This window comes from Lygodium microphyllum, chromosome 18 (genome assembly GCF_053477565.2).
Source record: "Lygodium microphyllum isolate KBCC chromosome 18, Lygodium_microphyllum_v1.1.10, whole genome shotgun sequence".
Classification (NCBI taxonomy): domain Eukaryota; kingdom Viridiplantae; phylum Streptophyta; class Polypodiopsida; order Schizaeales; family Lygodiaceae; genus Lygodium; species Lygodium microphyllum.
In genome coordinates this window covers 38,796,772-38,925,478 of record NC_141152.1, presented here as the reverse complement: position 1 = coordinate 38,925,478, position 128,707 = coordinate 38,796,772, and the positions used below count along the sequence as shown (strand labels likewise).

At 41.4% G+C, this 128,707-nt stretch overlaps 1 protein-coding gene across 1 annotated transcript; it reads left to right on the top strand.

Annotated features, from left to right (window-relative positions):
- Positions 1–14,726: 14,726 nt before the first annotated feature.
- Positions 14,727–101,053, top strand: LOC148020768 (MLO-like protein 9). The gene is made up of 15 exons (XM_087698581.1): positions 14,727–15,163; positions 15,548–15,608; positions 15,715–15,896; positions 41,407–41,523; positions 41,627–41,687; positions 50,196–50,281; positions 50,587–50,661; positions 97,866–97,951; positions 98,437–98,486; positions 98,588–98,628; positions 98,806–98,979; positions 99,077–99,112; positions 99,343–99,410; positions 99,522–99,582; positions 100,068–101,053. The coding sequence occupies exons 1-15, from the start codon at positions 15,014–15,016 to the stop codon at positions 100,410–100,412; spliced, it is 1,593 nt and encodes a 530-aa protein (XP_087554707.1). The 5' UTR covers positions 14,727–15,013; the 3' UTR covers positions 100,413–101,053.
- The last annotated feature ends 27,654 nt before the right edge of the window (positions 101,054–128,707 follow it).

Below are 128,707 nucleotides of genomic sequence, written 5' to 3'. Positions count from 1 at the left end.
TGTTGAAAAATGTAGTGGTAAATTTTAGTTTGGCAAATAATTCGATGAAAGTGAGGTGTTCAAGGGAGTAAACTTGAAAGAGTTAGTATAACTTTGATGAACAAAGCACATACAATTCGACAAGAGTAATGCAATGAAACTTAGTGTTTAATTAGAGTGCAATGTGTAGTGGCTTGCTACATTGGAAATTCCTAAGGAAAATTTTGAGATGCTACGACTGTTCTTTACACACACAAGCATTCCAAACATCATTCATAATCAAGAACATGATGAGATGCTCTCACTTGGAGGGTATGGTGAATACTTGGTTCAAAGGCATTTTGCAGGAGACTTGACAACTTTAAAATGCATGTGTGGAATCTCCAAAGGTGTAAATGCAAAATCTCCATGCATATATTGCTTTTGATAAAGAAATGGAAGGAAAGGATGGGAAGAAGAACTAGCAAAGGGTGACAATTGCTACCTTGATACGTGATAAAGAAGATCCCACTTGGAAGCCTATCTTCAATATTGCACCAGATTGTATTTACATTTGTTGGTTACATGCTTTTATTAAAATTATGGAGAAAATTGTGTATGAATATATTTACTTGGCTTAAAGGATGTAATCGAAAAAAGAAGCCATTGCAATGTACAAGAGTGTGGGACAAGTGCTATTAGAGATTAAGCTACACAAGCATCAAGTAATAATTGAAAAGGATAGAAAGAGATCATGAAAATTTGATAACTTACCAAAAAAGCCTTGTTTTGGAGGAGCAAAGACTAGGAAGTTTGTTTGAGCACTTGTTAATGAGGAAGGGAATGTTGCAGTTTGTAGGCCGCAAGATTGTGATGGGTGGAAAAAGTTGCACATACAGTGATTCTTGATTAAAGTAATGGAGGAAAAACAAGGTTGGAAAAAGCCAATGTTTACATTAGTCTCAATAAATTAGCTCCCTTACTTTGAAATATTGTGTTTAACAATAGAGATAAGCAAGAATTTATTAATATTATACATAGCTTCTACGAAAACATGGGGCAAGCATGGGGTAAACGTTTTATCACACATTATATCGTGCGTACTAAGTCAAAATTTTAAAAGTGTATGAATTGTATAAATTATTGAGCATATTTTTATTCATATAATATGCCTTTATAGTATATCCTTGGGGTGCATAGGCTATACTTTGTAGAAAAGGAAAGAGTCGGTGTTTGATCCACACAAGGGATGGAAAATTCACATTGGATAGCAAGTGGTGCATATGAAAGAAAATCGATCATTGTGGAGAGGTGAGTGGTAGCAATCCAATGATCTAATTGCTATCTTGGTGGTAAAGAGTCATAGTAGCTGATGAAGCTTAACTCTTGTAGAAGAAAGCAAATGAAAGTACTAATGAATTGGCTACAAACATGATTGAATCACACCATTCACTAAAAGACTGTGTTATGATGCCTCAAGTGCAAAAGAAAATGATGCTAAGTGGCTAGAAACAAGGCTTTGAGAAGGCAATAAATGGGTTCAAAAAGAGCTAAGATAGTAAGATTAAGAAAGCATTCAGTGTGAACGCATTTCATTATTTAAGAGAGAAAGAGTGAGAGTGTATGTGTGTGCATGAGTCTTAAAGTTTAAACCGTGTATATTAGGGTTTCACTCTATCTTATTCATTGAGTTTTCAAATATCTTGCTATGTAGGGAAGATGGCTAGGCCTATTTCATTGTAAAGAAGCTTCCTCCTAGAGCCCCATATCATGTTCAACTTAATGGAGCATCTATTGACTCAAAAGTAGTCTTGGACAATGACACTTCACAGTCTACTTGCAGTCTTTACTCTTGATGTCTTTTGTACAAGACTACTTTTGAGCCAATAGATGCTTCATTAAGTTGAACATGATATGGGGCTCTAGGAGGAAGCTTCTTTACAATCAAATAGGCCTAGCCATCTTCCCTACATAGCAAGATATTTGAAAACTTAATGAATAAGATAGAGTGAAACCCTAATATACACTGCTTAAACTTTAAGACTCATGCACACAGATACACTCTCACTCTTTCTCTCTTAAATAATGAAATGCATTCACACTGAATGCATTCTTAATCTTACTATCTTAGCTCTTTTCGAATCCATTTATTTCCTTCTCGAAGCCTTGTTTCTAGCCACTTAGCATCATTTTCTTTTGCACTTGAGGCATCATAACACAGTCTTTTAGTGAATGATGTGATTCAATCATGTTTGCAGCCAATTCATTAGTACTTTCATTTTCTTTCTTCTGCGAGAGTTGAGTTTCATCAGCTACTATGACTCTTTACCACCAAGATAGCAATTAGATCATTGGATTGCTACCACTCACCTCTCCACAATGATCGATTTTCTTTCATATGCACCACTTGCTTCCATCTCAACCTAACCTAGCTTCCTCAAGCTGCCCTGAGAGTAGTCATGCAGACATCATCTTCCATTAGGTATCACATCTTTTTGGATATTATCTATAGCATTTGTATGAGCATCATCTTCTTTAGTACTAATTTTTGACATCAACATGCATATCACTCTCATCATCCACAATTATGCATCAACAACCTTTATTTCTCTCCATCAGGACTACTTCATTAGGGTTGTTCCTAGCATTCCATTTCTATCTTTGCAAAGTCAAAGCATAAGTACTAGATTTATTAATGGTGGATTATTCTTTTTAGAGCACTTCAACGATTATTTTTGGACACTTATACTATATTTTATACTTCATGGACATCAAATTATCATGGATGTATTATTTTGTGAGAGTTGGGCTCACTCTTGTCTACATTGTATTTATCTCGCACATTGTATTTGTCGCACATGCAAGTGTTGCATGGGTTACCTATGAAGCTCTTCGTCATCTTCTTTCTCTTCTTCTTCTTCTCTACTAGCTTCTCAACTTGTTGGTGTGCTTGGTGGTGGATGTGAAGGAACGACAACATTTGTATCATGTTGAGCATGGCCATGGAACCATCTTTGAGTATTCAAGCTTCGAACTATAATGTAGGAAGGTAAGATATGTGAGTTCATTACACCTCAAAGCTAGTCTTGTGTTCTTGCTTTCTTGGTTTGGGAAGAAGGATGCATGGTTTTTTGGATCGGAGTGTCGAGAGACAAGGTGAGAGATTGTTGCCGAAGTGAGTTGCAACTTCTAAAACATTAGAAGCCCATCCAAAGTCCTGGTTGTTGGTGTGTTTGGCTCAACAGTGCTTTTCTGTAAGTCTTCCATATGAGAGCACGGGTAGTGGGTGGCTGTCACCTCTATAAGTAGCCCTATCAAACTAGAAGAACCCTTGCAATCATCTATAATCCCAGCAGATGACTTGAAGCATACATCACCTCCACAATGTTTTAGTTCACTATTGATCAGCCCATGCAAATAAGACTTTGATTCAGAACCACCCTCCCCCAATGTCGACAATCTTCACAGCACCTAGTGATGTCTCGCTCAAAACCTTGTAAATTGTAAATTAGTGTGCCCTCAATTATGTTCTAGTCTCCCAAGTGAAGGGAGTGAGCCTTGAAGTGGAAGCATGGAGTGGAAGCAAGAGCCATGATGGAAGGAGAGAGAGAGAGAGAGAGAGAGAGAGAGAGAGAGAGAGAGAGAGAGAGAGAGAGAGAGAGAGAGAGAGAGAGAGAGAGAGAGAGAGAGAGAGAGAGAGAGAGAGAGAGAGAGAGAGAGAGAGAGAGAGAAGATGTGGGAACTCCAATAGTCATAATGTGTGAACGGCCTTCCCTTTATTCAAATGTCACTAAAATAATAAAGAATGAAGTGACAGTGATGGGTACCTACCAAAACTGCTCAAAGGCTTTAGAGACATACTCACTTCCATTATCTGACCTTAGGCATTTTAGTCTATACCCATATTGATTCTCAACCAAAGCAAGCCAACACTAAAATGTAACCAAGACCTCCGATTTTTGTTTAATAGAATGTGCCCAGACCTTATGTGTATAGTCATCAATGAAGGTAATGAAATACTTCACGTCATTTAATGACTTGTAGGGCATGCAATCACATACATCCGAATGAAAAAGAGCTAACAACTCACCCATGTATGTCATACTAGAATTTTACATGTATTACGTGTATGTCTACCATATACACAATAATCACAAGGCTCAAAGCACTTATAGTCAAGGGGTGAAAGATACTGCAAACATGTAAGTATTTTCATTCCTTTTAAGGACATGTGCCCAAGGCGGCGATGCCAAAGAGAGATACATGTGAAATTGCATCCACTGCCAAAACATGGTTAACTAACCTAGATACAAGCAAGTGATAGAGAGTATTGGACTTAACACTGCATGCAATGACAAGATTCCCATGGGTAATCTTCCATGAGGAATTACCAAAAGAAAGTAAATAACCTGCATCATCCAAAGTGCCAATAGAGAATAGGCTCTTCGTGAGAGCTGGTACATGACGTATATTATGAAGAGTAAATGTACTACCCAAACCAAGTTGTAGTTGGATATCACTAATACCAACTATCTCTAATGCTAGGTCATTACCCAAACGGACAAATCTAGCAATCACTGATACAAGACAAATTGCAACTGCTAGGGAATAGCTGCAAGTGACAGTAAGTGAATATGCAACTAGCACCAAGTTGGGGAGTTCAATCATAAATATATATGTATCATGTGGGTTCAATATAAAGGATTTTTAAAATACCACTTTTACACATACAGAAGGGTCCCATATAAAGGAGTTACTTACATATTGAATAGAAAAGGGTTATGTTTTATTAAAGAAAAATTCACGAATAAGGATATTTAGAAATAGGCCTTGAAAGCATGTGATATAGAGGGTATACATATAGTGAATTCCCTAGGGCATCGAGAACTATCAAAGGATCGATGTGTTAGACCGAGATACATCCATAGGCATAACCATCATGCATAAAGTAGGTCTCGCGTGTAATAGAAGAGACCAACCAAAGGCACAAGGGACCAAGCAATGTAATAGAAGCTCAATACATAGGCAACCAAGATGCATATCTCATTGATAACATTGTGACACAGATAGGTGCTAGTCCAAAAGCAATGTCAGATCAACCCACTAAGTATCAATTGCGTACATAAAACATAACGAGGGAATGTACATATCACTAAGTCCCACAGTCTCACTGTAAGACCCTCAAGCTCAATTCCATAACCAAATACTCAATGTAACATCCAATGTCAAGTAGCAGCTCCCATTGCAACAAAAGTCTCAAGCAAACAAAGCTCAAAGCGTCATGTGAAGGCATCCATATATCTAAGATCCAAGTAGCATATATCCAGGAACATCCAACCCAAGTAACTTGCAAACCTCTTATTGTAGTATCAAAGGATCATACATAACTGTGAATGGCAACCAATGTCAAGAGGCAAAGCTCCAATCTCAGCTCAAGAGCATGTAAAGAGCATAACCAAGTATGTAATATCAATGGTATACCCCAGTGTAGCATCTACAATTCCCAGGAAGCATCAACAAGCAATAGTCATGAAGTTTCTTTGATAAAATAGCATTCAGTTATGCTTATTATAGTAGCAAAAAACCTCTGTAAAACTAAGAAAATGAGTGCTCAAATTAGGCCCATAGCATTCCAATACATGGGTATAGCATCCCCAAATGATTGAGTATCACAAATAGACATCACATGAAGCATAAGTGACCTCTAAACAATGAGGTAAGTGCTATCCTGAACTGTTTGATAGTAAACTGTCACAAACTGGGAGTTAATGGGTGGTTGAGCCATGGCTGCAACAATACATACCACTTCAAGTTGAGCCATGGCTGCAATTAAAACTATGAGTTGAAGGTATTCACAAGCTCTTGGGGGAGATGGCTCTGATACCAGTTGAAGGGAGTAAGCCCTGAAGTGGAAGCACGGAATGAAAGCAAGAGCTATGGTGGAAGGAGCAAGAGCAAGAGAAAAAGAGACACAAGATGTGGGAATTCCAATAGTCGCAATGTGTGACCGGCCTTCCCTTTATTCAAATGTCAGTGAAAGAATAAAGAATGAAGTGACAGTGATGGGTGCTTGCCACTATAGTGTACAGGTATGCAAGTAACTAATACACGGTGTAGGTACTATTAGTGTAATTAACACACAGTTGGCTAGGCGTATGTGCCTTTACCCCCAACACCCAGAAAACTCTTCCAGTCTCTGAGATTCCATGTGAATTGCTATCTATCATCATTACAGAGATAACCATAATTTGTCATTTCTAAGGGTAGCCTTGCCACAATTCATGAACCTTGTAATTTGTGATCTCCCAAGTGAATGACCCAAAGTGTGTACTTTCCTCATAAATTTTCAATTTTTGATGCTTAGCCCATGTGAATAACAATTTAATCCAAAACCATCCCACCCTCATCTAGGCAAGGAAACCTGGTAGCTTCTAATCTCTATAAGGAAATCTAACAAGCGGAGGATGAATATGGCTTGCCACCTGTCACAAAGAGAACCATAATATGGTATCTTTGTGGGTAGACCCATAGCTCGATTAACCCCTACAAACCAACCCAAAATGTGCCTCTCTCTCTCTCTCTCTCTCTCTCTCCCCCAAACCATGTTTGATTTTTGTGAAGTGTGAGATAACACAGAGAATGACTGATGCATAAGACAACATAATGCCCACAAAGAATGATTGACAAAGAACAATTGATGGATAGGACAACATGTAGTCCACATGAATGATCAACACATGGAGAGAGAGAGAGCTTTCGTGAACAGTTGGAGACAAACTCCTACTGGGCTTTCATGAACAATAGGTGAATAGTTGGTAGTGGGCTCCTTAGCAATAGTCCACAATGGGGCGATACTCCGTGGTAGGGTGGTGTGGCTGTGTGTTGGTGGAGTGAAAAGAAGGGCGGTGATGGGACAGCAAGACAGGACGAGAGCGTAGGGTAAGGTGAGAGCAACACAGCAGGGTCGGAATGAAAGAGAGTAATCCAACCCCCATTCAACTCCCCCCTTCTTTGGCCAATGTTTGCCACATGTGAGATTCCATCATGTGCAAATTTTTGCTTGCTTCCCCCTTTCAATACCACATATTGCATCATAATTGACATGACACATGAATCAAATGATGCAATTAATGTTATAGAGCATTGATATGAAAGTTTTCAAGTTAATTAGATTACTAGGCTCATCAAATTCATGCCGAGATTTGTGTGCCAATCTTAGACCGTTGATCCCATACCCTTTAGGGGGAAAAAATTCTGTGTTACTTGGTGAGGAGTGGCCCCCAATGAGAGAGAGAGAGAGAGAGAGAGAGAGAGAGAGAGAGGAGGAGGAGGAGGAGGAGGAGGAGGAGCTATCTCTACCAAGCGAAGATTTGCAATCAGGTTGCGCACTACTTGTTGAACTCATTGGTTTTCATGCTTTGTAATTCCCAACTAGAAGCTGAGCCTCCAACCTTTCAGACCAAAGATGAAAACATTGCCCGAAGAAGTTTGCCTCCAGCTTGCATGTGCGAAAGCTTTTCATTGCTAGGCATAGTTGGTGACGGGCTCCTCAGCAATAGTCCACAATGGGGCGACACTCTGTGGCAGGGTGGTGTGGTAGTGCAGTGGTGGAGTGATAAGAAGGGTGGTGGTGCAATAGCAAGATAGGACGAGAGTGCAGGGCAAGGCGAGAGAAACACAGGAGTGTGGGAATGAAAGAGAGTAATCCAACCCCCATTCAACTCCCCCCTTCTTCGACTTGTGTTTGCTACATGTGAGACATCATGATTTGCAAGATTTTGCTCACTCCCTAAAGGGGATGCAATAGCAGTGGAGAAGGAGAAGAGGAAGATGTGGGAGAGAAGAGCACACACAATGTAGGTGTTGTCCAACTAAACTGACAGCCTTATTGCACTATCATATAATATATGAATAAAGAATGGGTGGTCGTAGTGTATACGGGCAGGCCCAGAGGCCTTTTACCCCAACAATCTCCCACTAAAAGGCCAACGTGGTTGGGGAGTGAAAACAAAGAAAGAAAAAAAAGACAAGGTGAGGAATCATGACATCTCACCCAATGCCCAATCGAAAAGTGAGTTGTGCAAGAAGTGTTGGGAACCTTTGCAGAAGAAGAGTCAAGCATCCCCAGTCCATGACATTCAGAAGATAAGTGATCCCGCAGCTCCATACAATGGAGCAATCCAAGAATGCTTCTTATGAAGCAAGCACAACTCATCAGTGCACGGCTCTAAAGCATCAGAGTCCCGCATAACATCAGCATGGCGCATACAAGACATCGGAGAGCAGTCAAACTCTCTAGAGTCAATCACTGAAAGAGAGCCAACATCTCGGCAATGGGATCTCAAGACTACATGTGGCCTCAACGAAGCGGAAGTTTGATATATGGCATATGGCTGGCTGTCTAGCCTACAAAACTACAAGAAAACGTCTCTCATGAGCCTACAAAAACATCAAAGTGGCATCATCCAAATACATCAACATATCATCCCAAGTAGTTGGGAGCACCCGTAGACCATAGGCATAACCAAAGTGGAGGTAAAATAACTTGTCAACCAAGGTAGCAAAAATCCCAACCAAGAACAAAGTGTTCGGATCCAAATCAAGGCTCAATAGCTCTCGAATAGCATATCCAGGCATAAACCATGATGACCAAGCATCAATACATCCAATAGGACACCCGAATGTCAACAAAGAGCATTATGCATAAGCCATCCCTGATAAAACCTTGCTGCCCAAACAATGTATCAGTAAATCCCTGCATAAATTGAGCTATGGAAGCTCAAACCAAGTCCCAAAGCATCTCAAAACATTGAGCAAGCATCCCCAAAGCATTTGGGTATCAAATACCCAGCCTCGGGAGCATCACATAAGCTAAGAGCATGACATTTTCTTGCTGTAAATCAACTTAGATCTCTCCTAAATCGTGTTTCGGATGCCTGAGATATGAGAAAAAATGGGATTTTTGAGCCAAATTTTGAAACAAGCGCAAAAAATGTGAGCTGCTACTGTTGGGCCTACTGGTTATGTTGAGGATAAGGGGGCAAATGGGGGCATACAAGGTGCCCAATGAAGCCAAGGAACACCTGCAAAGAGCCTATGAGGGTTAGGGAGAGGTGGAATATGAAATCTTACCTCGGGGGGAAGAAGCCATGGCTGGCATTGAAGCTCCAAGCTCTAGGTCTTCAATCCGGGTTGAAGTAATGCCGGGCCAAGCTCCACGATCAAGCTTTGATCCAAAGCTCTGATACCACTTGAAGGGGATGCAATGGCAATGGAGAAGGAGAAGAGGAAGATGCGGGAGAGAAGAGCACACACAATGTAGATGCTATCCAACTAAACTGACAGCCTTATTGCACTATCATATTATATATGAATAAAGAATGGGCAGTCACAGTGTACACGGGCAGGCCCAGAGGCCTTTTACCCCAACACTCCCCCCATTCAATGCCACATATTGCATCATAATTGACTTGATATGTGAATCACAGGATGCAATTAATGCTATAGAACATTGACATGAAAGTTTTCGAGTTAATTAGATTACAAGGGTCATCAAATTTACGTCGAGATTTGTGCGCTAATCTTAGATTGTTGATCCCATTCACTTTAGGGGGACAAATCTTTGTGTTACTTAGTGAGGAGGATGGCCCCCAATTCACAATTGAGAGAGAGAGAGAGAGAGAGAGAGAGAGAGAGAGAGAGAGAGAGAGAGAGAGAGAGAGAGAGAGAGAGGAGGAGAGGAGAGGAGGAGGAGGAGGATCTCTCTCTACCAAGCGAAGATTCACAATTAGGTTACGCACTACCTCTTGAACTCATTGGTTTGCTTGCTTTGCAGTACCCGACCACAAGCTGAACCTTTTTAGACCAAAGATGAAAACGTTGCCCCAAAAAGTTTGCCTCCAACTTGCATGTGGCTATAAATTAAAATTAAAATTAAACAGTGTTCATTTTTGAAGGGCTAGTCCATATTTTCTCGTGAAGGTCTCTCTATGATCTTGCCCTTCGACTTGAAGGTCATTTTTCAAAATATAGCCTTCGAATGATGTGTGCAATAAATATTACATTTCAAGATCTAAAGTTTGTGCAAGGATTCAAGGAAGCTTTTTAATCAAAATCACTTAACAACGGTAAAATTCTAATTCATGTACAAGACAAATTTTCCTTTCAATTTTTACTATACATATTAGATTTAATCAACTCTATTATGAATCATTGATATAGCCTTTACTATCTAGCCTCGATAAACTATGTAATCAAACCTATTTTCATGTATCTTTGGTAAGAAACTTCAAAGTAATAAATGAGACATAAATCTTTGTATTCTTACAAGCTTTAACAACAATGTTAATATCTTTTTATTTGAATTGCATGCAAAATAACAACTTTCAAATCTCAAGTCAATAAAGAAAATAAATTAGAATAGTTCATACAAGTGATAAAATAGTGAGAGGCTAGAGCACAACTATCTAACTTGTGGTATGGATATCAACATCTCGATGAGCTTTCAAGCTATCCCAAGTAGAGTAGATCGCATCCCAATGTACCTCTCTTGGATCTCGTGTGCCATTGTAAGAAAGAAACATAAGCTTGTTAACATTCTCCAAGCTCAATCGATTGCGGTCATTTGACTTGACCCAATTCATCTTGGAGAATCCCCTTTCACAATTGACTGTTCTTGCAACAATAACCAAGCAAGCACACCAAAGCTTCTTCATCTCACCAAAAGACTGATCCCATTCAATATCATGTGCACAAAACTGCCATGCCATATGCATACTCTTTCCAGGACATGCTCTCTTTAGTTTTGCCATGAACTCTTCATATTGCAACTTACACATATTCACATTCACTATATCTCCAAACTTTTCCAACAATGGCCTAATCCATATAGCACCCATGTTGAAAATACCACATACATCCTCTAGATAGTCTCTAGGGCTAAATATTTTGGTAGCCTCAAAAAGCTCCAAGTCACGAAATCGAGCATGTAATGAAGTTATCACACTATGAAAAAACTGTTTTCCAACATCAATACAAGCATCCCATGTGATAAGATCCTTGGCTGTATCTTTATTTCCCAAGACATTGATATGCAGTGTATTCAATACAAGCATCCCATGTGATAAGATCCTTGGCTGTATCTTTATTTCCCAAGACATTGATATGCAGTGTATGCTTATCTATCAATTGTGCACCATTTTGAAACACCATGTAACCATCTTTTACTTGCTTGAAAAACTGAGTAATATGCTCAGCACCTCTACCAAACTCACCTGCAATAAAGCAAGCTTGAAGAATATCGATTGTAGTCAGAAGCTCTGTGCCAATTGTAGTAATATCCACATGATCAACTTGGAACTTTTTGTTCAAAACATTCAAATGATGAAGTACATCTGTCAATAAATGAAGAAAAAACTAAACTTTAAAAGAGGTAAAGAAGGTATACAAATCACATTTCTCTCACTTCCGAATTCGCAAGAGCACTGGCATCAAAGTTACCATCCTCTTTGTTACTTGCCCATGTGATAACCAACGAATGTCATGCATTCTCAAAATCTCATGGGCTGAAAGGTGAAACTTTGAAGCAAGGTCCTTTACCTCTTCACGTCTCTTATGAGAGCTATTCACCCATTTGTAAGCCTTCTTTACTGCCTTTTCCACAACATCAAAAATAGGAAATCCACCCAATGCATCTTTTACTGCCAAAGCATCTCTATGTGCAATGCAATGAATTCCAACCAAATGAGGTACATCTCTGGCAAAACGTGCAACCAATCCATTCTCCATGCCCATCATAACACTGTAGCCATCAATGGCAAATCCCACCAATTTTGATTTTGATAAACCATACATGCATAAGAACTCTGAAAGTGCATCATATAAAGCAGCTGCAGTTCCATTTCTTGTATGAAGCAACCTAATGAAACGATTGCATACATGACCAGTGTTTGTCAAATTTGTTATACACACAATCATATGATGGTCATTAGAAACATCTGTACTTTCATCTACCATCAAGGAGAAGAAAGGACTCTCAATAATTTCACTTTTAACCATCTCATAAAAGTGTGTATAACATGCCTCCAAGAAAAGCAAAGAAGATGTGTATGAAAGGTAGGATGCATAACAATTCTCAAGAGGAACATTTGGTGTTCCAAGGAATGCCAATTCCTCGACATTCTTTTGAAAATCACACAAAGGCTTATCCCTAATGAAAATAAAATACAAAACTTTCAAAAGAACTTTTACACGAGATACCTTTTTATCTACTGCATTAGAGTCCATCTTTTCAAGATGCAAGCTCATAGGCACCATAGATTTCCTTTCTTTTTCAGCCCATAGAAATGCAGCCTTCTCATGCTCCTTCGATTTCTCATGAGTCTGTAATGATGGCCTTTGAAGTACTGTACTCCCAACAGTAGCAAACGCATTACTCATTCGAAATTGTATGCAATAGCACAAAAAATCATTTCTTTACCATAAGCATCGTGCAATGAATAACTCCATGGATGATATGTTTTCCGATGTTCTTTGTAAGAGCATTGACCTTTCACTTTTTGAGGTGCACTACCCTCATAATCTAGGGTAGCATCTACATGAGCAACATATTGCTCTCTTACCCCATCAAGACTTCTCATAGCTTCATCAAAAGAATCCACACTTTCACTTGCATCCCCTATAGGCATGTTTAGATCCAAACTCACATTTATGTGAGTAGATGCAGTAGGTGTGTCAGATGTGGGCGGAGGTGCAATCAATGAGGCGGTTACAAGCATGGAATCTCCTTGAGCAACCCGTTTCTTTCGAGCAAGTGCTAGAGATAGAGTCAATTGACTCAATTCCCTCTTAGGACGACCCATATCTATAATATGGATGCAAAAAGTTAAGGTATGCTAAAGTTAGACACTCCAAAATCCAAATGGTAGTGGACTGCGGCAAATACTAGCAATCTATAAAACTTGAGATTTAAAAATTGGTAGAATGTTGAACTCATACTTGCTCAAAGTTTCAATGAAGACTTGATTTAAAGTTAGATGGTATACTCTAATATCAATCTACCCTGCAAGGCAAAGACATCAAAAATTGAATCTCCATTTATGCTTGAAGACCACAATACCTCTTTCAATATAATAATTACATTACTTTTAACTAGTTTTGACTCCTAACTCCTGATAGAAAAAAAGAAAAATATCCATGGTAGTGTGGACAATGGCACTCTAAGCATCAATGCTCTCTTTCCAAGGAGAGACTCCACTTGGCCACCCTAGTTGAACATTGTTATATAAGTACAAGTACTTGGACCATGTAAAATCATACATCTTTATGTGAAGGATTGAGAAAACAATCTAGCAAATTAATGGGTTATTGACATACATTTGGAAGGAGTAGGATGTTGAGTTATCTATCTAAGATTAATAGTCTTAGATTTTGAAAGTCTCTAAGCTCAAGAATCGTATGCTAAAATCTAAATTCTCCAAGCTCAAGAATCGTATCATGTATGCTATATGACAAGGAATGTACCTTTGAAGTTCGAGGCTTCAAAGTTCGAACTATGCAAGCTTTAGCTCCTTGGACCTCAAGACAGCTTCTATTATACGAGCTGAAGTGCCAAGTGGCACTGGGTACTAGGTAGGTTGCTGCAGACTCCATGGAGAACTTAGGCCTCTAGCGGCCAGCCTCCTAGAGTCGACACCCAGGCCCCAAATTCGTATTGCTGCCAACTTAACACTGCCCACAATGATACCTATTTAGTATTACCACTTGCAGGCTCCGTCCCACGTTGGCACACAAGCACCGTCCCATGCTGGCACGTAGCACCACGCTCCAGCATCCGCCGCTCCAGCCTTCACGTCCCGACTCCCAGCCTACAGGGTGGTGGTCTGGTCAGGACTCAGCTACGTGCGGCGCGTCTCTAGCCTCCAGGGCCCAGGCTCCAAAGTTCGAGCCTTGGGAGTCAATACTCTAAGTCTCAAGACCCAACATATGTAAGTTGAAACTTGGCGAGGGGGGACTCGACTCCCACGGGCTACAGCCTACATGCTACGAGTCTCGAGAGCTTGTAGGCAATGGTGACTCTTGAGTCTCTTGACTCGAGTCTCAACGCTACATAGTACAATGGTGCTGTTGGTGCCTGTCGCTTTCAAGAAGGTGAGGGGAGGGTTTTGAGGTGCTGTCACGTTCAAGAAGATGAGGGCTTAAGGGAGGCCCAAGCCCTGAGGGTTTTGATTTTCCAATTGAGAGTGCTTGGTGTACTATAGTCTACTATCTATAGACTATACTCTATACTAACTAGTAAGTTAGTAACTCGGATCTCGATAGTAGTAGTTACTACTAACTAGTAGACTCACTACTAATTAGGCATTGGAATTTAGGCAATATGATTAATAAATTTATTTATAATATAATATATTAAAATTTTAGGAAAAAAAGCGCCCTTTGAATGCAATGCTAGAAGAATTTTGTCTTTCTCCAAGAAGGGCAAATTTTTTCTTTTCCCCTTCAAATGCATTGCTTGCAATATTGTGGGATTCTCCAGCAGGTCAATAATGGCCCAGAAGGGCTGTGCAACCTTCAAAAATGAACACTAAACTTCAACTTATTAATATTATCCGACGATGATGTGGGAAAGAAAGCTTTTCCTTTTGCGAGGCATACTTCTATTGGCCAGCACAGCTTGAAAATCGGTGAAAAATTATAATCTTTTGCAAAACAGTTGGTACGACCAAAACCTTGTTTTTATGGGCTTCCCACCAGTGCGCAAATTATTTGCGAGCAACTTGGGCCTGGTGAAGAGTCTGAAGACAGGCTCGAAGAAACGAAGAAAGAGCGGCGCATAAATAATGAGAGAGAAAGGTACATCTTCGTCATCAGCATTCGGCGGCGATCGGCGCGCTACCAGCACGCTTTCGGCCAGCTTCTCCGCACGTAGACAACTCTCAAGAAAAACACCATCATCAGAAATGCACCTCTCCCTCGCTCTCTTGCCCCGTCTCCCTCTCCATGTTTCTCTTGGCAATCCCAGAGAGATACGACGGCCAAGACGCGATCATCGACCATGTCATCATCATCAGGCAGTAGTAATGTAGCTGCAGAAGAATCAGTTCATAACCTGCTCTATACGCCCTCATGGATCATCGCATCCGTTTGCACCGTCTTCATCCTGTGCTCTCTCATCGTGGAGCGCACAATCTTCTTCACTGGACATGTATGAGAGATTCTTCTACCTCTCTGAATGATTTTTGAGAGGAGAAGAACAGGCAAACAGCCAAGAGGAAAAAGACAATGAGTTCCAACAGAGAGAGAGAGAGCCAGCCTATGAGACAAAACCAAAGTACACTTGTGTCCATTGTAATTTCCATGAAAGTGAAAAAATGCATTCTAGTATAAGGCTAATATCTAAATATTATGAACGCGAGAGAGAGAGAGAGAGAGAGAGAGAGAGCATATGAATGGGGAATGATGTTGGAACTCATTGGAACTCATTGTCTTCTACCCCATCTGAACGACTTTTGAAAGAATGAGTTTTGGACGGACGTTTTGAAAGATCAGATATGCTAGACCTTTCTTTGTTTTGTTTGCTCTTACGTAGGCCCTCAAGAAGAACAGGCACACAGCCCCACTTGCTGAAGCTATTGAGAAGATCAAAGAAGGTTAGGACTGGATCATATCATGACTAGAACCTTAGTGAAAATGAATGGGGACAATAAATTTGGTGGCTTAAGCTAATCCCACACTCATCTTTTCACATGTGAACAGAACTTATGCTTGTGGGCTTCATTTCCCTGGCTCTTACTGTGGGCCAAAGGAGTATCACAAAGATCTGCATTCCTGCCCATTGGTCAGGAGTAATGCTGCTATGTGACAAGCCCACCATTGAACATAAGGAAATAGATATGGAGGGGCCATCTGCCCCACAAGACGGAAGCACTTGTGGTAAGGTATATCATGCTGGAATGCAAGCAAGTACACCCTTTTTTTGAAAGTTGAGAAAGGATTAGAGTACTAATGCATAGTATTGTAAAGCATGGTCTGGACTCTGAAGCTTTGACAATCATCTTTCCATTTCAGTGAAAGGAAATAACAAGTTTGTACTTGGACTTCTTGTGGCTTCTGATAAGGAGGTCATGTGAAAAAGCATATTGGAACTAGATTGAGCATGGCAACTGAAAAACACATAAAAAAGATGGAGAAATTAAAGGAGCATTCAATTCTGGGGAAACTAAAAAATTGATTTTATGATGGTTACAATTCATGAAAGTAATTGATTGTGATTGTCTACTCCTCTGGTATGCTGATCTACTTGTAGACTATCAAAAGAGTTGTATTTGGTGATTTGATAAGCCTTTGGGCATTGTAAAGCTAGAATGTGTGATGAGTACAAATGATGTTTGTTATTTTTAGGATTGACATTCCCAACTAGGGACAATGTGGCATGTATCACAAGTGAGGTAGATACACTTGTTGATCCAATCACATGGGGCTCAAGGCTGTAATAAAGTGTGTAAGACTAGAACAACAAACTTGGAATCTGGATACAGAGATCTTGTAATAAAATACAATAACAAAAAATTAAAATAGAAAAGGATGAAAAGAATACAATTGAAAACCCCAAGCCACCTGCCAAATCTTAGATTGTCATATCCCACACACACACACACGCACACGCGTGCATGTGTGCACACACAACACAAGCATACTCGTGTGCAGTGCCATGCCTTCCTTATCTACATTTTGCATCATACCTTTCTTGCAATTCTTTACTATGGATATGACAATTGTATTTGGTCAAAACTTAGGCTCAATAGACTCTTTAGAATGTATCTAATTAATGACATTCTATTCTCAAAAAATATTCCTGTAGCAGTTAAAATTTCCTGAAGGGGCTATAAAACCTCCCCTCATGGATATGAAGTACAAGTGGAAGATGTGTGCATTTAGGCTGTTAGTTTGGAAGTTGGAAGACATCATAGCTTGGAAGTTGGAAGGTACACAAACTTAAAAGAATGATTTTATACTTGTAGAATAAACACTTATTGTGGGATGTTTAGGGTTGATTGCTGCTTTTAACTTTGCGTAGGCATCGAGGGCTTCATTTTTAAGCATTGGGTGAAATGATAGTATGATCTTTGCTTGTATTTGGGTCTACAAGCTGAACTTTGCATGGTGTATTCTTGCTGGATCAAAGATGTTGCTTTTTGACACTTTGTGATGTTTATATGGTTGATTGCTGCTTTTAACTTTGTGTAAGCGTCTAGGCCTTCATGGTTAAGCATTTGGGTGAAATGATAGTACAATCCTTGCTTATATCTAGGCCTACAAGCTGAACTTTACGTGGTGTATTCTTTTTGGATCAAAGATGTTGCTTTCTAGACTGCAAGTGTCAGCTTGGCAACCATCAGATGTGTGGTGAGATCGCATTTCAATCAAGCATTAACACATGATCATATAAAACCTTACCATTTGGGTTATTAAGGTGTTTATTGGCTGCATTTTATCTTCTATGGCTTCCTTTTATTGCCTGTTTTTTTGTACCGTTGTTTTGATACTGGCATATATCCCCTTCTAACCTATGGCAACCCCATTACAAAACCCTACTGATCAGTTGCTACCCTTGTTTGAGATTAACCTTGATCTCATGGCTTGTGCTACATGTGTAAGGTGAGTAATACTTTAGATGCAAAATTTGAGCTAGATGTGTTCATGAAGAGGACTTTGTGAACCAATGAGATGAGTACTTGGAAGCTTTTGAAGATGGCAAGGCTTATGCAGCATTGATACTTTCTATGGTGCACACATAGGAGATGTCTCACTGATGTTTTTCATGGAAGTAGAAGGCACCCAAAATCCCATCTTATCTTTGGGATTAGTGATCATGCATTGATCTTTTGTGTGCTTCTTGAAGGGAAACATGCACTGGCAAAAGTACTTAATGTAGCATCACTAGTGTCATCATCTTGGTTGAATCATTGGGTGGACTTAGACACACACAAGTGCAGTAGTGTGGGTGGACCAGTCATGGGCAAAATGCAGCACTCCACTACTTTGATGATGTGCAACCTGAAGGAGGATGATTTGAAACAGCAGTTGCATCATTGAGGCAGGCTACCAACTGAGTGAAGAAAGACAGCAGACTTGGGTGAAACAATGCTGGCCACAAACTTAGCAGAGCCACAAACAGGGGTGGAATCACTGATTAAGCAGCAAACTTGCACAGAAAATGGAGTGAAAAAGCCAGAAACTTGGGCACATTGAAAGCCAAACGGCAGACACAGAAATTGCACAGTCAATGATTCATGGAATGAACACTCAAGTAGCACTTGCAAATACACAGTTGTCCCCCTTGAATCGGCAGAGATGACTTCTAATGTACTCACTTGAAAGAAGCTCTAGACCTTATACCTGAAGTAGATCATGTACAATACTGGACAAGCTTGCTCTCTAGATGGCATGCATTTCATGTGCTTAGAACCTCATACTAGTCCAAAGTTTCACTAACCAAGGTCTATAAGCAACAACTTGTCAAAGGCTACAGAGCCTGGCTAGAACTAGAGTGAGATAAGGCAGGTTTTCATTGCATGTACTATTGCATACAGCTCCGTCTCATAAACAGAATAATTATGTTTTGCACGGTCTAATTTCTTGCTTTCAAAAGCAACCGGTCGACCCTCTTGTAATAAGACCGCGCCTACTGCCGTGTCACTAGCATCAGCTTCAACCACGAATGGTTTATTGGGATCCACAATTAATAGTACTGGAGCTGTAGCAATAGCTACCTTAAGTTTTTTAAAACTTTCATTTTGGTCTATTCCCCAATTAAAGCTCATTCCTTTTCCTTTAAGTTGGTCCGTCATTGGAACAACTATCTTGGCATAATCTCGAATGAATCTACAATAAAATCTAGATAAATCTAGGAAGATCTGCAGCTCTTCCAGGTTCCTTGGAGATGGCTATTCAATAATTACCCTTATTTTTTCTAGATCCACCTTGATTCCCTCTTTCGAGATAATATGCCCCAAATATTTGACCTCTTGTGCAAAGAATTCGCATTTAGTTTTCTTCACATAAAGGGAATGGGTTCTTTAAAAATTGGAATACTAACCGTAAGTGTTTCAAATGTTCTTCTCTTGATTTACTAAAGATCAAGATATCATCCAAGAAGACTACTACAAAGTGTCCTAGATAGGGCCGTAATACACTATTCATCAGCTTCATAAAAGTAGCTGGTGCATTAGTGAGACCAAAAGGCATCACCAAAAAATCATAATGCCCGTATCTAGTACGAAATGCCGTCTTAGGAACATCCTGGGCCTTAATTCTTACTTGGTGATAGCCTGATCTTAAATCAATCTTTGTGAATAATTTTGTCCCTTGTAATTGATCAAAAAGATCTTCCATTCTAGGCATAGGAAATTTATTCCTCACTGTTATTTTATTAAGTGCTCTATAATCAACACAAAGTCGCATAGAACCATCTTTTTTCTTCATTAATAAAATTGGCGAAGCCCAAGGTGAATTTCTGGGTTGTATAAACCCGTTATCAAGGTAATCCTTAATTTGTCTTTCGACTTCTTGGTGCTGTGTTTCACTTAGCCTGTAAGGTGGTTTAGAAATAGGGCGTGCATCCTTGCCAATTGGGTGATTTACATCACCCCTGTCTGGTGGAAGGCCACTAGGTAAGTCAGATGGAAACACATCTTTAAATTCATCTAGCAAACCACTTAATTCATTATTTACATTCAACTCATAAACATAAGAAAATTATTGCTTTATATTACAAGAAGTAAAAGTGTCCTGTATAGGAAGGGATCATAACATATATACCTCACAAGCTTCCTTCTTTATCAACTTCGGAACTTCAACGGAACACATCAAAGGGTTATTAGATACTTCATGTTCACCTTGAATCACAAAAGTCTTACCATCCCTTTCAAATTCCAGTGTATTATGATGATAACTACGCTTTAAGGATGGTTCTAATCCCCATAGCCACTCTCTCCCTAAAGCGATATCGGCTCTTTCCATATTCATAATTTGGAAATCAAGCCTATCTTTATATCCTTGGATCTCGATTTCCAAATTGGATACCATTGTATCCCATATTTTATTATTCTGACCTTGCATCATACGAACAACATATTGATGCTCACTCTGTTGCTGGGGAAGTTTCAACTTTTTGACAAGTGCATAATTTATGAAGTTGTGGGTAGCAGAGTCATCAATCATGACTCTAACCCTCTTTCCAGCTATCAATCCATGCACTCTAACTAAATCATCTGGCCCAAAGGTAGGTTGCCACATAGAAGTTGACATACAACACCTATGTTGTACATCCTTGTGCAAGTCCTCTAAAGATTTATACCTTTCATGCCCCTTTAATTCCAGGATTTGCACTACATGGATTTTTTTCTGTTTTTCCTTGCTCTTGTCCTTATCCTTTCCTTTATCTTCCCCCTTCTTTCTTTGAGGGCAATTCCAAGCAGCATGGTTAGGGGATAGGCAATTGAAACACAACCTTTCTTTTTTGGCCTTATCAAAGTCATCTTGACTTAACTTTGGCCTTACATATTGTTTCTTTTCAAAGGGTTGTTTCTTACCCTTAAGGAATGGCATTTTCCTTTTGGATTTGCCTACAAATTTTGAGGTCTCAAATTCCTTAGTTTTGGGCTCTGTATCAGTGAGACTAGTGAGTGCACCTAGACACATATTATCTTCATTGATTAATGCAAATTTAATTGCGTCTTCAAGTGTCTTAGGTGAACTCCTTTTCACTTCCTTTTTACAAGCCTTATCTAGTTTCCTTATGAATCCTCTTGTCTTTTGAAATTCATCTATTCCTTCCAATTTGAGGATTATCTCACGATACTCCTTGAAATATGGCAGCAAAGGTCTTCCCTTTTGTTTGACAAAATCCCAATCTTCCCAATTTCTTTCCATTTCATTTTCAGGAAGGAATTCTTTCAAAAAGACCGATTCAAATTGAGCCCAAGTTTCAGGTATTTTATTTGCCTCCTTTAAAGTTCTCCACCATTTATATGCTTTTGGCCCCAAGGTTAGATTGGCCTCTAGCGCTTGGAGATGTGGTGGAGTATTCTTAAGTTTGTGCAAATCCTCCCATTTTTGGAGGAAATTAAAGATAGTATCTTTATTTCTATCTTTTTCCTTCCCATGAAATTGAGGGGGTTTCATATATTTTAACATTGTGTTATCTCTCAGCTTTTGGTGGGGTTCTCTAGAATCTCGCATAGTCACATCTACATCTTTTTGATGAAGATGGAATATCTGAGGTCTCTACCTTACCTTTATACCTTTCTAGTAATAAGGCTGATTGGGATTTTATTTCGGTGTGAGTGCTTGAGTTAGCAACTCCATTTGAACCCCCTGTGCTTGCACACGAGCCATTAAATCATCAAATTGTTCTCGTGTAGCAAAAAATTCTTCCTAGTGTTCTTCTTGCATTTCAGTTTCATGGGGATCCACCATAGGGTGGTCCCCGGAACTAGAACCTTCTGTTGCCCCCTCTCTCTTCCTTTTTCCCCCATCTATACACTGGAATTGGAAAGAAATTAGAAGAAATTTGTAGACAAAGGTGGGGTGTTTCCCTGATTACAAAGGTAGGACAGATGTCAATGGCCTTTACAGCTCAATAGTAGAAAGAACGTGAGGAACAATGCGACTTTCCTCCAATGTGTAGTGGTTGTATGCAGGTTGCATGGAAACAAAGCCTATCGGCAGGAGCGATGGGTAAGGGTGTGATTAAACACCACAGCCAGGTTGCGTGGAAACAAGGCCGTGGCTAGAGTGATAATTAATGTGGCCCATGTTGATGCAGAATGTGGCCGCAATGACTGAAGACAGGACACGCTAACGTAGAATGTGGCCGCGACGACTGAAGACAGAACCTGATCATGTGGCCGCAACGATTGAAGATGGGACACGATGACGCAGAACGTGGCCACAACGATTGAAGACAGTACCCGATCGTTTCGGCAGGACGTGGCCCGACTGCAGTCGTCGCCAACACATGATGTGGTCGAAGTGGCTTTGATACCAGTATTATGATACGAGTATTACATACTGGACTGTCTTTTTGTCTTCTACTGGTGATGCCCACTCAGCTCTAGGGAAATGAGCACGAGAGAGATCTCTTCCACTCTCCACTTAGCCACACCTTGGAAGTTGCTGGCCAAAATGAAATCGTGGCTCCCCCGCCAGCCGTCGACTTCAGGTGAGTTATACTATTTTTAAACTCACTTACTTCCTAGGCTCCCCTTGATCCCGTTCGGGTGCCCAAGGCCCCCTAGACGGTCATCCCTCGTGCTTGTTTCCCAACAAGTTACACAATAAATGTAACACTCAATCATATTGACAAATGATGAGGAAACTACAGGCGACAACTAGCAGTTGAAAATGCAATAGTATGAGGCCTCCAGATAGCAAGGCGACAGTAGGAATGGAGATGCCAGGTGTTGAAGAAGATGGTGATGATGTGGCAGCAATTGCATAGGATGGACAGCCATTGAGTGGAAGGTTGATGGCCGAAATGTGCACATGGGAGTCAAAAACCTACATACAAGGATTGGGCTGAATGGTGGGCAGCTTGTCTATTTATAGATGTAGAAGGATCCTCCCAAATTAGGGTTTTGCATGTGGGACATTGTACACATAAACTCTCTAGAACCGCTCGCCATTTAATGGAATTTTTGGTGGTTTATTGTTTTGGGACTGTTTTAAGAGCTAATCAGTGGGTAACAAATTTTTAGCCCAACAATTGACTCTTGTCTGAGAAGTGAAGTCCTTTTCATTGGATAATTCTTGGCAATATGCTCCATTGCTTGCATGTGGCACGCTTGCTATATTTATGAGCCTCTTATGTCTCCTCTTATGGAGTTTGTTTTGGGAAGAGTCTCCCTTACTACCCATGGGCTTGCCCTTGCATTTGTTCTTATCCTTGTCATTGGACTTTGCAACACTAGACTAGTTGGATTGATCAGCCTTAGTATAAGGTAAAGTGGGTGAAATAAGCCATCCATGTTATCATTTTGCTTCTAACAACATCCTTATCTTTCCTTTGGTGCAACTTGTAGTTTGTTGGAGTGTGGTGTTGATTGCATTTGATCATCTATTCATAGCATGTGTCTTAGGTTGACTCCTACCAAAAGAGCCACTCCATCTATAAGTCTCTTTTTTGAACATGAAGAAGCTTAAGTTATTTTGTTTGCGACACAAAGGCAAGGACACTATCTGTCTCTTTGATGAAGGTGCATAAGCTTCTAATTTTACTTGTATTGAACTCTGGAAGGTAATTTTTGTTGTCATTCATTCTCTATTGTTCTTTTAAAAACTTGTTGGATGTCTAGTCTTTGTTGTATTGCATGAAAGATACTAGCCCAGGTCAAATATTTGGGGACTCTATGTTGCCCAAGGTGCCCATTGGCTAAAGGATAGGTGGAGGGAAAAAGGGGAAAAGAGGATGAAAATTGTACAGTAGGTGAGCTGTCATGGGGACGTGAAATTTTGAGATGCTTTAATCTTGCCGATAACATTTGATTAATATTAATCAAATGTGTAAGGTTGTTTAAGCACATGTGATGCACATGGCAATTATTTCATGGTAATAGACCAAGGACCCTGAGGATGCAGTGGGTGTCAAAGGCGAAAGTTGTGATAAGTTATGCTAGCTGGGCTTTGGGGATCAGTTGGTGTCAGTTTTGACCCTGTGACAAATTTTTGGCTAATAAGTGTCGATGTTGACACTAGGGACTAGCATTAATTAATTAATTAATGCTTGTCTAAGGGTCAACAAAGGCTGGGAATCACTCTAGGTTGCAAATGGCCTAGCCAATTTAATTATAGATGGGTATATTTAATTGTGGGCAAGGTAAGAAGGGTTGAAATTAATTTTCAAGATTACTTAATTTTGAAAATTAATTAAATGATTGGATAATGTTGAAAAATGGGCTTAGAAGGTTGCTACTTGGCAAAAATACCCATGCAAATTGAGAAAACGTTTTAGGGGTTGGGTCTTAGTCATTCAGTTAGTTAATAGCTTGGAGAGAGAGAGAGAGAGAGAGAGAGAGAGAGAGAGAGAGAGAGAGAGAGAGAGAGAGAGAGAGAGAGATTAATTAATGGAGAGAGAGAGAGAGAAGAGAGAGAGAGAATCGCGATGGAGGACTGTCGTGCCCTGTCCGTGACCTACCTGTGGACGCCCTGTTCCTGAGCCGCCGACGTTGCTGCTTCCTACCGCGGACGTCGACCTGAGCCACCGCGTTATCGCCTCCTGCTGCCGGACGTTGACCTGAGCCGCCGCGTTCTCGCCTCCTGCTGCCGGACGTCGACCTGCTCGCGGGCGCCTACCTGTGGCTGGTTGCAAGTCGCTGCGGACGCCCGTACTTGCACGTTCTTCCTCGTTCCTGCTTCGTTTCCTGCCTTCCCGCCTTCTGCCTTGGCCATTCGCCGTCTGCCCAGATCGGAACCCTGCTGTGCGAGCGTGCCTCACTGCTCTGCGTCTTGCCTGACGTCTCCCCTTAGCCTCGTGCACAGGTCGTTCTACCCTGCCGTTGTCTGTCCTCTCGACTCGTGCTGCCTCCCTGCGTGCGACCTTTCGTCTCTGTTCCGCGCGCGAGAGAGAGCGAGAGAGAGAGAGAGAGAGAGAGAGAGAGAGAGAGAGAGAGAGAGAGAGAGAGAGAGAGAGAGAGAGAGAGAGAGAGAGAGAGAGAGAGAGAGAGAGAGAGCGAGAGAGCGGGCGACGCCAGAAGACAGCAATATGGCTGGCCTGGATATGGATTTTCTCGACCGGACGGTGGCAGCCCTTGGCCCTGATTCCGATACCGAGGAGCCGGAGGATATGGTGCCCTGCATGGAGGAGATGCCTCCGGGCTCTGAACTGCCGCCTGCGGGCAAACGTTCCAAGCATACTCCTGACGAGCCAATGGGTCCTCAGGACCGTTCCTATGCGCAGGTTGCCTCTGATCCTGTGGATTCGCAGGAGATAGATTGGGAGCATTTGCTGGACTTCGCCAATTCTCTGCTTGGCGACTATGTCCAGCACAACAATGAAACTTTTTCGGATGCGGGAACTGATGATGTGCTGGAAGCCACGGTGGACCCGAAATCAGTCTTGCGGTCCTTCTCAATCTTTTATGACTGTGCAGTCATACTTTTCTTCACTGGCAGAATCCCCGTGCTTTCACATATTCGCCAGTGGATGCATCATCTACTGCAAGGGGAATGTGTTGAGGAGATCTTCCTTGGACCTCGCGGCTTTTATGAGGTACTGTTGAAATCAGAAACCCATCGCGCTGAACTCCTGTCCAAGCTGCCATTATTCTTTGATCGCCGCTTGGTCCATGTTGTACCATGGCGCCCGATGGCCGATTTCCAGCGTCTGCTTCAACGCGAATGCCCGGTATGGGTGGAAGTGGAAAATTGTCCGGCAGTTTATTGGCCATTGTTGAAGGATGCGATGGCCGTTGTGGGCACAGTGCTGGTGCCCCCAAGCCTCAGGGCTATGAATCGCAACCATCTATGCATGTTATGGGACACAGCCAGGAAACGGCCTGCGTGGCTTCGCCTCAATTGTTCTGGCATGCATCCCTTGCATTTTCGCTTGAAATGGGGCAATTTTGCAGGCCACTGCTTTTCATGTGGTAAATTGGGGCATTTCATGGCCGAATGCCCTGAACGGCAACCGTCTTCCGAGGATGCACAGGCTGTGCTGCTGAAGGATGACATGGTCCTTGATGCCCCGACACAGGAGGCCCTTCAGCCGCCAAATGTTGTGGATAAAGGCAAGCAACAGGTCCTGGGTTTGGACTCTCGCAGCACTGATTGGATTGAGGCCCGTCCAAAAAAAGGTAAAAAGTTGGATGCAGGCATGGCCGATCCTAGGCCTACTACTTCACAGGACTCCGTGCGCACGTATATGCGCAGGAAAGAAATGTTCACCTCACAGCCGGCTGCGCGTACTATCGCCCCGTCTGCCCCCCGTAATCAGTCTACAAGGAAAGCCTATACAGACGGCCCCAAGGGCCCACCTGCTAAGCTGGTGTTTGATACAAAAGGTAATGTGATTACACCCTGGGATCGGCGTTATCCCCGCCCTGCTTCCAAGGCAGTGGATTTTCCTTCTACCTCTAAAGCAGGTCTCCAGAATTCGTATGCAGTATTGGCTGATTTTCTGGATGAGGGTGTCCTAGATGCTCTCGCGGAAAAGGTGAAATCGAGACAACAACCGCCTCGTTCCTGACTCCCTTTTTTGAAAGATATATGAAGATAGCCACCTGGAATGTGCGAGGCATTTGCTCTCGCCATAAGCAACATGCCATTGGACTGTCTTGCATGAGAATAAGTGGGATGTATTGTGTGCAGTTGAGCACAAAAGTCACGCTGAAGCAGCCAAAATTGTTGATTGTCATGGATTCCGTCTGTTTTATGCAGGGACACATGCTACGCACTATTCGGGCGTGCTGATGATTGTCCATGAAAAATACCAGCCTGTTCTTGTCAAAAATGATGTGCAGGGCCGCTTTCTGGTAATCGAAGTCTTATTTGAAGGAGAAATTTTATGGTTGCTGGGCCTCTATGCTCCAAACGATCCTGCCTCCCGACGGGATCTTTGGTCGACTTTGCAGGACTCCATGTCACTTGGCCGAAGGGGATTTTTGATGGGAGATTTCAATATGTGTGTTGACTCTTCTCAGTCCACTTCGGGGCATTCGGTAATGGATACGCCGGAAAGCCGCGTGTGGAATTCCTTTGCTTTGCGCGTGCTTATACAAGATCTTTGGTCGTGGCTTCACCCTTCTTTTTCAGGCTTTACTTTTCATTCCGCACAATATGCCACTAATTGGTCGCGGTTGGACCGAATGTATATCATGCAGGGGGATGATTTTCTTCCCGAAATGCTGGAAATGAAGGTCTTGCAGCAATATGCGTTGTCGGACCATTTCCCCCTCCAGTTTGAGATGCGGGCACACTCTATTGCACCTTTTACGCTGTTGCTGGATAGGCTCCCTTTACGTTTCAACTCCTCTTATTTGACGCATCCAATTTTTCAGGGCTATATGCAGCAATTGATTGAGAGATTCTTATTGGACTTCGCCTCTGCCGGCCTGGCAGCATTTGCGCGGCTGCTTTCTAATGTGCAGCGGGTTGCTCGGCAGTATGGGATTCATCATGCCTCTCTTTGTCGGCGACGTCGACAGGCAGCACAGGACTTACTGGCTTTGGTCCGTTCCTTGCTCGTGGATTCCCCAGATGATGATTTTCTGCTGTCACTGGAAAGGCGTTTGGCCCATCTTATTCAAGTTTTTCAGTTGAAATCTTGTCAGCAGGCCAAGCTGCATAACTTGACTGACACATTGCAAGATAGTGCCTGCCAGTCTCATAAGTTCTTTTGCGCCTTGCATGCTTCTCCGGCTCGCGAAAATATGACCAGGCTCCAGGATTCGGAAGGTCGCATGGTCACTGATCCGCAGATCATTGTCACCATGTGCAGGAATTATTTTATGGAACTTCTTGGCTCTTCTCCCTCGCCTTCTAGCCAGGTTACGCATGCCCGCTCGGCCTTCTATCATCTGGTCCGTCAGCAGGTTCCACTTGACATGCAAGCCACTTTGGAGGCGGATATTTGCGAGGAGGAGGTTATGGATGTTTTGTTGCATCTGCCTAAGGATAAAAGTCCTGCTTGGGATGGTATCACTAATGAATTCTTTGAGCACTCGGCTGCGCAGTTGGTGAAGCCATTGGCGGTCATGTGTCAGCAGGTTTGGGAAACAGGGGTCATGCCTTCCTCATGGAAAGAAGGCGTTATCAAACTGATTCCCAAGGTCCCTTCGCTGTCAAAGCTGCAACACTGGAGACCAATTTCTTTGATGGGCTTGATGTACAAAATCTTCTCCAAAGTGCTGGCGAATCGGCTTCACAAGCATCTTCCAGCTATTGTGCATCCCCTCCAATATGGTTTCATCAAGGGTCGCAACATTCTCCATAATATCTTGAATGTGCAAATGGCTATTGACTATGCGCGGCATTCCAGTCAGGAAGTGGTCTTGATTCAACTGGACTTGGAAAAGGCCTTTGACTATGTGGACTGGTCTTTCATTGCAGATCTCATGTCTGCTATGGGCTTTGGTACACGGATGTCCCAATTGATCTACACCATTAGTGCTGCGGCTTCTTCAAGAGTTATGCTCAATGGTGGGGTTACAGAGCCATTTGTCCTTGCTCGCTCGGTCCGACAGGGTTGCCCTTTGAGTCCTCTCTTCTTTGCCCTGGCAACTCACCCGGTCCTTTCAATGTTATCCTCAATGGCGGCTTCGGCTCAGCTAGCCAGATTGTCTCTTCCTTTGGGGCAGCACTTCATTAGCCAATCTCTGGCTGATGATACTTTTATGATTTTGCGTGCAGACAGGGACAACATTCGAAAGGCATTAGATGTTTGGACGCTCTTTGGTCAGGCCTCGGGTCTTCGCATCAATGCCTTTAAGTCGGCCATTCTCAGTTGCACGGAGCCTGATTTACAGTCATTAGGCTGGCAGGGTCAGGTGGTTTCCCGTGGATCCATTGTCAGGCATCTTGGCTACCCGTTGGGAGTGGATGTACGGCCAAAGGACCTACTGGAGTGGATTTCACAAAAACTGGCAACGAAGTTTATGTATTGGAAGTCGCAAGCGTGGCCATTCCATGTGCGCCTCAAAGTGGCTCAGACCATTATGCTACCCATGCTAACGTATTTCCTGCCATTGCTGCCATGGACGCCTACTACGTTGAAGGCTCTTACTCATCCTGTTCGTTTCATGCTATGGAAGGACTCCCTGCAGTCAGGCATTTCATGGATTTCATGGCCGCATACATGTACCCCTAAACGCATGGGTGGTGGTGCTATTTTGGATGCAGAAACTCATATGGTGGCTCTTCGTTGGTCTCTTTTTCGTGCCATGTGTGTGGATCATCACCCGTGGACCATCATAGCCCGTTATTTTCTTGAGGACAGCGGGCTACGACATGGTAACACACGGCTTCGGGCCTCCTGGTGGCATGTCCTTAATTCTGACTCTCGCTTTTCCAGTCCCTCTTCCTCTTTGTTATTGCACTTGGTCGGCTCTTGGAAAGTGGTGCTCCAAAAGGCCCGTTGGCATCCAGTAGGGGACCGTGTGCAGTCTAACTCCTTTCAGCTGGAATTGCTGGCAGTTTCCAGATTAGTCTCGTGGGAAGACAAACATCAGCTCAGACCGAGATTTAACCGCATGGCCCGTTTAGGTCGACGTCGATTGCGGATGCTACCCTTGCCACTCGCAATGTCCTCGCATCGTTTCGGACTGCTCGGAGACTTTTCAGGATCCTGCGCGGATACCGTGGTTTATGGGACAAGCTTTTATTGGAGCTTCACGGTCGGCAACCCTTTCCTGCCCTGGCTGTGGATCGTCCTTGGCAGGACTGGGACCTTGCAGGCAGGTTGAGTCTGGAAAAGGCCTCTACCAATCAGGTGTATCATCTTCTCATTCGAGATCACCAATGGCTGGGTGTGAAAGCTAATACTGTTTGGGGACTGCGGAAATCGCGGACATGGTGACAGGCAACCTTGATGGAGGGCTGGCTGAATAAGGCACCTTTCAAATGCAAGGTCTTCCTTTGGCGGGTGATGATTGGTGGTCTTCCTCTTGCCTCGGCCCTTTCCAAGCGTCGAATCTCGAATGGCAACTATTTCTTCTGTACCACTACCGTGGAATCGGCCAGACATCGTTTTCTTTCTTGCCCGCTCGCCAAGAATATCTGGTTTCTCTTGTCGCAAATCTGGCAAGCGGTGGTGGGGTTCTCACTGACTCCTTTCGATTGGGTTTTTGTGCGCCCAAAGTACCCCACGCCGCCACAATTACATATGAAGATCTTATTTCCCTTTTTCAGATACTGGGGATGCTGGCACATTTGGACCACGCGCAATGCTTTTCTTTTTGATTCGGCCTCTAATGTACCGAGACATATTGCCAGGCTTAAAGGGCTTTTGCATTGGCAGCTAGATCTCATTCGACATTCCGACTTGCTCCCTCGGGAGGATTTGCATCCCTGGCATATGGCAATAGCCTCTGGGTCGTTGCCATGATTGGTGTAACCTTTGTAGTACATTAGTACGGGGATTTCCCACACGTTGGGCTAGGGCCCTCGTGTCTCTTGTAATCATGTCATCATGTAATCTTGTACTTTTTTCGTAATTAATACAATTACCTTTTACGAAAAGAAAAAAGAAAAAAAGAGAGATTAATTAATGTGAAGATTCGATGCCAAAGCAAAAAGATTCCAGGCCACCGTTGCCCAATTAACATTAGTGCGATCAAACTTTAGGAACATAAAGGAATCATCTACAAAAGATTGACCCACAAGTTGGTCACCGCAAGGAAGAGATAAGCCAACGATCTCACCTTGAGCTGCCAACTTATCCAATAATGAGAGTATCGGGTGAGTTACCAAAGCAAACAACAAAGGGCTGAGAGGACAGCCTTGTGAAGAGATCGAGATAAGGCAATTTCCTCTATAATCCCTCCATTAAGAGCAATACGAGCCATAACACCCTAACTAATGGTATCAACTAGAGAAATCATATGGGGCCCAAAACCCATTGTAGACATTAATTGCTGCAAAAATGACCAGCTAACATGATCAAATGCCTTCTCAATATCCAGCTGAAACATAACAACCTACTGGCTAGAAGCTTTGGCATAGTCAATTCCCAGTTGAACATTCAAAATGTTATGCATTATATTCCGATTTTTAATGAAACCGTATTGACGTGGATGAATGAGGTGCGGAGATACTTTCTGCAATCTGTTGGTAATAATTTTGGAGAAGATTTTATATAACGACCCCATAACAGAAATGGGTCTCCATTGTTTCAAAGAGGTTGGAGAGGGAACCTTGGGCAACAACCTAATGACAACGATCTTCCAATCTGAAGGCATCATACCAAAGTTCCACACTTGCTGATACAAGTGAGTTAATGGGTCCTTAAGCAGTTGCACATGGGTTGAAAATAGCTCATTAGGAAGCCCATCCCAGCCAGGACTTTTCCGTCGAGGCAAGTGAGACAACACTTCTTCCACTCCATCTTTTGAAATATTGGCCTCCATTAAGTTCGCCCATTCTGGTTTGACCTGATTACTGACTAGGTCGCAAATATATGTTTAAGCAGAGAGAACAGTATCGAAAAGAATCTCTTGCGGACCCAACAAGAACCGATAAAAGTCAACAATCATCTGAATAATGGAGGCAAGATTAGTCACCATATCACCTTGCCCATCCTTTAAGCGTACAATATTTTCTTGGGCATATTTCTGATGCAGACGAGCAAAAAATTGATGAGTTTGATAGTTATTATCATGTAAAGCTTCGGCTCTGGCCAACAGTTTGTATTTTGCATATTCCTCTTCCTGAAGATATTGGACCTTGCCTTTCAACCATTCAATGCATGTGAGCAAGTCATCATTGGAATCCCCAATTTGACACAGAGACAAGGAATGAGCTAATATAGGGATAACACTCGTGTATTATCCCTAAAAACTGACCATGCTTCCATCCCTCTAGATAGAACCTTCGAGCATAAAGAAGCTATCAGTTGCTGAATATCTTTCAAAAACTACTTTTGCTGCAAAAAAGATTGATTAAATTGAAGAGGCAAATGAGCAAGGAGAGCCTTAAATGCACGAACAGGTTTGTGGCTCATTTCTAGGACCAAAGGGTAGTGATCTGACAAAACATGTTGTCTTTCCACCCACATATCAGTCATTGCAGGAAGAAAAGAGTCACTCTTGCAAATGTAGATCCTATCCAGTCTAGTCCAAGTTTTTGGATGCTGAAAAGAACGATAAGTATATCCGGCTTGTGATGGATACATCCAGGACCACATGTCTTGTTTCAAAGATACTGCTGCAAGAGCATCCCAAGCTTGTCGCTCAAGACCATCCATAACCGAATGCGGAGAAGTCACTTGATCCCGAGAAACACAGGCATTAAAATCACCCAAAACAAAGCCTTAACGAGCCTTGGCAAGGCAATGTAGGTCAGCCCAAAGTTGACGATGTTCCCTTGCAGTAGAAGGAGCATACATGCCTACAAACCACAAAACCTCTCCCTCGTAAATTATTTCTAGAATCAGAAATTAGCCTCAAGGGTCCTGAGAGACCAACGATGGTTGTAGGGAGGATTTGACAGCCAACATAACTCCTGATTTGTGCGGAGGTCGACCACTAAAAAAACCACATAATCCTTGTATATATAAGAAGATCCAGCCAAAGCGTGCTGTTTATGCTCCATAGCACAAAAAGCATCCCATTTTTCAGCTAACACAACTTTCCACAACCGATATTACTTGTTGGCCGAAGAAATACCTTTCACATTCCACAGAGCAATTTTCATGATTAATCACAAATGAGAGAAACTACTGAACCACCATTTTCCCTTTCCCTTTCCCTTTTACATCAATAGCCTCGGCAGCCTGAAATCTCTCCATTTCACCTTGGATAACATTAACAAGATCTGCCCTATGCAAACCTGCAATGAAAGCACGGGAAGGAAATTGTTGTTGCTGGGAGTAGAAAATATCCCTAGGAGGCACAAGCCTTCCACGCACATCAAAGCGCAAAGCAGAATCAGAAGTCCTTTTATCTTTTACTGCCGGAGCACACGAAGATTGAGGTTTCATATAAAATCCCCTACCTCTGCATTGAAAGGTTTGAGTGATTGGGGGCGGCGGAGGAAGGAGCGAGAATCTTGTTTGGCATTACGACGAACCACAATAACCCAAGAATCCTCCTGAGGAGACAAATTCCGCCCACCTGTAAGCGAAGCACACTTCTTACCACCGTGGGAAACATCCTTCTTGCCTTCATTACGACCATGTTGAGAAAGCTGCTCTGGATCAGCTATTGGCTTCTGAATTGTCTGCTAAGGGAGGTGGTCTTGCATTTCCATGTTTGGATCCATAGGGCAATATAATCGGACACTTGGGATATCTTGTTGGTGTGGAGGTTGCTCCCTGTGCCTTGCTGGATTGGATGGCCTCTCGAATTCATGACAAGTTCATGTAGTGGAAATCTCAGAGCTAGCCTCTACATGTCAGAATAAAAGTAGCCCAATGTACTATGATCAATATGATTTCGTTCTTTTTGCCATTGCTTCCTTGGACTAAGAAGTCCCTTTTGGATTTGGTCCAGCCTATCAGATTCATGCTGTGGAAAAAGAAAGGCAATCATTTGGGTCAGATATGGATCTCATGGCAGCATGTCACTTCTCAGAAAAGGATAGGGAGTGTGTTGAGAAACCCTTCACCCTTCACCCGTAGTTTGCGTTTTTGTGTTTAGGGTTTGCAGCCCCAAAAAGGGGCGCCATCCTAGACTGACTGTTTCTATTTATAGGCCACTTTCTCATTCATTCCTTACGGCTGATTTATTCAGTCCGTCACCTCTTCATCATCTTCCTTGTGGTACGGCACCCTTGTTCCCTTGTACCACATTCACTCCATGATTCAGATCTTCATCATTCCATTCATCAGAGTTTCTTCTCTCTTATCTTCTCTTCTCCATGTTTGCTAAGTTCACTCCGTGTTCCTCCTCGCCAACTCTACTGTCTCGTTGGTACGTTATCTTTTGACATGGTATCAGAGCTAGATTTGCTCACCTAGCAGTAAAGATCCTCCACTCCAGTGAAGGCAAAGACTGGTGGCAGATTCGACATCCACTTCTTTTCTTCTTCCGCTGCATTAAAATCTCGTTTTTGCAGGTTTCAGGTGTTTTCAGCTTGTTGCCCACCTCCCTTTTGCGGAGGACATCGCAGTCTTAGCTGTCCCTTGCTGTCATCTATAGTCTGGCGCCTGTTTCCAGCCTTCCACCTGCAGTTTGCAACTGTTTACAGCAGAATGATTGTTGCTGATCACTCTCCATTCAGAAAACAATTTCGTTTTTGCAGATTTCAGGTATTTCAGCTTGCTGCCCACACCCCGAACGCGGAGGACATTGCGGTTCAAGCTAGCCATTGCTGTCTACAACAGTCTGGCTCTTGTTTCCAGCCTATCACATACTGTTCGGAGCTGATTTCAGCATATTGACTGCTGCTGCTGTTTTTTCCTGCGTTTTTAGTCTTTCTCTCACCTACTGCCTACGTTTTTAGTATTTCTCTCTCCTGTCGGCTGCATTTTTAGTCTTTCTCTTTCCTATTGCCTATGCTGCTTGCGTTTTTAGTCTTTCTCTCTCCTCACTTGCATTTTTCTACTCGTTGCAACCTCTTACTGCTGGTCACATCCTCCTTCCACTGACAACTCACTTCCAACCCTTTCACTACCCTCCTACCCCTTGAGGCGGACATTGCGGTTCGTGCTTCACACTGCCCTCACACCCCTTGAGGTGGACATTGCCGATCGTGGTTCATGGTGGCTGACCTCTTCCTTTTTCAGCAAGGCACACTGGTATCCATGGCTTCTTTAACAACAGATGACCAGACTACTGGGTGCTCCTACTGTGGCATCACCGGCTACACCACCGATGCTTGCTGACTTTGACCTTTGCTCCCCACCCCCTCGGAGTATATGTGTCTTCCACCAGGCACTCCTTGTGCCACCTGTCCTTTCTGGGCCACACAGATTGTTCTGTATCGGCTATCAGAGTACTATGCTCAAGGCAATAAGACACATCCGATGTGCACTTAAGTCCTTTCGAGCACATGGAGGATCGATTGGTGCTACGTCCTTCTGGAGATCGTCGCAATGCCAACGGCAGTTTTCTTTCACCTATTTTTGGGTACAATGGCTACCACGACCTACGGATCTGCAGTCCGCTCCATCGAGAGACAGTGATTGCTTGATACCGTCTCCTCGTCAGTCTGCTCCTTTGAGAGATAGTGGTTGCTCGACTTCTTCCTCTTCTTCAGCTACCCAGTCTGCTCCACTGAGAGACGACTGTTGCCTAACTCTTGCTCATTCTGAGCCCCACCCTTCCCCACTGTCGACTACTTAGGTTCGAGAGGCTACCTTTGGGAGCTCTTCGGTACCCCAGATACCTTCTTCGGCACACTGGCGGCACTTCCTTTGTCATCAGTCATTTAGGAGTTCGTGATCCATGAGTTTTTGGATTCTCTATCTAGTTCAGAGGGGGATTCAGAGGGGGATGCTATTTCTTTGTCCTCATAGGGAGCATCTACTTCTTCTTCGACTTCAGTGGGGGCCCCTCCACCTCCCACCTCAGAGGGGGAAGCTACTCCACATGAAGTTCTTCACCCATCCTCTACTTTCTTGGGGTGGCTGTCTTCGACCAGTCATCTCTTCTACTGATACCCAGGATCTTTAGGTACCTCCTAGTTTGGGACCTTGGAGATTCAGCCGCGACTTGGTGATGAGGCCTTCGTATTTCTTCCAGCATGGATGCACGGAGCTAGTAGCTTCTCTCCTGAGGTTGTGTTTTGGGTTCTCCAGTTCACTCTGTCTACTGGTCTTTACTGCAGGTTCTCTTTTAGGTGGAAATCTTGGATCTTCGGGATCCTCTACATCTTTTTCCTCCTCTTCTTCTTGCCTTGGTCACTTGGTCAGCATGGAGCCACCTCTTGAGATCGAGTACGGGCATATTCTTATGGTTCTCCGCTCCACAAAAGTCCGACATTCCTCCTATGCATTGCATGTTTTCATCATCTTTGTACTAGGGCGCTTGGGCACGTGAACAATTTTCCCACAAGGGACACTGTCCAAGTGCACCTGCTGCATGAGCATTCTTCAGCATGTAGCATTGCATCTCCACCTCACTCTTCTCTTGTTCCCCTTTTTGGGCTTGACAGGTTTGCGTTTTTGCGTTTCTGTGTTTCTACGTTTAGGGTTTGCAGCCCCAAAAAGGGGCGCCATCCTAGACTGATTGTGCCTATTTATAGGCCACTTTCTCATTCATTCCTTACGGCTGATTCATTCAGTCTGTCACCTCTTCTCTTCAGCCTCTCCACTACCCTCACACCCCTTCAGAAGGACATTCTGGTTCGTGGTTTGTGGCTATCTTCATCATCTTCCTTGTGCTACGCCACCCTTGTTCCCTTGTATCACATTTACTCCATGATTTAGATCTTCATCATTCCATTCATCAGAGTTTCTTCTCTCTTATCTTCTCTTCTCCATGTTTGCGGAGTTCACTCTGTGTTCCTCCACGTCAACCCTACTGTCTCGTTGGTACATCATCTTTTGAAGGGTGCAGCTTTGCTGGATGTTAATTTGCATATGGCCGCTTTGAGGCTATCCCTTTTGCAGAGTCTATGTATTCAGTGTCATCCTTGGTCAGATATTGCTAAAATCTTCATAGAAAAGACTGGAATCTCTCATGGTAGCACGGTTAATCATGCTTCATGGTGGCATGTGCTTAATTCTATGAGGCCTATTAAGGTTTCCCAATCTTTTCACCTTTCTCATTTGATTGCATCCTAGTAGGAGATGCTTTGTTTTGCAGTTTGGTGTCCTCCGGATTTTCGTAAGGAGGAAAATTTATTGCAGGGAGAAATACTGGCTTCCTCAAGGTTGTTGGATTGGCTGCAAAAAGATTTGCAACGAGACAAGTTTAATCGGATGGCTAGGTTGGGGTTGAAGACATTCCTTGATGGTGTTATTCTTAGGCAGACCCATCTTTATTCTTTCAGGCGTATTCGTCAGTACTTTAGGGTGCCTCGTGGATATAGTGACATTTGGTCATCCATATAGGATAGTCTTCAGAGGTTCTCTCCTTTGCTTGCGTCACAACCATTGAATCCATGGCGTGACTGGATGTTGGTGCTTCCTGAGGATTTTGAGAAAAGGTAAACTAATTAGATATATCATCAGATGGTGGAAGCTAAGAGATGGGTCACGGGGAATGTTAATAAGTTATGGCATCTTCGGGATAGCAAAAAGAAGTTGTGGGAAAGATTTATCTAGCTTTGAAAGTCTAAGGTTCCGTATCAGGGTAAAGTGTTCATGTGGAGGCTGCTCATTGGGGATGTTCCAACAAGAGATGTGCTCCGTGCTCGAAAGATCTATGCAAGTCGTTGTGTTTTTTGCACTACATGTGATGAGACATTGCTTCACCTCTGTCTCTTGCCCTGTTGCACAATAGATTTGGAATTTCATTTCCTGAGTGCGGTCCTCGATAACTTAGCACCGCATACCAACTCGTTTGTGGATTATGGGAAATATGTCCTCTATGCCTTCTTTGCATTAAGATGTTCCTACCTATTCCATTTCCTTAGATGGACAGCCATGTGGCATATATGGCGTACTCGAAACGCCTTTATTTTTGATTCAACATTGGGCATCCATGGGCATGTGGCCCATGTCCGCGGATTAGTGCTATGGCAAATCTCTTCTATGATATCAGTTGACTTGGTTCTTTTGGATATTGTTGCTCCTGGCTAGCAATTGTTCGCTCTACTCCAGTTGCTCTTTCTGTGTGATTTATTAGTACTATTCATGTAATAGGTTGTTCTGATAGTATGCAGGCCTTATGTAGATATTTCCAGTGAGAGAGAGTTTATGTCTGTTAGCTCTATGCTGACCTAATGGTTTGTTGTAAATATTTACTACTTAATACAATAATCTTCATGAAGAGAGAGAGAGAGAGAGAGAGAGAGAGAGAGTTAATGGTTCATTTTGTGATAAGAAAACAACAATTTGCTGCAAAAGACAACCATTGGGGGGCCTCAACAGGCATGGGACAGCAGGGAGTCACCTTCCAGGGGTTGGCAATAGCATTGCTAATTAGGTGATAGCATTTCGAAGGTGCTTGACGATAGGTCACTGCATTAAATGTAGGCTTGAGCAGGTAGTAGGCAGAATTTAGGGTTTTCTTTTGAAGAAAATCAGATTTCTCTCTCATCTTGGCTTTCTCTTACCTTCTCCAACCCATTCTTAGGAGATCTTAGCATTTCTCAGTCATTTTGACTAGATCTCAGTCAAATTTGATGGATAGCAGAGAGATCTCTGCTGTAAAACCTAAATTTTTGCAAAAAGTAGGGTTTGATAGCTACCTCAAGACCCGTGCCAATTGGTGAAGGCATCATACCCTGAATTCAGCACTTGAAATTTGTGTAATTGTTAGGGAATTCAGATGCCAACCCACTTATTGTAATTTGGGATAGCATTTGACCAGTTGGTGGTTCCATTTGTGCAAGTCTTGGGTAAAAATCAAGGGGCGATTGGCCTGAATTGATTGTTGATTGTTGCTACAGCAAAGAGGGTTTTGGAACAGCAAAGGAGATTGTGAATCTCAGCTTGTACTCACTCCATTAGCAATCAAGGTAAAGAAATACCGAAAGGGGCGCTAGTTTTGGGGCCAAAAGTGTCCAATGTTTGAGATTATCAAGATAATTTGTGCATTTCAAGTTATATTCATTTGCTGTAGTTAAGTGCTTGATCAGGGAATTACTACCCTTTCCAAGAAGGAAGGTTGGTTTTAGGAGTCCCCATTAATTGTGGAATAATCATCCATGCACACTTGGGAGGGGGGGGGACGTCTTGTGGTTCTTGCTCATTGCTAGATGTCCTTACTACCAATATCTAAGTTTGATAAGGGTTGTTTGGTGCAACCATTGGTTTGGAATATGGATCATTATACAAAGTGCAATAGTTTGGCTAGAATTTAGGTATTTATACAACAAGTAAAATTTTGTATACTAGCCTCACGATTTTATTTTGTGCTTCTTTGTGAGGGCAGCTATGCATTCTAAGACAAAAACTTATTTAAAATGTGAAACTTCAGAGTTTTTTGTAGGACAAGTGGCTCAATAAGTTCAATAAAAGGGATCCAGTGTTTGACCACTCCTTCATTCTGAATTCCTTTCTTGTCATCAACCCTTTCTATCATCATCACCATTGCCTTGCAAGCCTTTAGTTAGTGCCGTCTCCTTGCTTCATTGCCATTGCATACCTCTTCTCGAGTGTGGCAATATGCAATTGCACTAGTCAAGATCATCCTTGAGCCAGGGAGTCTTTGTGAGCTGCTGCCCTTGCTGAGCCACCTAGAAGTTGCCATAACTTTGTCCTATTTTTTGGCTCTAAAAACTATCCCAAAAAGTATTATCTCATTAAATACAAGACATATAAGACAACCAACTTAAAGAATTTTACAAAAGGAACCATTGTCATTGCCACTATCATCCCTCGTTATATCGCTTTGGTGCAAGCTCTCCAAGGTCTCCCTCCTACCATCGTCGTCGTCATCATCATCATCATCATCATCAGATGAAGGAAAGAGTGTATGAGATGCTTAAGGATAGAGCTGTCCAATAGTTGATGGCTCTTGTGGGAGCGAATTGAGGGAGTAGTCGGAGTGTGATGTCCACCAGAGATGGATCCAGGGTGTTGTACCCACTAGTTGGAGCTGAGATGAGGCTGAAAGTGGAAGCGCAGCCGGCTGGAAACCAAAACATAAGTCTTTGGGGCTGGAATTGGTAAACGCAGCAATGTAACTGCCTGAAGGTGATGTCAGCTGATCATTGGCAGCAAGGGGAGGTTGGGTGATAGCTGTCAGAGGAAGATGATGGTAGCTGATCACTGGCAGCAATGGGAGGTTGGGTGATAGCTGTAGGAGGAAGATTTGATGCAGGACGGCATGCTGATGCAGAAAGTGCAGGCTGTAGGGGCAGCAACATGGTAATAGCTGATGATGTCAGGAATGTGCAGCAAACGCAGCCTGGAAGAGGGCGCCAGGTGGCTAAGGACAGCTGGTATTAGGCGCCAGGTGCAGGAGAGGACAGGGCAGCAAGAGAGCTGATGGTGTGGGATTGTAAACAAGGGATTGGATTGAATGGTGGGCAGCCTGTCATTTATAGATGAGTGGATCCTCCCAAATTAGGGTTTGGTTTATGGGACATAGACACTTGCTAGGATTGCAACCATTTAATGAAACTTTAGGTAATTTAAATGTTTTGGGGCTGTCTTAAAGAGCTGATCAGTTTATAACGAATTCTTTAGCTTAACTCTCTCCTCATCACCAGCCATCCATAAGTGCTGTGTTTGCTCTTCCTCTCCATCCTCCACATGTAGACTCTGTTGCAAGGTTGTGACTGTGCTGCATCTGCTGTTACAGTCTCCTAGACTACTGTGTTTTCAGCTCCAGCTTCGCTCTTGTTGTCATTCAGTTGTCTATCATCATTGGCTTGCAGTCAGCCATCTCCATTTTGGATTGGCCTTTGTATCCCCTATACTCTCTCTCAAGAGACTGCCAGGTTTCAGCTTTTTCTGCTGCATGACTGTCTGGACTCATTTTTCATCAGCCTCTAGGATCAAGCACAGGTGGTCTGCTGCATTTGGGATCCATTCCAATCCCTTGACCTGCTTCCATGTGATATAGTTGCTGTTGGACAGCCCTCTGCTCCTTGAGCATCCATTGTATCACACGACTTGCACACTTGGTTTGTTCATTGAGTTTCCATTCAGCATTGTTCATTCATTTTTTTCTTCTTCGCTTGCAATTTTTCAAAGCTCATTGTGTTAGTCATGTTTGTGCACACTTTGTATTTTCTCTGCAAACCATTGTCTATCCTTACAGCACTACCAACCTGCTATTCTGTTTGGCCCTAGGAATCGCCACCCTGCACACCACTGCTGTTGTTTCTGCATCCATGCTGCTGCCAATTACATGCAGAGTATCCAGAATGCTGCATTTTGCTGCCACACACTACTGCCCAGCGTGGACATCAAAGTTTTTGTTGTATCAGACATGTGCATTTTTCATATACTCTAGAACTGCTGGATTTGATAGTTTCCTTTGTCATTGCTTCTTCTTGGCTGTGTACAGCAGATTTGGCATTAAGCTTTGGTGGTTTGCTGTATCAGGATCTTCTTGGAAGGATAACACTCTCCTTTAGCTTCCCTCAGCCAGCTCCCATGAGAGTGACCGATGGACAGCCCTCTGCTCCTTGAGCATCTGTAACCTAGCATGTATGGCTTGGTCATTTGAGTTCGTTTCAGCATTCATTCTCTCACTTCTTCATTTGTATTATTCTGTGTTCATTTGTTAGTTGTGTGTACACTGTTTTCTTGGCAACCCCTAGCATATCCTCATGCAAACTTCTAGAGTATTATAATCATAGCGTTGTTGTTTGTTGACATCATTGTGAAGCTGTGAGGGAACATTTAATGTTAGAAGTTACAATTTCTGGGGCATGTCCACAAGTGGCCACATTGATTTCTTAGCCTTTTGGTGGCATAGGAATTTTCTCTAGCAGCCCACTATTATTTCAGTGCCTGGCTAATGTGTTGGCAATGAGTTGCAGTTAACATTTGTACCTATCTTGTGCAAGACCCTTTGTTTTTTTTCCCCCTTAGATGTTCAAGGATGTCATAGATTTACCTTCTCATTTCGCTTGAGCTCTTGTGTTGCATAATCATCTGTGTCTTTATTTGTTTTTCTTCTTCCCTGTTCTCATGGTTCAAACTTCTAAAGCTTGTATTCTTCCTAGCAGGGTAAAGTCCCTTTTATACTTCTCGAAGGTATCCATCAACTACACATTTTGATCTTTACTTTGGCAGTTGTCCATATCATGTATAGTGTGCTGACAATGGCATTGGGAATGTATAAAGTAAGTGATTATCTTTCGTGATTTACAGAAATTGTAGTTTAAAGTGATTGGCTTTCTTGTTCAATCATCGTTTGGTTTCTCGTCTCTTATTTGGTGCTTCAAGGTATATCAATGGAGAGCATGGGAAGATCGTGCCAATCTTGCCGAGGCTTTGAGTGCCCAAGGTAAAGACAAATAGCTCCTTGTGTGGGACCATATATTACTGCCAAAGGGTTATTTATTCATAGTGCAGCATATTACTTTGTACTTTGCAAAGCAGGAGGTTTTTCAGCAGTTTAGTTTCCAAGTGTATTTGAGAGTTTAAACAGCTTTTGTCTCTGTTGTAGATGTTGAAAGAGTAGTTTTAGTTACAGAAACTGAAGACTTTTACAATGGCATTGTGTTGCTTTGATTGCTTTGGTTGATGTTGGAAGAGAATGCCTATTTAATTCAGCTGAATTTTGAATATTAAATGAGCCACTTCGTAAAGTGGATCACTTCTTAAGTTTCTAAGTATAGTGTGTGTATAGTTGCCAAAGTACAATGACTTGATTCCCCAGCTGATAGGTATTGTGCAATTAGCTTCTGTTATATTGTACAAGTCATGTGTAAGATATTATAGAATAGCAAACAAACACAGATATCGTCCTTGAAAGGAAGTATTGTCCAATGGAGTCTGAATTTGAAGTGTGGGAGCATGCCTTTAAAAAAAAAAGATAAAGAGTATAGCTATGAGAGCCTGAGGCCTTGGTTCAGGAATATAATTCTCAACTTGCTAGTTTGGAGTTGGTAAGCTGATTGCTGTAAGGGAGGCTTCTTCCATATAGTGTGTCCCAATCCCATTAGGCTTGCGCATTATTGTACCAATTGCATTGCTTGGATGGTGAATAACATAAATATATTGCAGCTCTTAACAATAGGGCACTGCGTAAGGTGTCACTGCTGCATTTAAAATTTGCATAACCCCTTCCGTCTCCATGTGCTGGCATTGTGTTTTTGTGAATTAGGGGCATTGGAAGGGATGAAAAATATGAGAATAATCATCCCTCCAAGGAGAAAAGCTTTGCATTGTGTAAGTAATAAGTATGTACCCCATTTACCTTGCCAAAGAGGGGTTGACTTGGATCCACCATATTCACAATGATTTCTATTGATAGTTTCACCTTGGCAGTTCCAGGCAGCTTACGCTCATCATTACCTTGTTTGCCTTAATGTGTACCTCTTCTACACCTCTATGCTGACTCCCTTGCCACAGAATGGCTCTTTACGGGGGATAATATTTAAATCTTATTATTCATTTATTGCCTTAAGAAAAAAAGATTTCAAAGACCCATTAAGTTGGGCTACTCAAATGAACATATCGATTGCGTATGCAGTCATGGTGGGCCTTGGGCAGCCCATCATGGCACCTTTAGTCCAATGCCTTGGTTTCTTTGGGATGGGACATTTCAGAGGGTGGAGAAGTCACGTTCTCTCCATCTTGAGATCCTTTTTGGGCATAAGATGGGGTGTTGAGCCACCCAATTTAAAATGTACATCGATCTTTAATCTACATGCATAAATTTCTTCTCCTTAAAATAGCCCCAAAAAGTATTGAAAAGGAATTACCAACAATAAAAGGCTTTATTTTTTAACAATAGGACACTTGTCCTCTATAAAGGAGCATATTGGCATCCCACTTTATACTTGATCATTATTCAGTCAGTCTTCTCCAATTTGCTGCCCACACCTTTTGGAGTGCAGTCACCATCATCGTGAAGGTGCTTGTATGTGTTTTGGAGCTCCCCACTTGTTGTGACCATTATTCCTTGCTGCACCCAGCTTTCTAGACCTCTGCCCAGCCTTTTGGAGGTCTACCCTTGTTGTCACCAGCCTTCAGCCTGCTTTGCCAGCCCCTGGAAAGGGTTGCCCAGCCTGTGGCCATCAGCTGCCCTTGTTGCTGTCACTGCTGCTGCTGCTGCATTTTGTGGTTTCAACCTGGTATCATTCAATCAGCTAACCTGCTATTGTCATCATCTTGCCATCATTCACTACTTGTGGAGCTGCCATCTAACCTAGCATACCTGGGTTTTTGCTACCCGAAGTCTCACATGACATCATGGTGCCTGAATGCCGTCCACTCCCTCCATTGCTGGCCATGAGCGACATCGTCATCACTGGTGGGGTGCTGCTGCTGCTGCTGTGTTTCAGACTTTATCACAAGTGTGACACACTCTCGGAGTTGTTCATGGTGTCTCCAACACCACTCTCAGCTCACCTCATCCCCAATACTTCAGACACGGATGTTTGGGGCCCTACTGTAAAATATTACACGGCGCAGCGAACAGAATCTGAGAAAGAGATAGAGAGTACACAACAGATAAGAGGAGAATCAGTAAAATTCTTTAACTCCAAACAACTGATACAAAGATGGCTCTGTCCACCCGTGCGCTTCCAATGAATGAAGCTTAGATGGCGATCTAGACAGAAGATAGGTGAAGAGCTTAAGGCTAGCTGGAACAACAACTCTGACTGGGTGAAAGATAAGTGTAAGATGGCTGCGAAGGGGTTTAGCTTTTATAGCCCGCGAAGGTCGTTAGGTCGGCCTGCTGACCGACCTACCATATGAGCCTCCACTAGTCGGCCAGGGAATATTCCAGGGAATATTCCCTTTACCATCGGGCCGGGGGCGCTGCCCCCGGACCCCCGCCAGGGGGGCCGCTGGCCCCCCTGGGACCCCCCAGCCAGGGGCCGCTTCCACGGCCCCCGGACCCCACAATAGGGGCCCCTTTTAACTCCCTTACCACGCAACTCAATGCAATGTGCCTCGAGTTGCTACCAGCTTAACCACTCCGTCTAACCCAAAGATTAGACCCACAACAGTCACCTTTTTGCCATCCGGTCACATAGACCTCATCTGATATACAAGTCAGGACTCAACCAATGTCCGGGCTCACATTTGGCTTCTCCTCATAATGGGGGCCTTACAACTTTGAGCACCATGGATCATTGGTAGCACCTAATGAGGGTGGGGCATTGATCATATCTAACACCCCCCCTCAATGTCCACCCATAGGTGAACTATCTCCTCGGCCCAATGCCGAGTCTCTGAAGATGAACTTGAAGCAGATCCTTCGTAAGTGCTTTGGTGAAGATATCTGCTCCATTCTCCTCTGTTGGACAGTAGACCAATTCCACTATCCCATCCTCCATCAAATCACGCACATAGTGATACTGGATCTCTATATGTTTGGTGCGTGCATGAAACACTGGATTTTTGGCAATGGCGATGCAACTCTGATTGTCACATCTCAGCACAGTTGGTTCTTCATCCTGCACTCCTATATGCCATAGAATCCTTCTCAACCATACGGCCTCACATGCAGCAAAACAAGCTGCCTTGTACTCTGCTTCGGTAGAAGACAATGCCACTGTTGGTTGCTTCTTACTAATCCAAGAGAAAATTCCTGAACCCAAAGAGAAACAATAACCAGAAACTGACTTCCTGGAATCAATGTCTCCTGCCCAATCTGAGTCACAGTTCCCCACAAGAGAAGTTCCGAAACTGTATGTGATACCATAGTCAAGAGTTTTCTTCAAGTATCTGAGCACCCGCATCCCAGCATTCCAATGACTCTCATGAGGTTTGTTTGAGAACCTGCTCAAAACACCAACAGCAAAACTGATATCTGGTCTGGTGTTACACAAGTAGATTAGACTGCCGACCAACCTCCTATACCTCCCAATGTCTGCTAGTGCTGATGTATCCTCAACGGATAACTTTACATTCACCTCCATAGGTGTAGCTATCTCCTTGCACTCGGTCATGCCAAATGCCTTCAAGATCTCCCATGCATACTTCTTCTGAGAGATGAAGATCTTTCCTGGCTCTTGCCAGACTTCAATCCCCAAACAATAGTGCAGCAAGCCCAAGTCTGTCATTTCAAACTCAAAACTCAAAGCCTTTCGAGTTTGGTTGATCATATCTTCATAGTCACCTGTAATAAGAAGGTCGTCCACATATAGGACAATCACTACAGACTTTTTACCATCCCTGTAAACATACAAGTTAGCATCTGAGGCACATCTTTTGAAGTTTAGGTTTAAAAAGAACCTATCTATCCGCTGGTACCATGCTCTGGGGGCTTGTTTCAGCCCATACAATGCCTTCTTTAGTTTACACACTTTGTTCTCAGAATGGGGGGCCTCAAACCCTGGTGGCTGAGCCACGTACACCTCCTCCTTGAGGTCACCATTTAAGAACGCTGACTTAACATCCATTTGGTACACTGGCCACTTCTTGTGGGCAGCCACTGCAAGTACCGTGCGAATAGTGGTCATTCTGGCAGTTGGGGCAAATGACTCTTGAAAATCAAACCCTTCAACTTGTGAAAATCCTTGGGCAACCAGTCTAGCTTTGTACTTTTCTAAGGTACCATCAGCCTTGTACTTTACCTTCCAGATCCACTTGGTGCCAATAATCTTCCGCTTTGCTGGCCGATCCACTAGCTCCCAAGTGTCATTCTTCATTATGCTGTCATACTCCGCCTGCATAGCAGCCTTCCATGATGGATCTGCAAGTGCTTCTTCTAAGTCAGTTGGCTCCTTTACTTCTCTCATAATCTCAACCATCAAGGCCATGTTGACTATGTGAGCAGAAGCCCTCCTTTGCTCCTCTATTCTCTGAGACCTCCTTGGTCCGTCTGCCTTCTCCTCAACAGATGCAGGCATAGGATTATTGTGGTCATAGAGCTGCTTCACCCAGCGCGGCAATGGCTTTTCCGGTGGGGTGATGTCAGGTTGGTGAACTTTTTCCTCATCATCTGAAGATGATGCTTCCTCCTCCTTAAGGATAGGGATAGCTCTCGGGACAGGTTCATAGTGGACTACTTCTTCGCTTGATGATAAAGTGGAAGACCTTGCCTTCTCCTCCTCCACTGTATGCGGCTCCTCCTTGAACACCACATCACGGCTCGCGATGATCTTCTTTGCCTCTTGGTCATATAACTTGTAAGCCTTCTGCTCATCACTATAACCCAAGAAGATACATTTTCTGCTTTTTGGTTGTAACTTGTTTCTCTTCTCATCTGGAACATGTGCATAACATTCACATCCAAAAATTCTGAAATGTGAAACAGATGGTTTCTTACCAGTGTAAGCCTCATGAGGTGTTTTTCCCTTGAGAGCCTTTGTGTAGCTCCGATTTAGAATGTAGACTGCAGTATTAACAGCTTCAGCCCAAAAATGGTTAGGCAATCCCTTGCCCTTTAGCATGCATCTTGCCATCTCCACAATGGTACGATTCCTGCGTTCCACAACACCATTCTGCTGAGGTGTGTGAGGCGTCGTCAATTGACGCTTGATCCCTTTGCTCTTGCAAAAGCCTTCAAACTCCTTTGAGTTGAACTCACCACCACCATCTGTTCTAAATTTCTTCACACTTTTCCCTGTTTCATTCTCAACAAGTATTAGCCATTCTTTAAACTTACCAAAAGCTTGAGCCTTATCACGAAGGAAGTACACCCACATCTTCCTACTGTAGTCGTCGACAATCAACATAAAATAAGAAGATCCCCCCAAGGCCTGTGTAGGCATCTTACCACACAAGTCAGCATGCACCAACTCTAGAGGAGCATGTGCTCTATTCTTGCTTTCTTGTGGAAATGCCTTTCTCTGTTGCTTGCCCATCATACAAGCTTCACATGGTTCCTTCAATTCAGTTATTGTAGGTAGGTGAGCAACCATACCTTGCTTTTGCATCTCCTTCAATACTGCAAATCCGATGTGTCCAAACCTTTCATGCCAAAGCTTACTTGTGCCCACTCCAGCGGTGGCTGTAAGAGCACTTAGCTCATACAGGTTGTTCCTTCTTTCTCCTTTGCCAACAATTGTGCCAGCACTATCAATAATTTCTGCACCTGTCTTCTTGAACCTCACTTCATGACCAAGATCAGTTATGGCAGCAACTGATAAGAGATTTCTCCTGATTTCGGGAACATACAACACATTTGAAAGCTTTTTGACTTCACCATTTGCAGCAACAAAAGAAATAGTACCTGTGCCCGCAGCAGGGCATTTAGCATCATTTCCAACCGTCACAGTGATGGATTCTTGTAGAGGCTGCATAGAACTGTATAGACCTTTCTTGTTGGTCATGTGACGGGAGGCCCCACTATCCAACACCCAAGAGTCAGTGGTAGATTCTTCTTGCGCCGAGGAGCACACTTCCTCAATGGTCGCCATGAATAATTCCAACTCTGCTTCAGCCGTATTGGCTGTCTCTTTCCCTTTAGTTTTAAGGGTACCATTCTTTTCATCTGCCTTCTTGACACGACAATCTGCAATTGCATGTCCTTTCTTCTTACAGTAGAAGCACTCTCCTTGAAACTTCTTCTTGCCGCCCTTTTTCTTTTTGTCACCATCATTTTTGGTGGAGGAAACACCTTTGCCTTTTGCATTGGCAGAGAATGCAGCATCTCCATTGTTGCTTCCTTCTCGGGCTTTCAGCCTCAACTCCTCCTCCATTAATAATGCACAAAACTCCTCAAAAGTCAAAGCTTGAGGTCTCACCTGAGTATTAAGGGCAGTTACTAGTCCATCAAACTTTTGTGGACAAATCCGAAGACACCTCCGAGCTAGCTCTTCGCTAGTCTTTTGTATCCCAGCGCCAGCCATCTGGTCGCGCAGATTCTTAATCCGAGTGATGAATGCTTCAACCGTCTCTCCTTCAGCAAACTTCTCCGCTGCTAGTTGATTCTCCAAGTTTTGAATCCTTGTTTGGTTTCGTGTTTCATACTGACTCCTTAGTACATTCCAAGCCTCTGACGCTTTGGTTGTATGCTGAATCAGAGTCAAAACACTGTCAGAACAGCTTGTAACTAAGGCACACAATGCATCTGCATTCCTTCGTTTCCAAGCTCGTAGAAGATCTGCATTCGGAGGAATCATCACACTAGGATTTGATGGGTCGGGGGTAGGCTGTGGTTCTGCGTCAGTCCCCAGCACAGTCTCCAGAAGCTCATAAGAATCAAGGATAGTAGTAATTTTGAACTTCCACAAGGTGTAGTTTGTACCATCTAACTTGCCTTCGCTGAAGGTTGGTGGACGAATCCTCAGTGTTTGAATAGCCGGTACAGCAGCACCACCTCCTGCACCGCTTCCTGATGCGCCAGAACTGCTTCCCGGAGTCGACATCGTTTCTCTTTGCTGTTGAAGCCTTTGCCTCTTGCACTCTCTCCGATCTCTAGAGCCCCCTGGGCTCTGATACCATGTAAAATATTACACGGCGCAGCGAACAGAATCTGAGAAAGAGATAGAGAGTACACAACAGATAAGAGGAGAATCAGTAAAATTCTTTAACTCCAAACAACTGATACAAAGATGGCTCTGTCCACCCGTGCGCTTCCAATGAATGAAGCTTAGATGGCGATCTAGACAGAAGATAGGTGAAGAGCTTAAGGCTAGCTGGAACAACAACTCTGACTGGGTGAAAGATAAGTGTAAGATGGCTGCGAAGGGGTTTAGCTTTTATAGCCCGCGAAGGTCGTTAGGTCGGCCTGCTGACCGACCTACCATATGAGCCTCCACTAGTCGGCCAGGGAATATTCCAGGGAATATTCCCTTTACCATCGGGCCGGGGGCGCTGCCCCCGGACCCCCGCCAGGGGGGCCGCTGGCCCCCCTGGGACCCCCCAGCCAGGGGCCGCTTCCACGGCCCCCGGACCCCACAATAGGGGCCCCTTTTAACTCCCTTACCACGCAACTCAATGCAATGTGCCTCGAGTTGCTACCAGCTTAACCACTCCGTCTAACCCAAAGATTAGACCCACAACAGTCACCTTTTTGCCATCCGGTCACATAGACCTCATCTGATATACAAGTCAGGACTCAACCAATGTCCGGGCTCACATTTGGCTTCTCCTCATAATGGGGGCCTTACAACTTTGAGCACCATGGATCATTGGTAGCACCTAATGAGGGTGGGGCATTGATCATATCTAACACCTACATTGTATCATTACAACTTCATATTCATTCATTCCAATTGAGCTTTCTATGGACTATGTTTCTCATGTTGTTATACATTTTGTGTCTCTCTTTGTTTGTGCTAGCATTTCTTTACATTGTAGTGTCTGTACAAGTCCTTGCCAAAGCCATTTTTGCAACTGCTGTGTTTTCCCATCAGCTGTTCTTGTTTTCTTTGTGTGCTTGATTGCATGATCAACTTGTCACTTCACTGTAGCCTTAAGTTAAGTTCCAATCATGTGCATGACATTTCGAGCTTTGAGCCAAGCATCCATGTGAGCCGTTTAGATGTTGTAGTCATTGCCCAAGCATCTTGCAAGCAGAGCACAACAAAGACTTCATTGGGGGTACTGTCAATGACTATTGGGACCCTATGTAGTGCTCTAAACACTATCTTTCAATCCTATCTCTTTTTGATTGATTCATTCTTTCTAAATTGTGCTTAGAAGCAAGTATCACTAGGGAGGTGTCAAGCATCCAGCATGTAACAAGACGAATGTGAACTAGTGTGCCGCTGTAAATTTTGTTTCAGATTCTTGAATAGGTAGAATGGTTAGATAATTATGTCGAGAATGATGTTTTTGTGCTAGAAGTTATAAGTAATGTTATCTGTGCTAACTATTTGAGGATCATGCATATTCAACTTGAGAAAGTTCATGTGATTGTTGCTTGATGACAAACTCCAATAAGGTCAATTGAGGCTTGCAAAGGATGCAACATTTGTCCGGAGGCATGCATTGGGAGCATGGAGCAGGAATTCCTTCTTAGCTTATACAGTAAGTTGATTTAAAGTGTTATTATAATTGCTTTTGTAGTTATTACTTTGTCACTTACTCTTTTCATGGAAGGTAGCACATCAAATTAAAATTTGGTAGCATTTCGATTGCTTTGCTATTTGTTTAACTATGATTTTTAAGATGTTTGAAAAATGTATTAAGGATACATAGTTGATTGTGTGATTCCTCAAGGTTTACTTTGATTATAAAAAGCCAAGCAGTGCATATGCATTCATTGGTTATATTATTTCAGCTGATGAAGTACACATGAGAAGGCTTTTGATTAGTGTGGGATTGTGATGCAGGCTGCATTTTTCCAACAATTCATGCATTCAATGTCTGAAACAGACTACCTCACACTCCGCCATGGTTTCATCAAGGTGCTTTTCAAAAATATCTACACATGCATTTTTCACATCCAAGTATACCACCATTTGTTTATGCAAATCATAGTGTGTTAAACTGTCTTTATGATTTAGAGTAAGGAGAGTACATAGAGACTTTTGGACTACGTGCTTGGCATTACAGATTTCCATGTAAATGAATCTAATAGAAATGTTAAATGAAACCATACGAGTATGCACATGAAGCCCTCTCTTTTCTGCAAGTTATTTTATGTGGTAGAACACGCGCACACACACACACACACACACACACACACACGTATGAGAGAGAGAGAGAGAGAGAGAGAGAGAGAGAGAGAGAGAGAGAGAGACTAAAGCTAATGCTCTATGGGGATTGCGTAAATCCCGGTCATGGTGGAGGGCAACTGTGATGGAGGGGTGGTTGAACAAGACACCCTTCAAATATAAGGTCTTTCTTTGGAGGGTGATGATTGGGGGTCTTCCGCTTGCTTCAGCTCTTTCCAAGCGACGAATCTCCAACGGCAACTATTTCTTTTGCACCACCAGTGTGGAATCCGCCCGTCACCGATTTATTTCTTGCCCCATCGCTAAGAAAATCTGGTCGTTCTTGTCAGCCGTTTGGCAAGTGGTGGTTGGTTTCTCGTCAAGGCCCTTTGATTGGGTCTTTGTGCAGCCTAAATACCCAACACCGGCACAGCCACATATGAAGTTCGTGTTTCACTTTCTTCGATATTGGGGCTGTTGGCATAACTGGACCATTCGGAATGCTTTTCTTTTTGATTCCGCCTGTAATGTTCAGCGGCATATTGCTAGGCTTAAGGGTCTCTTGTATTGGCAGATAGATCTTTTTCAGCATTTTGACATACTCTCTCGGGAGGACTTACGTCCGTGGCATATGGCAATTTCCTCTGCGTCTTTGCCATGACTTTGTAACTCTAACCATTTCACATGATGGCTTAGTGTCATCATGTATCTTGTAATCAAGTAAACTTGTACTTTTTTCGTAATTAATACAATTACTTTTTACGGAGAGAGAGAGAGAGAGAGAGAGAGAGAGAGAGAGAGAAGACTCCTTTCGATTGGGTTTTTGTGCGCCCGAAGTATCCCACACCGCCACCGTTACATATGAAGATCTTATTCCATTTTTTCAGATACTGGGAATGCTGGCACATTTGGACCACTCGAAATGCTTTTCTCTTTGATTCGGCTTCTAATGTACCGCGACATATTGCAAGGCTTAAAGGGCTCTTGCATTGGCAGCTAGATCTCATCAGGCACTCTGACTTGCTCCCTCGGGAGGATTTGTATTCCTGGCATTTGGCAATTGCCTCTGGGTCCTTGCCATGATTGGTGTAACCTTTTAGTACCCTAGTCCGGGGATTTCCCACACGTTGGCCTACGGCCCTCGTGTCTCTTGTACTCGTGTAATCATGTAATCTTGTACTTTTTTCGTAATTAATACAATTACCTTTTACGAAAAAAAAAGAGAGAGAGAGAAGGCCTTATCAAACTGATTCCAAAGGTCCCTTCGCCGTCAATGCTGCAACACTGGAGACCAATTTCTTTGATGGGCTCGATGTATAAAATCTTCTCCAAAGTGCTGGCGAATCGGCTTCACAAGCACCTTCCAGCTATTGTGCATCCTCTCCAATATTGTTTCATTAAGGGCCGCAACATTCTGCATAATATCTTAAATGTGCAAATGGCTATTGACTATGCGCGGCACTCCAGTCAGGAAGTGGTATTGATTCAATTGGACTTGGAAAAGGCTTTTGACTATGTGGACTGGTCTTTCATTGCAGATCTCATGTCTGCTATGGGTTTTGGTACTCGGATGTCCCGATTGATCTACACCATTAGTGCTGCGGCTTCTTCAAGAGTTATGCTCAATGGTGGGGTTACAGAGCCATTTGTCCTTGCACGCTCGGTCAGACAGGGTTGCCCTTTGAGTCCTCTCTTCTTTGCCCTGGCGACTCACCCGGTCCTTTCAATGTTATCCTCAATGGCGGCTTCTGCTCAGCTGGCAGGATTGTCTCTTCCTTTGGGGCAGCACTTCATTAGCCAATCTTTGGCTGATGACACCTTTATGATTTTGAGGGCGGACAGGGACAACATTCGAAAGGCATTAGATGTTTGGACGCTCTTTGGTCAGGCCTCTAGTCTTCGCATCAATGCCTTTAAATCAGCCATACTCAGTTGCACGGAGTCTGATTTACAGTCATTAGGCTGGCAGGGCCAGGTGGTTTCCCGTGGCTCCATTGTCAGGCATCTTGGATACCCATTGGGGGTGGATGTACGGCCAAAGGAACTACTGGAGTGGATTTCACAAAAACTGGCGGCGAAGTTTATGTATTGGAAGTCGCAAGCGTGGCCATTCCATGTCCGCCTCAAAGTGGCTCAGACAATTATGCTACCAATGCTAACGTATTTCCTGCCATTGTTGCCGTGGACGCCTACTACTTTGAAGGCTCTCACTCATCCCATTCGTTTCATGCTATGGAAGAAGGATTCACTGCAGGTAGGTATTTCGTGGATTTCATGGTCACATACATGTACCCCTAAATGCATGGGTGGTGGAGCTATTTTGGATGTAGAAACTCATATGCTGGCTCTTCGTTGGTCTCTTTTTCGTGCCATGTGTGTGGATCATCACCCGTGGACCATTATAGCCCGTTATTTTCTTGAGGACAGCGGGCTACGCCATGGTAATACACGACTTCGGGCCTCCTGGTGGCATGTCCTTAATGCTGACTCTCGATTTTCCAGTCCCTCTTCCTCTCTGTTACTGCACTTGGTCGGCTCTTGGAAAGTGGTGCTCCAAACGGCCCATTGGCATCCAATGGTGGGGGACCGCTTGCAAACTAACTCCTTTCAGCTGGAATTGTTGGCAGTATCGAGATTACTTTCATGGGAAGACAAACATCAGCTCAGACCAAGATTTAACCGCATGGCCCATTTAGGTGTGACTTCGATTGCGGATGCTACCCTTGCCACTCGCAATGTCCTCACATCGTTTCGGACTGCTAGGAGACTTTTCAGGATCCCGCGCGGATACCGTGGTTTATGGGAACAGCTTTTGTCGGAGCTTCAAGGTAGGCAACCCTTTCCTGCCCTGGCTGTGGATCGTCCTTGGCAGGACTGGGACCTTGCAGGCCGGTTGAGTCTGGAAAAGGCCTCTACTAATCAGGTTTATCATCTTCTCATTCAAGATCACCAATGGCTGGGTGTGAAAGCTAATACTGTTTGGGGACTGCGGAAATCATAGTCATGGTGGCAGGCAACGGTGATGGAGGGCTGGCTGAATAGGGCACCTTTCAAATGCAAGGTCTTTCTTTGGCGGGTAATGATTGGTGGTCTTCCTCTTGCCTCGGCCCTTTCCAAGCGTAGAATCTCGAATGGCAATTGTTTCTTCTGTACCACTACTGCGGAATCGGCCTGACATCGGTTTCTTTCTTGCCCGCTCGCTAAGAATATGTGGTCACTCTTGTCACAAATCTGGCGCGCAGTGGTGGGGTCCTCACTAACTCCTTTCGATTGGGTTTTTGTGTGCCCAAAGTACCCCACACCGCCACAGTTACATATGAAGATCTTATTTCACTTTTTCAGATACTGGGGATGCTGGCACATTTGGACCACGCGCAATGCTTTTCTCTTTGATTCGGCCTCTAATATACCGAGACATATTGCCAGGCTTAAAGGGCTCTTGCATTGGGAGATAGATCTCATCCGGCACTCCGACTTGCTCCCTCGGGAGGATTTGCTTCCCTGGCATATGGCAATTGCCTCTGGGTCGTTGCCATGATTGGTGTAACCTTTTTCGTGCATTAGTACGGGGATTTCCCACACGTTGGCCTAGGGCCCTCGTGTCTCTTGTAATCATGTAATCATGTAATCTTGTACCTTTTTTCGTAATTAATACAATTACCTTTTATGAAAAAGAGAGAGAGAGAGAGAGAGAGAGAGAGAGAGAGATACCTTTTACGAAAAAAAAAAAGAGAGAGAGAGACTAAAATTAAAATGAATCTAAAAACTAAAGAGAGTATATATATATATATATATGAGTGATATCTAGCTAGAGTGGTCCATCTCTTAGAATCTCCATCTTGAAATGGTCCAAGGCTGCTTTGCTAATGTGTTGAGGGATGACTCTCCCGTGTCTCACAATAATGGCCGTGATTTGATTATGGTACGGGCCTCTTAGATGTTGTCCAGGTGGTTAGGGTTGTCGTGCTTTGCAAAGTGCAATGGCCCCATCTAATGTGACTCCGTAGCATGATGTAGATATGGTATGTATAGATGGGGCTGGATTTGCTAAGCTAGTGGTAATTGTGGAATCTGATCTGTGAAAGAAGTTTGTCACTAGCCTTTGCTTAGGTCCTTCTGTGTGGCATGGTCTCCTATCTCGAAACAATGCTATGTGGTGCCTTTGGAGCTCCAGGAGGAAAAGCCCTAAGCATCTTTGATCCTTGTACTCCATGACATGTCAAAGAGGACCAAAGCCATCACGGAAGAGATAGTGGTATCTCCCTCGTATATCATAGTAGACTGTGCATCTATATATGTAGTGTTCCTTCGTGTCTGGCTCTTGACTAGAGAGTTGACATATCCTCTGCTCTATTGTAATATCCATCCATCTGCATGTCTCTAACGGTAGTTGGTGGGAGGAGGTACGCATATGTCCAATAGTAGCTCGCATACCATGGGAGAGGTATGTGTCCATGTATTGTGGTCGAATAATGAATCCATCCTCCGAGAGGTGTAGAAAATGATCCCAGTAATGCTCCATCCTGGATCCTAGAGGGAGAGGTGGATGGATCCAAGTTCTCCTTATTTTCACTCTCGAAATGTTAGCTCTAATGACTAAATTCAGCTCAGGTTGGGTAAGGGGGAGTTTAGGGCAATCCAAACTATAGTCAAATGGGGGGAGCCGATTGATGTCTAGCTCATGTAGACTCATCCATGTTGTCATCTATGAGTACCAACAGTCTTTCTCCCCTTCCTGTGCTAACTTTTTGAAAGAGGCCAATGCAAATCTAGAGTATCTATGACGTGGGAGCTCCCATATTCTGTGTATGAATGTCACTACTTCGAAGAGTGTCTCTACAACCATGGGTGTTGCCCCTAGCTCCACTTTGATGATAGGGTGTGCTGTAGAGGCCTTACTCCTGATCATATGTGATATCATCATCATTGGTGGTCTCTCTATGCGATCCCAACCACCATAGTGTTCTCTCTCCGGGCTTGTGTGATCTATGAGCAGGGTCAGTTGTCTATGGTATAAGTTGCAACCCCCTATTTCAGCTCTGTACAAGAGGGTAGGAGTCACTAAGGTGTCAAACAACTATAATTTGGTGCGGGGCTCTTGAAATTGTACACGAGTGCATTGACTCTCAAGGCCCTCAAGTGTTGCATAACCTCTTGCTAGTCGGGCTTCAGCTGCCCCTCTCAGTGAAAATCTTGGGTCAGAGAAGGTGACTCCCAAGTATACTTATTCCCTTACATGCTCCATTGCATCTGAAACTAGCCTTCCTCCTCGGATAGAGTGGTAAATCCCTGATTACAACTTAAGTACATCAGCAAATAATAAATGCAAATTTGAGAATATAAATTTACCTATTGATCTTGGACAATGCACACCCAATTGGCCCCAAAATTGGCACCCCTTTTGGTATTTCTTTAGCTTTATTGAAGAAAAAGTTGACTTACAATGGGATTCTCCCAATCCCTTTTGGTATTTCAACTCCCTCTTGCTATCCAAAGTGACGAGCAAGTCTTCAATCTATTTTTCCCCTTGATTCGGGCATTCAATTGGCCTTCACCCACTTCATAGACGATGGAAATGCCCCAAATTCAATGGCTGGCTAGTCCTCCACTTGAATTTAGCTGAAATTCACCTTCAGCCTTGTTGAATCCAAGTCTTGGAGCTTCCAATTTCTGGCACACTTCCCAAGGCTGTTGCTAAACCCTAATTTCTGTTGTAAATTAGGGTTTACAGAGAGAAATTTACAATTTCTCAGCTCCAAGGGTCCAAATGCTGAGATCTTTGGAGCAAGGTTGTGAAATGGTTGGGAGATGAGAGGGAAAGCTGTAGAGATAGAAAATTCAGAGTTTTGTCGTGGAGAATGATTAAAAATCAGTCAAGTGCAGCTGTTGCCCTTCCATAACAGCATGTAGATGCAAAGAATTGAAGAAAATCAGTCATTTACTACTGTTGCTCTGCCTCAACATCCTGTAGATGCTGTCTCTTGTTGTTGATTGGTCTTCTTTTGTCCCTGGCTGCCTCAGAAGATCCTCCAATGGCTGCAAATCAGTCCAGCAGCCTCGCCTCTCTCTCTCTTGCAAGCTGAATTGATAAAAATGCCTCTCCTCAGCCTCTAAAGACGTTTTTCAGTCTTGCATGGGCATTTTTCACAAGTGGCAGCCTTCCCAAATGGTTTTTTCAGCATTTTTCATAATTAAATATTAATTTTCAGCCTTAAAATACTGAAAATTAATTTAATAATTATATTCGGTGCCCTGAAAAATAATTTGACTAGCCAATAATTAAATTGGCTCTGTGGCCTGCCCAAAGGAATTAGAGATTTTTGCATTAAATCCACCGTGTCTAGCATGTCTCAGCTTATATAGACTGCTGCTACAGTCGATGCTTTGTTGCGTGGGAAGGATTCGGGCTTCCTAGAGAGTGGGGAGAAGCCGAATAAAAAGTTGTTTAAGGTTGAGAAAAAGAGAAAATCTGAAAATCAGTCTGAAAAGAGGCCAAAACAACAAAGAAAGGGCTCGAAAACATTGGCACAACATAGAGAATTGATGGCTGCTGCAAATAAATGTTTTATTTGCGAACAGGAGGGTCACATTGCAAGGGACTGTCCCAATAGGCAGCAAGCTGGAAAATAAAAAAATCAAGGAGATTCTAAAGAAAAAAAGCCTAAAACATCAGTGGGATTGGTGTCCGATGTTGTTAGTGATCAGCCCAATGATGATATACTGAGTTGTGCAAAGCATGGGGCAAAAATAGAGATCAACATGTATTGATTTTCTTTGATAATGGTGCATGAGCCAACTTCATCTCTGTTGACATGGCCGCCTGTCCAGGGTTTAGAGAGGATGAGAGATGGGACCCATTGGGGAAGTTGGAGTGGCATGTAAAGGCCATGTAGAGCCTGCCACACCGCTCATTGGAAAGCTTCAGTAGCATATAGAAGGATATGTGGACAATGAAGAGTTCTTCATTGCTCCACTTAAGGGTTGTGATGTATTGCTTGATATGACATGTTGTCACTGTATACATGCAGTGATTGATTCTCGTGCAAAAAAGATCACTATTCAGCATAAGAGAAAGGTACTCACACTTGATGTAAAGTTAAAAGGTGAATCTGTTCTTGTTGTATCTACAGCTGCCATTTCTAAAGTAATGAAAAATCATATTTCAGCGTACTTGGTTTTTACTAAGGATAAAAATGATAGTGAGAATGTTGGGAATATGTCTAAGTTAGAGAAGGATCGTATATCATTTCTGAAAATGTATGTTGATTTCTTCTCTCAGTCACTTTCAGGGTAGCTACCGCCTGAAAGGCCAAAAGATCATGGCATAGATCTTATCCTTGGAAGTAGCCCATCTAATAAGCCACCCTACAGAGTCAGTGCAGCCCAATAGGAGAAGATTATGACTTAGGTAAATGAGCTGTTAGAAAAGGGTTGATTCAGCCCAACTCATCTCTTTTTTGTTCTCCAATGCTTTTGGTGTAGAAAAAGAATGGTTGATGGTGTATGTGCATTGATTATCGTGCTCTGAACAAGATCACAATAAAGAATCACTTTTCGATTCCTTGGATCGATAATGTTATGGATAGATTGCAAGGGGCAGCCATATTTAGCCGTATAGATTTGAAAAGTGGATATCATCAGATACGCACTAGACCAAAAGAGGTGCCTAAGACAACTTTTAGGATATCTTTTGGATTGTATGAGTTTTTTGTTATGCCTTTTGGACTTACGAATGCTTCTGTCACTTTTAATCGGATAATGGATCGTATCTTCAAGCCACATAGAGGATTTGTGGGCACTTTCTTTGATGACATGATCGTCTATTCAAAGAACAAGGCAGAGCATTGAAAATACTTGGATATGGTGTTCAATGAACTGCGTGAATATAGGCTGGTTATTGAAGGAATCGATTAGGCACGGAGATCGAGACAAACAGTCATTACGCGCAGTGAGAGAGACAGAGAGAGTGCGAGTGAGCAGAGTAGAGAGTGAACACGTTTTTCGGTACAATGACAAGAGTACCACTTTAGGTTTTAGATAGATATATGTATGAAAGTTCAATGTGCTAAGGGTGTGTTCACACCCGTGTACATATAAAAGGCACGATGGCCCTTTATTCCCAACAACCTCCCACCTAAAGGCAATGTGCCTTAAGAGGAGAAAAGAATCAACTAAGTCTAAGTTTGTACAAAGCTGAAATAAATATATCTATCCAACTCCCATCATCTGTCGGCAATGAGCAAACCGTTCTGCTGGAAGACCCTTTGTGAGAAGGTTTGCAGGATTATCATCTGTATGCACTTTGACAAGCTCAATGCTCTTGCTGTCAAGTACATCTCTAATAAAGTGATACTTCACCTATATGTGCTTTGTCTTTGCATGAAAGACAGGATTCCGTGCTATCATGATTGCACTTTGACTATCACAATGGAGAATAGGTAACTCTATGATGACAAGCTCTTCCAGGAGACGTGAAAGCCATAAAGCCTCCTTGCATGCCTTGGTGGCAGCTACATACCCTGCCTCTGTAGTAGACAATGCAACACACTTTTGTAGCCTGGAGATCCAAGAGACCGCTTCTCCTATGAAAGTAAATACATACCCAGAAGTGGACTTCCTGCAGTCCGCATGACCAGCATAGTTTGCATCCGTAAAGCCAACAATAGATGCCTTGTGCTTTCCAAAGCAGATGCACAACTCCTTTGTGCCTTTGAGGTATCTCATAATACCTTTCACTGCATCCTAATGCTTCTTGCCAGGGGTTGCCATGTATCTGCTAACCACTCCCACTGCAAAAGCAATGTCAGGACGTGTAGTAACCATAGCATACATCAAACTGCCAACAACTGAAGCATATGGTATCTTGGCCATTTCAGCCTTCTCATCATCAAATGTAGGGCTGTCCTCTGCACTGAGTTTCACATATGGAGGCAATGAAACCCCAATTGTTTTCCCCCCCTCCATATTGAAACGCTGCAAAACTTTGGAGATATACTCTGCTGAGATAGATAGAGTAAACCTTTAGATCTATCTCTGAGTATTCACATGCCAAGAATGTGATTTGCATCACCCAGATCCTTCATGTCAAAGATGCCATGAAGACTTTGCTTCAATGAATTGAAGGCATGAGTTTCCCTGTTAGTAATCAGCATGTCATCAACATACAAAACTAAGATAATCAGGCTGCCATCTGTTGCCTTCTTGGTGTATAAGCAGTGATCCACTGGACTTCTATGAAAGCCTTGGGATTGCATGAATGTATCAAACTTATGATACCATTCTCTTGGTGCTTGTTTCAGCCCATACAAACTCCTTTTGAGTTTACATACCATTTTTTCTTTCCCTTGTTCAACAAACCCTTCAGGTTGTTGCATATATATGTCTTCATGCAGATCACCATGTAAAAGCGCAGTCTTTACATCCATCTGTATGAGCTCCATATCCTCAATCGCAACCAAGCCCAAAATGACTCTCAATGTAGTCATCTTGACTACAGGAGAGAAAATCTCATCAAAGTCAATTCCATGCTCCTGCTTGTACCCTTTTGCAACCAATCTTGCTTTGTACTTTGGTGAGGAACCAGAAGTGACCTTCATTTTGTAAACCCATTTGCATGGAAGGGTTTTCTGCCCTTTAGGCAAGTGCACTAAGTCCCAAGTGCCATTTTTTTCAAGAGATTCCATCTCTGACAGCATGGCTTTATACCATTTCTTGCTATCCTGTTTGTCCATTGCTTCCTTGAAGCAAGACGGTTCACCACAGTCTGTCAACATGACATACTCAATCACATTGATTGCACCAGGAACAAATCTGTCAGGTTGTTTAGTAGCCCTTGACGATCTCCTAACCCAATGGTCATTGTTTGCTGGCTGTTCCTGCAAATTTCCATTTTCAGCATGCTGTCCTGGCATTTCAGCTTGCAAATCAGCATTAACAGCTTGCTGTCCTGGCTGTTCCTGCACATGTAATGGCTCATTTTCATGGGCAATAGCTGGCTGATCATTTCCTGCATTTACAGGTTCATTTACAGCAGGTATTTGCAGCTGTACAGTGGACACATTTTGCTGTCCAAAAGGTATTTCTTCCCGGAATATAACCCTACGAACCTCCTCAGTCTTTTTGGGCTGTTTGTGCATGCGATCTTCCCGGAAGATAACGTCATTGCTGCGCACTATTTTTCTTTTCTCGGGATCCCACAATTTATATCCCATTTCACCCTCATCACCATATCCTAGGAAAATGCATTTACATGACTTTGGCTCAAGTTTGCTGCGTTTTTCTTTACGAATGTGCACAAAATCCTCGCAATCAAACACTTTCAGATGAGCATATGAAGGTGGCTTGCCCAACTATGCTTCTTGGGGAACTCCCCCTCCCCCCCCCCCCCCCCCCAAAGACCTATTTGGTGACCGATTAATCAGCCTCTGCCCAAAAACCATGGGGTAATGCAATATGAGATAGCGTCGTACGGACCTTATCTTGTATGGTCCGATTCATACGCTCTGCAACTCCATTTTGGGGTGGATTATGAGGGGCAGTGAGCTCCCTCTTTATCCCTTTGCTGTCACAAAATGCTTGAAAGGATTTGGATACATATTCCCCACCATTGTCAAAGTGAAGACACTTAAGTGTCTTATCTGTCTAATTTTTAGCCAATGCCAAGAATTTTTTAAACTTGTCAAGCACTTCATCCTTGCTACGAATAAGATAAACCCATACTTTCCGTGTAGCATCATCGACAAAGGTGACAAAATATTTCTTTCTACCTAAAGATAATCCTGGCATTTGACATACATCCGAATGTACTAACTCTAGAGGAGAAGATTTCAAAGAAAGAGACTTTTTGTGAGAAGTCTGTGCATGTTTGCCATAAATACAATGATCACAGTGCTCAAAATCAGTATAACGTAGACAAGTCAAGTAATCCAAATGAGAAAGCGCTTTCATTCCTTTTTGACTCATGTGTCCCAACCGGCCATGCCACAAAGAAACACTTGGCTGCTCGGTCACGGCAACAACATGGTCACGCACACTAGATACATGAACTGGATACAACGTATCACTCTTGCAACCTCTGGCAATAACCCTGGATCCCTTACAGATCTTCCATTTTCCATCACCAAAGGTGGTGTGAAAACCATCATCATCTAGCTGCCTTGTGCTAATCAAGCTCTTCTTGAGCTGAGGTACATGCCGTACATGTTGAGGTGTAAAGACTGAGCCATGCTGAAACTGTAACTGCACACTGCCAATACCTGCAATCTCACATGCATAGTTGTCCCCAAGATGGACAACACCATGTCGATCCCCTATATATACGGAAAAGCACTCACGATGAGGGGTGACATGAAAGGAAGCATCTGAATCAAGAATCCAGGTATGCATGTCATCATCTGTATCTGCAAGTAGAGCATGTGCACCAAAATATGAAGAGACAAAGAGTACATCACTCCCACTGTCACTGTCATGAGTGACTACATTCACCTCTTCAATTTTTACATTGCTTTTCTTAGGCTGACTGTTCTTCTTCTCTTCCTTGCAGTCATCTATCTTCTTGCCTTTTGCTTTCTCTTTCTTCCATTTGTAGCAGTCACGTTTAAAGTGACCCTTCTTGCCACAATGATGGCATTCAACATCTTTTCCACGTGATTTACTGTGTCCCTTGCCATCATATTTGCCCTTTTGCTGTGATCTACCCCTAGTATGCAAAGCACTGGAAGACTTACTGGATGCATTGTTCTGCCGATTCATCTCTTTCATAAGTAGAGCACTCTCTACATCAGCATACAAAAGGATCACATTAGAATTTCTCATAGTAGTTCTGAATGTATCCCAAGTCTCTGGTAGAGTGCAAAGCAAGAAAGTAGCCTTAAATTCCTCATCAATCATGAACTTCAAGGCAACCAGTTGGCTGAAAATGGAGTTAAACTCACTCAAGTGAGTAGACATTACTGTACCTTCTTTCATACGCAAATCTATAAGCTTTTTCAGCCAATACACTTTAGTTGCAGCGCTCTTCTGTGCATACAGTTCTTCCAGTCTAGTCCATATAGCATATGCAGAATCCAAACCTTCAATGTTGAAGAGCAAGGCATCGGAAATCGTGTTGAAGAGCAAGGCATCAGAAATCGATAGCTCTATGGTTGAGTGTGCAAGCTCATTCAACTCATCCCAATCGTCCTGATCCATGTCCGCAGGCTTTGCCCCTTTACTTTTGATTGGCTTTGCCTGCTTCTTTTGTAACAGGATATTGTAGCACTGTTTTTGCCACACTGCAAAATTATGTGCGCCTTCAAGCTTCTTTATATGCATCGAATTACTGTTGTCATTGCTGCCAGCCATGGTTTTCAGCTCAAATGTGACAAAAAAACCAGTAAATGCAGGCCCAAATTGTCACCCAAGTGACCAAGGTACAAACAAGTACCAATCAGCAATAAATGACCACGTAGAGGTACAGATTTCAGATCTGTAATTCAGTTTTCAGAAGCACCAAACCAAGTGCTACAGCATTATCCAACTGATTACAGCTGTTCCAAAGGGCATGTGCATCACATTACATGAGAAATCCCAAAATTTCAGCTGCAATTTCTGTTGTACGTGTACCCACGGGCATAAAATTCGACACGAAAGGTCAAAAGCCCCAAAATTTTGTGCTCAAAATCATCAAAAACACATCTGCATTTCCTCTGTCATGCACAGGACTGTCCAATTTTGCCAAAATAAAGCAATTTTAGCAAAACCCCCAAATTTTACCAAGTGTTGATGTCCAAATTGCGCGGAATTCAACTTTCATGTACATAAAATGACCGAATGCTGCACAAATTTTTCCCAAATTGCAAAAGCCTCAAATTACACGGAGTCCAATGTGCCTCAATGTCAAGAAATTGGGTAAATTTCAGCCCAATTTGTGCATGTACATGAAAAGCCCAAAATCTCAGGGACAAAATGTCACAAATTCCTGCAATTTCTGAGACAAATATCACTGTTGCATCTTGCGCACATGAAATCTGGACAGATCCCCAAATTTTCCAAGTCCTGCGTGCACTAATTTCAGTGAAAGTGAAAGAATTTTACTAAAGAATATGAAAAGCCCTAAAATTCACGGGCAAATGTGCACCGACTTTGCAATTTCTGAGTCAGATTATCCAATTCTGTGTTGAGATCCCCAGATTCGAGAAAAGCCCCAAATTTTTGAGCCGATTTTGCACAGATCTGAAGTTTGTGCTTACGCGCGCGAAACCTCGTCAGTGGGTGAAGCAATTATTAGAAAAAAAAGGTTGCATTTTGGAAAAGAAAAAAAAATCTGATGGGTCAACGGACCCGTCAGCCATGCGATGTGATGCCCACTAGACACGGCGCTTGTTCGTTGTCCCGTGACCTCCGTCCCATGACGCCTCGTCGCTAGCGTGGCTGTTTGGTGCCCGCGTGCCCTCTTGCCTGGTCGCTGTTCCCTGTCGCCTGTTGCGTAGCTCGACTGGTCACGCAGCAGCAGCCTCCTCGTTCATCAGCGCTACAGCCCGTCGCACGCTTGGTCCACGCCTGCTGCAGTTGCCTGCTGTAGTCGACTGTCACTGCCTGCAGCTTACACTTGTGACTCTCCTGCACGCCTTTGAGCTCTTGTCACCAGGTTGATCTTCTGCCTCAGCCTGACAATCGTCTGTAGCACCTTACGCTCTGATACCAGTTTGAAGGAATCGATTAGGCACGGAGATCGAGGTAGATAGTCATTACGCGCAGTGAGAGAGACAGAGAGAGTGCGAGTGAGCAGAGTAGAGAGTGAACACGTTTTTCGGTACAATGACAAGAGTACCACTTTAGGTTTTAGATAGATATATGTATGAAAGTACAATGTGGTAAGGGTGTGTTTACACCCGTGCACATATAAAAGGCACGATGGCCCTTTATTCCCAATAGTTATCAATGACAAGAAAAGTGAATTCTTTTTGCATGAAATCGATTTTTTGGGGCATATTGTATCGGCTGATGGTATTCGCATGGACCTTGCAAAGGTTGAAGCAATATGATCATGGCCACCTTTGAGAAATGTGCATGAGATCCGCAGCTTCTTGGGTTTATGTTCTTACTGCAGGAAGTGTGTACACGGGTTTGCTGAAGTTGCATCTCCATTACATGCATTGCAGAAGAAGGATGTGCCATTTAGATGGATAGTAGTGGAAATTTCAGCATTTGAAAAGTTGAAAGAAAATATGACTTCAGATCTTGTGCTTGTGTTGCTCGATCTAAGGAAATCATTCGTAGTTCAATATGATCCATGTGGTGACAGCTTTGGGGCTGTTCTTATGCAGGGTGACCGAGTTGTGGCCTATGAGAGCCGAATTCTCCACGGTGCAGAAAAGAATTTGCAGGTCTATGAAAAAGAGTCCTTGGCTGTAATTCATACATTGTTTACTTGGAAACATTATTTGTTGGGGGTTGATTTTACAGTGCAGACAGACCATTAAACTTTGAGGTACTTTCTGACGCAGACAAAGTTGTCAGAGAAGCATATGAGATGGGCAAATTTTCTCTCTATGTTTTATTTTCAGATTGTACATATTGATGGTAAAAAGAATGTTATGGCTGATGCATTGTCACGTAAGCCATAAATTTCAGCCCCGTCAACATGGCTTGTCACATTGAGTTGGATGCCATGAAAGAGCAATATGTTGATGATTCGGACTTTGCTAATGTTTATAATCAGCTTTGCAATGGCCAAAGGCATGAATACTTTGTACTAAGAGATGGATTTCTGATGATGCATGGATGACTATGTGTCATAAAGTAGTTAAGGCCTAGAGTTATCACTGAAAGTCACGTTCCTCCGTATGCAGGACACAAAGGTATTGATGCCATGGTCAAGGCAGTGGAGCATTTCTTTTATTGGCCAACTTTGAGGCATGATGTAGAACAATTTGTTAAGACATGCATCGTATGCCAGAAGATAAAGAATGATAGGCAAAAGATGTCGGGTTTATTGCAGCCCTTTCCTATTTCAGATAGGCCTTGGCAGAGCATTGCAATGGACTTTATTTTATAGCTTCCTAAGACACGTACAAGGAATGATGGAATATGGACTATCATTTGCAGGTTTAGCAAACAAGGCCATTTCATTCCGGCGAGGAAGAAAATAAAGGCTGATCATATGGCACGATTGTTTTTGCATCACATCTTTAAGTATCACGGTATACCAGAGTCGATCATTAGTGATCGAGACCCTCGGATGCCTAGTTTATTTTGGAAGGGCTTGTTTGCAAATATGGGTACCACGCTGAAATTCTCATCATCTTTCTATCCACAAACAGATGGTTAGTTTGCGAAAGAAAATTCCATAGTGTTAGATAATTTGAGGTATTATGTTTTAGACCACAAGACATAGTGGGAGCAGTATTTGGTTGAGTTTGCTTACAACAACACAGTGCATAGTTTTACAGGCAAAACTCCATTAGAGGTGGTTGAGAGTGGCAAGAAGGTACCACCTATTCTGCAAACTAAGGATAAGAGCTTTGAGGCTGATCGTTATGTGGAAAACTTGGATATAGCCTATGCAAAGATAAAATATGCACTTTAGAGATCGCAAGAAAAGCAAAATAGCGCAGTTGATTGCCACATATGTGCTTTACAGTTTGGAGAAGGTGATTATGGATTGCTGCGTTTTGAAAAGGCAAGGTTGAAAAAGATGAAAGGAAGAGAAAGATTGTATCCTAAGTTGAGTATGAGATACTATGCGCTCTTCTAGGTGTTGGAGAAGATAAAAAATGCGGTATATTGGCTGAAATTACCTCCACATTTTCAGATACATAATGCCTTTCATGTCAGTTTGTTGAGGCCTTTTCATGGTGATGTGCCAAGGATATGTTTGCTGAAATTCAGCTTGAGGTTGAGGAGCTAGATGAGATTTTGATACATGAGGAGATTTTGACAGATAAGGAAAGATTGACAGATAAGGAAAGAAATGTCAAAGGTAAAGTTTCCAGGAGATACTTGGTAAAACTTCAGAATTATTCACCAATGGATGCCAAATGGATGGAAGAGGATGACTTGGCAGACCATCCTCAGTTGTTGTAGCTTTACCTAGATTTCTTTTAGTTAGAGCCAACTTTAGTACGGGCTCCGTCGGGTTTAGCAGAGCAAGGGTCCTTTATTGCCTGATGCTCAAGGGGGAGGTAGCACTTCCCCTCCTCGAGTCATGGACAACTCTCGTATGTAGTGGATCTTGGATGTATTTAGCATGCATCCAAGGTATTGCGTTGACAGTATGTTTGCCATGAGATCACTACTTAGTGTACTAGTCACTGTGAGATGTATACATATGAGTATGAGTTTCACCCGGGCACTGGAACTATACTTTTACATCGGCTTACAAACAATGTAGCGTAAACTTTGCCTCAATTTTGAGACAAAAATTCTGATAAGTTTCAGCTCAGTTTTTGATCAGCTTGAGAACCGTTTATGGTCACTTTTTGAATCAGTTGTGTATCAGTTTTTGCATAGATTGCTGGTCAGTTTTTGCAATGAGTTTGTGATCAGTTTAGGGTCATATTTGCAACAATTTGTGATCAATTCTCAGATCAGCAAAGTGATTAGTTTATGATTAGATTATGCTCAGTTTTCAATGGTTTACATCTAGTTCCATGGACAACAACATATATTATGATGCCATTGATGTTTTAGCCATGGTTTATGCTTGGTTATGCTATGCTATGGTTTGGTTTTGCCAGATGAGTTGAGCTCATGAGAAATAGACATGTCACATGATAATCTGGCAATGTTTTTGAGATTCTTTGTGAGTCTTATGTTATCTTATGTTGGCTGGTAATTTTCAACATATGTTGGGCATATGGAATGCTTGAACAACAGTGCGCAATGTTGTATTGACTATGATGCCCTATGGAAATTCCAATGTAGTACTTTGCTTTTGATGCATTTGGCAGTGCAATCGAGGATGATTGCAAGGATTTCAAGAGGGAGGGCTGTCATGAGGACATGTATTTTTGAAATCTCACTTAACATGTGGATTAATTTTTAATCACATGATTAAGTAAATGATGCACATGTGAGGTGCAACTGGGGTTAAAGTAAATTTACGAGCCCAGGACACAAGAAAATCACCGGATATCAAAGGCAAAAGTTGCTATAAGTTATGCCGCACAGGTACTTGGTAGTATCTCGTGCCAGTTGTTAGCTTAGGTTATCCATTTGGCCATAAGTGTCAATTGGTCAAAGATGGTGCAGAGACACTCGAGAATGGTATCTAACGCCAATCTGATGGTCAAAGATGGTGTAGAGACACTTGAGAATTAAAGTTGCTCAGCCAATTTAATTATTGGCCAGTCAGATTATTTTTCAGGGCATCGAAATCATTATTAGATTAATTTTCAATATTTTAAGGCTGAAAATTTGATTATGGAAAATGTTGGAAAAACCATTTGGGAAGGCTACGACTTGTGAAAAATGCCCATGCAAGACTAAAAAACGTCTTTAGAGGCTGGAAAGAGACATTTTAATGTATTCAGTTTGCAAGAGAGAGGGAGGGGAGGTTGTTGGTTTGCTTTGCAGCCATTGAAGGACCTTTTGAGGTAGCCAGGGGCAAAAGAAGACCAATCAACAGCAAGAGACAACATCTAGAGGCCGTTGAGGCAGAACAACAACAGTAAATGGCTGATTTTCTTCAGTTCTTTGCATCTACATGCTGTTGTGGCAGGGCAGCAGCTACACTTGACTGATTTTTAGTCGTTGTTTGCGACAAAAAGGAACCCCTCATGATGGTGGAAGTTGGTGCTTGCAAGTAGGAGATGATGATGGTGGAGAGAGAGAGAGAGAGAGAGAGAGAGAGAGAGAGAGAGAGAGAGAGAGAGAGAGATGGGTGATTGACAGAATGAATCAGTGATGAGTCTGAGTGAAGAATGAATGGGTGGTGCTGAATATATAGTCATAAATAGTCTCAAGTCTTGCCCATTGAAGTGTCTCGAGTGGCGCTCCGACTCTCTTGGAAGGCCCTAGAAAGCCTTTTTGGGATTGGAAACGGAAACCAAAAAAGGGAATTAAGAAGGAAAATTGTACGGAATGATGTGGTTTCTCAATAGAGATTTGCTCCAAATGGTTGAGAATTATCGAGAATGGCTAAGCCCAAGTTGGAGAAGGTGAGAGAATTAATCCCCAACCTCAATCGACCCTTAGATTGGCATTAATTAATTAATCAATGCCTAGTTTTTAGTGTTGCCATTGATACTCAATGGTCAATTTAAAACTGACACCAATTGACAATCAAAGCCCAGCTAGCATAACTTGTTAGAACTTTTGCCTTTCACATCCACTGACTTCTCCGGGTCGTTCGCTTGTTACCATGAAATAATTGCCATATGCATCACATGTGCCTTATAATCTTTCACATTTGATTATTGAATTAATCAAATGTTACCTAGCAAGATTAAGGCATGTGAAAAATTTCACATCCCTGTGACAGACTTGCCCCTTGAAGTCCCTACAATTGTCCTCAATTGCACTGCATTGTGCCAAAGCAAAAGCATGCTAGATTGGAATTTTCCACAAGGCATCATAGTGACAACATTGGCCACTATTGTCTAACCATGCCATATGCCCAAAACTTACTGAAAATGTCTAGACAACATAGACATGACATAAAACTGAAGAATAGTCCAAAAATGTTGATATAAACCTATTGGATGCATCCATAACTCTTGTTTGCAACCATAGTAAAGCATATATGTAGCATAAACCATGGCTCAAACTGTCAATGGCATTCACTAACATGTTATTGTCCATGGAACCAGCTCTCAACCATTGAAAACTGAGCATAATCTAATCATAAACTAATCTGAAAACTGGTCTCTAACTGTTGCAAATATGATCCCAAGCTGATCACAAATTGAGTGCAAAAACTAATCCAAAAGTGACCATAATCCGATCTCCAACTGATAAAAAACTGAGTAGAAACTGATCAGAAATTGATCTCAAACTGATTATGAACTGATGCAAAAACTCATGTCAAACTGATCATAAACTGATGTAAATGTATAGTTTCAGTGCCTGGGCGAAACTCATATTCATTTGCATACATCTCACAATGACTAGTATATAGACTCTTGAGTAGTAACCTCATGGCAGACATACTCTTAGCATAGTACCTTGGTTTTATGATGAATACATTCGAGATCCACTACATACGAGAGCTGTCCATAACTGGTGGAGTGGAAGTGCTACCTTTTCCCTTGATCATTAGGCATTGCTTTTGACCCTTGCATTGCAGAACTTGATCGAGTGCGAACTTAAGTTGGCTCTAATTGAAAGGCATCTAGGTAAAGCTGCAACAATTGAGGATGGTTTGCCGAGTCATCCTCTTTCATCCACTTTCCATCCATGGGTGAATAGTTCTGAACCTTCACCAAGTATCTTTTGGAAACTTTACCTTAAACCTTTTTTTTCTTATGTGCCAAAATTTGATCGGGTGCCAAAATCTTATCCACGTTCTCAACCTCAGGTTGAATTTCAGCAGATACATCCTCTAGCATATCACCATAAAAAGGCCTCAACAAATTGACATGGAAGGCATTGTGTGTCCTCCAATCTGGAGGTAATTTCAGCTAATATGCAATATCGTTGATCTTCTCCACCACTTCGAATGGCCCATAGTATCTTATACTTAACTTCGAATACAATCTCTCTTTTCCTTTCATCTTTTTCAGCCTTGCATTTTCAAAATGCCACAATATATAATCACCCTTCACAAACTGCAAAGCACGTTTATGACGGTCAATTGCTTTCTTTTGCTTTTTCGGTGATCTCTAAAGTGCATACTTTATCTTTGCATAGGTTGCATGCAAGTTTTCCACATAATGATTAGCCTCAAAGATCTTATCCTTAGCTTGCAAAATAGGTGATACCTTCGTGCCGCCCTCAACTATTTCAAACGAAGCTTTGCCAGTGGAACTATGCACTGTGTTGTTATTTGTAAACTCAACCAATGGCAAATACTGCTGCTATTGTGTCTTAAAGTTTGATACATAGCACCTCAAAAGATCTAACAGTGTGGAATTGGCCTCTTTGGATTGACCATCTATTTGCAGATGAAAGGATGATGAGAATTTTAGTGTGGTATCCATATTCTTAAACAATTCCTTTTAAAATAAACTGGTCATCCAAGGATCTCGATTACTAACAATCGACTCTTGCATACGATGATGCTTAAATATGTGGTGCAAGAACAAACATGTTGTATGATTAGCCTTTATTTTCTTCCTCACCGAATGAAATGGGTCTGCTTGCTAAACTTGCAAATAATAGTTCATATCCCATCATTCCTTGTAGGTGTCTTAGGAAGCTAAAAAATGAAATCCATAGCAATGCTTTGCCAAGGCCTATCTGGAATAGGCAAGGGTTGTAGCAAAACCGGCATCTTTTGCCTATTATGCTTGACCTTTTGACATATGATGTATGTTCTAACAAATTGCTCTACATCATGCCACCTCTATGTCTTGCATACGGAGGATCATGACTTTCAATGATCACTCTAGGCCTCAATTGCTTTGTGACACACAATTGTCCATGCATCATTAGAAATCCATCTCTTAGTACAAAGTGCTCATGTCTTTGGCTTTTGCAAAACTAATCATAAACATTAGCAAAATCCGAATCAATAGCATATTGCTCTTTCATGGCACCCAACTCAGTGTGATAAACCATGCCGATGGCTGAAATTTGTGGCTTACGTGAGGATGTATTAGCCACAACATTCTTTTGGCCATCAATGTGTACAATCTAAAAATGAAACATAGAGAGAAAATTTGCCCATCTCATATGCTTCTCTGATAACTTTGTTTGCGCTAGAAAGTACCTCAATATCTAAAGATATGTTTGCACTGTAAAATCAACCCCTAATAAGTAATGTTTCCACATAGACAGTGCATGAATTACAGCCAATTTCTCATAGACTTGCAAATTCCTCTTTGCACCATGGAGAAGACGACTCTCATAAGCCACAACTTGGCCATCTTGCATCAAAACAGCTTCAATGCTGTTTCCACATGCATCACATTGAACCACAAATGACTTTCCTAGATCGGACAATACAAGCAAAGGATCTGAAGTCATCTTTTTCTTTAACTTTTAAAATGCTGAAATTTCCACAACTGTCTATCTAAACGACACATTCTTTTTTTGCAAAGCATGCAATGGAGATGCAATTTCAGCAAACCCGTGTATGTACTTCCTGTAGTAAGAACATAAACTCAAGAAACTGTGGATGTCATGTACATTCTTCAATGGCGGCAAGATCGTATTGCCTCAATCTTTTCAGGGTCCATATGAATACCATCAACTGATACAATATGCCCCAAAAAGTGGATTTCATGCAAATTCACTTTTCTTGTCATTATTGACCAGTCTATGCTTATACAGCTCGTTGAACACAACGTCCAAGTGCTTTCTATGCTTTGTCTCATTCTTTGAATAGACAATTATGTCATCAAAGAAAGTGTTCGCAAATTCTCTATATGGCCTGAAGATGTGATCCATCATTTGATCAAGAGTGACAGGAGCATTCATAAGTCCAAAGGCATGACAAGAAACTCATACAACTCAAAAGATGTCCTGGAAGCTTTCTTAGGCACATTCTCCGATCTAATGCGTATCTGACGATACCCACCTTTCAAATGCATATAGTTGAATATGACTGGCCTTTGCAATCTATCCATAACATCATTGATCTGAGGGATCGAAAACCGATTCTTTATCATGATTTTATTAAAAGCACGATAGTCAATGCATGTACGCTATGAACCATCCTTTTTTTTGTACCAAAAGCATTGGAGAGCAAAAAGGAGAAGAGCTGGGATGAATCAACCCTTTTTCTAATAACTCATTCACTTGACTCATAATCTCCTCCTATTGGGCTACATAGACTCTATAGGTGTTGGGTGTAAAGGCCCCTTACGCTCTCGTGTGTATATTACTTTACACATGTGAACTCACCCTTGCGGGATGTAAGTGAATCATACCCTAAGTAAAAATACATTCTGTTATTCTTTGTGTATACCATACCGGTGCACACCTATCTGTTGACTCTCACTCTCACACTCATTGTTCACTAAACTCCTGCTGCACCTTGATTGACATGGGTGCTCTCTCTGCTTCCCCTCGTACTCATCAAACTGGTATCAGAGCATTACGGTCCAAGTAGGTGGCTAATAGGCAGCTGTAACAATGCCGACAATGGTAGTAGTCGCCAGTTGCAGGTGATAGTCACAGTCGCAGCCACAGGCACTAGTTGCAGGTGGCAGAATAGGCCTAGGTGACATGTGAGCAGCGCAGGCCCATGCGAGAGGCATTGGCGGTGCATAGTCCCAACCGACACGTAGTCGACGAGACTAGTACTAGGCGGCTAACGGGCTACTGGGTTGCGGCAGATGGCACGTGATCGGGTTGATGGGACCAACACGCGGGTTTAGGGAAGATCAACATGTGCCAAGCGACAGATGACATGCGATCCGCATCCGACGTCGAGGGCCAGGTGGTTGACGGGCAGCACATGTTGTGCTGACGGGAGCCAGGTGGGAGATAGGCAAGTCAATGACCTTTTTTTTAAATCAATAATTTTTTGTTTCTCTCCCTTCTCTATACCAGGTGTTCACACGTGCAAGCACAAAACATAAATCTTTGCAAATTTGCTCTTGGGACTTTTCCCAGATTTGGTGCTGGACACATTTTTCATTGACTCTTGACCCATAAATTGTAGACATTGGCTGCACAGGCCTTGAAAATTTTGGGGATTTTCATGCATAATTGAAAATTTTCTCGATTGAGCCAATTTCTTTGAAATTTGTGCACTCTTGGATCCGGAAATTTGGGGCTTTTGCAGAATTCGTAAAGTTTGTGTAACATTTGTCCGCATTTGATGCTCGGGAAGATGTATTGATGCAATTGGGGCAGATTTACTATAAAAAATTTTGGGCTTTTCACAATGGTGATGCATTTTGAGTTGATTTGAGGCTTGACAGTGAAATTTGCAGCAGATTCACTGTTGAGTGGGAGAAATTTGAACTTTAGATGCTTCAAATGTTGTAAAAGGGCAGCTTCTCTTGGTGTATGTATTGCTGAATGGTCATTATGCAGTAAAATAGTGGTATATACAGCATTCGGGTTATTGCATTTGGGCATTATGGTGATGTATTATTGAAGTGGGAGTTGTCATTAATACAGATGTATCAGACTTGATTCGTATATATGCTGTAATCGGTACTTGAGACTGAAATTGCAGCAAAACATCTACTTCTTGGACACCTTGGAAGTACAAGTGTGTGTACTTGCTATTACTTTCAACAACCTTGCTATTGGCTGAAAGCATTCAACACAACACTTCATTGCAGTTTTCTATTGCTGAATACGGCTGGCAATGCATCTACATATGACACAAAGAATCTCTTTGACATTTGTAAATTTGATGGCAATGGCTTTGATCTTTGGAAAGATCGTATGCAAGGGGATTGTGATGATGCTTTGGCAGAACATAAGCTTGTTGCTTTGCTAGATGAGGATTGGGCTAAAATGAATAAAAAGGCCATTACTTGCATTAAAATCGCAGTCACAGGTGATATCTTGGTTGATATAAAGGGGCTTGATAGTGCTTATGTAGTTTGGGAGAAACTCAAGTCTACTTATGAGAATACAATTCTTGTCAATTAAGTACATCTCATGCAAAAGTTGGTCAAGATGAGGCTAAGCTTGTCTCAGAGCATTTGAATGCTTTCACTGGTATTTTGAGTCAGTTATAGGATGCAGGCTTGCCAGCTTTTGATCCTGAATTGAGGGCTATCTTCTTGCTCATGACTTTGCTCGATTCATGGGAAGCATTGGTTGTTCATTGAGCAATAACCCCAACTTGACATTTGATGGTGTGTGTGGTTCTATTCTCAATGAAGAGATTATACCCAAGGCAAGTGGGGAAAACAGTGGATAAGCCTACAATGTAAGAGAAAGAATTGAAAAACGATCTAATGTTGCTAATAAGAACAAAAATCGCAGCAAAAGCAAGATGTATCTTGTTATCAATGTGGTTGTAAAGGGCATAAAAAGCCCGATTTGAGGCCCTTTAAATGGGAACAAGAATACAAGAAGCAGGCTAATGCAAAAGGCAAAAAGAATGAAAAAGATGGTAGTTCTACCCTTAAAGGCATAGAAAAAGAAAATGTGATATCTAGTGTTGTTATTGAGGAGACAGAAGAGGATAAAGATGCTGATTTGTTGGTTGCATTTTCAGATCCACATGCTATGACAATGGAGGACATGTATATCACTAAAATGGATGTGATAGATACTTTGTTGTCAGCTCATGATGGTTTGTCACAATCGTGGATTGTTGACAATGGTGCTTCATTTCATGTAACTCCATCTTTGGAGTGTTTTTTTTCTTATGCAGAAGGTAATATTGGAAAAGTCTATCTTGGCAACAATCATGCATGTGATATTGAAGGAATGGACACCATATACCTGGCTCTTGAAAATGGTAAGGAATTGATCCTTCATGATGCTAGGTATGTACTTGACATCAAGAAGAGCTTGCATTGTGTTGGGTAGCTAGACAACAAAGATTACTTCACTACTTTTGGTGGTGGAATGTGGAAGATACAAAAAGGGTCTATGCTAGTCACTAGAGGTGGTAAAAAGGGGACTCTGTATTATCTCTACTGCAAGGCACTTCTTGAAAAGTTTGTTGCAGTTGCTAAAGTGTAGTCACACATGAAGTTATGACACAAGCATCTTGGACACATGAGCCAAAAGGGTTTGTAAGCACTTTCTTCACTTGGAAGAGTTGATGTGAAAAAATCAAAGCTTGACTTTTGTAATGACTGTGTTCTGGATAAACATGTAAAAAGTCCATACTCCTATGGAGCCTCTAGGAAGGCATGTATAAAGCTTGACTTTTGTGATGATCGTGTTTTAGATAAACATGTAAAAAGTCCATACTCCCATGGAGCCTCTAGGAAGGCATGTATCTTGGATTTAGTTCATTTTGATGTATGCACTATGCCAATAAAAACTCAATAGTTTTTGTCATTTTGTGTCTTTTATTGATGACCATTCTAGAAAGCTATGGGTTTACTTGCTTAAGCAGAAAAGTGAGGCATTGGATGCTTTTAAAAGGTTTTATGCATTTGTTAGTACTCAAAATGGTTTAAAATTAAAATCATAAGAACAAATAACAGGGGAGAGAATGTATCTAAAGAATTTAATAAATTTTGTGATGCCAATGGGATTAAAAGGGAGCTTACAATTCCTTATAATCTGTCATCTAATGGTGTGGCTGAGCGAATGATTTACGCGTTATGTGAGAATATTTGGTGCATGCTATCCACAACTAATCTCCCGCAATTGTTTTGGGGAGAGGCACTTAAAACCGTAGTACATATCTGCAACCGATCTCCACATCGTGCACTTGAAAGTGGCATTTTTGAAGAGGTTTGGTTTGGCAAACCTGCTTCATATAACCACTTAAGAGTCTTTGCTTGCGAATGCTATGTAGATATACGTGTTGATAGTAGAACCAAACTTGACATGAAATCTCATAAAGGCATCTTCATGGGTTATGGAGATGAGGGTGAAATGGGCTATAGAGTTTGGGTTCCAAGCATAAAAAAGGTGCTACGCAGCTGAGATGTGGTATTTAATGAGTCAAAGCTGCTGAAAAATGTCACAACTAATGACTTAGACAAAAAGAAAGTGAATTTTCAGCATGATCAGTCACTTGAACAGCCATCAGCCAATTGAAAATTCAGCTCCTTTTGATACTGATTATGATAATCAGCGTATCATCATTGATCCAAATGAAAATGGGCAGCAAGGGGATGCTGAAAATCAGTTAGAGCAACAAAATGAGCATGCTGAAAATGAATTACAGCAACTCGAACATGCATTTCAGTAGCCAAATAATGAGGTCATTGATATTCCTTTGGATATGGATCCATCACTTGATAACACAGATCATTGGGTAAGAAGGTCTACACGTGTGAGAAGACCTATAGAAAGGTTTGATCCCTCTTTAGATTGCATTTTTCTCACAGATGAAGGTGAGCCTCTTACGTATAAGGAGGCTTTATCATGTAAATTAAAGAAAAAGTGAGAGCTAGCTATGTAGGAAGAAATGAAGTCATTGTATCAGAATGATACTTGGGATTTGGTTACAGTACTCAAGAATAGGAAATTCATTTTTAACAAATGGGTCTATAAAATCAAATGTGTGGATGGCAAACCCAAATAAAAAGCTAGACTTGTGGCTAAGGCCTATACACAAAAAGAGGGCGATACCTTAAGGGCACACAAAGAAAATGTATTTGCTATGAAAAGGGTATGCTAGATCTGCAAGGGTACTGTGATGCAAACATGGTGCCAATGTTTAACAACTTGACACCCAAAGGAGCAATTAAAGACTATCATGAGGATGGAAAAGCAGTGAAGTTTAAGTCCTTCAATGGTTTACAAAATAGACTGAAAGCTTTGACTTTAATTCAATAGTTTGATGTAGCCAATTCGGGGGGGGAGGGGAGGGAGGGGACTTCACGGAGTTCTCGAAGATTCGAAAAGCAACCACTTTCTTGAAAGGGAATGCATGACAGTGGTAGTTCACTCTTTTGATGCAAGGTAGAGCACTGTCAACGTGGGTACAATTCAAGCAAATGTTTGCATCGAATTGGTTGACAAGTACCTTTGAGTTGGACATCATGACAGCTTGGAATAAGTTGGATGCTAAGGAATGTAAGAATTTGGAGCAATATAATAAGAAGTTTTGGGATGCATTGCTGCTTATTACTTCTTATCACCTCATACCCCTTGATGAGTAAGTGGAAAAATATTTTTGTGGGTTGTTCAAAGGAATCATGGATTTTTGCATTAAATCCAACGTGTTTAGAATGTCTCAGCTCATAGAGACTGTTGCTACAGTCGATGCTTGGATTCAGGCTTCCTAGAGAGCGGGGAAAAGCTGAATAAAAAGTTGTTTAAGGCTGAGAAAAGGGGGAGATTTGAAAAATAGTCTGAAAAGTAGCCAAAAAAACAAAGAAAGGACTCGAAAACATTGACACAATGTAGGGAATCGATGGTTGCAAACAAATTTTTTTATTTGTGAATATTGCAAGGGATTGTTCCAATGGCACTACGCTGGAAAATCAGAAAATTAAGGAGATTCTAAAGGAAAGAAGCCCAAAACATTAGTGGGATTGGTGCACAATGTTGTTAGTGATTAGCCCAATGATGATACTATTGAGTTGTGTAGAGCATGGGGCAAAATTAGGGATCAGCATGCATTGATTTTCTTTGATAATGGTGTATGAGCCAACTTCATCTTTGTTGATATGGCCGCTTGTCTAGGCATCAGAGAGGATGAGATGGAACCCATGGGGAAAGTTGGAATGGCATGTAGAGGCCATGCAGAGCTCGTTACACCGCTCATTGGAAAGTTTTGGTTGCATATACAAGGATATATGGACAACGAAGAGTTCTTCATTGCTCCACTTGAGGGTTGTGATGTATTGCTTGATATGCCATGGTGTCACCGTATGGATGCAGTGATTGATTCTTGTGCAAAAAAGATCACTATTCAGCATAAGGAAAGATACTTTTACACTTGATGTGAAGTTGAAAGGTAAATGTGTCCCTGTTATATTTGCAGTTGTCATTTCTAAAGTAATAAAAAATCATCTCTCAGCGTACTTGGTTTTTACTAAGGATAAAGATGATAGTAAGAATTTTGGGAATATGTCTAAGTTAGAGAATGATCGTATGTCATTTATGAAAATGTACATGAAACGGGGAACGGGAACGGGGATCAGGACGGTGATGGGAATGCGAAACTTAAGGAACGGGGACGTGGGAATAGGAACGACATTTAAAAAAGTAAAATTCATGAAAAAAATTTAATATTTCACTCATAATCCATGTGGACTCTAGAGTGTTAAATCCAAGGTATATAATCCACAAGGACAAATCACTTTAAGTTTTAACTTTAAGATATCATGTATCATGCTAAAACTACTCTTTAGAAATTGAACTACAACTTACAAGGCTCAAGAGGTAAGCTATTCAATTATAAAATGCATAATACATATACCATAAATGATAAAACAATGAACAATGAACTAAACTTTAAAGTCTAAGCTAAAAGAACATGCCTATGGTCCCATTGCCAAACAACTTAAAAGATTACAAATATGAAGTCTAATCTCTGAAAGAACATACTCATTGCTTCAAAAAAGGCTACAAATATAAAGTCTAATCTCTAGACTGAAGCAAAATGCGGCATGCCAAAATAGCCCAAAGAGCAATTGCAAGACTAAAAGTACAAATATAATGTTGGCATGGCACAATAGTCCAAGTGTCATACTGCCATCAATGAGCATAATATCATGTACAATGTACATGTGCCATGTATCATGAGACTCATGATAAATAAACTAAATCAAAGATCATCATTATGATCAGAGGCTGCTCTAGCTACTCCTAAAGTGCGAGCCTCGTCATCATGTGTACCATGAATTGCTATATCTCCCTCAACATTAGCATGTGTTTGCTCTTCTTGTTGCATCTCCCACTCTGTGAATGGATCGGGCTTTGTCATCATACTGTTACATAACATTCTTAAATTAGCACTAATGAATACTAGATCGTTTGCGCTCCCGGTTTCTCTTCTTTGAAGCAATGTGAGTGTATGTATTTCACAATTGCTCCAAACAAGAGGAGCTAACTGGCTGACTCAAAATACGGATGGCTAGTTGCTACAACTCAGGACCATCCGAACCATAGTTCTCCCACCACAAAGCTGCCCCAATCTTATAACGATCCTCCTGTACATCCCCACGACCAAAAGAACCTCGAAAAGTCTTATAACATGAAAGATGGTCTCTGATCTTTCGTCTAGTGCCATGATCAGTCACTAGACGAGACAATATAAGTCTCCATGCATCCATAACCTCAGTGTCATTCTCTTGACCCTTTCCCTGAGTTCGTGTCATTCTCTTGATCCTTGCCCTGGAACTTAGGATCCACAACAAATATAGCTGGTCTCTGATCTTTCGTCTAGTGCCATGATCAGTCACTAGACGAGACAATATAAGTCTCCATGCATCCATAACCTCAGTGTCATTCTCTTGACCCTTTCCCTGAGTTCGTGTCATTCTCTTGATCCTTGCCCTGGAACTCAGGATCCACAACAAATATAGCTGCATGCATGGGTGAGCTATAGGAGTTTCACCTCGTCACAACTAAATGGCGTATCTCCTCATATGCCTCATCATTTCGTGCCAACTCGTGTAGTTTTTCATTCAGCCTATCCATAGCCTCATATACCTTGTCAATGCAAGGTTGCAACGCATCCATAACCCTCAATAAATGCAAGGTTTTGGTCCCAACTCGTGTAGCTTTTCATTCAGCCTATCCATAGCCTCATATACCTTGCTAATGCAAGGTTGCATAGTATCCATAACCCTCAATAAATGCACAATAGATGATACCATAGCATCTATCCACTTTACATTATCCCAAAAAGTGGAGTTATTTGCTTTCTCCAAGCATAAGATACCTGTGGGAGTATCTGCCAATGTTGATGAGGTGAACTCATCACTAAGAAATAACTGCCTCAAGGCACCACTGCATTCTCTTAATTTGCCTAGCATCAAGAAGTTAAAGGCAAATTTGGTAATGGAGTATTTTAAAATTGTCTTCTTCGACCGCAAAGAGAACTGATGGCAAAGAAACTGGTGATTCAAAACAAAGCTAACCATTTGAGCTCCTTGCTCTATGACAGGTGCAATCCATGACGGGTTACCAATATCCTTTAGTAGGTTGTTCAAGCAATGAGCCATACAATATGAAATTGTAATATGCGGATAATATCCCTAGATAATAGCACATGCTGCCCTATTTGCGGGCTCTCTATTTGCAACAAATCTCACAACATGCTCTGGGTCAATAAACTCAATATCTATAACCCACTCTGTTGCAAGTACATTTGCCGACTCTCCTGTCCCCAATCCAATATATAAAGATATGAAATACATTTTCCCACGAGAATAAGCAACCATACTATTAATGGATCACTTGTGCATATCACTTCAACCATCAACAATCAAGGAAACTCCATTTTTAGTCCGTAGGCTCTTTCTAGTCATTGTTACTTGCTCAACAAGGCGCTTTTCCTTGTTGAGCAAAGTGGTGCATAAGGTCTCTGATGATGGAGGTACATATACAAAGGGCCATATTCACCAATCTTCTTGCACATCAATTTAAAATACTTTGACCTGGCTGCATGAAATTGAATGTGGTCATGATTAAAAAAGCGTGCCACTGATGTATCCACCTCTTCCTTTTTCTTGGGATTCCAACTAGCATCAAGTGTGCTCTGTCTACGTGCAACATGTGGCGTTGTTGATGCCATGGCCGATGCAATGCCTGTAGTAGGTGTGGAGGTAGCACTTCCCGATACTGATCCTGCTCTAGACACAATTGATGGGGATGGTGTCACAAAAGTTGTAGGATTAGCCACAACACATCACGGTCTAGATGCAAGATAAGCTTGTTGACCTACTACATGGTCACAAAGCTCCCTTTGCTTCTCCAAGGTCACATTCAGACAAAACTGTACCTTTGTATTTGGCTCATGTAGGAGATGAGCTTGGACCTGATTATACATAAAACGGAACAAGGGAATTGGTATTCTATATTCTAATATTTAAGTAACTTTGAAAAATTAAAATCAATAAAAATTTGGAATAGAAATGCTTGGCTCAATGGATTACCTTGTTTGCTCACTAGTTCGCTTGTATGGGCAGAGCTTGCAAGCCCATGGTCGAGATTCTCCACCACTCAATGGGCGGTTAGTATTTACTTCTTTTCACCATGACCAATCATCGGACCTTCTTTCTTGACTACCAGCCCGATGAGTGGGGCGGGAAGGTGAAGCCATTTCAGGCTGAAAATTGAAATAAAAATGGCTTGAGAGAAGTGAGAACTTGAGTCTCGAGAGAAGGGAGAAGGCTCACGAGTCAAGAGTGAGGGTCCAAGCCTCAAGGAGAAGTTGAGAACTTGGTACTTAGAAGAGAGAAGGGAAAAGGAGAGAAGGGAGAAGGAAGAGGAGAAGAGAGGTAGGAGGAGATGGGGGGATTGGCTGTTGGAGCACCAGGAGCCTAGGGCAGGCTGCATTAGACAAGAGGCGGGCGGGAATGTATAGCCGACAGGCAGGCAGGAGCGCATAGGATGCCATGTGGCATTCCCTGTCGTGTTTCGGACAGGAAATGTAGTAGGAAATGTGTTCCCTATCCAAAACGGGATAGGGAATGTTTCACAGTTTTGAAACGCGTGCCATGACGGCTTTGTGCCAGGGACGGCGATTCGGCGTGCGGAGGTGTCGTTTCGACCGTTTCCTGTTTCTATGAGGCCACCTTATAGAGTTAGTGTAGCCCAATAGGAGACTATGAGCCAGGTAAATGAGTTATTACAAAAAGGGTTGATTCAGCCCAGCTCATCTCCTTTTTGTTCTCCAGTACTTTTGGTGCGGAAAAAAGATTGTTCATGACGTATGTGCATTGATTAATGTGCTCTGAACAAGATCACAATAAAGAATCACTTTTCGATTCCTCGGATTGACAGTGTTATGCATAGATTGCAAGGAGCAGCCATATTTAGCCATATAGATTTGAAATGTGGGTATCATCAGATACGTATTAGATCGGAAGATGTGCCTAAGATAGCTTTTAGGATATCTTTTGGATTGTATGAGTTTCTTATTATGGCTTTTGGACTTACAAATGCTCTTGCTACTTTTAATCGGATGATGGATCGTATCTTCAAGCCACATAGAGGATTTGTGGGTACTTTCTTTGATGACATGATTGTCTATTCAAAGAACGAGGCAAGGCTTAGAAAACACTTGGACATTGTATTCAATGAACTGCGTGAGCATTTATCAATGACAAGAAAAATTAATTCTTCTTGCATGAAATCCACTTTGTGGGGCATATTGTATTGGCTGATAGTATTCGCATAGACCTTGCAAAGGTTGAGGCAATATGATCATGGCCACCTTTGAGGAATGTGCACAAGATCCGTAGCTCCTTGGGTTTATGTTCTTACTACAAGAAGTATGTATGCAGGTTTGCTAAAATTGCATCTCCATTGCATGCCTTGCAAAAGAAGGATGTACCATTTAGATAGACAACAATGGAAATTTTGGCATTTAAAAAGTTGAAGAAAAAGATGACTTTAGATCCTATGCTTGTGTTGCCCGATCTAAGGAAGTCATTCATAGTTCAATGTGATACATGTGATAACAACATTGGAGCTGTTCTTATGTAGTACGGCCGACGAGTTGTGGTGTATGAGAGTCGAATTCTCCACGGTGCAAGAAAAGAATTTGCAGGTCTATGAGAAAGAGCTTTTAGTTGTAATTCATGCACTGTCTATGTAGAAACATTATTTGTTGGGGGACTGATTTTACAGTGCAGATAAACCATCAAAATTTGAGGTACTTTCTGACGGAGACAAAGTTGTCAAAGAAGCATATGAGATGGGTAAAATTTCTCTCTATATTTCATTTTTAGATTATACATATTGATGGTAAAAAGAATGTTGTGGCCGATGCATTGTTACGTAAGCCATAAATTTCAGCCGTCAGCGTGGTTTATCACATTGAGTTGGATGCCATGAAAGAGCAATATGTTGTTGATTCAGGATTTTTTAATGTTTATGATCAGCTTTGCAATGGCCAAAGGCATGAAAACTTTGTGCTAAGAGATGGATTTCTAATGATGCATGGACGATTGTGTCACAAAGTAGTTAAGACCTAGAGTTATCATTGAAAGTCATGCTTCTTTTGTATGCAGGACATAGAGGTATTGATGCCATGGTCAAGGCAGTGGAGCATTTCTTTTATTGGCCAGCTTTGAGGCATGATGTAGAACAGTTTGTTAAGGCATGCATTATATGTCAGAAGGTAAAGCGTGATAGGCAAAAGATGCTAGGTTTGTTGTAGCCCTTGCCTATTCTAGATAGGCCTTGGCAGAGCATTGTAATGGACTTTATTTTTTAGCTTCCTAAGACACTTACAGGGAATGATGGGATATAGACTATCATTTGTAGATTTACCAAACAAGCCCATTTCTTTCCGGTGAGGAAGAAAATAAAGGTTGATCATATGGCACAATTGTTTTTGTAGCACATCTTTAAGTATCATGGTATGCCAGTGTCGATCATTAGTGATTGAGACCCTTGGATGACTAGTTTATTTTGGAAGGGGTTGTTTGAGAATATGGGTAACACGCTGAAATTCTCATCATCCTCTCATTTGCAGTTAGATGGTCAGTTTGAGGAAGCAAATTCCAATGTTAGATCTCTACAGGTGCTATGTTTTAGACCATGACACAGTTGGAGCAGTATTTTCCCTTGGTTGAGTTTGCTTATAACAACATGGTGCATGGTTCTTCGGGCAAAGCTCCATTTGAGGTAGTTGAGAGTGGCAAGAAGGTACCGCCTATCTTGCAAACTAAGGATAAGATCTTTGAGGTTGATCGTTATGTGGAAAACTTGGATGTAGTCTATGCAAAGATAAAATATGATCGCAAGAAAAACAAAAGAGGATAGTTGATCATCACAGACGTGCTTTCCAGTTTGCAAAGGGTAATTATGTATTGTTGCGTTTAGAAAAGGCAAGGCTGAAAAAGATGAAAGGAAGATAAAGATTGTATCCGAAGTGGGTATATAAAATGGTACAACAATAGTGGGAAATGTTGTGTTCACTATGATGCCTTTGAAAATTCCAGTCCACTATTTTTCTTTTGATGCATCTGGCAGTGCAATCGAGGATGATTGTAAGGATTTTAAGAGAGAAGGTTGTTATGAGGACATGTATTATTGAAACCTCACTTAACATGTGGATTAATTTTTAATCACATGGTTAAGTAGATATTGCATATATGAAGTATAACTCGGGCTAGAGTAAATTTATGAGCTTAAGACTTGAGAAAATCACATAATGTCAAAGGCAAAAGTTGCTATAATCTATGCCACATAGGTACTTGGTGGTATCTGGTGCCAGTTGTTGGCCTAGGTCATTCATTTGGTCATAAGTGTTAGTTTTGGTGACACTAGAGAAGTGGTGTTTAATGGTACCTAATGCAATTTGATGGCCAAAGATGACGCAAAGACACTTGGGAATGAAAGTTGCCTAGCCAATTTAATTATTGGCCAGTCAGATGATTTTTCAGGGTACCAAAATGTTTATTAGATTAATATTCAGTATTTAAAGACTGAAAATTAAGATTTAATTTTGGATAATGCTAGAAAAACCATTTGGAAAGACTGTCACTTGTTAAAAATGCCCATGCAAGATTGAAAAACGTCTTTAGAGGCTAGAGAGAGGCATTTTAGTGTATTCAGCTTGCAAGAGAGGGAGAGAAGATGTTATTGGTTTGATTTGCAGCCATTGGAGGACTTTTTGAGGCAGCTAGGGGTAGAAGAAGACCAGTCAACAGCAGGTGACAGTATCTACAGGCTGTTGAGATAGGGCAACAGCAGTAAATGATTGATTTTCTTCAGTTCTTTGCTTCTACAAGCTGTTGAGACGGACAACAGTAGTAAATGATAAACTTTCTTCAATTCTTCGTGAAGAAAGTCTGAATTTTCTCTCTCCTTAGCATTCTCTCTCATCTCCTAGCCTTTTTACAGCCTTGCTTTGAAGATTATGTCATTGAGATCGCTAGAGGCTGAGAAATTTCAGATTTCTCTACTATAAATCCCAATTTGCAGCAGAAATTAGGGTTTAGCAGCAGCCTGGGAAGTGTGCTAGGAATTGGAAGCTCTAAGACTTGGATTCAATAGGGCTGAAGTTGTTTTCAGTCAAATGCAGGTGGAGCGATCAGCAAATCAATGAATTTGAAGCATTTTCCATCTCCATCAAAGTGGTGAAGGCCAATTGACTGCCTGGATCAAGGGGCAAAGACTTGCTGGTCATTTTGGATAGCAAGGGGAGTTGGAATACCGAAAGGGATTGGGAGAATTTCATTGTACATCAACTTCTTCTTCAATTAAGTTAGATAAATATTGAAAGGGGCACCAATTTTGGGGCCAACATGTGGTCCAATGTCCAAGATTATATGGTAAAGTGTGCATTTCAATTTTGTGAATTTGTTAATTGTTGTAAATAGTGCTTAATCAAGTTATCTACCATCCTATCAGAGGAGGAAGGCTGGTTTCAATCAACCTTATCCGTAGTAAAAACCAAGTACGTTGAAAGGTGATTTTTCAGTACTTTAGAAATCACAACAATCAATACAATAGGGATAGATTCCCCTTTCAACTTGACATCAAGTGTATGGGTCCTTATCTGTGTGTTGAATAGTAATCACTTTGACACGTGAATGAATCACTGCATGCATATGGTGGCACCATGGCATACCAAGCAAGACATCACAATCGTCAAGTGGAGTACTAAATAACTTTTCACTATCCATATGTCCTTGAATGTGCAATCGAAGCTTTCTAATGAGTGGTGTGAGAGGCTCTCCATGGGCCTTGCACACCATTTCAACTTCCCCCATGGGTCTCGTCTCATTCTCTTTGATGCCTAAACAGGCTGCTATGTCTGTAGATATGAAGTTGGCTCATGTTCCATTATCAAAGAATATCAATGCATATTGATCTCTGATTTTGCCCCGTGCTTTGCATAACTCAATGGCATTATCATTGGGCTAATCACTAACAATATCGATCATCAATCCCATTGATGTTTTGGGCTTTCTCCTTGATTTTTTGATTTTCCAGCTTGTTGCCTATTGGAACATTCCTTTGCAATATGATCCTCTTGTTCACAAATAAAGCATTTGTTTGGAGCCATCAATTTTATGCGTTGTGCCAATGATTTCCAGCCCTTTCTTTACTTTTTTTTGACCACTTTTCAAGCTGATTTTCAGATTTGTCCCTTTTCTCAACCTTTGACAACTTTTTATTCGGCTTCTTCCCACTCTCTTGAAAGCTCGAATCCTTCCTACATAGCAAAGCATCGGTTGTAGGCAATAGTCTCCACGAGTTGAGACATGCTAGAGATGGTGGATTTTATGCAAAAATCCTTGATATCTCTGGGCAGCCCTCATATATACTTTTCCACTTGCTCATGAAGGAGTACTGAACGATAAGAAGTGATAGGCAGCAATGCATTCCAAAACTTCTTATTGTATTACTCTCAATTCTTGCATTCCTTTGCATCAAGCTTATTCCAAGCTATCATGATGTCCACCTCAAAAGTACTTGTTAACCAATTCAATCCAAACATTTTCTTGAATTGTATCCATGTTGACGATGCTCTTGCTTGCATCAAGAGTGTGGACCACCATTGCAATGCATTTCCCTTCAAGAAAGTAGTTGCCTTTCGAATCTTAGAGGATTCAGTGAAGTTTCCCTGTGAATAGGTTACATCAAACTGCTAAATGAAAGTAAAAACTTTCAACCTGCCTTGTGCACCATTGAAGGACTCGAACTTCACTCCTTTTCCTCCCTTATCATAGTCTTTTGCTGCCCCTTTGGGAGTCAGGTTGTCATACATTGGTTGTTGCAAAAAGGATGCATTTGTTGTATTTACATCATGACCAAACCCAAACGACGCATTTGCATGACCAACACGTTCCTTGAGCCCCATAAACACGGGGGGGGGTGCAGATACATTACCAAACATGCCATTTTGTGCCTCGGGCATCAAACCAATGCTGCAATACATGGGATTATGCACATTACTAGCCATACCCAAATACATTGGGCCTTGCACACCATGCATTGGTTGTTGCATACCACAGGGAGTTGTGCGATACATTCCGGTATGCGGTCCTTGTTCAACCATTGCATAAAAAATCGTGCGACCACCAAAGTATCGTGGCTGCCTCATCATTGCATGCATTGCTTGGTTGTCCAAAATCCATTGATTGGCACTTCCATGATGGCCTTGTATTTGCACACCTTGCCCTGTAGGTACCAATTGTTTATCTTCATTGCCTTCTTTGGGTGTTTCAAGTGAAGGCTTTGGCACTACCTTCGGTGCACCTTGTCCCGAAGATATAGAAGATGATTTTTTCTTCTTGCCCTTGCTGTCCTTTGTAGGAGCATTAAAAAATTGAACAAATTGAGGATCCTTTACCGATTCAGGAAAGGGATTTGCTACTTTCCTCATCCAATTCCTGAATTGGTCATCAAATTCCTTTTCTTCTTGCTAGTCATCATGTCTAAATTTGCCTTGAAGGCCATGTATCTTGCCCAACAACAACATTTTCAACTTGTTATCCATTATGTGAGCCTTGTCTAAGATCATGCATTGCATTTCCTTTTTCACCATGTGAATGTCCATATTGAGAGGCATCATCACTACTGTGGGAGCTTTCACTCAACTGCCAAGACCCTCGGACCGCTTATTGTTTCAAGCGTTCCAAGCCGAGCACTAATGGCTACCTCTCACATAGCTGACGCGCCATCCATATCTACGGGTGTAGTGAGCTTACCTCCGTGCCGTTCGAGTTACCTCCTCTCCCGCGCACTCCGGTAGCTCCACGATCCAAGTGCAAGCTTCAAGCAAGCTCCATCCTCAAGCTCCAAGTTCCAAGCTCCATTGCCGCGAGCAAGACAAGAGAAGAGAAGAGAAGAGAAGAAGAGAGGAGAAGATGGAGGGCTTCTCCTCCTTGGTCCCTCACCCTCACATACTCACTCCCTCACACTCTCACACTCCCTCTCTCAAGCACAAGCTCAAGCAAGCAAGAAGAAGAAGAGGAGAGCTACTTTTGGCCACACACAAGAATGAGCTTCTCATTCACTTTTCAACTTTATATACAAAACCCTAAATCCCTTTTGGGCGGTCATCCCCTTTTCCCCTTTTTACATGGCCGGCCATAGCCTAGGCCCTTTTTCCCATTGTCCTTCTATCTTCCTAGCTTCCTGTCCACCGCTCGTCTATATTTACAAATTGCACGGGTGAGAGCCCGGCACTCTTTTACAAGATTTCAAGGTGCGCCTTTTTATTTAAAAATGCGCCTTTCTCCTTTTGCCTTTGCCTTGGAGTTTTAAGGTTGCTCTTGCACTTTTGGCATTTTCTCCTTTTCTTTCTTCAGTCGGGCTACCTTTTTTTCGCCTTTGCCCTGCGTCTTTTCCACTTCCTTTTGCTTTCTTCGTGTTGGGGTTAACATTACCCCCCTCCTAGACGAGTGCCAGTCCCATGGCACTCACCGTCGTAGGTAGCAGGCTGTAGCATGCACCGAAGACGTGGGTGACAAGGACGCCTGTGGTTTCCGTGGAGGCGTGTTGGTGGTGGTGTGGCAGAAGGTCCTGGGGCCTGTTGGTGGCTGGTGGAAGGTTGTTGGAGTTGGTGGTAGGGCTATGCTGTGTGGGGGATTGCATTGATGGCCAGCACAAGTGTTGGTTTGTTGGGGATTCTGCACATGACGATTCTTTGCGGGCTTGTCGGATGGCAAGGGACAAGCATTCAAAGTTGAGCGTTGATGAAGAGCGAACAACACCTTATACCTGCAACTGGAAAACCTCACATGTGGTCTCTCCTTAAGGGGTAGTACTAGGCTTCTCATCGTGCACAAGACATATTTTGATTAGTTTGGGAGACAGGTCGAACTCTAAGCAAGCCTAGAGTATTGTCCTGCACTTGAGGACCCAAACTGTGGATATACTTCGGTGCAGATATTATGTGAGTGCTCGTGCATACTTAGATATTACATAGTTAGAAGACCGTGGGCTAGTTTCTCATAACAATGCGTGGATGAAGCAAAGTTGTCCATGTGGAGAAGGAGTACGCGTGAAGGCATATGAGACATCCTTTGCATTGTGACTGCACGATGTAGCATAATGGAACACAAGGACACCGCACTTTCAGTAGCTGGAAACTATTGGACTTGCTTGATGAGTATGGTGTATCTTTCATGGCCAATCGTGCGGTGCTTATCACCACTGATTGCAATGGTACTAAGGCAGAGTACAAAAGAAAATTGTGCAAGTGGGTCAGGGTGACAGGGCTAACCCTAGGCAAGACAAGCTCCTCAGGTATGTCCTGCCCTTGATGTGCCCTGAACAATTGTGGGTGATTGTAAGGGGCTAGGGGACTAGGGATGAAGCCGGTCGACCAAGGTCACCAGACGTACCTAATTTGAGGACCCCTAGGTGTTGTGCTGTGATCGTGGGTGCTTCTTATTTTTCCATTCACTTCTTTTTCTTTTCTTTTGTTTTCCTTTTTTTTTCTTTCCTTTTTTTTTTTTGTTGCCTGAGTACAACCAATACAATATGTTGAGGCTATCAGCCTTTTAATGGGTTAGAAAATGTCAAGCTTCGAAGGCTCAGAAAATGAATAGTATAATGATGATGGTGCCCTAGCCTCGTTGTTAGAGAAGCAGTTGGCGAAAGGGGGAGATACACTTCAGATATTGCAATCCTCCTTGCGGCACATGCGATGCGGGTACAATTGAGGTACGACTGCCGTGAGCCAACTATAGAGCTTGACCCAGAAAGGGGGCGTGGCCCAGGAATGTTTTGTGGGCCATGCAATGTGGGCGGTTGGCAAGGGTGCTTTCGGCAGCGTGGCTTTGCCGCGGCTCGTTGTGGGGTTGTGGATGTTGCGGTGATTGGGCATTGAACATTTTCGCACAAGGACCTGTATTATCCTGCATCCACTTGTCGCTTCATGAGAGCATATACATTGTGTATGCCGCAACTATAATAAACCAGTGCAATGCAAGGAGACATCACTTATTTGAATTCTATGGTGTTGACTAGACATTTATCTCCTGCGCTTGATTAGCTTTTTCTTTTGCTAAAGGCGTAGCATATATTAGAGTAGCATGGAACCTTGACCAAGTCTACTGGCAATATGTAACTCCTCCTCAGTGAGGACCTTATCAATCAAAGGGCCCTGTAGCCTAGTCCCAGCTAAGCCCGTACCCCGAATGTCAGACAGCACCCGAAGGGAAGTCGGTGTCACATAGGTTGGGTCTCTTTGAGACCGCCATTTGGCCAATCGCTCTTCTGAGACCGTCATGATCTGAGCCCCTATTTCGGCCATTACAACGCGGCTTTGGCACCAAAGCTGCTCGAATTGACTCTGGCCTGCTAACAGTCGCTTTAGTAGCTCTATGTCTACGAGATTCTGTCAGCAGAGCACTTGATTGAATGTGACGGTTAAGCGCAGTTCGTCAGCCTCCTCGTCAGGGATGAGTCGCATATGTTCATGCAGGAGCTTGTCATAGTGCCCGTTAAGATGTTCTTGTTCTTCCCATGATAGAGGAAAGGTCAAGTAATCTCCAAGCTGCTCCTTGGGGATCGTGCCCATGTCCGCAAGGACGTAGACACGCGCGACCACTTTGAGCTTAGCCTCCAACTCAGTTAAGCATTCTGCGACACTTCTATGTTCAACGAGGGCTTGCTCGGTTGCTATCTCATGCAAAGTTCTAAGAGTTTCCTTAGGCTTTAGCATGGCTGGGGGCTCAGGCCTAGATGAGCAAGATTGGTCAACGCTAGGATTTCTTATGCTCTTCGGGTTCTCACGTTTCTCTTGAGGTTTTACTGCTATTTCGTCATGGTTCTTTTCGGATGTGACTGGTATAGATTTGTCACCCTGTTGTGACAGCGTTGTATCCACTCTTGATTGATCAATGTGAGTTCTATTGTCAGTGGATAGAGTGTTGCAAGCAACTGTTGATGGCAACTGTTGCTTTGGGTTGTCAGAGCACACAGATGTGTCTGAGGTTTCACCGCTACTAGGAGAGGCATCAGTGGGTTCATTGGTGGATGGACTCGATGCTTTATTCATCAGCTCTCCAACGCCCTTCGTCTCAATGTTCTTGGGGTCCACAACCACCTACAACTGTTGCTGTTTTCTCTGCTTTCTCCTCTTTTTCTTGGTCAATGAAGGTGCCTCTCTCAACGACTCAGGACCCTGGGCTATATGGACTGTTGATGTGCTTGGTCGGGCCTCAGCATTTCCCTTCTCTAGTGTGTCCTTATGGGACATAGATGTGGTTTGCTGAATAGCCTTGCTCGGTTGTGAGGGCACAACTGCCGCCCTTTTCAGAGAGTCTAGCTTTTCAACCAACTCCCTTGCGTTTGACTCCTCCATCCTAGGCTTTAGGCACCTTGAAAGTGCTGGAGTTGTCGAGGGCTTTGGTTGCGACACCTTCTCCACAGGTAAACTACTAAGGACACGTTCCACAAGGGGCATTGTCACGGCCAAGGGCTGTGACTGCTGTGGTCCCTGATTGGAAGTAGTAGCAGCTAGTTTAGTGGGCTCGCTACCCTTGGTGGATTGCGGTGTCAAGTCCCTAGGGCGATCAGAAGTGGTTGTGTCTTTCGCTGGCCTTTGAGCGCTCATTTGTGTAGACCGAACACGAGCTGATCTAGTCGCATTAGGTGGCTCAGGCATATCCTTGGGTCGAGAGTTACAGATGGCATCATGTCCCACCTCTTTGACGGTTGGAAGCTTAGATGGAGATAGAGATTGGAATTGAGCAGTCGCCCTTGACAACTGTTGTAGTGCTTCCTGTGTCTGTTTGGGAGAAGAGGGCGTAGGAGATCTAGGACATCCTAGGTGGATGTGGCACTAGCTGAATGATTTTCTCAAGGCTATTAGATGATTGTGCCATTTGCTTTGTTGAGTGAGTAGCCTTGCCATGAGCAATGTTGTGCCTATGATGTTTGTTCTCCCCTTGGGAAATCAAAGGCTCATTGGGCACTAATGGCTTTTGTGCATGCTCAATGGTTACATATGACATCTGCTTATTAAGCATGCTAGGCTGGGGCTCTTTCCTTCGAACAGTCATGTCTGGTTTCTTGCCCTGAGACCTAGAGTTTCTCTTAGATTTCCTCCTGTGCCATGCTTTTGAGGCACTTTGGCCTTCAGCTGATGGAGGCGATTTAGCAGGGGATTTTGGCACCCAAATCCATCGGTTGCCTGCGTAATACCCTTGAGCCCGAAGCAACGCCTTGGATATCCATCGTGGCGTTGTGCTGGCTCTCCATCGACGCCTCCGTCTATAAGGCTTGGGCTTCTTTTGGGGTCTTCTACGATATTTGTAAGTCCAAAGCCCATCCTTGGCATTGTCTCTTGACCTTCTTGTTTCAGGCCTGGCCTCACTCACTGGTTCTCGTTGTTCGACCTGTGCTTGTATTAGTTTTTCCAACAAGTCCTTGCTCTCGTCAGTAGGCTTGACTATTACGTCAGCACCTTCCTTGCCTTTCCCTTGAGGTTCGATGAGGTCACCTTTGCTAAAGGTGGTGACTATCCTCACACCCGGTAGTGTCAGGTGTATCCTCTGTGCCACATAGTCAGCCTCACATTTGGTCGCCCTTTTGAAGGGTCTTCCTAGGAGGGTTTCTTTCCTGCAGCTAGCACTTTTCGGAGGAACATGGAATAGGATAGGCAAGCTTTCCGTTTCAATTGTCGCGAGGACTTTGCACTTCCCTATGAGTGCTTGTGGGTGTCCCCCATAAGGGCTAAGAGTTGCCCTAGTCGGTGTGAGCTCTGGTTGGCCTAGTAGGGTCCATGATTCATAGGTCAAGACGTTAAAATCTGCTCCTTCATCAATCAGAGCATCGATAGTATGCTCTCTTTTCGCGGTGAGTTTGACCCTAAGATAAGCAGGTGGTACTATGTCTTCATCTTCCGGGTCCTGGCTTGTAAATTTAAGCCTTCTGACAGATGCCCTTGAGTTCTCGACTGCACGACCAGATGTGGATTCTCCACTGCTGTCTTGGATCGTCAGTGCAGTGCTATTCAAGGTACATCTCTCGTCAACAGTGTCATGTCTAGTCATCTTCGCATTTGTAGCTTGCTAAAGTTGCAATTTGCTCTGACTAGACATGGTTTGAACACAATGTACATGTGTTCTTGTGGTGTGGCCTTTTTGCCCTAGATGGCTAGATTGACCCATTGAGGTTCTAGGGTCTGTGTTTCTCTCTGTCCGGGTATGGGCTTTTGGTTGCTCTTTTGCAAGTGAGAATCCATGCTCGTGTAGAGCCATTACTTCACTAGGGTCCAATTTGGAAGACCTGTCACGGCACGCGTTTTCTCTCCAACCTACTCGGGGGAGGTGCGGACCAACCCACCAGTCAGGGCCGTTACGGTAGACGCCATATGCAACTTGGAGGACCGTTTATAGCCAAATTTTGAACTAGGTGCTCTAAATTTTAGCCCGGTTATGTATCTGTGATATGCCTGTAGCTCTATGCGGTCTTTGGGGTCAATCTTGGGGTCAGAATTCGTGTTCTAGATCCCTGTCCGATTTTGACAGTTTTCTGTCCGATTCTCAGACGTCCGATTTTCAGGAGTCCGATTATCAGAATTGGACGCCCGATTTTGGGTTGGTCCGATGGGCCCAGTAGTCCGATTTTGCTCACGTCCGATTCTGAGAATCGGATCGGACAGGGTGGTCCGACTCTGAACTGGTCCGATTCTGACTGGTCCGATTCTGGTGGGTTGGTCCGATCGGACGGTTGTCCGAGCGTCCGAGTCCGAGTGGTTCGAGTGTCCGAGTCGGACGGATTGGTCCGAATCAGAGTGGTCCGAGTGCCACGTGGCACGTCCGATCGGGCTAGTCCGATTCTGGGAATTGGACCAGGCTGGTCCGACTTACTCTCAGTCGGGCAGTCCGATTCTGGGAATCGGACCACTGCGAGTTGGTCCGAGTGCGTCGTCGGCGGGCGCGATTTCCGCGCGTTTGACCCCTCCTTACTGTCTGCTGTACACAATCATCACAGACTTCCTAGATCTGATCAGGGCACTTGTTGGAAAACACCAGACTCACCTGGAGCAGCATGAATCACCGATGCCTAGGAATCGGGGCAGCGCTTTCTCGTCCTGTGAACCAGAAGTTCTCTCTCTCTCTCTCTCACACAAGGCAACCCAAGGAAATGAGGTCTGTCCTGGCCTCCCAGGCCTCTTAAGGTCCTTTCCCAGCACTACAGAACCTCACAGCTAGTTCCCTGTCCCTATCTTCCCAGAACTTGAATCTGGTCCCCTGTTTCCCTGTTTTAGCCTGTTATACAGCAACAGAAAACCCTACTGTTTGCTTGTTTTTTCTTCTTTTTCTTTGTTTTTTCCTACCCTAAACGCATCCAAATCACAAAATAAATACCTATACTACTACATTCCACAGCATAAATCTCAGAAAGCAAAAAACCTACTTGCCAAGGAGATCGAATACCCTCTTCAACCCCCTCGCTTCCTACCTATCTACCTCAAGCACCGTTTCGGGGCAAACCCTACTCCAATGCTCGATTCAAAGCGCGCAAGCGCTCAAGGCTTGAATCCGTTGGTCCCGGCAACGAAACCAAAATGTGGGAGCTTTCGCTCAACCGCCAAGACCCTCGGACCGCTTATTGTTTCAAGCGTTCCAAGCCGAGTACTAATGGCTACCTCTCACATAGCCGACGCGCCATCCATATCTACGGGTGTAGTGAGCTTACCTCCGTGCCGTTCGAGTTACCTCCTCTCCCGCGCACTCCGGTAGCTCCACGATCCAAGTGCAAGCTTCAAGCAAGCTCCATCCTCAAGCTCCAAGCTCCAAGCTCCATTGCCGCGAGCAAGACAAGAGAAGAGAAGAGAAGAGAAGAAGAGAGGAGAAGATGGAGGGCTTCTCCTCCTTGGTCCCTCACCCTCACACACTCACTCCCTCACACTCTCACACTCCCTCTCTCAAGCACAAGCTCAAGCAAGCAAGCAAGAAGAAGAAGAAGAAGAAGAGGAGAGCTACTTTTGGCCACACACAAGAATGAGCTTCTCATTCACTTTTCAACTTTATATACAAAACCCTAAATCCCTTTTGGGCGGTCATCCCCTTTTCCCCTTTTTACATGGCCGGCCATAGCCTAGGCCATTTTTCCCATTGTCCTTCTATCTTCCTAGCTTCCTGTCCACCGCCCGTCTATATTTACAAATTGCACGGGTGAGAGCCCGGCACTCTTTTACAAGATTTCAAGGTGCGCCTTTTTATTTTAAAATGCGCCTTTCCCCTTTTGCCTTTGCCTTGGACTTTTAAGGTTGCCCTTGCACTTTTGGCATTTTCTCCTTTTCTTTCTTCAGTCAGGCTACCTTTTTTCCGCCTTTGCCCTGCGTCTTTTCCACTTCCTTTTGCTTTCTTCGTGTTGGGGTTAACAACTACTTGATTTCATCTTATTGTATGAAGACATTGTTGTAATTTCTCAGTTAAGGACAAAAATCAGCACTAGCACAAAGCTTTGGCTTACAATTAGGTGCATCGAGCCCACCAAATCAAAGGATTGAGTGGTATCCCGGCATTGGAGCCATGAAACCAACCTTCCTTCTTGGAAAGGGTGGTAAAACCTGATCAAGCACTTAATTACAGAAATTAATAAAGGAGCACAAATTGAAATGCATACTTTACCTTAATAATCTTGGACAATAGATACCTTGTTGCCCCAAAAAATTAGTGCCCCTTTCGGTATTTCTTTAACTTGAATTGCCAATGGATTGAGTACAAGCTGAGATTTCTCAATCTTCTTTGTTGATCCAAAAGCCCGTTGCTATACAAACAATCAGCAAGCAATTGGGCCAATTGCCCCTTGATTTTCACCTAGGACTTGCACAAATTTGACCCACAATTGGCCAAATGCTGCCCCAATTCACAATGGATGAGTTGGCATCTTAAATCTTTGATAATTCCTTGGATTTCAGGTGCTGAGTTTAGTGTATGATGCCCTCGATTGATGGCACGGGTCTCAAGGTGGTTGCTAAACCTTAGGTTCTACTGAAATTTAGGGTTGATAGTAGAGTTCTCACTACTGTCCACCAAATTTGGCTGAAATCTGCTCCAAATGGCTGAGAATGGTTGAGCCCAAGTTGGAGAAGGTGAAAGAATGCTGAAATGAGCGAGAAATCAGAGATTCTTCGTGAGAAAACCCTAGGACCAGCTTGGTGCCTGCTCTAGTTTGCATTAAATGTGGTCACTTGCTGACACTTAATGGTCAATTAATAGTCCTAGGTTCAAAATTGATGCCAACTAACAACCAAAGCCTAGCTAGCATAACTTGTCAAAACTTTTGCCTTTGACATCCACTGACTCCTCGGGGTCCTTGGCTTGTTACCATGAAATAACCGCTTTGTGCATCACATGTGCCTTACAACATTCCACATTTGATTATTGAATTAATCAAATGTTACTTGAAAAATTTCACGTCTCTGCGACAACGGTGCCGTTTCCCTAGTTGAGAAACTGGATAGACATCCTTGGACAGTTTTAGGCATGGAAGGCCTTTGACCATCTAATGGCATGACAGCCCATAGAGTACCTCTTGCAACATGTCATCATTTTCAACATACTTAAATTCTTGTTGCTGCAACAAAGAAGCAACATAGTCATCACTCTGGAAGTGGTGGTACTTTGAGTCCTTGTTTGTTGGGTGGGAAAGAAATTGGGTCATCATGTAGATGCCAGAACAGCCATCTTCATCAACATTGGTGGTTTGTTGTACTCATGATCTGTTCTTGGAGGATGGCACTCTCCAAAACTTTGCCTCAGCTCCTATGAGAGAGAGTGACTGTTTAGAATCCTCCACCCTTTATAGCACACTCAGTTGTATCTCTTCCTCTTGATCATTCATTCATTACAGTATTCATTCTTCATTTCTGTTTTTGTCTGAGTTCACTCTGTGTGAGCCATGTTCATACACACTGCTTTCTCTGCAAACTTTTGTGTATACTCACAGGGAAGTACCTTGCTTTGCAGCTCAAATAAAGCCTTGAGGTGTGTTAAGTAGCTATCATTCAAGTGGCGGAAATCTATCACAATACAAAGTAATGCATAACTCTAGCGTAGTTATATTTCAATATCTAATCATCACAAAAGATCAATCTTTAATGTCATGGCTGTCTTCTAATATTTTTGATGCTGATATTGTATCTTTCTTGGTTGCAGAAACATATGCTGCCACCTAATTTTAACTTCCATCATTACATTTTGGAAACACTGGAGGTTGACTTCAAGTATGTTGTTGGCATCAGGTTTGTGTACACACCCACAAATCCCAACGCGTCCAATTATGCAGAAGTGTACCTATGCATGTCCAAAAAAGTCTTTGCGTGCATGTTGATTTAGGAAATTTTTGCACAGCAGCATGTTCAGAGTCAGGTGGGTATTAAGTACAAACAATGCATACAATCATGCCTATAAGAGCTTTTAATATGGGATAGCCAATGAAGCTAAACATAAAGTCTAAATTTAAGTGCTAGTAATTTTCTTTTTGATTGCAAGTTATAATGGTTTACAAAGGACAGCTTCCATAAAGGTTGAAGCTTTAGTCTTGACTCTTTACTCAGAAACGAATTCTTGATGTCTAAGCATCTATGGGTTTCTCAAGGTCATGCTAGATGTGTTTTTATTAAGCTAGATTGAAGGGCACCACAAGTTTCCTCTTTTTAACATATATGAGGCAAGTTCAGATGTTAACCACTTTGTCACCTTCACTTGCATTGAAAAATTGCAACAGTCCAGCTTTATGGGGATACGCCATTATCTTGACCCTTCTGAATATAGACGGTATGGCACCAGTATGAATTTACTTTGCTGTTACTCTCTTTAGCGTGATCTACATTTTCAAACAGCATCTAACAATGTGGTTTGTTCAATGCTAATGTCAGAAGGAAGAATCTACTTTTGGTTGTCTCTTTTACCTTTACTGGTAAATCACTGTATCTGTTTGAATTGATTTTAAATTAGCAATCAGCAACAACTTCTATCGGCAAATGCATTTTAGCCTTCTCAAAATCACGTCCACATACAACAGTTCGTTGGGCCTCTGGAAGATATGCTGTTGCCTTACTGGTCTATTTATTTGAATGATTTTTTGTGGTTGCAGTTAGTGCTTGCTGTTGGAACCAAATTACGGAGGATAATCACCAAAATGGCAGTCCGGGTTTGTGATAAAAATGCTGTCATAGAAGGCATGCCAGACATAAACCCTGGAGATGAACTTTTCTGGTTCAGACGTCCACAATTAATCCTTTCCATTATCCATTTTATATTATTTCAGGTCTACCTAATATGAGACATATCCGTTTTAGATGTTTCATGAAACTCTAAACTATCTGCTGAGTTTGTTTTGGTACTTTCATATTATGTATGAACAGGATGCGTTGGAACTTACTCTTCACATTTGGAGTATGGTGAGAAACTGTCAACTCTCTTCCGACTACAAACTTTGATACTCTGCAAGTCAGTTATAATGTTGTGATCACAATTTCAAAGAACATAAGCTTGATAAATAACAAGTTTCATGCTCTTTGTTGCCCTCTTCTGTTTTCCTTGCTGAAAATGAAAAGGAAAAAGCAACGAGAAAGAAGTTTCATGACACATCTTTGATTCTTATGCATTTTCTCTGTAATTGGCATACCAGTACACTTTTCCAAAGGGCAACTGTCTATTCCGACATCATAGTCTACTTCTTGGACGCCTCATTCTCGGGTGAGCTCCATAAATTACTGCTTGGTCTCAGGAAATCTCTGTTTTGCAATTCCAGCTAAAAGGCAAGGTTCATTGTGGTAAATATATTGATTCCCTCTCTGGTGACTTCAGGGTGCTTGCACAGGTCACATGTGGTTACATCATGCTGCCTCTTTATGCTCTTGTTTCTCAGGTTGCTATCTATACACTATCCTTCTAACACCACACATTTAAGTGATCAAGTTAGTAAAGTGCAACCATTTGATTTGTGCTGTCCTCATTCCCAGTAGACTACTCTTACTCTCTACCCTACTCTAATCATAGTAGCAGAAGACAGACATGACACAAAAGCACAGCATGAGGTTCCAACCAGCTTTTTCAGTCAAATGCCAGCAAAGTGGTGACCAGTCTGTGTGGCACAGCAATCATCTATCTAGTCTTTCATCACTCTTTGTTTGTCTGTGCTGCAACGCCAGATGAACAATTCTTCTTTGCCTACATGAAACCCAAAATTTCTGAGTTCTTAAAGCAGTAGACCAAATATTTTTGGAACTGTGATGAAAATACGAGCAGTGTTATGATAAAGGGAGATATGTGCCTGGAACATTATAAGAGCTGCTTTTGAGTCGTGACATTATGGTGAGCTCATACAATTTGATCAATTCTTTTTATTAACAGATGGGCTCACAAATGAAGAGTGCAGATACACAACTGGAAGCTGAGTGTAGTAACTGGAGGCCGCAAGACGGGCGGTGTCAAAAAGGGATTGTAGAAGGAAGGGCAGGCTCCTGGGAGGCTATGCAAAGCATAAACAACTACAAAATGGCTCCGGAGTTTTGTGGGGTTCTTGAGATTGATACAGATGAACAGACTGAATTGGATGCAGGAGGACCAGTGCAAGTGGCCAACACCAGTCTCGATCGCAAGATGAGCTATGCAGAAAGACTTTCCCGTTGTGTGCATGGCATTGATCACCACACTCTTGCACCTCCAATTGTGTCAAAAAATATAGCAGACACTTGAGTTTCATGCATCAGCACACTGATCACCGTACACGTACCTCCTAATGGCTCAAGAACTGTGCCAGACTCTTGATGCAGAGGGTTTCTCCTCTTGAAGCCATATGCATGAAATGCGATCCAAAAGAGAGTTTTCTGTGCAAGACCTTCCCGAAAGTTGAAATTGTGCGGAGGGTTCAACCTTAATCCTATGCTTAACTGCGCGTGTGGTTACCTATCTTCTCGAATCTACACCTTTCAAGTGGTAAGATATCTCGGCTACTATTGTACTATGAATAGGGATACAATGCCTAAGAAATGTCAACGGTACATAACCATCCATGTTGATTGATCCATTTAGAATTGTTGCCTTCATATAATGTAGCCTTTCTTAAAAGATAAGCAAGGCAGTTGTCCATTCACTCTCTAACTTCAATCAAGGAGCCAATGAAGGTGTCCAATTAGAGCACATTTTTAGAAACAAATTCCAAAACAAGGCCGAACTGAATATTCCTATCACCACCATCTGACAAACAAAACCCAACACACTCATGAATACAATAGTTGAGGCCAAAACTGAAAGTCAAATGTAAGTCAAAGGCAAAGCTAAAGCTAGTCAATAGCAATATAGAGGCTAGCAGTGAAAGGAAAAAGTAACTGGAAGCAAGAAATACCGACTTCTAAAAGAGCTAATTTGATTAAACATGCAAGTGTGCACAATCAATGAGGTGGTCTTGCTAATGTTAATTTAAGATTTATAGACATGACACAAAGGTTTACGAGCATTGTAATAGGTTAGAAGGCTCAACGAGAGAGAGAGAGAGAGAGAGAGAGAGAGAGAGAGAGAGAGAGAGAGAGAGAGAGAGAGAGAGAGTGTGTGTGTGTGTGTAACAAGGGTGGTAACCAATTTTGAAGTGTAAAAGATGATGGAAAAAACATTCTTGTGTGTAAAAAAACCTTGGTGGTGTATATTTTGCTTTTCAAAATGACCTCTTGCTTTCCAACTTGACCATTTTGTAGAGAGAGAGAGAGAGAGAGAGAGAGAGAGAGAGAGAGAGAGAGAGATCCTTGAGCATTTGTGGTGGTTTTCGAGAATTGTGGGAGTGCAAGAGCTATGGTGGAGAGCTTGTGGAGTAGACATGGGGGTAGACTTATCGAGGTGACATTTGGAGCCTAGTGGTGGCACCCTTGGATCATCAACTCACCAAAGCCTAGTGTAGCAGCTGGACTACACGTACAATAATGTAATAACATGTCTTTCTTTTGTACTTACTTCTGTGCTTTTCCATTATCTAGATAGTGGAGGGATAGTGGAGTGGGGAGAGCATGGGGTGGGGAGAGAACCTTAGAGGTAAGAGGCTACAATGTGAAAGGTGCAAGGATGGAGAGAGCATATTGAATGCTTGAAGGAATAAGTGCGCTCCCATTCAATCTTGATTATGTGGGTTTATGACTATATTTTTGGTTCTATTGTTAAAAGATAGAGTGGTTGCTTGACTTCTTATTAGATAGAGGAATAAGAAGGATGGTGATTGCCCATAGGAGATTGAGAGGATGTAAGTCCACTCTATCTTATAATGAAGCATAGTCCTCATAGAAACCTACTCGAAACCTATTCGCTAGGTAGGAAGGTCGGATAGAAAGGTAGTTGATCTATTGAACTCATGATTATATTATGAATCCTAGATGGAAGAGAGAAATAGAGTAGGTTTAGGCACCCTAAATCCATCTAAAAACAAGAACAAATTATAAAAAATTGCATATGGTATATAGGCATTTGGTGGTCATGAGGGGTCAATGATAGCTCATGCATGAACATGCATATCAAACTCAAAAAGATTCATCTTTTGATATCAAAATATTATAGTTGTTTTTTGAATTATTTTAGAACCTGCAAAATCCATATGGGCATTCATCATGCCATAGACTCAAAACTAGGCGCTTTGGACTTCACAAATTAGACTATAGGTGTATCACTTGCACCCCTTTGCATGTAATTGATTAGGCATTGTGAAAAAGTACAAGAAGACTAGATTTCCTAATTTTTGAATAGATGCCTATATTTATCTAACTTTCAAAGCCATACATAGACATTGGGAGTATGAATTATTACTAGTTATTGCCAAGAAGGTATGTATTTTATATGGGAGATTCTTGCACACATGATAATAGAGGCATGGAACTTCAAAGTTCAACATATCATTACAATTTTAGATTTTTTAGATGAGTCTTTATTTTGAACCATGTGCTTTGCTTGGTTGGAGGACTTACACTTCATACTAGTATTACCAAGAAACTTATTTTGCATTGAACTTGGAATTGCCTTGTTGTTAGTGCTCAAAATTCCACCTCAAGAGCTTAAGTTTTGCAAACTCAAGGTATTGGCATGCGATACCCTTAATTGTACCAACCTTGGACTTTCCTCATACTTAATAAAACTTTGGACATCTTGGTTTGAAACCTTTATTATTTTAATTGCAACATACATCTTGGATATTACTCTACCTTACTTGTTTGAGTTGCAAGGAAGACTTAGAGACTTCAAAAGTTTGCACACATGATAATAGAGGCATGGAACTTCAAAGTACAACATATCATTACAATTTTAGATTTTTTAGATGAGTCTTTATTTGGAACCATGTGCTTTGCTTGGTTGGAGGACTTACACTTCATACTAGTATTACCAAGAAACTTATTTTGCATTGAACTTGGAATTGCCTTGTTGTTAGTGCTCAAAATTCCACCTCAAGAGCTTAAGTTTTGCAAACTCAAGGTATTGGCATGCGATACCCTTAATTGTACCAACCTTGGACTTTCCTCATACTTAATAAAACTTTGGACATCTTGGTTTGAAACCTTTATTATTTTAATTGCAACATACATCTTGGATATTACTCTGCCTTACTTGTTTGAGTTGCAAGGAAGACTTAGAGACTTCAAAAGTGCATACTAGAGTTTTAAGAGGTTGCGATATCTTGAGTTAGCAAAACTTACACACAAACCCTAGCATAAACTATCCAAACGAAGGTCCATACTCATAATGTTCGATATACTCAATGCCCCACCCTAGTAAGGTGTGACCAATGATTCATGGTGCTTAAAGTGTAATGTCTCCATGATAAGGAGGAGCTAAGTGTAAGCTTGAACATTGATTTAATCTTCAATTGTATGTCAAATAAGGTCTATATGAATAGATAACAAAAAGTTCACCTTTGTGGATCTAGCCTTTGGGTTAGATAGAGTGGTTAACTGCTAGCAACTTGAGGCACATTGCATCGAGATGCTGCAGGTAGTGGGAGTAATTAGGGGCTTCTATTTTGGGGTTTGAGGGCCGTTGAAGTGGCCCCTAGCTAGGGGAGGATCTTAGGGGGGCCAATGGCTTCCCTGAAGGGGATATGGAGGCAACACCCTTAACCCAATGGTAAAGGAAATATTCTCTCGCCAACTAGGGAAGGTTCTATAGTTGAATAGGCTAACTAGACTACCTTTTTGGGCTATAAAAGGAAGACTCCTCAAAAGCCATAATCAATCTTTTCACTTAGTCATAATTCTTCCAACTAGCCTTAAGCTCTTCACCTATTATCTATCTAGATCGCCATCTAAGCTTCTTGAATTGGAGGTCACTACATTGGCATATTTTTATTGCATCACATCATTCCATCATGCCAGTTTTGAGGCTTAGAAATTTGAGTTAAAGAGAGAAAAATTTAGTCTTGCACGCAATTTATTGCCTCATGATATTTCTATGAATATCTCATGTTGACACAAAAAGGCCTAGATGTTAAGATATTTCTCATGAATATCTCAAGGTCACATGAATATCTCAAGGCCTAGATGTTAAGACATTTCTCATGAGGAGACTATCTATTGAAATTGTTCTATGGAGAAGCCCACACTTTTCCCCACCCAAGGCATTCCATCTTTAAGCTTCCACATTCGAATCTAACCCCTAGTTCATGTTGCATGCACCAAACCAAAACTATGGTATTTTAGATAGAGGTAGTTTCTTGTTGTGAAGAGACCCATCTTAGCCTTCAAATCCTAACTTGAGAAATTCCAATACTAATACCTTAAGCCAACACATACACTACCTTAGGCCCCTTCTTGAAGGACATAGGTCAGTCGAATTAAATTGTGAACATTTTAAGGACCTAGACATTAACTAGATTCATCACAAGCTTGAACATGCATTGAGATAGGAAACCCGCTCTTGCCTTGAAGTATAACTTAAGGTATTCTAGTTCAAATGCCTTCAACCATGTTATCTTGCTTTTGACAGTCCCCTAGAAGCCTTAGGCTTTCGAGGGAGAGCCTCGTGAACATTAACTAGACCTTGTTCTTGACTTAGGAGACTCCAACTCAAACTTTTCTTGAAAATAAGCATTCATGCATATAGTCGGACATGCATTCCTTGTACATGTACACACTATACAATCATATATAAGTGAAGATAACAAATAATAAGGGTACCATTCATTTTGTACCCACTTAACTATTTTGTGTTTCCCTCTCTCTCTCTCTCTCTCTCAACCCTCTTGCACTCCATAGCTTCTACATTGCATCCTACCATTGTTTCCCTCTCAACTAGCATTAGAGTGATGTTTGATGTTCATGGGAACTCGTGCTTAGAGTGAGGAGTGCAATGGGTGAAGCTTTGTTGCAAAGATCAAGGATTCAAGCTTCTTCTTTGATATTGATGTTTGGTGCCCACATTGATAGATGTACTATTCTTATAAGTAGGATCTAGATCCGAGTTAACAAGATACTTAAGCAATCGATACTCAATTTAGGGTTGTAATAGCCCACTTTGGTAGTGATTTTGGAAATCATTTGTAGTTGGGTTTGAAGTAAAATATCTCAGATTTAGATGCTTGGGAAGAGAGCTTGGTACATGGTTTTGATGCATGCAAGCACAACGTTGCTTAAGCACAGAGGCATCTTATTTTTTGGAAGTAAAGGGTTTATGAAAGGGATTATATTGGATCTAGTATGGGGCTTGCTTAAGCTTAGGCTTTGCTTGTTGGCCAATGCACAGTTTCATTGGGCTGACCTTTGTACTTTGTTGCCTTTATAGGTGATACCACTTATCCTCTTTGTAAGAAGAGTGATGTGTTGAATACATCTTAAAAGTACTTGGCATTTGCAAAGAATCAGCTACAAAAAGCTTAAGTTCTTGAGGATTGATAATGGTGGAGATTACACCTTGCATACATTTACAAACTTTTGTGCAAATCATGGTATCAAGAGAGAGTTGATAGCTTCTGAGAATCCTACTCAAAATGGTGTGATTGAGAAGATCAATAGGACCATTTAGGAAAGGGTCTACAATATGCTCTCTAATACTAGTCTCAATCATGGATTTTGGGCTAAACTTGTAAAGAAAATAGTGCATTTGATCAGCATATCTCTTGGCAATCCATTGGATAGCAAGTTACTAGAGGAGTTATGGTTTGGCAAGAGACCTAGTTTGAAGCATGTGCATATTTTTGGCTGTGAGGGTACCTAGTGACAAGTAGAGTAAGCTTGATCTAGAGTCTAAGAATTGCATTTTTCTTGGCACAAAGAATCAAGTAAAATGACATATCACTTGTGAGATCCTAAATCTAGAAGGGTACTATGTAGCCATGATGTTTATACATCTTATCCTCATTAAAGATCCATAGAGTGGTATTTAAAGAGGATGGACAACCAGCACATGAGTAGATTGTATACATGTTTCACATGATGCAGGACTTTGGATAGCCTATTAATGCTAAGGTGGAAGTGCCATGGGATGGTGGACAACATCATGTCTCACTCCATAGACTACTGAAACAACCAGTGGCCCTTGTTGAGCCAATTTCATGAAGGTCTATAAGGGTTTCTAAATCTCCAGATAAATACACCCTATCTCTAGACTATGTCATGGTCATGGATTTGTTGGATTGTTAGAGTGACATCATGAGAAGGTGTTCACAAGAGGGAGAGAGGGCTCAAGTACAAGAATAAGATCTTGCTTAATGAGTTGTTCACAAATACAATTGGTACACTCTCTCTTTGAGAGTGACCTCTAGGCTATTTAAATAGTCTCTGGATGGCTAGGGTTAGGGTTTTCCCCTACCCTCCAATCCATTCACACCCATCTATCCTTATCCACCCTTGCATACATAGGGTTCACATGCCTATCTCTCAACACCCCCCCCCCCCCCCCCCCTCAACGCTAGAGTGGCATTGGACTACAAGAGTTCTTATAGGTAGAGGATTTGTATATGTAGAAGAGTTGATCATCAGGTGATCTGGAGATAAAGTTGGCCCAAATTTTTTTGGTACTTCGGGGGTGGTAGGGCATTTACTAGTAATATGCCCAGTTTTCTTACATTTGTTGCACTTCATCTTGTCAGGATATTTTTTCCAACAGTTTCTTACAAGATGTCCCTTTTTATTGCAAAAGGAGCATTTAGTGGAGACAGTATGAACCAAGAATTTCTCACAAGCTGTTGAAGTAGATGCATGACTAGTGCTACCTTCTTTCTAATATATTTTCTCCTAATCCAAACAAGATTGGATGGTGCTTTCCAAGTTTGGATTAGGGATATTTCTAAGAGTAGTTACAAGGGTTGGGAATACCTTCTTTACAACTTTCAAGAGAATTGCAGTAACATCTTCATCATGAATTGGAGCTTGAACTGAGGATAGCTATGCCATGATCCCCTTCATGTGAGAGATGAACTTACCCAAGTCTTCTCCTTGTGCTAATACTCTAGGCTAAAATAGCTCTTGTTTGTCCTTAAAGTAAATTGTAATGAAGGAGACCTAGGAGAGAGAAGAGAATGAAGAAGACTACAAAGAGGAGAGAAAAAGAGGGAGACATGGAGAGAAGATAGAGAAAGACTAGAAAAAGAGAGAAAGATAGTAAAAGAGATAGAAAGAGAGGAAAATCATGAAAGCTAGAAGGAAGGTAAAGAGAGGCTATGCATGCAGACATTCAATACATAAGCCTTCATAGTGTATGTTGCTATCCACAAGGTATAACAACAAAGAAACCTTAAATGACAAAGCTATTCAAGCTCTAACACATCCAAAATCCTTTCTCGAGCATCAATAATCATGTGAGTATTATAAACTTGTCCCATAATTATTGGTAGAGCATTAACCAAGCAAATACTTGCTACCCAAATAGTGAACAACATGTCTATCTTGAATAGTAAAGCAATGTCTCACTTCAATCTCTCCAAAAGATGCTCAAGAACAAGCCACAAGTCCCCAAGATCAAATGCCAAGGTCTATCAAGCTTGAATAATTCCTAGGACTAAAGTGGAGCTAGAGATGATTGAAGAAGAGCAACCTAGACAGTGAGCACAAATCTAGATTGCTCTTGGGGATACTGTTGCTTAGTCATTGTCTAGGTTGCTCTTGGTCATTGAGCAACCTACTAGTAGTAGCAGCAGTATCCCAAAGAAGACAGCTCCACTTTAGGTTTCTCTTCCTCAATCTAGCAAGTGGTCATTGAGCTCTAGTAGTAGCAGCAGTATTCCCAAGACAGCTCCACTTTAGGCTGCTCTTGGGGGACACCATAAAGTGGTAGTGGTGGGTAGCCGCCACCTACAGTGTATATGTGTGCGAGCACCATACACAAAGTAAATGTAGGTGGCTAAGCATAGGTGGCCTTTAACCCCCAACAATGTCAACAATATCTGTTTTCACATTCACAAGGGGTGCAACTTCATGGGTCTCTCAATTACAACCATAAATGGCTTGGCCTACCATTGAGGCTTAATAAGTTGCACCCACTAAGCAATATAGCCTACTCGTCTAGTGGGAGATTTAGGCATCATTGTGAAGATACCCATTTTGCATTGTGATAGTCATAGTGCCATCCAATTTCCATAGAATCATGTCTTTCATGTAAAGACAAAGCAGATTTAGGTAAAATATCACTTCATCAAGGATCCTCGAGGTCAAGCATATTGAGCATGTCAAAGTTCATATAGATGATGAACCTATATATCCTCTCATAAAGAGTTCATCTTCCATGCACTTTGCATACTACACAGTACTATTGGAAATAAGATAGTATCTTCACTTTCTATTCTCCCTTAAAGACACATTGGACAAGTGAATATAATGAAGAACAAGGGTATGGGCTGGTTATATCGCTCTAAAGAAGAGAGCATATTTTTGAAGAGATTAATGATGAAAAATTTTAAGCATGAATATCTTTATTGCTTTCATGTTGTGCTTAATGAAGACATGAAGTGAATCTAGTATTAAGGATTAATTAAGAAAGCTACTTTTATATGTTGAATAGTGTGTTAGCATGTTTTGTTTAGAAAGCTAAAGAAAACCATGTTGAATTGGAAAGTGGGTGATCATCTTTACTTGATGGAAATTGGGTGAACCAAATAAGTCAAGTGCTTTCCTCATATAAAAAAATTAGAGCAAAGAGTTGTATGTTGACTTTTCCTAGGATTCGGTCTAGTACCCACCAAAAACTTTTTGTGCACTTTTTCTCTTTTCTCACCCTCTTGCACATCCATTGCATTGACTTCGCATCCCACCATTGCTTCCTCTCAAGTATGACTCAACGTATCAATTAGATGATAGAGTTGACCCAAGCTACTCCATATTAAACATTAGGGGAAAATTAGCCATGTCCCCTAAAAGGCCTTTGAATCCTATTCAATGGGAAAATTGATATATATAGTATAGACACACATTTTGGCCAAATATTGATCCTAAGACCTATCAATAGACAATAAATCATGGGGTTCCTGTCTTCTTTACCCTAAGGTACTCCCTCATGCAATACCTTGAGAGTATACTAAAATTTTTGAATGGATTTTGGACAACTCAAAAAGAGACTAGTCAAGCTCTAGAAGGTATAGTCCACTTTGATCATGCTAGCAAGTTTTAAGTGTGTCAAGGTATGCTTAAGCTAGGATAGAATCCCTAGGGTTGGCTCAAATTATTACTATGATCCATGCTTTGGTGACATGCTTGTTACTAAGGTCTAGACTTTGATGACATGATTACAAGAACTAGTGCTTTTTTGTCCACTCAAGTTAGGAAAAATTACTCCTTTCTTAGTGTTGGTAGTCAAGGTTTCAAAGTTTTGTAGTGTGTCTAAGACCTTGAATGACATTTCCTAGGTCATAAATAGCTAGTGCTAAGTCACTCTCAATAAGGTGCAAAGGATCTCAAGGTGATCTTGTTGAGCCTTTTGAAATTGCTAATGGATCGTTGCATGACTTATGAGTTGATGTGTGTTGAAGGAGGGTAGCTCTATAGAGAAAATTTGTCTAGGTTCTATCTCGTGAATGTGTTAAAACTAGAAGGTTCAAATTTCTTTTTTATAAGCAAGTCAATGTTTAAGGTATTTGACATTCAAGTCAATAAGGTTATTTGATCTCAAAATTAGTAGGTGCAAGGTATTTCTTGTGACACCTCCAAGTTCTAGAATGATGATTTAGATTGTGCTGGCAGTCATCTAGACAAGTTCTAGAATGATGATTTAGATTGTGCTGGCAGTCATCTAGACAAGTTCTAAGCTCTACTTGTAGAGTATGTGCCTTATGTTAAAGTTCTTATAACAATGATAATGACTTGGTTCTTGATGAAGAGGTGATGTAGCCCTCCCTCATAGACTCAAGGTATTCAAATGAGGCTCAACAACTCTTTTACTACCAACTAAAAGGTCCTTCCTCAGTGCAATCTAAAGGAAGAGGACCTACTTTTAAGGTATGTGCTTTAGATTAAAGTTATTTCAACAAGGATGATGACTTAGGGTTTTGTAGCCTTTCATAACATGCTCAAAGTATTCAAATGAGGGTCAATAATTATTTGGTTCTAGCTAGAACATCCTCCTTAAGTGTAATCTCAAGGAAGAGAGCCTCTAGGTAACTTAGATTGTCTTAGTGGATGAGTGCGGCTTAGATAGATGCTTGTAAGCTCACTTCACTAATGTCAAGGTATTCAAAGATTAATACCTTGCATGAATAGAATTGGGTAAAAATGGATCTTCTTATTACACATTCAAGATCTCTATGATATACTCTATAGCAAAGAAAATTGTTGATGCTTGATTGCACTCAAGCACTCTTAACTAACTCTCAATCATTGTACTTACAAGTAAGTTAAGGAAACTCAAGATATTTCTTCCTAATGCCTCAAGTTTTTGGAAGCTTTAAGGAGTTCCTTTGGGATCAAGTCAAGCAAGGGGTACCTTTGGTTAGGTAAAGGGGACACAGAGTTCGAGGGAGTTGTTAAGCCTGACTCAATTTCTTGCTTTTAGGATTCCAAATGTGGGCATATGACTTAGGACACTCAAGGCTCAATACTCAAAGGGAAGTAATGGTAGGATGTGAGGTAGAAGCTATGGAGCAGAAGAGGGTTAAGAGAAAGAGAGAGGAACACAAGAGGGCTATGTGGGTAAAAAATGAATAGTACCATTATAGGGGTGCTTGCATAGCTATAGGCCATTAGTCTTTACCCTAACAACCTCCCACTTTAAAGGCCAATGCACCTTTATGGGAGTATAAGAAGAAAGTGAAGATACTGTCCAATGCCCATCAACTCTCTCTACAATGTGCAAAGTGCTCAAAAGGTACACTCTATGTGAGAAGATTTGCAAGGTTATCATCTATATGGATCTTAACATGCCCAATGTGCTTGTTCTCAATTTCCTCCCTGATGAAGTGATACTTCACCTTAATGTGCTCTATCTTTGCAAGGCAAGGTTTCATGCCAATTGAATGGCACTCATGACTATCACGATGCATTGTAGGCATCTATCCTAAAATGCCCAAGTCTCCCACTAGACAAGTAAGCCATTAGCTTCATTGTAAGCCTCAGGCTACAATATACTCTATCTTCGTGCGGATAAATCTATACATGGATGCAATACATAGTTGCAAATGAGAGACCCAAGAGACTGTACCACATGTGAAAGTGAAGACAAAACTTGTGAGAGTCTACACTCCCTACAAATTAATATGCATCCTTCCTTCCTATCTTCCAAAGCATATGCATGTAGATCTAGTGCTATTCAAGTATCTCATGATACTTGTTATTACCCCCTAATGCTTCTTGCCAAGGTATGTCATATATATGCAAACAAATCCCACTGCATAAGCAATGTTTGGATGTGTAGCAACCATAGCAAACATCAAGCCACCAATTGCCGATGCATAAGGAACCTTGGCCATTTGAGCCTTTTGTTCATCTAATTTGAGATTGTCCTCTTGGTTGAGTTTCAAATATGGAGGCAATGGAACACTAATATCCGTCCTCCTCTCTATATTGAAATGCTCCAATACCTTTCCAATGTATTTCTTCTTAGGTAAATAGAGTATAATTTTGTCATGATCTCACATAATTTGCATACCAAGAATGTGGCCAACATTCTTTTCATCCTTCGTATCAAAGGTGTCATGCAACCTTTTTTTAAAAGCATCCACATCCATAACTGACTTCCCAACAATCAACATCATCCACATAAAGAATCAAGATCATAAGGCTACCATCCCTAGCCTTCCTTGTATATAGGTAGTAATTGTTCTCACTCCTGGTGTATCCTTGAGACCACATAAAGGCATCAAACTTATGAAACCATTCCCTAGGAACCTATTTCAAACGATATAAGCTATAATGCAACTTACAAACCAACTACTCCTTTTCTTCCACAACAAATCCCTTAGGCACAATAGCATGTAAATATTCTCATGCAAGTCCCCATGTAAGAAAGAAATCTTTATATTTATCTAAACCATCTCCATATCCTCTCTAGCAACCAAAGCAAGGATCATACAAAGATTGGTCATCTTGACTATTGGTGTTAAAATCTCATTAAAGTCAATCCCCTTAAATCCTTTGGTCACCAATCTTGCCTTGTACTTAGGCAAGTCTGCATCAAATGGAGATATCTTTAGCTTTTGTAGACCCACCTAGATGGCAATGCATGTCTACCCTTAGGCAAAGGAGCTAACTCCTGGATAGCATTCCTTTTCAAAGAGTCCATTTTTGATTACATAGCATACTTTTGCTTATGATTGTCATCCCTAGTCATAGCATCTACACAAAAAGAAGGCTTGCCATGGTGAAAATATAAACTCCAAAAGGGCCTCATAAGGATTATATAAGGGGATGGATTACTTTTTATAATGTAAACACGATGGTGGGACTAAAGTATATGATGAGGCCCAAGGTTAGTTTTTTTGAAAAAGTAGTAGTTTTGATTTTTAAAATGGAAAAAAGACCCATGATTCTGAAAATATGTAAAATATGGTGACTTAGTCTAACACAATTGGTCTCTTGCCTTAAAGAGGTGGGGCCTATGAATATTGGTACATGGGTTCAATTCCCACATGTGTGGACTTGATTGTAAAGTTATAATTTGTTTGGGGTTTACCATGTGTCATTGTCTTATTCAATCTTGCTTGTCGAGTGCCAAGTTGGGTGCAAAAAGTTCAAGTTTTCTAATAGAGGAAGGAACTTTGTTTTGTTAAACAGGAGGTCGGGTAGGGCTTACCTTGGTAGTCTAGTGGCTCATTGGCTACTTTTTACCCTTTTTACAATGGTTTACTATCCTTTTGGGATTAATCCAAAGCATACAAGATCAAGGAAGAGTTAAAGTTAGCAATAGCAATTGATCTAAAGTTCATCATGATGCATTGGAAGGAAAATGGATCACCGATTTCAAGTGGATAACATCGATGGAGGATTTAAATATGCAACCATAATATCTCCAACAAAAGGAATTAAGCTCAGCATGTAGATTAAAATGAGAGATTAAGATTGGATTGACATACCTCTTCAGTGTTTGGGGAGGATAGATGAAGCATGATCCACCATGATGCTAATTTCTCCATCAATGAAGCCCACTTGACTAGAGTATTTCAATGGATGAAGCCTTCAAGCATTTGATGCTTCCACTGATGGTGGGTGCCCTTGTGCTTGTACCCTAGTTTAATCTCAAGTAATGGAAAGCTTCAAAGGGAGCTTTCGTTGTTGCCCACAAGAAATCCATGCATGCTAAGCTCTATGTATTTAATCCGGGGTAAGAGAGGCCAATAATGGCTGAAGGAGCTCTCGAGGGCTGAGATTTCAAAGGTGGGAAGGTTGAGCTAAGATTTAGTGACTGAGGTAGCTCCAAATGAAGAATCCATGGCTGGCCAAATTTTCCATCTTCTAAGGTTTTCTCTAGGGCAAAGAATGTCAGAAGGGGAAGAAGAAGAGTGTTGAAGGAGGGCCCAAGGTTGGTGGGCTAGGAGCTTGAGTGAGTAGCAAGAGGGTAGCAAGAGGGATGGGGAATGCAGGATTAGCCAACACAAAATGTGCTGAAAATTATGAGCTGCTCCTTGGTGGCTTCTACTAGCCTCATCGAGCCTATGGGGTGCTCTATCATTTGCTGAAATGCTAGGGATCAAGGGAAAGTGGTGGCTGATGTCCTAGAGGTAGCTAAGAAGAGATCTTGGGGGTTCTTATGGCTGGAAGCCATTGCAGCTTCTTGCAGGAGAAGAGAGAGAAGGAGTCTAGGACAAAACGTAACTAAGATTTTTGCCCTTTTCTAACTTCTAAGTCTCTAACTTTGGTCCTAGAACCCCCAAAAATTGCATGAAAAGGAGTGGTGGCCTGCTAAGTTAACCATTTTACCTCCAAACATGTATGAGCCTCTAGCCATAGCTCCTACTTGCTCCAAAAAGCTATAACTAATTGTGGTCCTTCCTGTTGTACTTATACTTGTGATTTGAGTAACTAGGGTTTTAGATTTGAAAAGGGAATTAGATGGAGAAAGAGGAAAGAAAAAAATGACCAAAGCTTAAAGCTCTGATAGCACTTGTAATGAATGAAGTTGAGAGGAAATAGGAGAATGAGCTAAAGAGAGAGAAAGAGAGAAGAAAGACTAGAAGAGGAGAGAGAAATACAAGAAAGAGGGATGAAGCTATGGAAGTTGGAAATGAAGGTGGATTTTGTTCTTGATAATATCGGGATGCCCTAAATTGGGTCTCTTACACCTTATATACCCCACTCAGTGTGATTGGGTGTCTAAACCCTAGTTCCTATGTATCCCACTTGTTACATTTAACTCTGAAATTTTAAGATCTTGTCAGAGCCCACGAACTTTTCATGCCTTAAAGTACACTTTAATATAATGAATTGAGATTTTTTAAATTGAAAAATTACTTATCTTTTTTACAAAACTACTCAACCTTGCACAAAACTAGATAAGGAGTGAAGAACGGCCCCTCTCCTATTGGTCCACTTCAAATATTGTGATTAGAATGGAGATTAAATGCTAAGATAAAGGGCAGTTTTGAGTTCATATTTTCCTTCATGATTGATGATGTCGGGGGGGGGAAGGAGAGGGTCACTCATAAATATATGTGTGTATCACATGGATTCAATATAATGGATTTTTCCAATATCAACTTTACACATTTTAAACATATGAAAGGGTACCATATAGAGTGACTATTTATAGATTTAATAGAAAAGTATTATGTTTTATTTATGCAAAATTCATAGATAGGGGTATTCATAAATAGGCATTGAACATACATAATATAGAGGATATACCAATAGTGAACCCCTCGAGGTTGACGTAATCAACTATTGCCAGGTTGTTGCCCCTATAATTAGCATTTTCTACATCACTAGCTTGCCCTACATTAGATCTTCCTCCTACAATTGTCACCTAGCACCACCTTGTTGTTACTAGTGATCAGATGCCATCTTCTTTAGCTAGTTACATTGCTAGGTTTACAAGTTCTAGCCCCACAAGCTCTTGTGTTTTTGTTTACAACCCATTGCCACTTTTAGTCTCATCTTAGCTCTAGTTAATGATTATAGAACTTGGGCTCCATATTTGATAGATGTCATAGTCTAACTATTCCATCAACCCACTCCCATAGGAGGCACCAACTATTGGACAACTCGGCCTTTGAGCATCTTATAAAGTCTTTTCTAATTTTTAACATTCTTCATTCACTTTAGGGTTTTCTTTCTTCTCTATTTTTATTTTTATTTTGTGCTTTTGCATTTTTTCATTTTTGTTTGAGATCTCTATGTTTCAATCATGGCCATACACTCAATGTTTTCTTTTGCAAACCCTAGCATATCTCCACAGCTTGGTGTCTACATCTATACAATTATGTCCAATTAGTGACAAGGTTGACCATAGATGAATAAGTATCACTCATATTCTTGATAGCTAAAACATATTTCTTCTCAAAGAAGAAAGAGGTATTCAACTTGAAGGTAGGAGGGCCCCTAAAGGTGGGTCTTAAGTATATTAGTTTAAATGCCATCAAAAGTGGGATATGGTTTGAATCTAGTACTCCACCCAATACATCCCTTGGGAGTTTAGAGGACAACTAGCTACCTCTCCAACCACAAGCATATATTTTATCAAGTTTTGGCTCCTCGCTAGGTGTGATCCTAATGATTTTTGTACCAAGTGTGATAATTCAAGTATAATCTCTAGTTAGTGTGATAATATCTATTAGATCAGCCCTCAATTTAAGGGAATGCTACTAAAACTTCTCTAGTTCTAGCATGCATCCATTTCCGTGAGATCTATCCAGGCCATTCTTGGAATCTCCACATAAGATAGTTTCCTTTATATATCCCACCATCCATTGGTAGCATTTAGCTATATTATTAGAGCAATAAGGAGTGTAGATAGAGAATATATAAAACTCCTCATTAGCATGCTTCAATCTAATAACCAAAATGTTGCATTTCTTGTTTATCATTATAAATTTCAAGGGTTGTTAAATCCTCACAAGCAACCATTAGGTTACCACCTCTACTTGTGCATTTAGGATTGTTAAAGGAAAAGTATCCTATCGACTAAATATCCATACCATGATTCTCAGCGAGATTGGTTTCTTGCAAACATACTAGATGAGATTTACAATGTTGATTAATATCTCACAAGATTGATTTCTTTGTGCTAAACATAAACCACGCACATTCTAGCTTAGAATGGAGATTTACTTTGAAGCCCTATTCATATAGATACTAAGTATTAGGGTTAAGTTCTCATGCCCCTATTTTCTTGCACCTTTGGGAATAACAAACCATTCCCCTTACCCAAGCTAAACATGGTATTTGGTGAAAAAAGGAGAATGATTGGAGAGATGTGAAGGTGATCTAGCTCTCTTAGCAAGATCATCCAAGTTGGAAAAAGTCCATGAGGATTTGGATCTCTATGAAACACAATTGGAAGATGATCTTAATGGAAAAAAATTGGCTGCTACAGCCTTGAAGTAGACACAATAGTAACTAGAAGAAAAAAGACCGATTAAAGATAATGATCACTAGTCATAGCAAAATTGTGCAAATATAAGATGCCAATGAGTAGATGGATACACTAAAAGTAGATCTAGAATGAGTGTAAGAGAAAAAGAAAACCCTATGACAATTAAATGAACTTAGTAATAGTTTTTAGTTAACCATAAAAGGTCTCTAACAATGACTCAAAGCTAGCATTGAAGACTTCATGAAGACCTATAAGGCAAAACAACAAGATTTGGAGGACACAAACAATGATAATCTTTAAATTTGGCTTACAACCTTGCAATTATGACTCATGAAAGAAATATGTAAAGGGAATGTGACGCTATGATGTGGATACCCTAAAGGATAAATTCTAAACTCTAAGTAGCCATCTATCACATCTTCACTTCTTAGACTCCTCAATTAGAATACACTATGCGAGGAGACATTGATTGCAATATATATTCAAATAGGCCACTTAGTTGTTGAAGATGCTCAAAGCATGAGCCTACTCCCCTACAACTCTTGTAAAAGAAGCATTGTTGCAAGAACCACCAAGAGTAGCCACACCACCACCCTCATTTGATGACACTTTGGGAGATGATCCACCTTTGGCTAAAGCTGTAAAAGAACAATCCAAAACCATCCAAGTCCAAGGGATACCAAAAAAACTAGAACTAAGATCCATTTATGAATTTTGGCACTCCTTAGATTGCCATTTTTTAATGAACTTAAAAAAATTATGCTCATACTATGGTTGATACTTATGTAGTTTAGTTGTTTTCCCAAAAAAAAAGTAGATTTAGTATCTTCTATTTATGTTTTATATTTTTTAAGTTGCGATTTGTTATCCATGTCCTTAAGTTTTAAAGACTAGACTCATGTTTCAAAGTAGATATTTCAAGCTTCATATATAATTTTTAAATTAGTTCTTGCCAAATTTTTTGGTCTAATGCCTTTCATAAGGATCAAATATTAAGTTTGAAAATGTTGTCTACCTCATAGAGAACCTAATTTCTTCAAATTTTTGTTGAGATTTTAGTTTGAGCCTTAGGTAGCATAAACAAAAGGATAATTAAAACATGTATTTGAAACCCATGTTCACTTTAAAAAAATAAGACAATTCAATAGTATTACAAACAAAAGCTTAAACTCTGAGGCCTTGGATACTATCCTATCCATGTTTAGCTACAAGATAGCTAACGTGGAATTAGAAACCTTGGATGGGAAAAGTATTGGACATTTCAATGGTAGTTGTGTAAAGAGATTCAACCCTCGAGGGTATTATTTGCATGAGACATCCATCAAGGAGCCTAACATTCCAGTTGAGTCCATCATGAATATAGAATAAACTTGCTATGAATAGATGGAGTAACAAGCTCAACTCCACAATTAATCCCAAGAACTTTCTCCCACACCTACCACCTTCAATGTTATAGTAGTTATTATCAGTAGCTTAGGATTTAAGGACGGCCCCATAATACTGCCAACATACCTCCACATTTTATTGATTGTAGCTAAACTTGTGGCTGCTAACATGATCATGGTTAACATGATAGTATTTCAATGAGGCAAAGTCAAAGCAAAAATGTCGAATTTTTTTGATGGTGGATTATTATTTTGTGGAGCTTCGCTATATTATTATGGACACATATATTATTATTGTTCTTCATGGACACCACATTATTATGGTTGCATTATTTTGTAAGAGCCATGCACATTATATTATCACCCACAATTGTATTTCTTGCACTCACAATTGTCGTGTGGGTTGCACGTGTATACCATTTTATTAGTGTAGGCATGGCATAATAAGGCTAAGACACAAGTACCAGCTTAGATCCCACAATGAGGGTAGGATGCCCAAAAGAGGGTAGAAACCCTAATTCACACGGATGCAAACCCTAAAATGCAAAAGGGATGCAAACCCTAATCCTAAAATGGTGGGCCACCCTATGACCTAACCCTAACCCTAATTTGTGTCTATATAAGAGTAGGAGGTCTCCGTTGTATTTACCCTTTTGGTGCATCCATGATGTAGAAGCTCTATCACTGCATGTATTGAAGCTTTCTATTCTCTACTTCTACTCCACCATCTTATTCCATTGTTTAGAGTGAGGGAGAGGTGTGCTGAGCGAGGAATGGTGAAGCTATATATCTTCTTCTGGCTTTTCTTCTTCTTCTTCCCATTCATGATAAAAGGGTTGAGTTTGGAGTTGTGTATGAGATTCTGGGATCTATATATATATATATATATATATATATGGTCAGATAAATCTCTTCTAATTATTATTTTGCTCCTTCTTCTTATTCATATTCTTCTCTCATTGTTAGTATACTTGATAGTGAGTGTAAATGAGTGATGGCATCAGATCATGTTTCTTGGGTCATGGAACCATCTTTGAGCCTTCAAGCTTTTGGACTACACCCCAAAAAAGGTAAGATGGTGAGTTTACTACACCTCAAAGCTAGTTTTGTGTTCTTAATTTCTTGGGTTAGAGAGAAGAATGCATGGTTAGTTAGGATGGAGTATTAAGAGGCAAGGTGAGAGATTGTTGCCAAAGTGAGCTGCAACTTTTGAAACAATAGAAGTCCATCCAATACCTTGACTCTTGTGCATTTAGCCCGACATTTTGGTTTTATTGCTGGGATAAAGGATGGTGCAATCACTGAGGCTATTACATCTACCATGTAGCAGAAAAGAAGTCTTGTCCGCTTGAGTGGATGGGATTGATGGGGTATTGATCATCCATATTTGTGACTTGCATACTTTACAATATATGTGACTAGTTTAGGAAGGTCGAATAAAGAGAAATTGATTTGTTGGATTGAGATTGAATATTGGATTTGTTAGACTCAGATGAAAACATAAAAATCAAACTAAAAAACACAATTTAAAAAAAAAAACGAAACCCAAAACTCAAAAATCAAACTTTTCTTGTTTAAATAAAATGTGTGACATTATTGTGCATTTAAAATCCATTATGCTTGTCATCCTTGTTGGGTTGTGTGTACATAGTATGTGCATTGAAGCGAAAGCAACATAAATATGCAAAAGGCAAAACACAAAACTTAGGAAACACAAACCACAAAATGTAAAACTCAAAACTCAACTCTTCTTACTTGAACTATAAGTGTATCAATATTGTATATGCAACTTTCTTATTATGGATGATTGATAGTGTGAGCATTGAAGAAAGAAAAGTGAGTAAAACTCAAAAAACTCAAAACTCAAAACTCAAAACTCAGACTTGTCTTATGTGAATAATTTCATTCTTATGAGTTCATTCTTGATAGTTCACTCTTGCTAAGTCCACTTTTCTTACACTATGCACCCTTGTACTTCTGATTAGGCTAGCATTGACTCATTAACCTCTTAATCATGGTGTTACCCTTTGGTATTTCTTGCACAAATATGTAGTGAATTTGATGGAAAGCTTGATTTTATACATCTCACTCTCGTGTATTCAAAGCCTCTTGACAGTAAATTCAGTAGGAAGCTTATACAAACCAAGGTCAAGAGAGGGTTGAGGCCTAGGAAACACAGTAACATCACAAGGGCTTGACACATCTAGCACCTAAACAACACACATTAGGCTAACATCACATGGAGCCACTTAGGATCATAGTGCACAACCACAACAATCATTTCCATATATAGGCATAGGACCTTGGGGAGTTCACCTTATAGAACATGTAAGATACCACGTGAGTTCAAAGGAAAGGGTATTTTATTTAGTAAAATTTACATGATTATATTTACAAAAGGGGTTTTTAGATTATAGTTTGAGAAAACCCATAAGTTTAGTAAAGTAAAAGTTGTCATTTTATGGCCTTATAGCATGTAAAGAAAGGGTATTTCTTAATATCCTCCTTTGAATGCACGTTATATAGATGATTTTTTATAGGTGCACTCCTCAGGTATAGGACACACTACAAGTCAAGGGGGGGAAAATCATCCAACCAAGTTACCATCAAGTGCTCATTTCCAATCATTATATGAGCCAAACAAGGAAGAGGCTATTGACCAAGCTGCCAAGAGTTCTAAGACAAAAGTCTCAGAGTGCGCCAAGACTGAAATGATCAAGAGGAAAAGCCACCCACTAAGCCACAATTTCAATACTTGCACTTATTCCACGATTACAAGGAAGATTTGTCAATTTTCAAGATTTAAAGCAATTGAAGCACACACAAGGCTACACACAAACTTGACTTGGTAAGAAGAGTCAAAGAATTTGTGATCTGGCTATTAAGAGCCTTATGTAAGTGGACCAAGCTATGAAGTCTATGAGTTATGAACCTTTAGGAGTCAACTAAGAGCTTACATTTCCATCCAACTATTAAGTGACGAGATGACCAAGCTAGAAACTTGAGAGCCAAGGCCACAGCTAGCGGATCAGATGGTGAAAGTTAATTTCCCAAAGGTTAACTTTAGATGCATTGAGTGCACCGTCAGTCATATGTATCATGATTTTTTGACACTCAAGGTGTCCAATAGCACCCTAATTAGGTCTATCGTGCATAACATTTGAAAGGTCAAAGCCACCAACACTAACCCGGAAGACCAACATTGACTCAAAAGACGAAGAGCTAATAACTCTTGCATATCTTAGGGTCAAACTAACTACTAAGTGTGATCTCATAATTGACACCCTCATTGATGAAGGTTCTAATTATAACATTTTGACTTACAATCTATAGAATAAGATTAGACAACCTAAACTTGTCCCAACATTTAGTCTCCTAGAAAGATACAAAAATTCTTTTGACTATAGAGACTAAAAACCTACCCATTTTTTTCTATGTGCTTCCAAATTGAGAAGATAGGGACAAGAAATTTCTACTTGGAAGGTCTTTCAAGCATGCAACCAAAAGCATTGTGGACCATGAAGCATATCAAATATACTTGAGGTTACCATAAATTGAGATTATCATTGCTTTTAGCACGCGGAACCTTGCCTCTTCTCTAGGGAAAGGCAAGCAACATGTCTTAGAGTTAGACCAAATATTTAATGAGGATGGCTAGAGAGTTCTAAAGAACCCAAGGAAATATAAATCCTCCTAGAACCCAAGGAAAGACCAAAGCTGCTAGAAATGCTACAAAAACTTCTCACGATATTAGAAAGAGCACTTCATTTAGAAGGAAGATGAGATCTAGGGCATGGCCTTACATGTATTGATGGAGAGTTAGCACAACACTGGGTTCCCAAAGAGTTGCTACCTGATCAAGGGTTTAATCCAAGAAATTATTGGATTTGGTTGCCAAAACCACTGGCAAAGCCACTTTCACTTACCACAACCCAAGTTCTAATAAAATCAAAGAGAAAGAGAAAGAGACATGAATACCGATCTAGATTGAGGTCCACCTCAAATGAGTTGACAAAATTAGCTTGTTTTAAGGCTCTGATACTTATCTTAGAGACTCAAAATTCAAAACTTGACTATCTAGCAAAGGCATCTAAGCCTACAATTCTAGAAGAGCAACTATTTGGGGTAGTTGCTAGTTCACATGAGGAACTAGTAGTGTCTGAGAAGTCATCAAGTCAAGAGTAAGAAAAAAAGCAGCCACTTCTTAGTGATGTTGCTCATGCTAAAATAATGAGTCCAAATAAGGGGAAGATAGAACCCTCAAGTGTTGCCAAGCAACCGCCCTAGGAAGTTGCTAGTCTATCCTCTTTCGTGAAGTCTTTCAAGAACAAAGAACCTTTGTCACCTTAACCTAAATAGAAAATCCAATAGCAACAACCTAGTGCAATTTCTCAATAAAAGAAAAAGGATCCACAAGGGATAGCTAAGCATACGCCAAAGAATTGATTGACACGATTGACCAAGTGTACTTTCCATTAGTCCAAGAATCCTAGTGCACAATCATCTTTGATTGACACGATTGACCAATCCATTGCATCAGAAGTTATTGCTTTCCATTCTAAGGTGGAACCCACACAATCTTAGCCTTTGCCTATAACCCAACCTATCACTTTAGCTAAGGAACAAGGCTCTAGTGCTTCAGCCTCACAAGCAACTACTAACTCTAGCCCAAAGAGCACAATGAATGCAATGATTCATGCCTTGTTCTTCTCGGCTAGAAGCTCTAGTGTATTTAAAGTCAATTAAGAGATCTAGATGCAATAATGTTAACCACTCACTTATGCATATGTTCATGCCGACATTGAAGTTCACAGTATTGAGGATGAGAAGCTCTTAAAAAGGCCTTTGACATGGTTAGAGCAATCACAAAATTTATTGGTGTTATCCAATATTTCTTGATCCCTATGTTCCACCTTGGGCAGTGTCAAGTAAGCAAGAAGGACACTACAGCATAAGCTAAGAAAGCAAAAGTTCAAAGTGAGTTTGAAAGGAAATTGTATTCTAGTCAAGGTTTTGCTATAGGGTATAGCGGCCATCTAATGACTATTATTGAGCAAAGAAAGGTACTCTGGACTTTCTTGCATGATTTGACATATGTAGCCTCTATATCTTTGAGAGTGCTTGAGACTATCAACAATCTCAATATTTCTAAACTTGACAAGATAGATTTGTTGTGTGACAAAATCTTTTTAGAGGAAGAGCTACACATTTCAAGTCATTTGGGACAAAACAACATGATGATTGATATCATTACATATATTTTCTACCACACACATGACCCATAACTTCTAGATGGCGATGCTTCATTGCAATATAATCTTGATTTCTATGAATGGTTCATTCAAAGGCTAAATGGCACAGAATCTCATCTTTCCTCTACTTCTACCACCATCCAAAATGCATTCTTATTACCTAACATGCATTAGAGTGACGTACATAAATCTTCTACTAACACCGGCACATGGCTAAAAGTAGTATGCTTGAGCCCTAAGATCTTGAGCCTAAAGCTACTCATGTCCCTTCTAACCAAACCTACTAGTTAGTGCAAGTTAAGCAAGTTGAACCTTAAGATAGTGCACATGAGGTTGCTTAGACTCACCTCCAGATCAACCCCTACAAAACTCAACCTTCATATTGGCCTTTAGCCTTTATTGGTATGTCAACCATTAAGTACCATGGCTACTCATTTGGAAAAAAATTCAAATCCTCTAAAATAGAATGTTTACTCCAATTTGATACCAAATTCACTACTTATACTAAGTTGTTCACAATGATTGATTTAGGCATTGCAAACGATGAGATAATTCTAGAGCTCTCTAGAAAATACCAAAGAAATGGAGCAAATACTACAAAAAAATCAATCTTGTCACACCAACAAGCTTGTTCTTTATGCTTTCAATGAACCATAGGAATAAAAAGAATGCTAAGAACATCAATTCTCTGCATAGCATCATACAATGAATCACCCACCGATTTATCACAAAAAATCTTCAATATTCACCAACCAAAAATTAAAAAAAACACAAAAGAGCACCCAATATTGAATGGAAAATGATCACATAAGCTCCATATTCATGATTAATAGTCTTCTTCCTTCAATCTCTCACAATCTCTCATAGATATAATGTTTTAATATAGAAAAAATGGCTATCTTTTCTCAATCTCTCTCACACATATGCTCTCAATCACTTGTACATCATAATCCTCATCCAATACAATAGAATAATACACCTTAATCCTCTCTTATTTGTGAATATACATCTCAAGTGGTATGCTTGATATGAAGAGGCATCAAAGACAATACAATGACATTTCAAGGCTCATTACTGTCACTATCACTTTAGTTTTCACTTCAAGTCTTCATCAATTACATATTCACTTTTTCGAACTCCTTTGAGCTTCTATTATTCCACTTCAAAGATTAGAAAACCTTGCCAAGATAAAAATTCATTCATTAGAACACTCACAGAAGATACATAGAAGATCAACAGAAGCTCAATAGAGCATCAACAGAAAGCATAAAGACTATATAACTCCAACCAAAATTGATCCAAACTATAAAAAACCATTCAATACATAATCAACCACACTCAAATCCAACAATTCACAATATCAACTTCTCAAAAATAAAGAAAACAACCCAAAAAAATGCAAAACAAACCCATAAGAACCAAACATTAGTCACATAAAATACATAAGCATATTACCAATCATTCAAAAATCATCATTAGATAATTAAACATATTCAACTAATCCCAACAAACTCCAAAATACCTAAAAAACCATTCAAACCCATCAATTCCATCACAAAATCAATCACTCAATACCCAAAAGATAACAAAAAACAAAAGTAAATCCAATCATTTCAGTCCTTAACAGATTGTAACAAGGGCCTCACAAGTGTACAGAGGCTATAGTACAAGGTTACATGAGGACTGTACAAGCTTATGTCAGAAGCATTAGGACTAGGCAATACAAGGCTAAAAAAGTCTATCAGAATAGAAGGACTGATGAGGTTTGTCCTTCTCCTGGTGGTCTTCTTCTTCTTCTTCTTCTTCTTTTGTTGCATGGTCTTCTGAATCTTCTTTAATAGCAACTAGATAGGCCTTTTGGGACCTCTTCCTGGCATGAGAAAATTTCTCTGTGTGCCTAATCCTTTTGTAGAAGTCACATACCAGTTGTGATATTTCTTGCCCTTGTATGTGGTACCTACATAAAACATTTGTTCATCTTTAGAGGTGTTCCGTTCTTCTTTGAATTTTACCTTCTTTTGTTCTTCTAGTAGGGAGGCCTTAATGTTAACTAGTTTAGGGATAGGCATGTTGATCAATATAGTTGACACATTAATATAGTCAGGGAGGCAGGCTTTTTAACAACACACCAATACAAATATCTTCATGCATCTTGAGATCAATTCTTACAAGCTGAGTTAAGAGACTTTCCATGTAGTTTATATTTCCTGCAAGAGATGTGTTATGTTTCATATCTAGCTTGAAAAATTCAATCAGTAATCCATACTTAGATGACTTTGATTGTGCACCAAACAAAGTATCTAATATCTTCCATGTATTATTAGAGGTTTCACAGGTATCCACAGGGTGGATGTAGTTGTCATCCAATTCTAGCTTAATGATGGCTTGTGCTTTATCATCATAATTTTGCCAAGTAATTGCAAGGTCCGCATCTCGAGGCTTCTTCTTTTTTCCATTTGTAATGGCCCAAAGAACCTTCTTCATTAGGATGAGCTTGATGCGGGTTTGCTAGGTGTGAAACCCGACCCCTTTGAACCGAACAATTGGAGAGTCTTTGCCCATGCTAGAGCAGCAAATTAGCACCAAAAAGCTATTAGATCTAAGAAGCAGAAGATTTAACTATGTGTAGGGACATAAGGAATGTAGTGTCAAATAACACTTGATAAGTCTCAATAGATACTATGATTTCAAGGACTTGATGTTGAGAGTTTGATGCTTGGATTTCTTGCGTCCTTGCTGATTTGATGGAAAATGCTTGCTGGAAACTTCAATTCTCAGTGGATCAGAGTGGTAGAGGTTTGGTTTGAGTGGGAGGAGAGAGAAAATGAAGTAGAAAAGAAGTTTGAAGTTGAAATGGCTATGGTAGATTAGGGTTTGCAGGACATGGGCTTGGTTTTTCTTTGTGTGTGCACTCTATACTCAATCATTTCTAGAAGTTTTTTTATGGGAGTGAAGCTTAGCTAATGGGCTTCCAAAGCCCTATGATCTTAGACCAAATCACAGCTTGCACATAGCGTGCTAGGTATATGAATGACAACATGTGGAAACAAGGTAGCGATCTTGATTATCAGCAATGCTGAAGAATACAGTGGCTAATGTTGCACTTTGAGGTGCCAAGAACCAGTGCCTTGAGTAGAGGAACAACTCCCTAGAAGGAACCACTAAGAAATATTGCCTATAGAGTGAGATATGAAGGCTCCAAGTGGATAGGGTGGCTATGGCTACCACAAGGTGAAAGTTGAAGATGAAGTCATGAGCTGCCATTGAGTTGAATTAAGGTTGAGAGAGACTGAGAGAGTAAAGAGAGGAGTTGAGTTGAGCTTAGGCCATGCCCGAATAGGATCTGATACCATGTTAAAATGTTGGATCTAGATCACGGCTATGGAGGTTGAAAGAGGAAGAGTGAGCTATGATGTAACTGACATCAATACCAAATGTTACACAAGTGAATTAGGTTCCAAGATGGAAGCTTGGAATCATAAACACAATCTTGTGTGTTGACAACGACACAGACACTTTACTGGAAGTATAAAAGTACTATAACATTGCATTCAAAATGAGAGCAAGTACTTTATAGGAATAGACTAGGCTGCACTTTCCACCACTGTGCATATGGGATTCTGCATAATGAGCCCTCACTGCTCCATACAAAGACGCTAAGCTGGGTGTGATCGCCAATATCTCAACAAGTTTCATTGATATAACCTTCCATAATGATCAACCTATTCATACTTATGATAATCAAAGTCTAACCTAGAGAGAGGGTGTAATATAGGTACAATCCCTCCTTCCTCACTAAACTTGATAGGGGCGCTAGTAAGAACCTGATGACAATGATGGAAATAGACTCAAATATCCCCCCACATGAAAGAGCCATCTTTCCACTCAATGATGTGATAACCCTTACTCCATCAGATCACTTTGCATTGGTTATAATGCTGCTCTAAGTATGGATGCTCAAGATAAGGAATGCTTTTTTCCATCCAATAGTCTTGGTACCCTCTGTAAGTTTAAGTTGGATCCTGAAGGACCTACAAAGACACCAAGTTTGACATCAACCCCTATACATAATAGGGCTTCAATTTATTGAGTTTTACTTTAGTTTTGAACTCTAAGCCTTGAACATCTACTAAAAGGGCTATAGAGCCATTCTTTCATATATGAACAATCTTATAAACCCATTTGGGTTCCAACTTGCATGGGAAGAGCTCATGATAGGCATCATAATATATGACCAATTGATCCTTAGCAAATTTATACTTCTTAGCCCAAAGGTCATGAAGCTCTTTCATTTGCTTCTTCTCTACTTCCTAATGTAGTAGGTCTTGTAATCTAATCTCGTCAAGATGTGTAAGGGAAGTGAACCTTTCTTGCAATGCTTCCACTTCACCCAAAGAATGGTTTAGAGCAAACCTTACTGTAGGAAGATCAATCTCCAAAGGTAAAAAATACTCTTCCCCATATATTATCTTGAAATGAGTGTGGCATGTAGCTCTTTTGAATGTTGTATTATAAGTCCAAACAACCACACACAACTTCTTATCCCAATCATGCATACCTTCAGATACAATCTTGGATAAATCTCTACAAGATGCTTATTAGTACTCTCTACTTTCTCATTAGCTTGAGGGTTCTTAGGCTTGGTCTTATTATGTTTAATCTTCAAAGCTTCAGTCAAAGCCTCAATCACTTTATTCAAAAAATGTATCCCACAGTCAAACACAAGCTCCTTAGGTGGACCAAAATGGCAAACAATCTGCTCCAAAATAAAATCAGTCATTTTCTTGGCATTATCCTTCATCATAACATGGGCTTTAGCCACTCTTGAAATAGTCTATCACTACAATGATATAATGCTTTCGTGTAGTTGATAAAGGATGCATAGGTCCAACGAAATCAATACCCCACTTCTTAAATGGTAGTATAGCCATGATAGGACTCAATTGGCACTTCTATTTTTCCTATTGTTATGTCTCTGACATGTATCACATCTCTTGACATACACAAATGCATCCTAGAAAATGGACGGCCACCAATATTTGGCTCTCAAAGTTTTTTGCGTAGTTAACCGTCTAGTAAAGTGCTCTCCACAAGTAAAGTGGTCATGACACTCTTCCAAGATAAATGGAATCTCATCATGCATGACACATTGGTGATAAACATCATCAATCCCTTGTCGATATAGTGTTCCTACAATTAAGGAGAACTTCAAGGCTTGCTACTTAATTTTTCTCTTTTTAGCCTTCGACAAAGTGGCTCTCCAACCTCTCCTATGGATAGATAGTGCATTATGGCAGCATACCAAGATGGAATGGAGGTCATATAAATTTTGAATAGAACCTCAAGGTCACTATCTTCAGCCAATACTTCCTTCGACTCCCTGAAATCCACATTCAATGATGCCTTGCAATTTTGGCAATTTACTTCTATTTTCATAGTCAAA

Bases quoted from the DNA above. Each gene is read 5' to 3' on its own strand.
- LOC148020768 (XM_087698581.1), top strand. From the start codon at position 15,014: ATGTCATCATCATCAGGCAGTAGTAATGTAGCTGCAGAAGAATCAGTT. The intron at 15,164-15,547 runs GTATGAGAGATT...GCTCTTACGTAG, and splicing joins CAATCTTCTTCACTGGACAT to GCCCTCAAGAAGAACAGGCA. The intron at 41,688-50,195 runs GTAAAGACAAAT...AACTCCAATAAG, and splicing joins CGAGGCTTTGAGTGCCCAAG to GTCAATTGAGGCTTGCAAAG.